The sequence below is a fragment of the Chionomys nivalis genome, chromosome 25 (assembly GCF_950005125.1).
Source record: "Chionomys nivalis chromosome 25, mChiNiv1.1, whole genome shotgun sequence".
NCBI lineage: Eukaryota > Metazoa > Chordata > Mammalia > Rodentia > Cricetidae > Chionomys > Chionomys nivalis.
The window spans coordinates 8,572,186-8,710,343 of NC_080110.1; the positions used below are offsets into that span (position 1 = coordinate 8,572,186).

The 138,158-nt window shown below is 47.9% G+C and overlaps 1 protein-coding gene across 3 annotated transcripts; it reads right to left on the reverse strand.

The window, feature by feature from the left end:
• Positions 1-2,890: 2,890 nt before the first annotated feature.
• On the reverse strand, positions 2,891-64,434 carry Elk3 (ETS transcription factor ELK3). Of its 3 annotated transcripts, none has more exons than XM_057757735.1 (5): positions 64,062-64,434; positions 36,861-37,069; positions 18,339-19,133; positions 8,725-8,847; positions 2,891-3,687 (listed from the first exon to the last, which is right to left on the reverse strand). In XM_057757735.1, exons 2-5 carry the CDS (start codon positions 37,065-37,067, stop codon positions 3,589-3,591), a joined length of 1,224 nt encoding a protein of 407 aa, XP_057613718.1. In that variant the 5' UTR covers positions 37,068-37,069; positions 64,062-64,434; the 3' UTR covers positions 2,891-3,588. The 3 variants fall into 3 exon arrangements, with proteins under 3 accessions (XP_057613718.1, XP_057613719.1, XP_057613720.1); XM_057757736.1 differs by lacking the exon at positions 64,062-64,434 and adding an exon at positions 52,902-52,998; XM_057757737.1 differs by lacking the exon at positions 64,062-64,434 and adding an exon at positions 38,998-39,015.
• Between the last annotated feature and the right edge of the window lie 73,724 nt (positions 64,435-138,158).

Consider the following 138,158-nt stretch of genomic DNA (forward strand, 5'->3'; position numbering starts at 1 on the left):
TCTTCTGCTTGGCATTTTCTTCATTGTCTTCTTTTCCAACACTCAGGTCTCAACTCATTCTTCTGGAAGTCCTTTTCTGTACCCTACCCTACCCTGCCCTTCCACGGACTGGGTTATGTGGCCTCCTCCTTTACTGCCTTCCTGTCTCTTGTTCATGTGCTTAAAAATAGAGCAATACACACCACTCTTTCTCATCTCTCACTGAACCGGAAGTCCTGTGACGGAAAGGATGGTGTCTTGCATCAGATACATTTTAAAGAGATATTAGCATTTGATAAGGCACAGGAGTGAAGAAATACTTGTTTATAAGTAAAACATACCACTTACGCTGACTTGGCCTTGTCTCTTCTCTGTGAATGAACCAAAGATAAATGCAGCAGTCAAAAATTATCTTAAAAATGGGAGAACTAACCCATAATCAAGCTATCAAATGTTCTATGTCTATCCTCTCCCTCTGTCTCTCTCTTACACACATACACAGACATGTCAGCTTGGAAGTAAAACAAGGAAGAATCTGTAAACAAAATGGCTTATAGAAAAAATCAGTTTCCACCTTTTCCCTCATTTCCGCATTCCTCACTGCAGACAGCAATTGACCGAACTTGTTTTGGTTTTTGTGGTGGTGGTGGTGGTTTTGTGTGTGTGTGTGTGTGTGAGGGGGGGGGGGAGAATACAGTGCATGCGCACAAGTGCTTCTCCTCCTTGAGATGGTCTCTCGCTGAGTCTAACCTCCCGATTTCAGTTCTGTTCTGTTCGGGTGGCCAGCAGCCCCAGCTCTGTCCCTCCCCCTCCCCCCACAGGGCTGGATTTATAGGGACATGCACAGTTGCGCCCTACTTTTCATGTGGGTGCTGGGTATGAGTTTCGGTCCTCATACTCCCTTACTCATTAAGCTATTGCTCAGCCTCAAACGCATTTCATTCTTCCCCCTATGTGTGTGCGTTGCTGGGATTTGGAGTCTCACATCCTAAGCAGATGCTCTTCTCCTGTGCTGTAACCCCTATGTGTATAGAGAGCATTTGATGTGCCATATTTACAGGTCAGAAACAGTGTGCTTATCCAACTCGTTTACATGGAAAGTGACATTTGCATCATTGTAAGTAAACTAACCCACTTGCCTCTTCACACAGAAGTATTTGTTCAACAAAACAGCATTGCAGTAAACAGAAAAAACCACCCGTATGGAAGCACACGGTGAGACTTTGCGGCCAGAGAAGCTGCGTGCAGAGAGCGAGTTGGGCTTCCGCCGTCAGGTGCTAGAGCCCCGACTTCAGTTAGCATTACCGACTTATTTAGATAGCTGAACTTAGCAGTTTAGCAGTGATTAGGCAAGCATAAGAAAAAGAAATGTCAATGTTCTTTGGAATCTGTTTTCTGGCTAAATTAATCCTGTTAGAAACACAGAAGGCAGGGAAGCCGAGTTAGTCTCCATACCTCCAGTTCTCTTCTCTCCAGAAAGTTTTTAGATCCACCAAGAACTACAGTATTTTCCCATTCCTAATCAATAAATCTATAATATAGGATAATCACAGCAGCTGGAAGAAAACAGCAGCCAGATTTATAGTCATTGGCCATTTCCAAACAGCAAAGGATGCTGGTTGAGACCCCTGGGCATGAGCTCCTTTGGTTTCTCCATGAGTCTTGCACACGGATTGCACTCTCACCGAGCACGTCTGGACGCCGCAGCCTTGTTTCCTGGCACTGTGCGCCTGCCTTGGTCAGCGGAGAGCCAGGAGGAAGCATGCTCAAAGCGCCCCGTGGCTCTGACAGCGCATTCCCTAATTACAGCTCCCTGAAGCAGCGCCTTTTTATTTTAGCGCACATTTGTTCTTTACCGGGAGGGAGCGGCAGGAATGTCTATTTATGGGTTTGGAGCTGTTTCCATGGCTCTACAGTCAGAAGCTTTCACCCTTAGTAAAGACACCTCCCCCTTAGAAAGATGGTCAGTTTCAGTAGAAAGTCTCAACTTATAAGGATCTAGTATCTAAATATAATTTTAGATTTTTTTAATTTCAGATGTTTCACAAGCTTGCTTTTTTTTTTTTTAATCCTCTTATCCTGGTTGGGAACACCTGTGGAGGCAGGCACTTTTCAGCTTAGGGGGTTTTTGTTTTTGTTTTTTTTTTGTACTTGAAGATGAGTGTTACAGCTCACCTGACCTTAAATTGAAAGTACTTGCAGTTCATCATCTTGCACCTGCACTTCCCCTTCCGCACAGGCATGCCCAGAGGAGGGGCCGCGTTCACAGCCCTGACAGCACGTGACACTTTACCCACAGAGCATCTGAACGGGCGCACAGGCACTTCCGTAGTGAGGCTCCTGAAGAGATTTCTCCTATCAGACTGCTTTCTTCTCAGCATCAATTAGATACACAAAGCGTGCATCCCAGATGCTCCCCTCTAGCACGGCCTTCGGCTCCTCCAGTTCTGTGTACTACGCTTTGTTCCCTTTATCCAAAACTGTCTCTACACACAGGAAGATGGATACCTGGTGTAATTCAGTCATTTCTCTGTGGTTTGAGTTCATCACCATCTGTGAGCACGGTTAATTCTTGGCTAGGTTCCCGCCCCCCTTTTCTGGGGCTTGTACCCAGAGCCTCAGCACACGCTAGACACACACCCTACTGAGCTACACCCTCAGCCCTGAAACATTTGATTTTTAAATATTAGTTGTCACGTCACTCTAAAGAAACCCTAACTCCTAGCAGGGATAACGATACCAGATGGTTGTGGTAGAGGATCTCAAGAGAGCAGGGATAAGGATACGTAAACCTGGGGTGTACCTTTAAGAGATCTGCTGGTACGGGCTTAATGGAGTTTCAGTATCCCAGAGTAGAGAGGCGCTTTAACTGGCTCAGCGGCTGGCCCACTCAAAAGTTCATCTTTTAAAAAGTGCACTTTGGAACATGTTCTTTAAAAGAACGTTTATTGTCTAAATATGGCTTCGTTCATTCTTATAAAAACATTACTTGGACATTACATATACTGAATTTCAGTTCAAGAGAGGTCCTAAGGCAGTTCTTACAGTGGTAGGAGCAGGCGTTCATGTTCTCTACCTGTGAGAATAACATTCTTCCGAGAGCTGTTTGATGCTGTATTGTCCTTCAAACATTTTCTCTTAATACTAGAAATACACAAATCATGTACATAAAACTAAATGCAAAAGGAAGGCACAGCTGGTTATATCGTGTATACAAGCAGAGTTCAGCGTATGCAGAATTAAAGGGATAAACAGCTTCACATCCTTATTAGTTACATAGAAAACATTAAGAAAGGTTCTCCACTGTCAGTGTTCAACACTTCAGAGCTCAAAGGATAGAAAAACAAAAACATTAAAATCCACTTAATGCAAAACACTTTCATATAGAGCTGAATATATAAAAATTGGTTTTATAAATGCTAACATACATCTAGATTATCCGTGTTATGAAAAGTGCAAGCCAAATTAACAGGGTTCCACAATGTCCTTCTCACGACACAGGTAAACTAGCCCATGGGGACAAACTGGCTTCATGAGTTTCGAGTGCCTAGTTGCTGCCGACGGCGGCGGTGGCGTTGGCGGCAGCGACGGTCATGATTCCTGCGGTCATCATGACTTCTGAGAGCTGGAAGAAAGCAGTACCGGGGATGGAGCTCTGTCCAAACTGGGGAGCGGCACCGGCATGTGACCATTGAGCAGTGTGGGGAACTGTAAGGGACAAGAGACATTCAGTAATTGTGGCGGTTTCCTTGGGGAGCTTACATTCCTCTCATGCACAGACACCAATGGATGCTGCGAGCTGGCTGCCCATCTGTTCTACAAAGGTTACCTAGAGCAACCGCGCGAGGCCCAGGAAATGCCCCTGTGCTGCTGTGTCCCTGAGGTCCTCAGATGGACTTTACACGTTGCTGACGGCACATTCCACTACTGTCTTAAAGGTTCTAAAATGTATAGCACGCTGATCTGCTTCACATACCAGGGGGGTGAGACGAAACCAGGATTCCTTACACATGAGTCAGCGATCTCGAAGTTTGAAATCTGCTGTCCGTTTTCCACAGCATGGCAACGGACATGCTTGTTTAAAATGAGGACCAGGGAGCCGGACAGATAGCTCGGCAGTTGACAATGCTGACTGCGCGCTCTCTCTCTCTCTCTCTCTCTCTCTCTCTCTCTCTCTCTCGAACTGTAACCCTTTATTTACTTATTTATTTATTTTAAGCCTCATTTTAATTGTTTGGATAGGAATGTGCTTTACACCCCCACCCCTGATTCCCCTGACTGCTCTCGTAACAGAGGGCCTGAACTTGGCTCCAGCACCCACATCACATGGCTCAAAACTAATGTCAGTGCCAGCGATCTGGGGGCACGCAGGCACAGAAACACATGGTTAAAACGAAAATGAAACTTTTTGTAAAGGAAAGACTGTCTTGATCTTGGAGATGAGGAATGTACTCTCACTGACTTAAGAGCAAGGCATTAGATCACAGCTGCAGACGGACACAGTAAGACCTCCGCGTTGTTGGTAACTAGAGTGGGAAGGGGTAGAATGGAAGTTTGACTTCATGGCGTGGACAAATCCCTCAGCCACAATCCTAATGAAGGAGAAAGTAAAAGCATCTCTTGAGTGTGTGACTGCTCACGGCTGGGGCTCTGCGTTGCCAAAGATGAAGTGTGTCCAACTGATCTACCAGGTGCTGTTCGAGCCTAATCCCTCTTTAGTCCAGGAAAGTTAAATATTAAACTTCAGCACTAAATATCAAACTATGGAGCCTGGCACATGTTAGAAGTCCAATAAATATTTGAAGAATGAGTAAATCCTTTTTCTTTTTAATTTTCAAACTATTTCGGTAACACATCCAGTGCCTTCTTCTCAAGGGCTGCCATCTCGTTGGGCGGCTAGGGATAAAAAGTAAGCTTTCTTAGCCTCACATTGTAAACGAGAAAAACAACTCAGCCAGGTTCCAATTAGCTAAAGGTCATAGCTCATAAGCAAAGCCAAGTCTTATCTCCAGCTACACTAAACTGCCTGGCTCCTATTTTAATGGTGACTGGTTTATGTAAGGCTTCCTGTCTCTCCTGCAGCTTTGGGATCTTTACATTTTGTGGGACTTGGTTTCAACTGCCTTCCTAGATCTGGCTGAAGGCAGTTTAGACCATCTAAGCCAAGGTCCGTGTCCTTGTCACCCGCTCTCACGGTGGCTTCAAGTGGACAGCAGAACTGGCCTTGAACTTCCATTAAGAACAGTGGCATCTTTTCACTTTTTGGTACCCGCCCACCACCTGATGGGTGGTTGTGAAGGCATTGTCTAGTTTTAGCTTTTTCAGCACGTTAATTAGAAATTCCTGTATATGCACACAGTTGTCATGCTTCTCTTGATTGGCTTGTTTTTCCTAGCATGTTTGTTGGTTTTTCTTCCACCACAACCCCTTCTTCACTTACAGCATTCCCCAGACGCCCTCCCCCCACCTTTTCCTCCGGTCCCTTCCCTGAACTTGACAGCAACAACCACTTTCAGATGTCTGACTCCAAAGCCTCACAGAACCTGCTCTTTGGGGCTCTGAGTCTGTGAGAGGCCGGGTTAGGAAGGCAGGCGCAGCTCCTCCGTACATTATTATCGTGTGACCTTCGAAGTCCTTGTTGCTACACCTTGTTACTACCCGTGAGGTGCATTCCAAATTTGATCACCTGGCCAGCCAGACTGACTTGCACTGTGTTTGTAGATCAGGCTCTCGACTCACGCTCAGCCATGGCTTTGGCACCTCTCTCTCTCCACCAGGGACACTGCGGCTAGAAAACATGCCTATTCTCCCTTCTTGGCTGGAATTCTGCCACATCTGCTCTGATCGTGCTCTAAACATGCTTGTGCACACCTGTAATCCCAACTATTCCAGATGCCGAGGCAGGAGGACCGCTGTGAGTTTAAGGCCAGCCTGGGCTACAAAGTGAGTTCCAGGCTAGCCAGAGCTACAGTGTCTGACCCTGTGCCAGTCCCTTTCCCTCTAAGATAGACAGGCAGATAAATACTTGTCTTGTGGGATCCTCTGTGCAGGAATGCCTCAGCCCCATTAAGTCCTTCCCTGCGGGTTTCAAATTTGCTTTTCTAGAAATCACACAGAAAACTTGCGTAAAACATGCTGTAGACTGTGTTTTCTCTTTCCTTCATGAACGCCCAGTGTATGTAAATGAGGTTCATTATTTTTATTAATTTTGAAGGGGCACTATGGTAATCTGAATTCTGAGAAATCCATTTTGATGTCTCTTATTTTTAGTTGGGAGTCTCATTCCTCTTAGCGTGGTTGTTTTATCATTTTTAAAACGGCCACCTCTAACTTTGACCACACTCCATTGCTCTTTTTATGAGAAGAGTAATAGTATTTTAAAAGGGACAGAGTTGTTTCCTGTGGTCTCAACGATCCAGCCGTAACATAGGAACCTCAAGCCATGCAGCCCGTCAGCCATCCAAGCTAAGTTGTAGCCCCCTTCCAACCTTCCCAGTTGGTTTTTGAATGGCTCTTGGAGCGAAAACAGGTTTGTTTTGGTGAAATTAAAATTGAAATTTTTTGAAGATGACCTTTATATGCAGGAATCTGCAGAATTTGAAGTGTGAATTAGAATCCCTAGTCTGCAACAGTCCTCAAAATATGGTTTCTACACTAGAGCACCATTAGGAACGTGAATAAAATGTTTTATCAGACCCTGTCCAAGACCTCATGAATCTGAGGTCCTAGGGTGGGCCTAGCATCTTTGCTTGACACTCTAGCCATGTGACTCGGCGCATGCTGACATCACAGAACCTCTGGGTGTGGGGTGTGGGCAGCTCCCTGCTCCCAGAGGTCTAGGCTATCAGTTGACTGGGAATCCTGGAATAGAGACAGAATTCCATTAGCTCCTTGTGACTTTCCTAAGGAGGTCGCCAAGTCATGCACCAATCAGACGGCAGAACTCCCAATAGCGACGGAAATGAGAAGCTGCTTACTCAGTAGATTCCAGGAGTTACTGATCTCTACAAACACCCCACGTTAGATTCTCTAGCTGTAGCAGTCTATGCCCAAGGAGCTGCTGTATTCACGCCACTCCTTCCTGCTCTGCTTCCACTAGAATTTACCACTTCAGGTTAAAATTCCAACAATCACCATGTTCCCTGTGCCTGACTGAAACTGAGCTGTGATGGAAATGGGGGCCAGGGAGGAAAGGAAACCCCGTTACTCCAGGGAATACTCACCTCATGACACCCTACTCCAAGCCCGCTAGGAAACCAGAGATGCATGATAGCAATCAAAACCTCTGTGGCCCGCCCATTCTTCCCGCTACACCCTAAGTCCTATTGTGTATCCATGTGTTCCTGCAGAGGGGCGCTCAGCAAATAGTAACCTTGATAAGCAAAACTGAGAGGAGGGACCTGAGCGCCTAACACCCTTTACTGACATCTGTGCATTGGCGTCTTGTCATGGGGTTATCAGTAATGACTGGCGTTTGTGCACCAGTCGAACCATGCGCTAGATCCTGGGAGATAGCACAGTGACCAGAATACGGTTCCCGTCCTTTGGGGGCCCACTCTCTAGTAGAGTTTGCCAGGTCCACAGGCAGTCATAAGATAACATGCTACGGCAGTCCTTCTTTGGCCAGGCGGTGGTGGCGCACGCCTTTAATCCCAGCACTCGGGAGGCAGAGACAGGCGGATCTCTGTGAGTTCGAGACCAGCCTGGTCTACAAGAGCTAGTTCCAGGACAGACTCCAAAACCACAGAGAAAAACCCTGTCTCAAAAAACTAAAAAAAAAAAAAAAAAAAAAAAAAGGTAACATGCTAAAGGCAGTGGGAGCAAGGAGCCACAGTCAGTTTGGCGTGAGCCATACTAGGGCAGGGGAAGCTAGAAATAGGGGAACAAGGAGCTGGCACTCTGTCCGCCTCTGCTTCATTCCTGCCCCTGTCTGTAGTCACATACTCAAAGGAGTAACACCTTGGATTGGTGAGCAGCTACCTTTGGGACTCAGAGGAAATACTGACCTCCATGTGATAGCGAGTGAGAGTCCTGGAAGATTCCAGAACCTGCATGAATAATGTATGTGTTCACCTAACTCAGGGAGGTCTTCATTATTCTTTAACTGTTTGCTGCATATATCATATTACAAAATTAGAACCTGATTATAATGTGTAAACTGATACAGGTGACCTCTGCTCCAGTTTGGAAAAACTGTTCACTATTTTTTACTTTTTAAATGTATTCTGATATGGATATATTGGTGAGTTGGCATCATATTTTCAAGTTCTCTATTGAGCTTTGTATAGAAACCATTTTTTAAATTTTTAAGTAATTTCTGCAGCAAATTTCCAGTGTTTCTGTCCATATACAAATATCCAGAAACTTGAAGAAGCCATGCCTGGGTTCCTGACATGAGCACATCTCTTCTCTGCCTCAGTGAAAATGTCTGTTTCTAACAGGCTCTACAGCCCAGGCCTTAAGAAGTCCCCTTGGAAACTTTTTTTCTCTTTTGGTTTTTTTGAGACAGTGTTTCTCTGTATAGCTCTGGCGCCTGTCCTGGAACTAGCTCTTGTAGACCAGGCTGGCCTCGAACTCACAGAGATCCGCCTGCCTCTGCCTCCCGAGTGCTGGGATTAAAGGCGAGTGCCGCCTCCATCACCCGGCTGGAGACTTAACATAGTAACCAAGCATGTGTGGAATTTAGTGGAATTTAGAGAAAAGCCGTGGCTGGCCCACGTTGCAAAGCTGGTTCCAAACTCTTACCTGGAAAAGTGTGTTTGGCCCTTGCAGCCTGGCAGGACTCAGCGGCGCAACGGGGCTAAGGCTGCTCCAAAAGTGTATGCTGGAGAGCAGCGGACTCGGGGTCAGCAGCAGGCCATTTGGTGTCTAGAAGACAAGGCAACAGGCATGTCTTGATAGGGCTTCAGCTCATGCCAGCCGTGACCAAGAGTAGCCGGGTAACCAGATAGGTGCACTAGCCGTGGACAATGAACCAAACCTTGCCATCTCCGGGAAACTGAGTAACTCCAGGTTCCATTTGCACGGCTAGGAGCAGTTTCATTTTCTTATACTAGTTTTGTCCACAAGTCTTAGACAAGTCACCCTGCCTAAACATTCTAGTGGAAAAGGCAGGTTTGCAGGCCAGAAGAGTTCCTTCAACCCCTTCCCCCACTCCCAGTAAACAAAGACGTGTACAGACAAAATAGCACCCCTGGAAGGGGCCTCGTTTCTTATCAAACTGTTGGGCCACAGCGGACGCCTGTTAACTACACGGGCACACACACGTTCGTTATAGTCTCCTCAGCCCTTTAATAACTGAAATCCTATTAGCGTGGTCCGCAGCAGGTCGTTGGGAACCGCTGGGCTGATTTTGCAGACTTCACCCTGGACGTAGGGCTGGGAGGAATTCATGGCCCTGGCAATGGAAAGCAGGCCTTGGAGAGCCAGAGCCGAGCATTTCTTAGAAGTGACAGGACTGGCATTTGCTCGCCCACCCTCGGCAGGAGTCCTGGCCCACAAGCCAGCTAAAGGGCAGGAGAAACAACCCGCCCAAGCCAGTAAAATGTGCACAGCTTTTATTCTCAGCAGAGGCAAACTCCTTGGCCCGGGGTGTCTGCACCTCTGGTGACCAGAAGGAGCCCCTCAATACGATTCTTTGTGTGAGCACCCAGCGAAGGCGCCAGCATTTCAGATTGCATCATGCTGGATGCTGCCGTGTTGTTTTTTCCTAGAACCGGCCCCAGCAGCTTCAGCAATTATCAAATGCATTCACGCTCAAACCTAAAGTGAAAGGCTCGCTCTGTTCAACGGGGTAGAGACGAACACCCAGTGGTCTTCCAGCCGAAGCGCTGAAAGGTGAGCAGATTTAAGCTAAATTATCTGAGTCTTTGGTGCCATGGCATTCCCTTTTGCATATGGAATGGCCTGCGAGGTCACTGGGATAAATACGTGTTTTGAATCAGCTGGTCGCAGGCAATTCCACAAGCGTGCTAGGCCAGCTGGTTCACAGTTAAAATGAGCTCTGTCGGGGCTCCCATGTCAGAGCCTCTGCTCACTAGCTTGACGACCTAAGACAAGCAGACTAGCCTCTCTGGATCTCAGTCTCAATCTGTCAAATGGGAAGGATGAAAACACATGCTATTATTGCCAGGTTGCTGGGAAGATAATGTAATCCATCTCAAACTCTTTATATATATATGACCAACACCCAGAAATGTCAAGCCTGAGAGACACGAGTCATGCTAAGCCCTAATCATTTTGAATATTTTACTAGTGCATCAGTAATAAGTATAACGTGTACCTGGCGTACCCATTGAACGGACTTTATTCATGGGAGGATTCTCAACTGCTTACAAAAGCTTCTGTGAAACCTTCTGTGCAGGCGTGCTGGGCTCCAGTCCACGGACTCAGGTGACCCGAGAGCTAATATTTACGTGATACACCGGAGCCAGGCTCGAACCACAATGTGTCACGTTAACATTTAATACCCAACATAAAGGCCTGTCGGTTTAGCCTCAGAGAAGACTTCTCAGAGTCTACACAATCTTCTAAGCCTTAAAGGACGGCTACCTTTTTCCGCAGCCAAGACCACAAGCTCATGCCTCTGGGCAGTATGTAAAATGGGGGTTTTCTGTTTCCGTGGCCTAGAATTTACATTCCCCTCTGGGTTTGGGTGTTTGTGCACATTTGTTACCAAGGAATACAGGATGTACTTAGAATCCCTTCTGCGCCTCGTGGCAATACAGTTGAAATGTCTTCTCTAATTTATGCAAATAAGCATTGTGAAATGACTTCATTCACTCCTCCTCCGATTGCTGTTCTCCCTGGAGATCCTGTGGCCTTAAAAGAACTACTTGGTAGCTTGGAGGGGAACTTCCTCAAGAGCCTTGCCTGGGTTATTTCAGGACATGGCAGAGCCTCCTCTGTGTGTCCGCCTGCCCTCCAGGAGGGCCAGCGCCTGTGTGGGGGGGGGGGGAGGTAAAACTACAAGCAGAACCCACGCTGCTTCTTTCCCTCCACCTGGGACCAATCTGTCATAAACACCGCTACTCTGAGACCAACCAACCTCCCTCCACCTGGGAATGCCCATCTTAACCAATGGCCATAGGCGTTCCTGACCCACGTGACAGAGACACCAAATCCAACGGGCATTCATTTACAAAGAAAAGGGGGTTCCCACAAGGGTCGCCTTTCTCTTCCTCCCCTTTCAACGCCACTCCATACTGGGTCTCCTCAAGACCTTAGGCATGTGACTTTTAACTACAGAAGCTGGTCCCGTCCGGATGGGTTGCATTTGTGTGTCCTGGTCCATGGCTCTCTGTCTGCTCCGCATCCTTCAGCCTTTCCTACCCATCTCTCTGTGCCCATCAAAAGTGCCACTTTAGCCAAGGAGACCCCTGGCCTCTCAAGCAAATGGAATTTCTCCCCATAACCACTGGAGAATTTGCTCACTGTTCTCCTCCTGAGTACTCGCCCCGCCCCCAAGTGCTTGGTGAACTGAAGAACTTCAGCTCTTTGCCACCCTGTCACTCAGTACCTGTGGCTCCGCCCAGCACTCCTCACCCCGCCCACTACCTTAAACCCCTCCCTCCCAGAGCCTGGGCTTTGCTTTCCTTCCCAAAGCCCAGATCCCTGTATAACTCAGCCATTTTGGCGATGCTGGGCTCTTGGCCTAGGCCACCTCTCTTAGTAGGCAGCTCCTCTCTCGCTCTCCCTCCCCCTCTCTTCTCTCATGGTCCAGTTTAGTCTGACAGCCATGTTCAGCCTGGACTCTTCCCTCATACCTATAATAAAAATCTTCTGTATACTTTAGGGATAATCATGTCCTCCACCTCCTCTTTCATTTTTTTATTCAATTTCTCCACCTGGAATGACCTACATCTTCAAAATTGAGCTCGCCTTTCATATCCAACTGCTTCTTAAGACTTGCATTTCTGCGGGCAGTACCATCAGCTGTGTCTCTCAAGATACACACTGAGACTAGAAATAGCTGCAGAAGCAAGAAAAGCACAAGACATGATTTCTGCACACACGGCCCTCCCTACCGCCCAGCATCCAGTCACCGAGACACAAACCATGCCTTCCCGAGAATCACTTTCCGGCGCTTCACTTCGTTGGGGCTGCACTCAAGACCCAACCAGAATGTCACGCAACCAGTGACATTCCGGCCACCTAAGCCCAGTCCACCTGCTGCCAACTCAGTCACTCTGAAACAGCATTCACTCAAAACCCATTCTGTGTCAGAACAACAAAAATGGCCTTCTTGGCCACGATGCTAAGTCCCCTATAACTTAGACATCCCTCCTAACTTCCCTCTGTGAACCCTCCTCCTTGGCTTTATGTGTGCTGAGCTTATCACATAGAGATTCATAGATGACTTTCTCACCAATCTTCCACACTCAACCTCCCTCACTACCCAGCCATGGTTGCCATGGTTTTAACCATCCCTCACTTGTGGGTGTCTCCTTAACTTCATCCCCTTGTTCTCCGAGCTGGTACTTCTTCACCAGAATGTATCATAGGCTTCTCTGATTTACCGTGGTCCAAATTTGTGACCTCTTTTCCCGAGCCTCCCATGGTCTTTGTGGTCAACCTGGCTGTCTCTTACCCCTCTAGTTACCGCATCTCATGGCTGATGTTTTCTAAATTTCTCTCCGATCCAGCTCCTCTGGCTGTGTCTGTCACAGCCTGACAGCTTCACCGTCATTTTGGTGAAGTGTGCATTACAAGGTATCCTAACTGGATACAGCTGTCCCTTCTAGTTGTATGCCGTCAGGATGGTTTCTACACCCCAGTTAATGCTGCCACTCACACCCCTCCAGCGTGTCCTCCGGCTTCACCCCACTGCTGCCCTTACTTCTGAGGAGACCCTCCTGTCTGACGAAACGACAGCTCTTCCTCTCACACCCAGAACTCTTCCACATCTTGTCTCACGCCCTTCTCAGCCATAGCGCTCCCATCCATCCCACGTGCCGGAAAGATTCCCGCTGCTCCCTCAATGCCTGGCCCAAGTGTGACCGCCCATCCCTCAGCAACTCTCAATGTTCTCTCACTCCTCTTCCCTTCTTCCTAAACATTCCCTTTGTGCCTCCTAGCTCTCAGGGACTAATTCACCCAGGCTTGCATCCCTAGCTCCAACCAGAGCACCTTACACAGGGATGGTGCCCCCTTCACAGTAACTGAGCCAAATGTTCTTGCTCCTTGTGTTCTTCATGTCTCCTCTGTAGAACATAACTGTCGTGTGTGTGTGTGTCTGTGTGTGTCTCTGTGTGTGTGAACACACGCACACATGTATACACTCCATCATGGCTAGGTCCTAAGGTTGTAAAACTAGCTAGTTCTAGTGTCCTTTTTATGTCTTGCAAACGTAATGTTCAGTGGTTATTTATTAACTCTAGTGAAGAATCTGCACTCCACTTGGCTTATGCCTCTTGGAGCTGTTAATTTCCTATCGAATCCATGGCTTAGCTTTTTAGGCAGGTTTCATGACCCTCAATTACAGATGGGTCCATATTCTTTACCTCGTGGGCAGCACTTGCAAGCTCATGAGAACAAAAACCCATGTCTGTCTATTAACCTTATTATCCCTGGGCAGCAGGGAAGTGCCTGGGTATTCAGTGACAAGCTCCAAGCAAGCTGATTTAAAAAAAAAAAAATAAGAGGAGGTACTCTCTAAATGACAGACAGAAGAGAGAGAATGTGCAGGATCGCCTCAGTGGCAGGTACCTGCTAATGTCTTGAGTGGACACTAGGAAATCATTCAGACTCAGGAAAAGTGAAGGAGAAACCCTAACACATAAACCTGACACAGGAGGCAAACAGACTCCATGATAATAGTGCCCCAAGTCATTATCTATTTTAGAATAATTGGGCCAGCGGTAAAGGCACTTACCACCAAGCCAAAGTTCAGTCTCCGGGACTCACATAGGGGAAGGAAAGAACCAACTCCTACAGGTTGTCCTCTGACCTCCACATGTGTGCCAGGACACACATGCCCCACCATCACACATACAATAAAGTGCATGTGCGTTCATATGTTATCTGTTATATGATGTATACATCATATATGTATTGTATATAGTATATATATGATATGCATATATATTATTTTCAGAAGTGACAATCTCAAGAAAGCCATTGGTAGTCTTCTGGTGTGGGAGAATTGTCTGTATTCTGTCAATCATGTTTTAAATAAACGCTGATTGGCCAAGCAGGAAGTATAAGCAGGTCAACCAGACAGGAAGTAGAGGTGGGGCAATAAGAACAGGAGAATTCTGGGAAGGAGGAAGCCCATTCCTCCCCAGTTCTGCCCAGATCACTGAAGAAGCAGGATGTGACCTGCCCTGCAGAAAAGGGTACTGAGCCATGTGGCTAACATAGATCAGAATAATGAGTTAATATAAGCTACAAGAGCTAATAAGAAGCCTGAGCTAATGGGCCAGTTTATATCTAACGTAGACTTTCTGTGTGAATTTCCTTGGGGCTTACTGGCTGCGGGAACCGGGCAGGATAGAAACCTCAACAAGCAGGCCCTCATGTTACAGAATGGTGCCCAAGGTGCCTGGCCCACATGTCACAGTCTTCATTCAATAAAAACATAGTTTTAAAGACTTTAAAAGAGGACGAGACTCCCATAAGCGTTTGCGTAGCTCCACTCTGAAGGAAAGGGAATGAAAGGACTGAAAACACAGGGAAGAGTTAGATGAGATAAAAAACATGAGCCATGAGAGGGAACGGGAGGGGAGGGGAGGGGAGGGGGGGAAGCAACACAGGGACCCAGGGCACAAGGACGGAAAGCATTCCTTTGGGTGGTTTCTCTGGGGCACCCCACATCTTGGGAGCCAAGACCCTTTCACCCCTTCTACTCACAAAGCCCCTCTAACCACAAGACCTCCTTCCCACAAGGAAGTTCTCTGCCCCTAGGAAAGGTCATTGTGAGCAAGGCTGGAGAACCAGCTGGGGAAGTGTTAACAGAATAAGAAGGAAGTTGAATAACCCTTGCGAGAAGGGAGAAAAAAAAACTGGTTTTTCTTCTGATGATAAGGGTAGAAGAGACAGGAGGATGGAAACCACCCCAGCAGTGGGATGGTGGATGGCAGACAGGATGCCTGCACTCTGGCTGCTCCACAAGGCTCGGACTCTCACCATTCCATAGTAAAGGAAGTAGGACTTTGGCTTTTCCAACCTAGCAGGCTGTCTCTGCTCACTCAGCACTAATCCAGCCTGCTGCTGAGCAAACACCCTGAGGGGTGCAGACTCAGATTCTGGCGGTGAGCCCTGCGCCCCCTGCTGAAAGGGATCTGATTTCAGCGTCTTGCACAGGACAGGTGAGAGGAACAGGAGTCTTGGCCAAAAAAAAAAAATGGGGGCTGGAGAGAAGGCTCAGAGGTTAAGAGCATTGCTTGCTCTTCCAAGGGTCCTGAGTTCAATTCCCAGCAACCACATGGTGGCTCACAACCATCTGTAAGGAGGTCTGGCGCCCTCTTCTGGCCTGCGGGCATACACGCAGACAGAATATTGTATACATAATAAATAAAAATAAATATTAAAAAAAATGGCCTCACAAAGCATCGGCCTCAAATTCTGACGGAACAATGTCCCCTTGGGGGAGACAGGTGCAATGGGACACACATGGAAAGTGAGGTACGTGGGAGAGGACAGTAGTCACGTGACACATGGTGTCCAGGAGCCTCACTTTTAGGGGACTGGGCTAGCAGAGCACACGCCATATGCCAACAGGGTCCCACTTCACCAAGCACACCCCACAGGAGAAAGGCACGTTTCCGTGGCTAAGGGGAAGTGCTCGGAGTCAGCCCTCCCTTGGGAAGGGTTCACTGGGGTGTTCATGTCTGTTTCTGAAACCCCAGACCCCAAGAGAGGGAGCTGAGGGTGGGGGGGAGAGAGAGCGGAAGGGTAGGCTGGAGAGCTTCTGAGTAAGCTGTTAGGTGGAACATCTCTACAGATCTAAATCTAAGCATAGCCCCAGTCCTGAAGGACCTAAGGCTTGTCAGAATAAACCTGAGGGTCCCGTCTGGTCCCAGATAAACCACCAATGGTGGAGAGGAGACAGGCATGACTGAGGTTTACTGTATCTCTGCCCTTCTCTCACTCTGTTGGCTGCCCACAGCCACACATGAGGAGCAAGGCCCACACTCTAGGAACTCTGGTGGCATTTAGGTCCTGGGGTGCCACTCTGTTCCCAAGCAGCCTCCTTCCAAACTGTTTCTCTCCCAGAAAGCCTGGGCCCATTCTTTAATTCCCTGGCACTCACTCAATGAAAATAGAGACCTCTCAGCTTGACTCCCAGATGCCCGAGGCGCACCTCTATCAGAGAAGCCTGGCTTCCTGAAGCATTCTCTCCAGGTTCTAGACCAGAGTCCTCTATATCTTTGTCCACATGCTAGGATTCCTAGCTCAGCTCAAGGTCCCTTGGCTCCTCACCCCAGCTCTGCCACCCTCAACCCCTCTGAGAGGTCCACCGCACTAAGTTCATAGTAGCTAGGACCAAAGTCACAGTAGACGCCTGGGCAATTTTCCCCGAAATAGTCACGGAGTGTTGGGAGCAGTGAGACCCCAGATCCTGAATTTCTTGTAAACAACTTGTTTTCCCCTGATCTGAGTGCCTACAGCTGCTCTGAGCACGAGACCTTCAGGAGTTCCTGATGGCAGGAGAGTGGTTTCTGGTGGGTTTGGCTGGGGCGTGGCTATCTCTATATAATCTGCCCCTGAACACACTAAAGGGGGCATTCTTGGGGAATTCAAGGATGACCCGTGTCGCTGTCTCCCTGTCTGTGTATTTTAACCTCCAGCCCCCTTGCCTGAAGCTCGCGAACTGGGTGCCAGCACACAGAGTGCAGACATGGGGGCGCGGTACGCAGCAATGGAGAACACAGACACTGAAACTGGACGTGACCTGGCCTGGCTGTCAACCACTCTCAGCTTTGCGGTCTTAAACAACACTAAAGCCAAACTGTCCACCTGGAGCCTCAGACCCGTGACTTGCCTGAGCCGCTACTTCAGAGGCAGTTTCTTGCATGTTGCCAGGCAGCCTGGCTTTGTTAGGGAATGCTAATTTTGGAATGCTTGTGCCCACTCCAACCTATCACAGAGTCCTGGGGCCTCTCCTCAGTAAGGAGGGCTTATGACTGCCACTTCACAAAAATAAGCTGCCATGTCACCCCTGGGAAGGGGAAGCCCCGTGAAGCAAAGTAGCAGAGAGGTGCTGGCAGAAACCGTTCTGGTCTGCAGAAACCGTGGTCTGCTGTCAGGGAAAAACAGCTGGTTCCCCCACACACACCCCCGAGGGATGGCAGAGGGTGTTTAGCTGCAGGGTGGATGCTGGATGCAGACAAAATAGGTCTAAATTCATCCCTCCTACTTACAGCTATGGAACCAAGTCAAGGTACTTCACCTCTGTACCCCGGTCACCTCAGCCAGGCAGTCACAAGGAAAAATACCCACACCGGGGGCCTGCTATGACCTGGATGGCAAAATGCATGGTGTGTGCCAAATGTCTGGCACATGCAAAGAATTCGGTGTCTACCGCTGGGGCCAACAAAGACAGCTATGGCAATGACCGAGGCAGAGCCCAGACTTCTGGCCCACCTACAGCGTGACCCCACGTGGAGGCACAAAGCTCCAGGACGATAATGCCTGCCAGTTAGTTGGAGCTGGCTAGCTAGCTAGGGTAGCATGGCCACCATCCCAATGTACTGTCACTCAGAGAGCAGCTGCCCTGTCCCATGTCTAGGAAGCTGGGGAGGCAGATGCAGGATCTAAGCCAATGCTGCTAACCTTTGCCACTAACGTGCGTCTGATTTGGCCTGGGACAGCTTTTCTGTCTGTCCTGCAGCTGAACCAGACACTTCTACAGGGGAAGAAAAAAAAAGGCCATCTTCTCCAGGGGCTCAGAGCAGCTTAGACTGGTACACTCTGAGTTTGCTCTCCTCTCCGCATGGTGGGACCTGAGTTTCCCTCAGCACCCCTGCTTTTGGCGGGGACTTTCCTGCTGCGCGTGACCCTTGTGTTTCTTGTTAAAGGTGAGCATGACACGCAGTTCCACACGGACTTTTCTCTTCAGGACACTTCTGGGTGCCTCCTGAAAATTACATCATCAAAACTCCCTAAGGCCCGAAAAGTCCCCAAAAGTGCAAATGTCCCCAGAGATCTCCTCACCCTTCCTACGAGCATGATCCATCTGAGGTGACTCTGGGTCACAAGGAGCCAATGGCCCTCTGTTGCCAGGATACCAAGCCTTTTCTTGTGGGTTGCCTCTCCGTATACTCAGTGCCTTTGGGACACTGGCCAAGGGATAATTCTTGAGGACTATGGGGGTGGCTCTTCCTTCTTCCCACTAGGACCACAGGAATAGCGTTTACCTGTGCGGTGAAGAAGGCCGGAGTGAGGGATCCTGAGGGGAGGGCTGGGCTGTTGAGGGCGATGGAGCCGATGTCGGTGCCCGAGAGCAACAGTTGAGGTGCGGAGATTTCCAAGCCTTTGGGTTTTTTGCCTTTTGGGGGAAGAGATGGAGACTTGGTTTTGGAGCCCGATGACAGATTTAAGGGCTCCAGAGAATCCGAGTCATGGCAGGCCGCCTCGAGGAAGAGGCTTCTGTGTTCGGAAGGGAGGGGTGAGTTGGGGGACAGGGATGGGGACCGAGATGAGGAGGGTGACGCAGACGACACGCTGGCCGCATTTGGCAACATTAAAGAGGAGATCTTGGCTGAGACAGATGAGGCCAGGAAAGCGGATGCTGCCGCGGCCTCGGAGGTGGAAGGCAGGGACACCACGGGTCTGGTGATGTGCTTGTCGGTTTTATTGGTCACAAACCTGATCACAGTCCTGACTTCTTCCACAGGGGGGCTGTCATCACAGGGCTCCTCCAGTTTCTCTGTCTTGATGGCCTTGAAGGCCTCAGGAGGGTTCTGCAGGGAGTTGATGGTGAAGGACGAGTACAGGCCCGAGTGGATGTACTCGTTGCGGCTTGTGCTTTTCAGGGCAGACAAGCCCTGCTTGTGGACCTCTCGGCCTTCAGGGGACACCTTACAGTCGCTGTCCTGCAGCAGGAGGCTCTCCCGGCTGATCTCCACCGCATGGGGATCCATTTTGAGGATGTCCGGGAAAGAGACGAACTTGTACACAAACTTCTGCCCGATCACCTTCTTGATAATGTTCTGCAAATACAAAAGCGGACATTTGAAATGGGTGAGCCAGAGACGCGGAAGGAGGATGCCCTGGAATGAAGAAATGAGGGCAGAAGGACCGAAATATTTCCAACATCCACGGGGTGGCTAAAAAGAATGACATCAGAGCCCGAAGCTCACACTTTTGCACCCTGGTCCCGCTGCCCAATAATGATGCGCTCTCCTATCTTTGACAATGTTCTCCTCTGTATTGTTTGTGATCATATTGCAATAACGAAAGCTACCACTGAGTTAGCACATATCGTGTGGCTGAGATGACTCACACCTTAGCTCACAGAACTGGCACAGTAATCCTACAAGCAGGTTTTGCCATTCTTGTTTTACAGTCGGGAAAGAGAGCTGGGGGAGGGGAGACGGCCCGGTGAATAAGCGGCCAGCACAGGGGCTGGATTTCAGGTCCTCCGCACCCACGAAAAAGCTGGCCAGGTGCGGTGGCCAGCCAGCACTTGGGATACAGAGGCTTTCTAGCACAAGCTGGCTAGCTAGGCTAGCCTGAATCCATGAGCTCCATGTTCAGCAAGAGTTCCTGCCTCACTAGGTAGAATAGGGGAATAACCAAAGAAGACATCTGAGGTCAACTTTGTGTCTACACACACTTGTATGCATGCACACCACAGACACACGCAAAAACCAAAGGCTCTGAGAACTGGGAAATAAACTCCCAGAGCTGCAGTGACTCATACAGCAAGGGTGTGCTCTCTTCACCCTAGGACAGTACTGCCTTACCTGCGTCTGGGAGCCCAGAGAGCACAATGAAAATAATAGCAGGGAAGGATTCTGCTGCAGAGCATTGGAGAAATGTACATTAGCGCTACCCGGCAACGCAACATTTTCTCCAGTTGGGCAGCCATTTCTGGCAAGAAAGCCGCTGGAGGGGAAGAAACTGCCTGCTTGGATATTTATGGCATTCGTTTCGTGTTCTTAGTTGCCAGTGTCTGCGTCTGGCTCTTCAGTTAGGGCCCCGCTCCTCTAACATTAGGATGTAAATGAAAGATGAAAACCACTGTCAAGGCAAAAGTTTTCTCAGCCCGTGAGAAAGCGGATTTTATATGGGAGGCTAGTGGAGCCGGGACAGCGGTCCCGCAGAGCCTACCCATTTCCATGGTGGTCTGGCAAATGCTTGCCGCAGGTCTTGCTTGCCCTGTGGTTGACTCTAAGTCCTACGTACTCCCGGGAGAAAAAGATGGCTTCCCTCTGGCTCAGAAAGCCAGCACTATCCTATGGGGAAAAGACTCTGAATGTTTCCTTAGAAACCTTTCCTCCTCGACCTTGCGAAATAAACCATCTGAGGAAGACTTTATTGATGAGTGTGTCACCAGTCCAGCCATCTGGTGTCTAAATCCCACAGCAGCCCACATGGAGGGAGGAAGGTAGCACCCTTCCCCTGCCAAGACAAGCAAGCATGGGGATGGAGCCACAGCCCTAGACTGCCAAGCTCTATTGGTGCTAAGGCCAGTGCCTGTCCACACTTTCACTCAGGGGCTAAGGAAGCACAATATCCCCCGATGGAGGTATCTCCATGTGTTCTGACCCTCTTTGGGTGGTCATGGCATGGCCTAGGTATGAGCATATTAGCTTTTGGCCTGCTACCTTGTACCTTGTTCCATTTTTTTTCGCCCTTTCGACAACAGGAGAAAAGGGCCCATTTGCCAGTCACCGAGATGTTCAAGGAGAAATTCCCTGGGGGCAGGTTTTTACAGGAGGCACGCAAGGTCCCTATGCAGGAAATCCCTAACACATAAGCCCCAAAGGGAGGTCTTGCCCACACAGCACACAGTGTGCCCTTGCCAAGGGACAGGTCAGAAGAGTGTCAAAGTTGAACAGTCCCATGGCTGGTGTGCTGGGGCTCTGGCTACAACTCACAGCCCCCCAAATCCCACGACGCTAGCTGCTCTAACTGACTCCACTTCCACACACCCTATGATGACAAATCTTCAGAGGAATGGGGGAACAAGAAGGTTCTGCCAGCTACTTGGGGGTGGGGGTGTCTCTATTGAGAACAGCCCCAGGCCGGGGTAGAGACCATGCCAGGAGAAACAGCTCCCCCTAGAAAAAGATGAAATAGGGGAGGGAGTCCTGGGTCTGCCTGACCCAGGTTATTCCCATCATAAAGGTGTGTGCAGTGTGGAGCTTCCTCCGCTAATACTGCTGCTGTGTATGTTATATATATTACATTTTATTTTATTTATAGCGCCTAATACCTTCCTCTTTGAGAGAAAACTCTTTTCTTCTCAGCCACTTTGCATATTAATCTAAATTGAGCGAATTTATTGAGCCTAAATAATTACACAGAAGGGACACCGAGGAACTCTTACTTCAACTGACGAATCTCACAAACTAACTTTTAAAAATGTAAATATTTTAATTATTGGACCAGAGGGATCATTACTATATCCATGAGTAAGTCAACAAATAATTAAGGGCTATGATGGGATGAAAATGACTTTTTGGGGTGTCTCAAGAGACTACTCAATGGCTGAAGGCACAGGTTGTTCTTTTGGAGGACCTGAGTTAGGTTGCTAGCACCCACATTGGATACCTCACAACCACCTGTAACTCCAACTCCAGGGGATCCGATGCCCTCTTCTGACCTCATCGGACACCCGCACATGTGGCATATAATCACACAGACATAAATAAAAATCTTTTTAAAAGTTTATCTCTTAGGGTCTTCCTTGTTGTCTAGGTTCTCGGGGAAGGCTGAGGATGAAGCCAGGCAAGGATGGGAAAGGAAAGGGCAGGGTCCATGCATCAGAGATGCATCCCAGTCTGTCAGGGGCTCAACATCTCTGACAGAAACTAGCAAGGAAAAGCAAGCAGGTAGCCACAGTGGGCTGAGGAGGCAGCTAAAGCAAGAGCTCTTCCTTTTCTTCCAGGGCAGATCCCAGGATACTTGCGGGACCTTGGATACTTGTGGACCTCACCACTGTTGCCAAAGAACACGTCCTACCAAGTCGGCTGGGAAAACAGGGCAGGCAACGATAGCAGCTAGGGTTTGCAGAGCGTGCATTGCCCTAAGACCTCGAAGCTCATCTTCTGTGAGAGCATTACCCCACAGGACAGATGAGGAAACGGAGGTTCACGGACTATAAATTACACGCCATCAGACACTCATACTTGGAAACATTTGGCTCCTGAGAGCTTGGCCAGAATAGAAGGTGATTTATGTCAGCCGAAGCAGATCAGCCCTTGGGTAGGGCTCTTATGGTAAGCGATGAAGATATTCTGAAGACGCCTGCTTCTCACCCCTTCCATACCAGACTCACTTAGCATTTGTTACCCCTTGTTGCCTGGCAACCCGACAAACGCCAGTGTGTGTCCAGTTGAGCCAAGGGACTTTCTGTGGTTTCAAAGACACAGTTGCGTACATCTGCCTCCTTTCTATGCAGAGAATAAGCCATGGAATAATCTCCCATGAAATGCGGAATGTGACTCACGGCCAGGCCCTGTCTGGTGAGTCTCAGGCAGCAAGGCCAAGGCCAAAATCAGAGAAAGGGAAGCAGGAATCCCCTGCAGCCAACACACAACAGCAACAGCGATACCCAGAAAATGACGTCTGGGCTTGGAAATGTCCCTACTGCTACATCATGCTGTCATTTCCACAGGGTAGGAACCTGAAGTGTGGGCATTTTGACAGGTAAAGGCACAGAATGCCAGCTCACTTCCTCCCCAACAAGCTGACCTCCATATCCCCAGCACGGCCTGCAAACCCTGACATACCACAGGCTCACCTATAAGAACATGTGTGTCCATAACCGTGCTTAAATGTGGGGGTGCGGACACTGCCTTCTCCCTTTGAAGAGGACTGGGCTGTGTAAATAACCCTAAAAACTGCCAGCTCCTACCTCACTGTCTGTGTGTGTATATGGGGGTGGGGGTAGCCTCTGGACACTGCAGCTGCTCAGGTCTCTTACAGAAGGTGATGCAGGATGCATAGAAAGTCTGTGCAGCCCCCCAAACTTCAAACTATCTCCATATCCCTTCTGTTTCTTAACACAATGTTAATGCCACATACAGGGTCAGTATACCGAATATTGACAAAGAGAGCTGTGTATACATGGTCGGTACAGGCACACCTTTTCAAATCCTCTCCGTTCTGTATCTGCTGGATTCTTAAAATCATGTCTAAGCATAGTGGACAAATGAGACTTTCCCCAAACTCTTTTGACTTAAATATATGTGCATATACATACATATTATCTACTCTATGTGTGTACACATAGAGATACTTCTGGGATGGGATTACCTTCCTAGTTCCATTAGGATAATATTCAAATAAGCTCATTAAGCATTTGTGTAGTATATGAATTAGACTATAGAGAACAAGGACCTTCACATGAAGCCAGAGGCCACTGATTATTTCATACATGTCTCATACATACAGATGTCTATGTGTGATTTCTGTCCCAGTTGCACGCATGTGTATGATGACTTTAGTCTCTTTCCCCGTTACCCTGTCATCTCCCCTCCTCCTATCCCTATTGAAACCCTTCTCCCACTCTCTTATCGTGTGTGTGTGTGTGTGTGTGTGTGTGATCTACTCAGTCTACCACAGTTGTCTGCATGAAATAGGGTGTGAGCTTGTTACTGGGGCATGGGCAACATACCAGCAGCTACAGGACTGAGAACAGTGACCCATTTCCCCGACCAGTGGCAACTCAACCGTACCTTAGGGAGGGGTGGGGCCCCGTGATTCTTTTCTCTTTCATGAGAAGGTCAGCTGCAGTGAGCTCTTGAGGGCACCAGCCATGTCCCAAAGACACTTTTGCAGCAATCTTTTCCAACTTCCGGCTCTTACAGGGCCCTTTCCGCCCCCTCTTCCACAATCCCCAGTCTTACCATGTGGCTCTGGCTGGTCTAGAACTCGCTAGGTAGACCACACTGGCCTGGAACTCAAGAACGATCAGTCTGTTTCTGCCCCCGTGAGTGTTGGAACTGAAGGCATGTGCCACCACGCCCAGCTAGCTGCCATGGCATTTTTTAAGTTAAAATCTACATAGATGCTGTCACCACACGCAACCCCCTACAATGTCACAGCTTCTTAGCTCCATACACTTCTGTTTCATCATTTTGACTCAGGAGGCTCATCCCGTCTGTGCGCACCCCGACTGTGTGCACCCCGTCTGTGTGGAACATGCTTTGCAGGTCTGGCACCTCAATCTTGATCTAAAGTAATGGGTCAGGCTTCCATGTGTTTAGACTTGTTCTCCAACCCGTTTTCTCAGTGGGGTTTTCATCATTCTTCCTGGCCCAGCTCCCTTAACTTCCGCTGCATCCTCTGAGGGTTCCCTGGGATTGCAGCCTCATGCCCTCCGACCTTGCCACTTCCCTGCCCTGTATTCAGCCCTGAGAAATGTCAGCAGCTCACACAGGCAGGAGGGAAAGTTGTACAGAAACTTCCTACGCCAGCTGGGACTTCTCTCAGCCGCGTGCTGGGAACACAGCCGGAAAAGGGGACGAAGTAGGAGGACCTTTCCCATAAATACCCACTTGATACTACTTCAAGGCTGCTGCTTGGATTCAGTTTAAATGCCACCCAGTCTCTTTCCAGTCACATGATTTGACATCCTCAACTGTAGAATGGGATGGGTGCATTCATCTAAATACCCAACAAAAGCCCAAAATATTTATCAGCATTAGTGTTATCACCCTTATTTCCCACTCCCCTTTAGCCAATACTAATCTATTAACGCCACCTGCTCTTAGCCCGGATGACAGGTTAATAGTCAAATCGAACCTCCTAGTAGGCCGTGCATATTCTACATGCTCTATCCACAGCTCTGGATTCCATGGCCCACGACTCAGCAGGCCAACTGCATCTGGTTTATACACTTCAACCAAGCAGGGGAACATGGTGTTGTTTTATTTAGTTGGATGCAGAAAGAAAGAAGTGTGTGGTATATCATGCTGAACACAGTCATCATTTGACATTCATCATGAAGAAAACCTCACACGATCCAATTAGTTCTGTGGGGGTTGGGGGGAGTGCAGTGGTCATCGGGAAGCCACCGCTGAATTGATGAATCTCGGGATTCACACAAACAACAGGGATGGCAGCCTATGGCAGAGATGCCGCATGTCAGGTCCTAGGAGGACGTGCAGACAAGAACCAGACACCCAGAAGATGCCAACCGCTCTGGATGCCTCCTGAAGCAGGAAATGTGTTGCCAGACAAGGAGGCACAGCCTGGCCTCTTGACAGTGGCTGTGGCTCCAATGGGAGGTCACTAGAGGCTGCTGACCCTGGGGGTCTCTCACTGAGGTCCCTGGCATCGGGAACCAGAGCTTGAGTGCCGGCAGACACAGGATGATGGATCTCTGGGGACACAGACACATTCCCACAGTAGATATGGATTGAGCTATGGGGAAGAAGGGTAAAGGAAAGAAGGATAAAGCGCACACGCAGGCCATCGCCTGCCATGAACACAGCCACCTTACAAGGTGCACTCACCCCGGCTGCCTTAGAGGTGAAGAAGTTGAGAGTCACTGCTGGTGTCTGGAGAGGGTGGTTTGATCCAGTTTTCTACCATAGAGAGGTAAATTAAATATTGGGGCAGCCATCAAGTGGATCATGTCGCTATTTCAGAGAGCCACGATGTTGTCACCTCCTTGTGTCTTTACATATTACTTAAGTGAAAAATTACAGTCCCCATGGGATGTCCCATCATTTCAGTGAAATAATGTTAATATGTGTGTGTGCGTGCACATAAATATGTATGCATGCTTACAGGAGAAAGAAATTAATCTTAAAAATGGATGCTATAAAGTAACTGATTATAATCTTTTTCAGTCTGCATTTTTTACATGATATGTATTTAGTATGTGTTGCCTGTCAAACTGACATGAAACCCGAGTCATGTGGCTTGTAACTGTCCCTGAAGTCTAAACCAGGCCGTAGTCACAGATAGGCCTGAGACATTTCTGCTCAGCGACCACGCCCACTTCCAGAAGGCAGCTGCCACTAACGGTGAACCTCTCTATTCCAAAGCAGCAGTGGGGTTTGCTGGCAGGGGCCTAGGAACAGGCTCCTTGGTACAGGAGCAAGGTCCTTGCTGAAGAAAGGCTCCTTCTGCCTCCCTGTGGGGAGGCTCACCCTCATCACCACAAACAGAACTGCTTCTGCCCATCCCTGGGGCATCAAGGTACTTTTTCATAAGATACCCTGGCATGAGGTTCTGGGACCCAGTAAAGCCATCTTTGACTAGCCATCAACAACCAACCCATCAGTGGTAAGCAACCTAAGGAAAGTAACAGGAAACTAACGTCTACTACACACGGCTTGGTGTGGCTTCATGACCAGCGGTTTGCTTAGCTAGGATCAGCACTGATGAAGCAAACATTACGTGAAATAACAGTAGCCTAGCCAGACCTGGGTTCAAATCCCAGCCTCTCCACTTAATATTGCCTGGGATTATCATTCAACTTCCATAGACCTCAGTTTGTCAACCTTAAAACAGGGAGGGAAAACAGCTCATGGGTTTGCTTTTAGAGGCTCGTATGTGTCAAGGCCTTGCTCTCAGAGTCCTTGAAACATGACTGTAACATGACTGCACACAGCTAAATTCTGCTTGGCCGACAGTGGCCGTTACACCACAGTGTTCCGTTACTCTGCTGCGTGGGGCCACCATGCTGGAAGAGGGAGGGTCTTCCCTGAAACCATCCAAGGGCCCAGCCGATATCTCGCTTTAGACTTGTGGCTTCCTTTGGGGGAGAGGACAACAAAGTTCTGTTGCTCTGAACTACCAAGTCTGGGGGTATCTGTTACAGCAGCCTTGGGGTGCTTCTTAAATTACCTGTGCTCAGCAGAGCTGCTGCCAGAGTTCCTTAGCTGGCAGGCACCTCACTCTAACACCTGTGAAGGAGTCTCACATACTAGCGCCCATTTCACAGATGAGAGCCCCAAAGCTTTGCTCTGAGCTCCCACAGTCCAGCGGCAGGGGTGGCATGTCGCCAAGTTACCGGCTTCCCAGCCAGCACCCCACATAAGGTCACCACCCCGCTCGCGGGAAGCCGACTGGCTCTCCTGAAATGTCCCCTCTCGGGAGTTAGAACACAAGGCCTACAGAAGCCACACTCATTGTCCCCTGTCCTTAACCAGAAAACTGGCCCACAAAACCCCAAGAGACACCTTCCCCTGGAAATGCCCAGGCTCTGCGAAACGGAACCAGAGTGAGTTCTGTAAGCCTCGGGGTGGTAGCGAGGTGGGCAGCGCAGGTCCTGACTCGTCTCAGCCTGGGGCCTGTCCACTGCCAGGGCCCCAAGCAGTTTGTGAGCTTGATTAGAATCAGCTATAGATTTGTTTTTAGGTAAGGTCTTCTCACACTTACCCCCAAGCAGCACTTATTAAAAGACTCCTTGACCCCCTCAACCTGAGCTGCTTCTAACTAGATGGCCTCCTCTACTCCCGCGGTGTGGTGGGTAAATGGTATTCCCCCTAGAACTCAGGCCTACTCAGAGCCTTAGAATGTGACCTTATTTGGAAACAAGGCCTCTGCTGGTGAAACTGGCCAAGGGTGTTGAGACTTGGGGTAAGCAGGAAGCACAATAACTAGTGTCCTATAAGAAGAGGACAGGGAGGGGCACACAGGAAGGACACACGTGTGAAGACGGACACCGAGAATGGAGCTTCTAGCTGTGTGACATCAAGGATAGCCGGGGGCCACCATGCTGGAAGAGGGAGGGTCTTCCCTGAAACCATCCAAGGGCCCAGCTGATATCTCGCTTTAGACTTGTGGCTTCCTTTGGGGGAGAGGACAACAAAGTTCTGTTGCTCTGAACTACCAAGTCTGGGGGTATCTGTTACAGCAGCCTTGGGGTGCTTCTTAAATTACCTGTGCTTAGCAGAGCTGCTGACTCTGTGGAGTGCCCAGCAGACACGTCTTCCGCACTGGATGCTGGTCTGGCACCAGGCTGGGCAGAGCCAGGACTCCCTTTGTCTAACTGGTACATTTGGAGCCCATCCACGCATGCGCGCACGCGCACACACCATCGCAAACTTCTAAGAATAACACACCCTGACTTTGGCTCAGAGTTGGCCGGCTCCACCAGCTCCCGGCTGGGAGGTTTTCTTGTGGTTTGGGTTAAGATTTCTTTATTTTTCTGGCGTTAGTAAACTGCTGTGTGAACCGGCTCACCAGACGCAGCAACTTAACACTGCGAGGGCTCTTGCCACTCACCGCCTGAGCCACCATGGCACCCTGAGAACCCCTCTTCTTGTTGGTCTGGCAGAGCGGGAACACGCACCCCCCCCCCCGGGGCGTCTTTCTGCCCTGCTCTCTTCCCGGATGCTGCTTGCTAGGTTCAGTCCTAACTCCATCCTGGCTCCCTTAGAACATTCCAGTAAGGGAGTTTGTCCTCAATTAAACTGAACCATAAGACTACTCTGCCAGCAGAAACCCTCCCCGGGCTGGACTGGGGACTAACTACAAGGTTCTCCATTTTGAGTGGACATCTCTAATGATAGCAGCTGGCATGGGGACATTAGGACCACAGGTGAACAGAAATACTCTCACCCTGGCTTTGCTAGATTTTTGACATTCCATACTGGAGACAGAGTCTAGGGCTCAGCCTCCGGCACTGTCCTGGCTTGCTTTGTGTCTATTCGACACAAGCTAGGGTCCTGTGGGAAAAGGAACCTCAATTGTGAAAACGCCTCCATTTGATTGCCTGTAGAAAATCTGTGGGGCATTTTTCCTGATTAATGATTGACGTGGGAGGGTCCAGCCTCCTGTGGGTGGTGCCCCCTTGGGCAGGTAGTCAGGAGTGGTGTAAGACAGCAAGGTGAGCCAGTCACGGGAAACAAACCAGTGGGCAGTGTTCCTCCATGGGCTCTGCATTAGCTCCTGCCTCCAGGTCCCTGCCCTGACTTCCCTTCCTGACAGAAAAAAGGCCTTTTCTCCTCAAGTTGCTTTTGGACATAGTACTTTTCCCCAGGAAAAGAAAACTAAGATACTTTCTATTTAGCATCGCCATTTGTCAGAGGTGCGGTGGGCAGGGCGAGGTGGTTTCTTCCTTGCTGACATTTCACCACGACAGCTTTCCTCCTATGCTATGGAGGGTGCCGGCTCCGCCTCACCCACACTTCTCCAGTGACAAGAAGCCACCACAGCAGACACTATGGAGATGGTGGCAATGTCAAGACAAAACAGGCAGGGGCCCAGTGAAGGAGACACAGAGAGAGGAAGGGGAACGGGACAGGGAAGACAGAGTCTAAACACAGCATTCTGAGGAACAGTCAGAACCGAGCAGGCAGGCCAGGTGGGCGGGGCTAATGATGAGGCCCAGAGGTAGGAAGGTTCAAAACCAGTAGAGTGAGGCCAGATGGTAAGGAGAGTTTGGGGATTTCCCAGGGCCGGAGTGGTACAAATGTAGAGAGGAGGGGAATGCCAACCTGGCTTCCTGCCTGCCCCCATCCCCCTCTCTCTGAAACAGGGTCTCATGCAGCTTTGGCTGGCCTGGAACTCACGACGTTCACTAGACTGTCTTCATACTCTGCTTCTACTCCCTGTACACTGGGTAAACGTGTACACTACTGTGCCCAGCTTGATCATTTCTCATTTCGTTTTGAAGACTTGTTTATTTTTATTTGATGTGCAGGAGTATTTTCGCCTGTATGTACACATGGGCACCACATGAGAGCCTAGTGTCCGCAGAGACCAGAAGAGGGTGTCAGATCCCCTGGGGACTGAAGTCATAGATGGTTGGGAGCCCCTATCTGTGTGCCTGAAACCTGGAAATCCTGGGTTCTCCAGAAGAGCAGGATGAGGTCTCGGCCCCTGAGCCATCTCCCCAGCCCTCACCCTGGCTTGCTTTAGAAAGCATGTTCTAGAAGTAGGGGTGCTCCAACCCTCCCCTCCCATTCTCAACTAGCTCTGAGCACTTAACACTTAGCACTCACAGGGCCCTAGCAATCTACACCCGTGGGATCCCTAACTTCCCTTTTCCCACCTATAGCTCTGCGGCTAAAATGCCTAGGCTGAAGCTTGACCCTAAGCAGCTGCTGCATCTTGGGTGTACTACTCAAACTCCCCTGGGACTCATTATCTCCATCTCTAGAATGGGTCCGTCACTGGCCACAAGGCCAGGTGTCCTGGGAGCCGGACAACCGCTAGCAGGTGTGCAAGGCCTAGCACAGAACCCAGCCCAGCACGCCCCATACACGTAAGCTTCTCTCCTGGCGTTACCATCTGGGGTAGGAGCCGAGCCCGTGAGGGAGGTGGGGGAAAGGCTGCCCAGAGGAGCAGCTGGTGGCTGGTGGGTGGTGGGCGGGTGTGATGTGAACATTAGTGGGGTTTTTTTTTGTCAGTTTGTCTACACAATCCCTAAATTTTCCCGCAGCTAGGAGCCCAGAGCAGGAACGCCGGTGCCTGCCAAGGGGGACTCGGTGTGGGCTAGGGTATGCGCCTGATGCAGCAATTTGGCAAGGCTATGAGAGCCCCGGCAGCTGGGCACCCACGGCAGCGGCCCCATCGACGACGTGTTAACTGTGCTCTGGAGACTGCCTCATCCTGTTTCTTAGCAACTGTCCTGTTTGGGGGGATGCGGAGTGCTACAGGAACACTGGCTTGGAGGCATGGGCAAGACAGGAAGCACCCCCGAATTTAACGCATGGTATCCGGTCCCTTGCACTCCCGCAGCCTGACTTCTTAGGCTGGCTGTCATCTCCAGGGGGGCAAGGTGGCTAGCCTGGAAGCCCTCCAAAAGAGAGCTCAGCTACATACAGGTCTCCGGGCAGCTTCCAGGGCCAAATTCATGCAGGGAAGTCCTGGTTACCCTCCTTGGCCTCTGGACAAAAGCCCAGGTACCATCTGTTGTCCCGCCCCCCCCCCCATCTAAACAGCTGACACGGTACAAAGACACTTAATGAACTCAGGTTCTTATACACAGGCTAGGGCCAGGCAGAAAGAATCTCAACCATAGGCAGAACACTATTACAACAGCCCAGACAGACATTCTAGAAAGTTCCAGGGTAGGAACACTTGTTGAACTCTTGTTCTCTCTCCACTCTGAAAACATATCCTTTTATATTCTCTAAATTTATTTTGGGGTATTAAAAGACTCCATCAGAGCCAGGCTTTTTGGCACAGGCAGCTGACTTCAGATATATGTTATTAATACCAACATTTTCTCATCGTGATCACACACCCCATTTAAAATGAATTACCCAATTAAGCTAAGAAGGTGATCCATTCGACTTCCTGGGATTTGCTGCCAGTGGCTCTGCCCGGACTGCTCCCCCTAATTTCCTTCCAATTAGGTGAAGATCACTCAGTGCCCTGGGAGGATCGGCTGGGACGTTGCTGTGGCAACCAGAGGACTGCCTAGGCTACCGTCATTTTCATCTGCGGATGAGAAGGGAACTGGCAGGATTTCCAGTCTCACCCTGGGATGGATGAACATTCTCTGCCAACGACAACAGAGACAAAAGGTCTGCCGGACGGGAAAGGATAAGGGACTGAGTAAGCTTCCGGGTCTTCTCATGTAGCAACCGAGGTGGATGTCGTCAGCTTTCCTGAGCAGCTGCACCTCCGGGAGTGCCAGGCAGTATGTCACCTGCCATCCCTGCCCCCTGCGTGCTGGAGAGGCGGGCTGCAGGCCCTGGATCTGATGTCATGACGAGGCCAGTTCACCCAGTGTGGAAAAAGCCTGCTCAGTAACTGGCCAAAAAGATCAGAGCAGCATGTGAAATCCAATGCGAAGGAGCCCTGGAGGAGATGCAGATTTGTATTTCTAAGAGGCGAATCCAAATCCAGTCCTGGCTCCTTCCCGCTTTCCAGCCTTTATCGGCTCTCACCTATCCTTGAATTCCCCAAGAATGCCCCCTTTATTGTGTTCAGGGGCAGATTACATAGAGATAGCCATGCCCCAGCTAAACCCACCAGAAACCACTCTCCTGCCATCAGGAACTCCTGAAGGTCTCGTGCTCAGAGCAGCTGTAGGCACTCAGATCAGGGGATTACAAGAAATTCAGGATCTGGGGTCTCACTGCTCAACACCTCATCATGCCTCCCTCTCTATACAACCTGGGGACTGGAGGGCGCGTGTTTCAAAGGGACACTGCCAGTTGTCACAAATACATACGGTGTCTTCCCTCGGGGTCTTGTGTGTATCTTATACACATGTCCACATTTCTCCTCTGCTACACTTTTAATATGCCGGAACAAGCTAAAAATACAACATATACCATATAAAAATATGCTATTCACGGGCTTGTCTGCTCTGGCAGAGAAACTTCCCTATTAGGACAAACCAAATGTGCATTTCCAGCCACCAGGGAAAGGAGGTGAGCTAGAGAAGGCCAGAAAAGACAACCGATAAAAACCGCCATGGCTACTGAGTGAGACAGCCACAGATTTATGCCACTCACGGGCTGAGTGTGAGGAAGGAGGGGGAGGAAGAGGTCGAAGGCAGTCACAGGGAAAACAGAGCAGGGCGGGGCACATCGCACCATGCCCGTGTGGCCCAAGGGCTTCACACCCACAGAGACCCTGATCCAAGCGGCCCTTCCACAAGAGGAGTGACATTTATGCCAGCCATGACGGCCAGTCTCATGCTATCAGACATCAGAGGTGTGAACCAATTTCACTGATCTAGCCCATCAGAGTGCTGCTGGGGAAACCGGACGTGTTAGCCAGAAGACACAAAATAAATGATCTTAGTGATGTAGCTGCCGCTTTCCTCCTGATCTTCCCTCTGGGCTCTTCTGCTCCTCATTCCCTCCTCCTCTCACCTCCTTCCTTTCTTCCCTTCCCTCCCCCCCATTCCATCCTCCTCCTCTTTTCTTTTTAAACTGGATTGAGAGTCAGTGGCTATGGCTGGAGCGTGGTCCCCAGAGTTTGGAAGTCAAAAGTCAAGTCCTCAGTGTGGCAAGGCGGCACCTTTAAGATTTGCGGACAGTGCCGTGCAGTCAAGTGTCCAGTCACTGAGGGTGGGACAGGAGATGCTCCAGTGAGAGTGGGTTGTTATAAGAGAATGGGCCCCCCTCGGTCTACTTCTAACACAGGCTCCTGCTGTGACACCATCCTCGAGCTGAGCCACTGCTATGCTTCCGAATCTCCAGAACTCCTTTCTGTATACACTACCCAGCCTCGCGTGTTCTGTAAGAGCCACAGGAGACAGGCAGAGGCAGCCGAGTGCTTCTCATCTCTTGCGAGTGTTGCAGATCAGAGTCATCTGTCCTTGGAACACGGGCGTGAACCCCTGCGTGGGGTAAGCCTTTCTGTGGCTGAACCTGAACAACACACTCAGACAGGAGAGGCAGCAGAAGCCCCTGCCTTGACTGCAAGGCCCAGCTCTTGGACTGCTTCAAGGTCACATGACTGGATCATGTGGGAGAGGAAGGGGACAAGGCCAGCAAGTTGGCCACGGTGGCCACCTGGGCCCCAGAGTTTGGGCTTAAGCTAATGAATGGCATTTGTTTGGACTTTTCAGTATTACAGCTCTTGATAAAAAACAAAAACAAAACAAAAAACTCCTGAGGTTAGAACAGCATAGGGGCAGCCTACCTGAACTCAGGGCTAAAGTAGAAGTCAAGGTTTGTGTTGAAGGATGACATGGAGCAGCCGCCAGGCCCCGCCACTCACTGGCTGCTTGGCCTAGAGTAGTCTCCTAACCAAGGCCTCATGTTCTGCCTCGAATAGGAGGGCCGGACCAGGACCTGTCTCATGGAATGTCATTTAGTTTAAAGTCATCTAGTTCAATAGGAAGTGCCCAGGCCAGGCCAGGTCCCTAGACGCCTAACAGCTGCAATATGCCCCCTGACAGCTAGGAAACTACCTTTGAAAAAAATGTGTGTGCATGTACGTGTTTGTGTGTATGAGAATTATACTTATGTGTACACTGTGTGCACATGTATGTGTGCTTGTGTGTACATGTGTGTTTGTGTGTACTTGTATATATGTGTAGTCGTGTTTGCATCTATGTTTATATGTGTGCAAATTGTATATATGTGTACTATCTGTGTGCTTGTGTGTATGTATATTGTACTTGTATATGCATGTGTGTGCTTGTGTGTGCATATATGTGTTTATGTGGATGAGAATTGTATTTGTGCATACATGTGTGTGTATATGCATGTGTGCTTGTGTATATATAGTGTACTTGTGTGTACAAGTTGCATATACATATGGACTTGTGTGTGTATGTGAATTATACTTGTGTATGAATGTGTACTTGTGAGTATGCATACTTGTGTGTGCATATGTATGTGTATGTGTATGTATGTGTGTGCGTATACACAAGCATTCACATGCATGTGGAGGTCAGAGGACGTCAGGTGTCATCCTGAGGAACACCAGTCACCTCCTCTGAGACAGGGTCTCTCTCTGGCCTGGAACTCACTTATCAGGCTGGGCCAGCTGGCCAGGGAGCCCCAAGGATTACCGTCTCTGTCTTTCAGTGCCGGGACCGCGAGCAGAAGCCATTGTGCCCAGCGCCTCTCCAGGGTCTCACCTTGTGAGGGAGACACTTTACTGTCTGTCTCTCCAGCCTGACGCTGCTCTCTCTAGAGCGCTGGGCCAGGTGCTGGCTCAACAACAGCCACACTGCCAGCCACCGACAGTTACTCCCCAGCCCAGGACATAGACCCTTCCTGCTGACAGGACATTACGTACACCCTCAGGTGCAATGCCCAAGCCGTGAAGAGGTGACTCCGGTGCCAGGCACTGAGGCAAGCCCTCTTTTCTTCGACACCTTGATTTTAAACAATGGAAAGGCCAAGCTTCCGGGCTCCCTGCCAGCAGGCAAGGCAGACTGTTTTCCTGTGGGGGCCCCCAGTTCCCATGGTAGAACATAGAACTTGGGGAAAATGCAAACAAGACGCTATCTGCTTGGCTTCCAGACAGTTCAATTAGCTGAGAAGTGCCTTTACATCTTCGCAGGACTCTGCATTAAGCCGGGATTAATTAATTGCCACATTAATGGGAAGCACCTTTAGCCGCCAATGGCATAATCACATGCAATTAGGAGGACAGAACGAACCTCTTTATAATTAATGACGTCTTCACTTCCTGAAACGTGTAATCCTTCTGTCCTCGATTCCAAAGAGGTTTGCAGACAGAAGGTACTAAATTTAGATCAGGAACCAATAGTTAAATCAGTTTTAAATTCACCTTTCCATACGAATAGTGAACCCAGAACAAAAGCTGACTTTGTTTACTGGGACTCTAAGCTTTTATGTCCGTGAAGCTAAATAGTCAGCGAGCAGAGGCTCAAACGGAAATGCCCAATAATTACAGATCTGATACATTTATCCAAAATAGAAGGGATTTTGCCCTACCAAGCACACTAACTAATTTGTGGGAAATTAATTACACTCACGCCAACCGTCCTGGCTTTGGCAACTGTGCTGTGATTGACTTTAAAAAGTACTCTAGCATCGAGGCCAGCCTGGTCTACAAGAGCTAGTTCCAGGACAGGAACCAAAAGCTACAGAGAAACCCTGTCTCGAAAATCAAAAAAAAAAAAAAAAAAAAAAAAAAAAGTACTCTAGCAGCTGGAGAGATGGCTCAATGGTTAAGAGCACTGACTGCTCTTTCCAAGGCCCAAGTTCAATTCCCAGCTCCCATATGGTAGCACCTTACTGCCTGTAACTCCAGTCTTGGGAATCCATCACCCTCTTCTGGCCTCCACAGATACTGCACACATGTGGTGCACAGACATACATGCAAGCAAAACACCCATATACATAAAATTAGTATTTTTGTTTTTAAAAAATTATAGTGCTCTGTCTATCACCTTCTTAATACTGGCTTTGCTTCTAACTAGGGAGTTACTAACAAGTCAAATGTCACAAAGCAAGCACAGATACAAGGACTTAGCAATAGCTCAGTGGATCCTCACTGAGACCCTGAGTCAGGAATGGCCATGATTCCCATTTCACAAGCAGGGATACTGAGATGCCAGGTCCTTAATAGTAATAAGGTGTCCAGCCAGGGCTGGGAGGGTAACTCAGTGCTGGAACACTTGCTCAGCATGCACAAGGCTCTGGGTTCAACCCCCAGCACACAGGGGTCAAAAACTGCACCCCAAACTATCATTTCCCAGGAAAGGCTCTTCTGGCAGCACCCCCATCCAGAAAGAACAGATGGATTTCCCAGACTTGAATTCTGATTCTGTCCCCAGAGCCACCTGACACCTTACCCTGCTGCCAGCAGCCTTCTTTAGCAAATTACACCTGAGAAGGTGGGGGACAAGATCTGAGTCCCCATAACATCCTAAAGGTTTCCACAGGAGGCAAAGTCCTCACAGCGGTTTTTCCCAAAATCAAAAGTATAAGTAACCCCCATTTTCTTGGTTTTCTGTGTATTGTTTGTACACACGGTCACGGGTGTGCATGCGACCATCATTCATCGGGTTCCAAACATCATTTTTTTTTTTTTTGAAGCAGGGTCTCTAAGTGGCTTGGAACTGACAGACGAGCAAGGCTGGCTGCCTGTGAGTCCCAGGAATTCTCCTGTCCCCGCCTGTCCGGCTCTGGGATCACATATTCCACCACTCCAGACCTTTCTGTGGACTCCAGAGCTGGCATTTAGATTCTGTGCCTACAGGACAAGCATTTCACTGAGTGAACTGCCTCTGAGCCACCGCCCATTTTCCAATTTGATCCACAGCACCGGCTCATCTGCCCCCATCAATGAACGAGGAGAGGCGTCCACCCACCTCCTCCCCCCGCCCCCCATGGGGCTGAGGGTTGCTTTACCTTGTCGTAATAGTATCTCAGGGCTCTGCTCAGCTTGTCGTAGTTCATGTTTGTCTTGTTCTTGCGGAGGCCCCACAGCTTGGCCACTTCTTCCGCCTTGAGGAGCTTGAACTCGCCGTCGTTGGACGTCCAGCAGATGAGGTGCTCATGTTTCTGGTCCAGCAACAAGTGCAAAAGGAACTGCCACAGCGTGATTGCACTCTCCATACCTGGAGGAGGTGGGGAAGGCAGGTAGGTCAGAGCTGGGGCCTGCAGGCCAAGGGCTACCCATGGCTCTACCACACAGAGCATCACAGAGAGCTCTTTCCACTCCATCCTGATGGACTGCCTAACTACACAGACTTGGGCTTGCACCACTGCAAGCAGCTTTGATCCAGAAACACAAGAGCGGTGCCCTGGGATCCTGGAATTCATTACATACGAATCATCCCAGTCACCCGGCACTGTGAACGACACAGAATAAACAAACTAAAGGAACCAACAACGCAGTTAATCCCCCATTCAACTCTTCCTTGGCTTAGCTCTATCTTTTCCTGCCCATCACATCAACTGTGTTTTGGTCACTCTCTAGCCTTTACTTGTTGAAATGTGGCCATGAGCATCCGCTGGGGCTAAATGATTTACACAGGGGCCTGGGGTAATAAAGACTCTGCATCCCTTGATTGAACTATGACACAGCCAGCATTTCAGGCAAGGGACTTGGCCACTCTTTGCATGGTCCACAATCTCAGAACCCAGGACAGTGCTTACATAGATGCCCAGTCAGTAGACACTGATGAACGTAAAGACTCGGTCACTGCCAACAGAAGAGGACGTTAACTTCCCAGACACCTGTCAGTCGCTCCAGCCCCAGAGTCTCAAGTACACAGGTCGGAAGGGTCTGTCCCACCATGAGAGGAAATCCCACAAAAATGTCATCCTCCGCCTGTGCCCATAGCACAGACTCTGGCGTTCACTCCTCCTAACGCGCTGCTCTCTATCTCTAGCTCTTGGAACCTGGTGAACTCCAACGCATCCATACTGGCAGGAGTCCAAGCGGGAGCATGGGAGGTTCTTGAATTTTGATTAGCTGAGTGTATTCATAAGAAATTATCCCCGTGTTTTATTATACTTATTGTGTGTGTATATGGTGTACATGTGCACCCATGCATACATGTGTGTGGCATGTGTGTGGAAGTCAGAGGATAACTTGCAGCAGTTCGTTCTTTCCTTCCACGGGGTCCTGGGAATTGAACTTGGGTTGTCAGGCTTGCTGGCAGGCACCCTGAGACGTACAGCCAGCTTTCCAGCCCCACACACTTATTTCATCATCATCCATGTAATTAGGAAAAGCTTTCCTGCAGGCCAAATATCATGAGCAAACACCGAGGGTGTTTTGACCAGGGCAGATGGAGCTGGGATTTTGATGTTGAGCCGAGAAAGCGCAGTAAAGACCCCAAGGTGGACGCCAAGCTTCTACCTCAAGATGTACAAAAGCCAAGTGAGATGGAGACCAGCCAACAGAATGAGGGGACCCCCCAGACGGCAGCAAGGAGACACTGGGGTCCTTGCGACAGCCCAGGCTGACAGCAATGAGGGACAGCGAGAAAGACACCTCGAAGACAGAACAATGGCCTTGAGGCGTTTTCTACAGTGAGTCCCTTGGCTGCTCCATTGCCCTTCACAGAGCAGCTTCCAGGTGGCCAAGGAGCCAGAGAGAGAGGCAGGCCCAGCAGTTCCCTTTAGGCAGACAGAACTTCAAACTGGCTGGCATCTTTCGGCCTCTTCCAGCAGGTTCCAGAGGGCAGGAGTATTGCTCGGTGGGAGAGCGCCTGGCCAGCAAGGCCAGGGCCCTGATCCTAACAGCAGTCACCCCGTTTGCCATATGAAAGCCCCCAGTCACCCCATTCACTTCCTGCTTCCTCTCACAGGCCCAGGCAGAAGAAAGAATCCTATTGTTTCTCTAAGCAACATGGGGGCCACGTGGGTGTCTCTGTTAAAGAAAATCCAGACTAAGAACATGCTACAAACACCCACGGGGCATTTTATTTATAAGTCTTTAAAGGGAGCATTCTTAAAGAGGTCCGCCTTCACCACATTGGTCACTGGGTTTGGGAGGGTCGGCCCCACCGCTTCTGACTTCAAACCGCACCAGTACCTCCTGAGCTCTGTAAGGGCTCCTGGCAGTATGCGCAATGTCATGGCTCCAGCTCCCAACTGAGCTCAAATAAGCCACACACGGTTCACATTCTTGGGTGTCTCTGGCCAAACCTTCTGGCAGTGAGTGCTTAAATATCTGTGAGTAGTGGCCACTCAGAGGAACTTTCCTGGAGAGGCAGAGAGATGTTAGCCAGTTTGGAGTTCTGCAGAAAGGCAAGGGCCCCTCTTCCTCTCTCTCTCTCTCTCTCTCTCTCTCTCTCTCTCTCTCTCTCTCTCTCTCTCTCTCATTCTCTCTCTCTCTCTCTCTTCCTCCCTCCCTCCCTCCCTCCCTCCCTCCCTCCCTCCCTCCCTCCCTCCCTCCATCTCTGTCTCTCTCTGGCCCCCAGGTGGGACTATACCCAGCAACCCCAACCCTTTAGCTGCCAGGAACCAGTATTGTCCCACGGGAGACAGAACACAGCAGAGGCGTCTGTGTATTTTATACCATGGTCTCACCAGGTTATTTTTTTTTGGGGGGGGGTCCCCTAGAATTCTTTCTATGAGCTCCAACCTGGGCACAGGAAAGAGGGGCTCAGCACAACCTGGGGTTGGTGAGGGGGGTCCCATGTGGCTTCCTCGGTCCCTAGAGCTCTCTGTGAAGCCTTCCAAACCGGCTGCCTCTTTCTGTCCCTTCAAGCAGGGCCCTTTGCATAGCTACTAAACATTTCCACCATTTTAAAATCAATGATTGTCCAAAGCTTTGGCCATAGTCTGGATACCAAGAATACGATAGAATTTATTCCAAATTCTTCCTTGTTTTGCTCCTTTTAAGGGGCCAGGCAGGACTACAGTGAGGTGGGTCCCTATGTCATCAGCACACTGAGAGTTGGCCTTGGCCATGTGTCTTTATCTAGTCAGTGAAATACTGGGTTGAAGAGACGAGATGTAGAGCTGACCTGAACTTTATCAAGGGCTGGCCTGGACCCAGTCTGAAGAAACAGAAACGTAAGTAAAATAAATGCCACAGTGAACGAGCTGAGGATCTTGGGCCAGTTTGTTACATGGCACCACTACAGAAAAAGCTGACTGCTACAACATCACACATACGTGTTTTTCCCTTCACTAGGATGTCCTCTGGGGCTCAGAGGGGGAATGAAAGGACAGAAAGGGAACAGACCAGGGGATGGATGGTGGAGACGGGGCACCAAGCTGCAGGGACTCCCAGATCCTGGAAATGGGGGAAATGGATCCAGAGAAAGCAAGAGTATGAGCCACCCAACAACTCTCAGGCCAGAGCCCAGCTTGGGAGGCAGCAAGCTGGAGCAAGAAGGGATCATGCAAGTTGCTGCGAGCAAACGAGCTTCCTGGAGGTAACTAAAACGTCCCTCCCAGCACACACAAACTTGCTCCTCCTCAAAGTGTAGCCACCGCTTTGCCCTGCTAGGTGCCCCAGTTTTGATGACTGATTCACACGGAGTTCTACTTGGTGCTGGGAGCCCAAGCCACACACTACTCGGTGGTGAGTGCCAGACACATTTTCTCTTTTAGCCACCTCATAGTCCCACCGCCGTAGAAGTCATCCTGGGGATGGGGTGGGGGTGTCACAGAGACACAAGGAGGCTCTGAACCCCCATCATCAAGCCGTGTTGCATGGGAACAAAGAGCCCAGACCAGTGAAGGACACAACTCTTGTATGCTCCCCTCAAGGGCATGAGCTATATTTCTTTGACCCCCATTTCTTCTACTCATTTTAATTATGGCATTAAGTTTTGTAACTTGCAGCCATTTTCACACGCAACCATGCGTCAGGTGGCGCCCTCCTCCAAGCTACAATACTTGTCCTTTGGAATGCCCAGGAAGAGAAAAAGTTCTGACGTATGCACCTGGGGGTACACTCTAAGAACTGTGGGTGCTGTACTTAACTCAGTTTCCTGTAGGACTTCTTAAAGAAGAATTCAAAAAAGCTTGGCCCCTGGGTGTTGACTATATTGCTGGATGTTGGCTATAAGACCACAGCAAACATTTGTATGGCTACATCATATGCAGGAGACTGTATCATATTGTAACACCGCATTGATACAATGTCCTGGCAGCCGGGAGCCTGCTTTATGTTACAATGTGTCATCAGCTGACATTCATTTGGCTGGCTGCCCGAACCTGCTAGCTTCCAATGAATTGAACACTTGAAAGAAATGGGAGCAACGTGACAATGTGACAAGAGCTCCTACATCCATTCCAGGGCAGGCTTTGAAGTATGTGTGTGTGTGTGTGTGTGTGTGTGTGTGTGTGTGTGTGTGTGTGTGTTTTCTTTTTTTCCTCCAACTTTGGTTTTTATTGGGTCAGGATATGTCAGCACACACAAACGGCACCCATCAAATCAGGATGGTGAATTCTTTTTTTTTTTTTTTTTTGTATTTTCGAGACAGGGTTTCTCCGTAGCTTTTTTGGTTCCTGTCCTGGAACTAGCTCTTGTAGACCAGGCTGGCCTTGAACTCCCAGAGATCCCCCTGCCTCTGCCTCCCAGGTGCTGGGATTAAAGGCATGCACCACCATGGCCCGGCTAAGATGGTGAATTCTTGCCTCTTTATTTTTGGAGCCTCAGACTCTGTCTTCTACATCTTCATAAGATTTTTAAAAAATCGATTATTATAAAGTATAGAGTTCCCAGAACAGAACTTGCTTCTCCAGGTGTGTGCACTGGTCTCTGCAGTCGAACCTCCCTTATCCAGAACCTCCCTTATCCAGCACCCCAACCCTTCCCAGCCTCTAATAATGACCATGTCACCAAGCCACTCTTAAAGTTTCCATATAGTGAGGAGAAAACACAACACACTTTGTGGCTGTTGTTTGTTAATTGGCCAATTAGAAAATGTTTCTCTTGCCCTGCCCAGACCTTATTTTGAATATATGGAATTTTATCAGGCATTTCAATTCCATCCTGAAAAAAAAATCGTTGTGAGGGTGCTGCACACTGTAGCTTAAGAATGTATGAACGGAAGTCAGAGGAAAGTTCTGTGCAGCTGGTTCTCAGGGATAGAACTCAAGTCTCCAAGCTTGCCAGCAAGCACCTCATCCACTGTGCCACCCCACCAGCTCATGGGTGTCTTCTATGTCCTTCCCTCCCATACAGCATCACTCAGCTTTAGAAGGCACACTCTTGCCACAGAATGAGCTGTCCTTACTTGTCATAGTCCCCTGAGTTTGCTTCCAGCCTGCTGCCTGCAAGGTCCTTCCTTTCCACGATGGCTCTACAGAGCTGACTCTGACCAGAGAGGATGCATGCAGAAGCCACTGAACTCACCAGCCCTCTCCGGGGCTCCTTTTACTTCAGAATGTCCAGGCCAGGTCTTGTTGGGGTGGAGATCTTGTTAGATCACCTTACCCAGTGCTGGGGAGAGGTGTGTGGGCATGCAAATCCTTACACACATTAGTACAGCTACAGAAAGTACAGCTACAGAAGGAAAGCCCATGGAGGAGCCTAGAAATCTCAATCCAGCCATCCCACTCTGAGGCACGTATTCAAACGAGATGGCCTCCGTATGCTAAAGAGACCTCTTCACCACTGTGTTTATAGCAGCCTTAGTCACCACAGTCAAGACATGGAATCAACCACCTTGTCAATCAACAGATGGGTAGGTACATTAGATAGGTATGCAAGATACACAATGCTGTTCGGTTATTAAAATGATAACCTTGCCATCGACCCGGAGGGCATTATGTTACATGGATAAGTCAGGTTCAGAGAGCCAAGCGCTGCATACTCTATCCAAGTGCAGTCTTAAGAAGGTTGTCTCAAAGAAGAAGAGTACAGAATAGTTCCCAGAGCCTGAGGAAAACAGAGGGGAGAGACAGAGGCCCATCAGAAAGGATACTAAGTCACAGCAGACCGAAGGACTAAATCCTGGGTCTGCTGCACAGCGGGGTGGTTAATGGATTGTATCTCCAGGTAGTCAGAAGATGGGGTTGGAGTCTCACCACACAGGGACGATAAATGTTTGGAGTACTAATGCTGCCGATTTTATCGTCACACAGTACACAAGTATCAAAACATCACATCGCACCCCATAAATACATACAATTACCATGCCAATTAAATGATTACAATAACAAAATAAAATGCTCATCAGGTTTGAATAACCTCCTTTAAAGAGGCAGGAGGGAGACTGATACATTAGCAGTGTTGACAACCTATCTTTCTTTACTACACACTTTTTACTGTCCTCTCCCTTACGTGTAAAAGGCAAAGCAGGGTATAAAAGGCTCAGGAACCGGAGTTATTGAAGGATGATATGGAATTCAGAGGCAAAAGTCAAGCCCCTCCCGGTCTATTCAAATGAGCAATTACCTTCACACGTGGCAGATGATGTTTGCTGAAACCTGTCCACATCTCACAAAACAAAACAAAAACAAAACAAGACAGGGCCAGCGAGACAGCTCGGCGGGCGGGTAAAGGCGCTTTAGCCAACAGGCTGGCATTCTGATTCCTAGCCCCGACAGCCACACAGTGGAAGGAGAGAATCAGTTCTAACAAATTGCCATCTGACCTCCACATGCATGCCGTGGCATGTGTTCCCAGACACGTATGAGTGTGTGTATACACACACACACAAGTACAGCAAGAATAAATAAAGGCAATAAAAAGAAAAAGGCTAAATTGAAAGCTATGATATGAGTATATCAGTGTAGATTCTTTTAAATAAGATGTATATATACTATACCCAACCAGAACAGAAACATCATTCTTTCCATTCTCTGGCTCTCGTCTCCTTCCATTGCTTTCCTTTCTTCTTCTTCTTCTTCTTCTTCTTCTTCTTCTTCTTCTTCTTCTTCTTCTTCTTCTTCTTCTTCCTCTTCCTCTTCCTCTTCTCTCTCTCTCTCTCTCTCTCTCTCTCTCTCTCTCTCTCTCTCTCTCTGCCCTATCTTATGCCAAGATGCTGTCTAGTCATTTGGAACGCATCAGTAAACAAAAGGACTTGGGTCCTTATTGAGCTCTCTTGCCAGCGGAAAAGACAGGCAATGAACAACAAAAATCATGATGACTTAAATGACACAGTAAGTCAGAAGACGGCGCTACAGAAAACCCCTAAAGCTGGATGAGGGGACAGGAGGATCAGGAGTGATGGGACTCATGGTGATGGTGATGGTGGTGGTTGTCATGGTAATAGTGGTGGTAGTTATAATGGTGATGGTGGTAGCACTGACGGTGACAAGAGGATAAAGACGCCTGCCTTGTGGGATTATTGTTGTTACAACGTTACTAATAAACTATACCTGGGACCTAGAAAGTACTACTTAAAACACTAATAACTGTCCCATCTTAAACAACAAGAAAGCTCTTCACAGATGACATTGTGACATCACATGATCTCTACCCGGCTCAAAGGCGTCATTCAGATACTGTAAGGTACTTTGGTACTTTTTGTCTTTAGGCAATAGCTTCAACGAAGTCCAGATGTACATTCATTTACACTGTGTGTGGGGGCTTACAAGGTGACTTGGACTATAATAATAATACACACCATGAGGACTATCGTCTGATTTCCTTGCATATAACACAGCACCAATCCTTCCCCTCGCACAGGACCCTAACTCCCGAGGCCTCCAAGTTGGCCCGTTCAGCAGAGAGCAACTCCGGCATGAACCCGCCTGCTCAGGCTGCCCTGCCCCTGGGAACACATTTGCTCCCGTGGATTCTGTGTTCCTGGAGAAGGTCAGGGAGTCGAGTGGGTGAGATCTGCCTCGTTGGGGCAGTGCTCTAACATAACAAATCTCTGTGGGTGACATAACCTATGTGGGTTCCCTATGCCAGCCCGTTAGGGCAACAGACAAAGAGGTGGAGAGGACTTGGTGAAAGAGTTGGGCCACTGGCACTGCAGGGGGCAGGGGCGTGTCTGTATACTCTGAGTGTTCCCTGCCTCTGTGTTTAAACAAAAAAGTAAACATGAAATGATTTTTATTCTTCCTAGTTGTTTTTCTTGTTTAAAAAAAAAAAAAACCAGCCGGGCGATGGTGGCGCACGCCTTTAATCCCAGCACTCGGGAGGCAGAGGCAGGCGGATCTCTGTGAGTTCGAGACCAGCCTGGTCAACAGAGTAGTTCCAGGACGGGCTCCAAAGCCACAGAGAAACCCTGTCTCGAAAAACAAAAAAAAAAACAAAAAACAAACAAAAAAACAAAAGAAAAGAAAAGAAAAGAAAAACCAATAATAATAATTTGGTGGCTGGAGAGATGGCTCAGAGGAATAGAGCACTGGCTGCTCTTCCAGAGGTCCTGAGTTCAATTCCCAGCAACCACATGGTGGCTCACAACCATCTGTAATAAGATCTGGTGTCCTCTTCTGTACTGCAGGATACATGAAGGAAGAAAGCTATATACATAATAAATAAAAATCTTAAAAAAAAAAACCAAAAACCCAGAACAGACTCACAAAGTGAAAGAAGCTGCAGATGGGACAGACTGACCACCCCTGCTGTCAACCCATACACACAGGGGAGACTGCTTACTTGGGAGCCGTCCTAAGGCCCCATCTCCTCGCCCCCTCCCCCTCAGAAACGCAGGCCCATTTGTCAGAGGGCGCCCTTCTTGCCATCTGCCACAAGGTGGCGCCAGATGTCCTGTGAATTGGCTGTAGACGCCTCACTCAAAGCCAAAGGTTTGGGCAGCCTTTCTTAGAAATCCAAAACCTGGCTTACTTGCTTGTTCTTTCTTGTTTAGGTTGGTTTTTTGTTCTATTGACGGACGCCTGAAGTTTCTCTTAGCACATCAGCTTTGCTTCTGCAGTTGCAGAGGTGGATGATGGGAGGGTAAAAAAACCCTCTTTGGTATTCCCCCCCGCCCCCCCCCCCCCGCCCCTTTCTGCTTTGATCCGAGACAGGGTCTCACTATGTAGCTGCCCTGGAACTCCCTATGTGGACCAGGCTGGACTCTTTGTCCAGTGAGGAAGGGGCCCAGGGTAGCCATGTCACTGCAATCCAAGGGGATGGACAGAAACCACAAGCCCACTCAAGTCAAAGAACAGGAAAACATCTGGGGCCTGCCAGAACCCAGGACAGGTAACTTTAAGGTGTGAAGAGGTAACTTGATAAGTACATAAACACACAACACCTACAAACTCTGAAGTCCTTTTATCTTAGACAGTAGGTCTCAATCTTCCTAACACTGCGACCCTCATGTTGTGGTGACCCCCAACCATATAATTATTTCATTGTTACTTCAAAACTATAATTTTGCTACTGTTGTGAATCATAATGTAAATATCTGTGCTTTCTGATGATCTTAGGCGAGCCCTGTGAAAGGGTTGTTTGATCCCCTAAAGGGTAACAACCCACAGGTTGAGAACCGCTGGTAGGTAAGTATTTTTTTCAGAGATGAGCCTAAGATTATTACCATTTATTTTCAAGAAACATTTTAGTCACTGCCAACCATCACAAGGAAAAGCAAATATATAAAATCAGGGGGTTCATGTTCCCCCAAAGCTCTTCCCACGGGACAACCGATGTCTGTGTTCTCATCCGGTCTGTAAATAAGCGGTAGATGGTTCGTGCTTGAAAAACGAATGAGAGAACAGCAAAAAGAAGTGGGCACTGCTCAGCCCAGTAATTTATCCCCTAGACTACGCATGACAGTTTGCCATGTTTTAAAAACGATTCTTCTGTCTGAGGAAAGAATTTTCAGGAGGAATCACTGACAGCCACTGTCACAACAGAACTGCAATCCACTGTCTACACAAACTGCCCAGCTCCCCTGGAGCTGTGTCTTCTGTGGTTAAGTTAGCAGCGGCTCATCTGGGCTTGCTGATGGCTCATGTACAAGGCTGTTTTCTTTGGGAAACCCAATGGATGGCTACGTTGCCTACACTGGGATCATGTCTTTCTCCTTCCTCCAACATCCGTAAATTCATCCACTTCCCACCCCGCCGCAGCAGGGCACAACCCAGTCCTATCTTATCCCACGTCTTCAGACCTCTCCGTAGACCACCTCACGCGGCTCCTCTTTGATCTCTAATATGGCAAACGTCCCAACGTTTTTTATGGTACAACTTGTTCTTTTTGGGCCTGGAGAAGAGTTGGGTCACCTACAGGATAAAAAAATATCTCATGTCTAGAAGCACACACCTATGACCCTCAAAGATGCAAGGAAGTTCTAACTGGTATAGCCCTGGAGCACAGAATAATAGCCTGCATGCTATCAGGCTGCAGCGAAGCTTATATAATGCCATCCTTTCTGCCTTGTAAGAAGCAAGGCTTCCCTAGGCGGGCTAAGTATTTGAGCCAGTACTGCATGAGCCTCCCCAGCAATTCCACCACTGCGCATAATAAAAAAAATAAGCCCCCACTAAACAGGTGTGTGATAATCCCAATTTTTTTTTTAATCTCAATTTCTTTCTGGGGGGATGGAAGTATGTGACTTCATAGATGCTTAATAACAGTTCAAGATCTCAGCCATTTAGCAATCACCCTCAAGGGAGAAATATGGCATTCTCCACTTTCCCAGTGTCTTCTGATTGTCTGAGTCCCGTGTGCACCCTCCGGGTCGCCAGTCACACAAACAGAGCACGCAAGGTCTCTTCCACACTCAAACCTCCGCTTACTCTCTTATTGGAAAACAACAGACCACAGTGTTATGGGGCAGCTAGATCAAAGAAAGAAACCAATTAGTCGCCTAGATTTTGCAAGGGAGGCTGCAGCCACTGGGTTGTCCAGTCCCCCCTCCCTGTATCCACAGGTCCGGGACACAGAGCGAGAAACCACAGAACTTGGGTGGGGAGGGGGAACTTTTCCGGATAACCAACCAGGCTAACAAAGCAGACCATGTCTTGAAAGACGAGAGGGGCTGTAAAACAGAGGTTCCTGCAGGGTGGGTACAGCTGCCCTGCCCCCACCCCCTACCCCAGGGATATGGACCATGTTTTTCTTTCAACAGAAAGGCTGTTCCTTTCCAGCCATTTGCGGATGAAAACCTGAACATTTACTTTCGGGTGGGATTGTTTTCATTGTCCGGGCCCTTTGCATGAGTCTTATTTCTGGCTGGCGGCACAGCCCCCATCAGCGGGTTCTCTCACAGCTTCCTCTTCTTCTGCAGGTTGCAGGCAGGAAACTGGAAAATGGGCCACAGGAAACCTGGCCTCCCACATCTGCCCCACTTTGTAACTGCAGCTCTGGTTTCATTCGGTCTATGTGTCAGCTCCATGTTAACCCTCCACACGACTGTCCAACTGTCCTCCAAAGGAGCGCCCGCGAGTTTACGGCTAAGAACGCTCCCGTAGGACTTTCGGCTTCGCCCAAGCCATCGATCCCACGACTTCAGTGGAGTCTCTGGTGAAAATTCAAGACGACTGCACAACACAAGATACAACAGATGTCGTTTTAAGTAAATAGATTTACAAGCAGCCTGATGAATTTTAACTCGCCAGGCTTTGGTGCAGCAGAACAGGAAAGGAAGCTGTAAATACAGACCTCGCTCCAGGCAGTCCCATTGTGAGGCTATTCCAAGTTACTTTTCCTTGGTATCACAGCCTACTGGGTTGAACTACATAAAAATAATATTCTTACAAGTCAAAAGCTGTGAGGTAGCAGAAGTCTCATAGAGTCCACTTAAAACACATGCTCACATGCCTAAAACAGATGTGAACACATATATCACAAATGCACAGAAGAGTCTTCCTTGTATATTTGACCCACAGACCACTTTTGAGAACTCTCTGGGAGAAAATGCTATATACATCTCTATGAATGTAGATATAAACATGTGTATGTTTGTACATACCATGTCAGCAGGGTCTGTGGGGTTCTAAAAGGAACCTGTAAGTAAGTTCCAAATCATGAGTCCTGGTCCGAGGAAACACTAGCTGCATTCTCCACCACTGCCAATACTGAGAACCACGCGTTCCACGGGAACAAGGCTCAGACCCACACTTCCACCCTTACGGGAGCCTTTCCTTTAAGGGTTAACCGTCGATGACTTTGTGTGCCAAGCACTGCATTTAGTGCACGGAGTATGTGCTCACACTCCCCGTCAGCCCTGTCCACCAGGAAGCCTTGACTGAGAAACAAAGAGGAAGAACGGACAGACCCCCAACCCAGGAATATCTGCTCCCAAATCCGGGGCTCTAATCACAATGCACAGTGCCATGCTAGGACCACAACCCCTTTCGGGGGGGGCATCAAATGACCCTTTAACGGGGGTCACCTAAGACCATGGGAAAACACAGATATCTACATTATGATTCATAGCAGTAGCATAAAAGTTATGAGGTAGCAACAAAAATAATTTTATGGCTGACAGTCACCACACGAGGAACTGTATTAGGGGGTCGCAGCGTTAGGAAGATTGAGGACCACTGCCCTAGATGCTGGCTGTGACAGCCTCAGCAGGATAAAGGACGGAGGTGTCCTTCATTTCCCACCCCACCACTCTGTGACTCCAGGTACTCTGCCTGGGCTGCTTGATGAAAGAGTCTGCGCTGGGTGTGGGGCACTCAGAGGTACAGGCAGGTGGATCTCTGTGAGTTCAAGGCCAGCCTGGTCTACAGAGGGAGTTCTGGGGCAGCCCAGGTTGCATAGAGAGACCCTGTCTAAAAAAAAAAAAAAAAGAAAGAAAGAAAAAAGAAAAAAAAAAAAGAAGGACTGGAGAGATGGCTCAGTGGTTAAGAGCATTGCCTGCTCTTCCAAAGATCCTGAGTTCAATTCCCAGCAACCACATGGTGGCTCACAGCCATCTGCAATGAGGTCTGGTGCCCTCCTCTTCTGGCCTGCAGGCACACACAACATTGTATACATAATAAATATTAAAGAAAAGAAAAAATAAGAATCTGAGCCTTTCTGCCACCATTTATTTTAGCCAATTTCATCAATGAACAGAGATAGAAATAGACAGATGGGTGGGTGGGTGGGTGGATGGATGGATGGATGGAGGACAGAGAGACAGAGAGAGAGAAAAAAACAGACAGACATGCTAGGTTCACCCAATGGGATTCTTTTAATGGGGAACTGAACCTTGGAGTCACACTGGGCAAAGAACTATTGACAGGTGGGCCTAGTTCTTTCTCTGTTCCCTTTTTTAAATTTTAACTCAAACTCTGGGTAAGTTAAAGAGTGACACTGAATTCATTACGGAGCCTAAAATGACATCGATTGAAATTGCAATCCCCCTGCCTCGGCCTCCTGTGTAGCTGGGATTTCAGGCCTGTGCCACCAGGCCTAGCTGAAGGTCGGCCTTTCATGACAAATCAGGCCGTGAGCCTTGGTGAACACTCCAGAACTCAGCTGCTCCTCACTCCAGAACTCAGCTGCTCCTCGGACGTGGAGAGACTGGTCCTCTTATCTGAGGTGTGGACACCGGGCCTGCGGAACCAGAAGACGAAGGTAGAGGAAACCTAACCCGAAGAACATGAGTTCTTCATGGTACTCAGAAACGGATCATGAGAACTGTTCCCTGTGTGGAGAGGGACAGCGTGGGAGCCCCCGACCTATGTACGTTAGACCTTGAAAGGGACCTGGCACCCCGAGCAGCCTTGGTGACTTCCCAGCACACAGAGACAGATAATTCAGCTTACTAAAACCTTGCCAACTGCCCTGAGATTTGAGCTTCCGTGTAAGGCAGCCAGCATGGCTCCTCAACACTCTTCTTTATCTGTGCGTTTCAGAGCCCTTGGCTGGAATGGCAAATCTTTCCCCCAAATTTAGCTTAATAAATGCAGTCTTGTGCATTGAGGTGGGGGGTGGGCATTGGGAGTCGGGTTATAAACAACACCTGGTGCCTATCAAGCCTTTGAGTTTATCTGGTCCAAGACAGGGACCCCTTCAGGCTCCCCATCTAGAGAAGGCAAGACCACTCTTCACAGGAGTGGGGGCAAAAGAAAAGATTTTTTTTTTTTAAAGATAGAAAGTATTTTGCAAATAAAAGGTCTATGATCCAGGCTGGGTACCAAGCTAAATGTTAGCGCAGTGCCAGCACACTTGAGACCATGGCTTAAGTCCCCAAGTGCCACAAATAGGAACAACAAAGTAACAAAGTAACAAATACGGGGTCCTTCCAGTAAGCAGAGACTCCAGCCAACAGCTGACACCTTGAGAAAGGGGTGTTCTTACATCTGTGTTTATGTTACCATCAGGAAAGCTTTATTCTCTTAGATACCTGAAGATGGCTTTTCAAAACAACAACAAAAAAATAAAATAAAATAAAAATAAAGGCAATCTTCCACGCCGCTTCTGGGAGATGGAACACTGGAATCTTTCAGATAAACTTGAAAGCGTTACTGTGCTGAAGAGGCTGCTGGGAGAGGTAAAAGCACAAGCCCCGTCCAGTGAGAACTCTTCTGCACGCCACAAAATGATGGTGGGTTTTCCACGTCCAGAAACCAAGGCGCTTCCTGCCAGAGCATCCTCCGGCTCTCCCATTGTGTTGAAACTGTAAAACCTTTCTAAATCAGGACTTCCTCCTATTATGCTGCAGGGGCGTCTTTCTGGGAAGGGGGAAACTCCTGAGGCAAAAGGTAGGAATTCCTGTAGCACCACCCAGTGGAAACATGGGGTGGGGGTGGGGGTGGACAAACTGAAACACTGAGTAAGAGGAAAGTCACGTCAGCTCCTCCAGCTAAAAGTCCCAGCCCTGATCCTTCGCCACCAATGGCACCCTGCTTACAAGTGACCTCTCTGGGCTTGTCTGCTCCCTCTTGCTCCTGCGCACAGAGGTGGAGGGTCAGGAAGCCTGGTGCAAACCTAGGAAGGAAGGGGTCCCAGGTGGGGTTAGGTGTGAGCTGCCTCCCAATCCCTTCCTCTCTAAAGGACCCCATAGGATTCTGGGGATGGGAAGTCTACACAGCTGGGCTGGACATCCTAGATGTGATGCAGGGACAATCAGGCATTTCCTGGCAGAGCAGTACCCAGTCATCCGGGTACCTTTTTCTTCTCCTGGCGAGCTGCACCTGGTCTGGCCACCTCTGACATAGCATTTAGAGATTCTCGGGAGACAGAGGTCCTCTCCTTCCTCCTGGGTCCTGTCTCCATAAGAATCCAGCTACCCCTGTCCTTCTGAGGCCACTGTGGGTGTCACAGGCAACAGGCAAGTTGTTTATCCCCAGTACATTAACAGCCATCACCAAAACACAGCTTTTCTTCAAGATCTGCTTCCCAAATATGCGAAGCATTGGACTACAGTTTTCTAGGGAACCGGATTGAGCAACAGGAATCCCCGACCACATCCTTCCAGCTTCTTCCAGAGAAGCCCTGGCAAAGGAGAAAGGCCATGTCTACCACGGAAGCTTAGAACCTTCTTGTCTTCTCCGTAAAAGCTAAAACGATAATTTCTCAAGTGTTTATCTCCGTCTCTTTGTTTCTGACCCATACAGAGACACACAGACACACACAGGCACACAGACACACACACACACACACCACAACCATCATCACTATCATCATCAATGGAATAACAACAACAAAAAGCCTGTCTCAGACAGACCTCAGTCTTCTTAGACTACTAAGTAACATTTCTCTCTCCAGGTACTAACTCCACTGTAACTATTTTAAAGTCTCCTGGTTCTTAATGGCCCATAGATAAAGAAATAAAGAAAAAGAAATCAGCTGGCTGATCTTGTCTTTGCTTGGAAGTATAAGATTAAGATTTAAATGTTTCTATATAGCACCCTGGAACTACTGATTTTTTTTTTTATTTTTTTTTATTTTATTTTATTTTTTTTGCAGGGGGCTAACAGTATTAGAACCCTTTTGCTTTTGCTTAAATAAAACACTTGCCAGTGTGGAAACTGAGTCACACAGAGCTGTCATTAGCTGGTCCCTGGTGCTGCTAGAGACAGACAGTATCCTCACACAAAGCGTTGTGTGCTACTGGTGTCTATGAACAAGGGGTTGCTGGAGACATCGTTGGGCTTTTGAGAAGCATAGAGAGCCCCGGACAGAGTGGTTACCTGTGCTAGAAGCTGGAAGTTTCCGGGCTCTGAGGCTGTGGCCACTTCAGCTTCGGTACCTTTCTCAAAGCAAAGGTGTTTCACAGTTCAGGAACTGCAAATTCCAGACGCTAATGCTCATCCCTCAGTCTGGTCTTCGGATTCTATTTGGAAGAGAGGCTGGCTAGAGTCCTCAGTGTGTCGTCACCTGCTCATGTGGGGAAGTTTGGTGGCATCTGAAGTCAGGAAGGTGGAGACTGGCCCCATCGGCTTCCCTGGCCCACACGCATGTGTTTCTCTTGCATTTTCCTGCATGGACATCAAGTCTAGCCAGGTGTGACCCGGCTGCTGTCTCACGTGCAGAGACTGCCTTCCAACGGTAAATAACTTCTAATAAAGCTCCTTTTAACATGAAGTAAGAACTCGGCGGTGTTGAGATAAGTAAGCCAGAGGCCACGCAACTCTTCACGAATGTCTATTTTAAACCACGCCTGGCAGGTGAACCCACACCAGTAAGTGAAATGGGACAGAAAGTGGGACATACATAAACTATCTTGCTGTCCTTGGTGGATGCTGTTATTTCTAAGAAGACTATAGTAGAAAATTGAAGCCTTCTCCAATGTCTTACGCCTCGAACCTTCCAAAAACTCATCATCAAAAATGCACTAAGTAAACAGTGCTGTGAACACTGTTGCCAAGGGACCTCCCACTCCCATCTCATGAATAATGCTACATGACGGTCATCAAAACCATCTAGTGAAAAGGATGACGCCCGTGTCAAACACAGACCCTCATCCCAAAGCAGTGTCACTTCCTGGAACCCCTGTGCAGGAGTCTGCCATTCCTGGAGTTGGCCCTTTTGGTAACACCGCACACAACTTGATGCTGTTTCTTTTCTCAGCATGAATATATTAGCTATAAAAACAGCCAGCACCGGATTTAGACTATAGTCCCCCCTTACTCAAGAAAATTTCTCCTTTGGAACAATGAAACATTCTAATATAGTAGTGAATTTATAATCTTCTATGAGGTCTTAAAGTTCGTGTGTGTGTGTGTGTGTGTGTGTGTGTGTGTGTGTGTTGGTGTGCAAGCACACACCGAGGCAAGAGAACCTCAGATGTCATCTCTCAGGAATAGCATCCACCTTACGGAATAAGGACTGACGGGCCAGTGAGCCCCCCAGCAATTGGCCTATCTCTGCCTCCCCTGTGCTGGGATTACAAGCAGGTGCCACCACACCCTATCTTTTCAACGTGGGACCTAGGGACCAAATCAGGTCCTCTTGGTAGCAAGGCAAGCAAACACTTTACCTAAGAAGCCATTCCCCCAGGACGGTTTCTGCTCTTTTATGGACAACATTCTAGGTCTAATACTGTTTTCGGTGTTGCTACTCTCTGCTGCTGTCCGTTGTTACATTGCTCTTTTTGAGACAGGGTCTGTTTCAGGTGTAGGCCAGGTTGGCCTTGAAATAACTATGTAGCCAAGTATGACCTTAAACTTCTGATCCTCCTGCTTTTTTTCCGGAGCACTGGGATAATCAAGCTGTGCTACCACACCTAGTTAGCGCGGTGCTAGGGATGGGACCCTGGGTCCCGTGTGTCAGTTAGGCATTCTCCCAACTGATCCATATCCCATTCCGACCTTCCATCTTCTGAAAACCACAGAATGCTAGCACCGTCCTTCTTGATTCGAGGATCTTGGTGATCAAAATAAGTCACTATGAGAGCATTTCAGTATTATGTACATTATTCTATCTATCCACGTATCATAAACTCAGAGTGGGGAACAGTGAAGTGGTGGATTAAATGAATTCATCAAAACCTAGGGACTCGCCAAAACCAGGTGGCTGGCTGACCACTGCTTTTGCCTCGGCCATCAGAGTGAGTTTACCCCCAAGACCACCTCTGCAGACACTGGGTAGGCCGTGCAGTTCTGCCTAGGAGCATTTGGAAGTACAGTTCAAAATATATTTTGTTTTAAGAGACAAGAGGAGGGAGGAGGAAAGGTGGGGGAAGAGAAAGAAAGACAGAGACAGAGAGAACCTAACGTCCTCTGGTCTAAATGGCCTCTGAGGGTAAAACAGAGATGGACAGTGGCAGAAATAACTTCCTTATCAATGCTCCTGAGTTTCAGATGCCAAGAGTTCAGCTCCAAGATCATTCAAGGAAACTAAGGTAGCGAGCGAATCTTCTACTTAACCCTGCAGACAGCACCTACTGCCTGGGTGCCTCCTGTAAGTGTTCACACTAGGACTCGCTGCCGTCACTTCCTGAAAATTTCAGGGTAAATCCAGGCTCTCGCCTGACTTCCGATATTGAAACAATGACTCTTCCGGACAGAGAAGTGCAGCAGCGGTAAACAACATTCCCTTAGGCACACCTCCCTAGGTAGAGAAGAGGACTCAAATCCCACACAGGCAGGCTGGCCCCCTACATAGGAGGAGGAGGAGTTGTTTTGGTCACTTTTTCTGAGGTCATATCCTGCCAGGTTCTCTGAACCACTGTCTACCCAGACAATCACATAGGCATGTTCCCCTCCTATTCCGATCGCTTCCATTAAAATAAATAATAAATAAATAAATCCCAATCAGTACAGCTTACATTTCCACCTCTAAAGGCAAATCTAACAAACTCCAAGAAGGGGACAGTGTCAGTTCCGGGTTCCGTGAAGCCTTCCAGAGAGGTGTTCATAACATCCAGGGTTAGGTAGTCACCCAATACCAACGGCCCTGTTTCCTGCTTACCGTACTCCTGAGATGAGAGCTCTGAGTATCGGTGCCATTTTGAGGATGACAAGCTATGGGGGTGGGCAGTGAGGTCTCCCGGTTAATTCCTAGACATACTGCGGAGCTGGCCCTGGAGCAAATCTTGAGGCTCATTTTGGCCACTCTTTTCTGACTAAGACCATGGTGGCAGTACCGGGGGTGGGGGATCTGCTTGATCATACATTCCGGGTAACCCAGACTTGACCCCAACAAAGGGCTCCTTGGCAAAACAGAGGTGAATCCAGTTAGAGTAATTAGTCCTTCTCGGGCAAAAACAATGAGCTCGTCTTCAGCCCATCTCTCCCATTATTTTACAGGAACATCATTGATTTCAAAAGGTTACAGACAAACACTGTATGTGCAGTTGCTTCAGGTTAAGAAAGGCTTTTAACCGAACACGGCAAGACTCAAAACATTATCCAGGGCCACTGTGAGAATCTTGTCATGAATCTTCCACAAAAGACCACAGTGTCTTTAGAATTGGTGAATTCTGGCGAGAAAGCACTTTCTATGAATGTATTTCGAGGTGTCGCCGACCATTCTCGGTCTAACACTGATCTTAAAATCAGAGTCAAGTCTGTCCCAACAGTAACAAACTAACCCGGTTTCTGAACAGACCCTTTTCTTGGAAGTTTAAATAAAAACTATGGGAACCGGGTGGTGCCTTTAATCCCAGCACTCGGCAGGCAGAGGCAGGCGGATCTCTGTGACTTTGAGGTCAGCCTGGTCTACAGAGCAAGTGCCAGGACAGCCAGGGCTACACAGAGAAACGCCGTCTTGAAAAAATAAAAAAATAAGATGAAAAGCAAACTTATGATGCAGGCACTATTTCTAGTTCTCTTTATGAGAAAAACAGATGTGGGCCCAAATCGAGCTCCCGGCAGGATGGGCACCACAGACGTAGAGCAGATCCTGTCTCATGCACAGGCAATGATCCCTCACTCTCTCAAGCTACCTGGGTCGAGGGTCTGCACAACGTATCGTCACACAGTCTTGGTTTCAGAGATCGGGATGCGGGATATTAGTAGGTGATTAGGAATAATAGCCAGTCTCCTGAAACACACACCTAGAACTGCCTAGCTCCTGGGTTCAGACAGAAAGAATTTGGGTAATGAGGAAACCTGAGAATAAAGCCTCTACAGAGGGCTGGGGTCCCCGGGGAGGACTAAAGGCCAGCACAGCCTCCCCCAGGGAGGCGACAGGTGACCTGAGAGAGAGCTAAAGAAAGAAGGGAAGTAGAGAAGATGCTGGAGAGAGGGGAAAAATACCATGTTTTCTTTCATAAGCAGAGTCTCGATTTGAGAGAGAGAGAAAGAGAAAGAGAGAGAGAGAAAGAGAGAGAGAGAGAGAGAGAGAGAGAGAGAGAGGAATGTAGAAAAGGAACCGTTTAAGAGGAGAACCAGTTGAGGGGAAGAGGAGGGAGGGGAGGTGGTGGGGAAGGGGCGTGAGCATTGGACATCAATACATGTACACGGGCATGACATGAGGAAATCTATTACTTTGTATACAAAAAAAAAGGGAAAAATTAATGATTGAGTTCATTTAAAAAAATAAAAATAAATAAAGGATGGCCGTTGAGAGCAAGCCTCAGGAGAACAGAGTCCCAGGGGACTGCCTTTACAAAGGCCGGGTGGCAGGGGCATCAGTGAGGACAGAAGGAAGGACCACAGGTTGATGAGGCTGGCTGCATCCACAGTGCGCAGCTGTGTTCCCTGGAAGGATCTGGTAAAGCAGGGGAGCCAGAGCAACAAAGGCTGATGTGAGCTTGTGAAGGATTGCCAGGGTCAGGGGACAGGGGAAGATAACAAGGGTGGGCGCCCTTCTGCACATGCTCACACAGAAGAGGTAGGGCTGAGCCTGGAGACAGGGACCTCCTCTGGGACAATGGGGACAATTCAGGTTCAGAGCCCAGCCCACCTCAGTCATGGGGCTCCCCAGTATGAGAGGGAAGAGGTTGTTAGAAATGAGTGCAGCATTCAGTTCTGTCCCTAGATCGGGGAGAATGGAGGGAAGCTGGGCAGGTGGGACTGTCCTCCTTTGGGTCCTCGTTCTTCAACAAAGGGTCAAGTGGAATCAAAGGGAAATTTAAATTGCTGTTTGGTCCTAAGGTAGCAGCAAAAATTCACATCACATTTCCATAAGGTCAAGTATGTCCTTCAAAACGAAGGAGGAGGAGGAGGAGGAAGGAGAAGGAGAGAGAGAGAGAGAGAGAGAGAGAGAGAGAGAAAGAAAGAAAGAAAGAAAGAAAGAAAGAAAGAAAGAAAGACTATAGGACTTGAGACTTGAACGTCAAGTCCCTCCATTTCAGTCCCATTACCGTCCAGCCAGGGGGACGGACACACAGAATGATCAAGTAATACCCCCTCAACCCAGTTCGTTTTAAAGTAATACTTTTAGTTTTCCTAGAACACTGGCTAAATATTTCATACATGAAATAAACTAGAAGAGATTCCTCCCTTCCCTGTGTGATGAGGAAATCCCCATATCCTACTGATTCACGTTTATCCGTACAGTTAAGTTAAAGCACTACGGTGATTTATCAAGGCGTCCTGGGTTTCACGGATCTGCTGGGTAGAATCATGGAACTGTCCTCACTGCAATTAAAACAAAACAAACAAACAAAAACCCTCAGGGACTACTTTGAAGTGATGGAAATATAGTCTTCATTTAGAGAAGCTAGATACAAGGATGTATACAACTATATTTAAGATCCGTGTGTTTGGGCATATGTAAACTAAAGTCTTCTTTCGTTTGTTTTTGTTTTTGTTGTCTGAGACAGGCTCTCACTCTGAGACAAGAAACCAGCCTGCCTTGAGTGCCCAAACACTGGGTGCACACCACCATGCCCCGAAATTCTTATTCTCTTTTTGCTAAAGGTGAAATATATGTCAGGGGTCTTGTGTTTTTGTTTGAGAGCCCTAACCTAACCAGTCTTATGGAAATAGCATCCGGACATTTGTGTTTTCTACCCACCCCGTGATTCCTGCCGAATTCGTGGCTAAACGGGAACACCTGAGCTCCAGAAACTTTAGAAATAGATACTAGAGCCTTTGAGCCACTTTTGAGTAAAATAATTTTAGCTTGGTTCACAATCGAATGTTATGACAACCAATCACTCTGATGACTTTAAAAACAGCCAAGCAAAATTCTCAGCTAAGTTACAAAAAGAATTCCATTTAACTTTTCAAATAGTTCAGTAATTCTTCCCAGGAAATGCAAATTACTCCTAATCAGTAAAGTTGCCAGAGTTCACACCTAGTGATAATTCAGCCCAAATCACCTTCGGCTGAAGCGACCACTGCCAAGTCTATCCTGACACTGCTGACGTGTGCGTGAATTTCCAGGAAAAAGGACAAGGCTATTTTAATTCTGATGGTGGAAGAAGAACTCAGAGAGGGTTAAATTATTTGAGGAGTGGTTACCTAAAAGACAGAAGGAGCAATCATCTTTGGAGGCCTTTCAGATTTGTTAACAGAAATCTAAACACACAAACATGGTAACTTAATTTGTTGACTCTGCACTCAAAGTGGTAAAAACAGAGTCATCATGGTGCCACTGCCATGATTTCAATACAAAAGCTAAACGACCTCAAGTCAAACTGGCCATGCCCATGGCCGATAATATAGTAATACACACACACACACACACACACACACACACACACACACACACATATATATAACAGTATAATACAATAATAGTAATATCATAGTAATATTGAGGTTTTTAAAGTCAATTTAAAACATCAAAGTTCGGAAAGTGTGGATACAGCAATATCTAAGAGTTGTCTATGCAGATCTTTCTCTCCTCTGCAGTCGGGTCATTCCAGGGTGGGTTTTTCAACCCAGCCTCCACTCTCTCCCTTCATCTAGCATTCTGTCCTGGTGTGGAGTGCCCCCACTTCCTGTTACTACAGCTCCATACTCTATTGCAAATCATGACTCACGCTTAAATCATAGAGAGACTCATCAAAATCCCAGAATTCACAGCACATAGGAGGGCTGCATTCTTAAGACATTACAGAAGACAGAGCACAAGACCAGCTTCATGAGAAATCATGTCAACCCATCCTCAATAAATGCAGGCTCAATGTTTGGCAACTTGAGTCTCGGTACTCATTATTAAAATGTACCATGGGAGATATTATGTGAAAATAAGCTCTTTTTAAAAAGATGCCATGGCTCCAATAAAACCTTCCGAGCACACGTGTTCCCGTGCGTCTGTGTACACAACAAACATTTTAAAAGACTACAAACATATACAATGAAATGTTAGCAGCGGGATTTCTGGTGATGTCTATTGTTGTCTTTGTGGCTTTCTATGTTTTCCTAGGGTAATTTGTGATATTTTTCACAACCAAGAAAAACAGAAAAAGTAGCCTTTAGGAGATGGCTTCTGACGGGAGTGGTTCCAACCTGCTCTAAACCACCCTGCGACAGCCAAGAGGAGCTAAGGAGACCACTGCACGGGAAATGCCTGCCCGGAACATACAAGGCTTTTGGATGAACATGAGGGGCTTCATGCTACTCAAGAACATAAGTGAGAAAAAGCAGGCTGAGGAAGGGCTCACCAGGGTAGAATCAGGTAGACAGAGAGCACATTGCTCTTTATGTGCGATGAGGAGCCTGAGGCCTGGAAGGGACAGAGGACTAAGTCACTGCCCAGGCATGTGAAGGCCCCAACCTATCTGCTGGCGAGGGGTAACTCACCTCGCTTCAGGAAGTCACATCCAATTAAGCGCCTTGGACATGTCCACAGGTTATGTCTTGTGACGGCTGACGATACCGTCTATAGAAATAGAATTGGATGGCACAGAACACACAAAAATCCAGCGTCCGATCACTGGGCAGGAATATCTTAACTGCACACACTGCCTGGAAGTTCTCTAAAACCAATTTCAGGAAAATATTTAAGTTCCAAAAAGTTACGACAAACATAAATTTTAATGGATGACCTCGGAGTTGCACTTACTGTACATTAGCAGTTTTGAATTAAATGATTGCTCACATGGGACAAAAGGGGCAGTTTTTTTTAAATAAATGCTTAGGTGACTTCAAAATTCAAGTGGGGTTGATAAAAAAAAAAAAAAAAAAAAAACCTGCTCTCCCTCATCCAACCAAATACTGCCTTTCCCGTCTAATAGGCTTCAGCGCTGGCTGTGTGAAGAAGACTCGGTGCTTAGGGAGGTTCAAAAATTCAGCTCACAAAAGTCACCGCATCACAAGGTCAGGATCTGTCTGTCATTCTGTGGCACTGAGAAGACAGACAGGAACGGGACGAGGCAAAGAGAGAGACAGACAAGGACAGAAGCAGGCGTTAACATCTTGTTGTCGTAACGAGACGGACCACTGAGGGCTTCTAATGCCCATTTATTTGTTGCGCCAATGCCTGCGAGAGCCTTTATCACCGGCATCACTAAGGGGAAGGAGAGAGGTTTGGTGTAAGCACTAACACGTGGGGCTCGTGGATTACTAATGGGGAGGTGTCCTGGACATTGCTGGATGAGGAACAGTACCCCTGGCTCCTGCCACTGGATGCCAGTTGTACCCCTGTAGGCAAAACCATTCTGGTTGAAAACCACAGAAGCAGATCTCGGGCACCTTCAACAACTCGGATCCCACTGTCCTCCTTTCTGATCAGAACCGTGGTTCTCAACCTGTGGGTCGCAACCCCTTGGGGTTACATGTCAGATATTGACATTATGATTCCCAAGAGTAGCAAAACTGCCGTTGTGAAGTAGCAATGAAAATAATTTTGTGGTTGTGGTGGCGGCGGGACGGGGGGGGGGGGATCACCACGGGAACTGTATTAAAGATTCACAGCATTAGGAAGGCTGAGAACCACTGACTCAGAGGGAAGTGTTCGCAACCTGGACCTCCGGGGAACTCTCCTGCAGGAGGATGCCCGCTTGGAAGTCTGCTAGAAGAACGTTCTGTTGTCCAATTTGGCCACTCAGCACCAACCATTCACTGATCACCCTCTAGAAAAGGTGCCAAGGAAATCCTGACCTAAGCCCACTGACTCGCATAGGGTGGCCTGGCTGGGTTGGTTTCAGGATCCATTTGCCACTGGAGGAGTCACGGCAACACCTTACAAGGGGGGAGAGGCAGAATGTCCTTGTCAAGAAAGGGGCCCCCGTGCTTCCAGTGGGGCTCTGAAAAGTCTTTCCTTTTTAGCAACTTTACCCATTTCAACAGTCAACATTTAAAGACAGAGAGAGAAGGGGGAGAGGGAGAGAGGGAGGAAGGAAGAGGAGGGAGAAAGAAAGAAAGAAAGAAAGAAAGAAAGAAAGAAAGAAAGAAAGAAAGAAAGAACGAACAAGAAAGAGCCAGAAGGCCTGAGCTATATTTGGCATGGAAAAGGCCACCACTTTTCATGCTCTGGGGGTTTTGCAAGCGGAGTCATTACTGGAAGCTTGGGACACTTCTGTCCGACAGTCTCCTTAACTGTCTGACCTGCATGCCCTCCTAACACAGCCTGTAATTTTATAATCCTCATAAATTCAAACTCATAACTGACCTTTTCCAAATAAACGTGTGCCACAGAGAGGGGGGAAAGGAGAGAGACCGAGAATATTGTGTTGGGCAATAAGGCTCAGAAATCGATTTAGGTTCATTAATAGATCCCGGAACATGCTGGGTTTCCCAACTCCTCCCTCCACCCCTCCCCACCACAACAAAGCCGAGGCACAGATGGGAGAGGATGGGCAGGCGTGTGTGTGTGTGTGTGTGTGTGTGTGTGTGTGTGTGGTGTGTGTATGAAAGAGTTGATTGGACAACAGAAAACAAAACAGAACCCAAGCACACGCGCACACACACATGCACGCACACAGGAAAAGCATGTTCGACTTGAGAACCAAAATGGCCAAAGAGACTTCCAAGTTTCTGGAGACTGCCCTGGAAAGACTGGCGGGGTGGAGGAGGCACCTCTAAGTCAATAAGGCGGTGACTCGCCTCGCTCCGCAGCGCCTGCTCCGCAGGCTGACAGCGGCTTGCACAAAACCCCTCCTGTGCGGAGCAGCGGAAACTCCCAATGAGATTAGTCGGTGTGTGTGTGCAGACATTACTTAGCAATGACTAAAGGGGCTCTCTTCCTGCGGCCGCCAGTGGAAAATTCAAGGAACATTTTTCCCCCTGCAGCAGCAGAAACCCTTTAACCCTCTCCCCAGCCAAGTCCAAAACAACTCGGCCTCCCCCTCACCACCCCCAACTGCCCCCACCTCGGGCAGAGAACTGCTGGGAGTTAAAGGCCAGCGAGGGGCTTTCAAAGCAGGGAGGGAGGGAGGGAGAGAGGGGGCCGGCGGGGAAGGGGCGGGGGACCCTCAAACACTACAAAGGAAACTGTAAAAGGCACAAATACATAAACCTGAGAAGCAGCAAACCACAGTTTCTTTGTGAGCTCCTCAGTGAGTCATTTTCAAGATGCTGTCTGCAGCCAGTTTCAAAGCGGAAGCGCACGGCAATTAGTCTTGCCGTTTCCAGACAAGCCAGAAACTCTCCCGACACTCGTTTTTTTTTTTTCCTTCTAAAAAGCCCCTTTTGCAGTTTCTGAAATAGCTTTTCTTGCTGCCACCCCCACCCCACCGCGTAACAGCAGCTTAGCCTCGGAATGATTCGGTTCAGAAAACGTAACAAACCAGAGACCTTTTAATTTTTTTTTTTTTTAGCGCTCGCTCCCAATTTAACCCCCCCCTCCTAAAAATAAAATAAAATAAAAAGTTCCAGTAACAGTACAGGCCAGCAGGGACTTGGAAGTTAAAGAACTTAGAACTTCAAGAGCATCCCTTGCCCGGCCCGTCTCCGAAACCCGAATCCAGACCAGCAGACTCGGCCGGCTTTTAAATGTCCGTTTGATTGGGCGTGCGCCTGGGGCGGTGACCTGGGCGGGGGTCACCTGCCCAGCGAGAGTGGACGCGCAGCCCCAGGCCCCACATCTCCACGGCCCACGTCCTTCACCTCCACTCTATCCCTGTGCCGTCCCTGGATCTGAGCACCCGCGACTTGGTGCCCATCATGAAGGGATCCCGACCGCAATCCCAGCTGGAGGTCAGCCTCCAGCCACGCAGCCCGCTCCGGCCACCATCCTCAATCCCAGGGCCCTGGAGCCTCGCTCGCCAGCCTGCAGGGATGCGGGAGCTTGCACGCCGGGTGTCCCTTCCCCTGGCTTCGCAGCGCAGCCACCAGGCCAACGCATGAGCTCCTGCGGTGGCGGCGGTGGCGGTGACGGCGCGCAGCATCCTCCCCCACGGGGACGCACCCCCATCCTCCCCCACCACAGTCCACAACCCACCCCACAGCGCCCACCGCCCCACCCCCACCAGCCAAAGAAAAGAAAGAAGGGGGAAAAGGGGGAAAAAAACTACCAAGAAGAAAACTTTGCAAGCATTGGAGCAACAGGCAAACAGTCCTGCAACCTACCCAGATGTGGGGGAGCGTTTGGGAGTCTTCTTGGGGGAGATTTCTAGGAGGACCCGGGCGAAAGCCCCCGACTTTCCATGCTGACAGGCGTCTGCAGACGGTCTGTTGCTCTTGTAATGAGATCCTGATTTTTCCCCCTTTTTTTCTTTCTCTCGCTCCTCTTTTTTTTTTTTTTTTTCCTCTGCTGTGTGTGAGAGCAGGAAGTTGGAGCAGTCAGGCCGAGCCTGCTCACTTCCTTTACTGCATTATTCCCCAGGCGGTGTGCAGTCTGTGTAAACAGGCTTTTCCGCCCCGCGCCGCGCGCCCGGGCCGCGGCTGTGCGCCGGGGCTGCCCGCCCAGACCCGCGCATACCCCCGGCGCCGGGCCCCGCGCCCGCCCGCACGCCCCGCGCGCCCCCGCGCCGCGCCCGCCCCGCTTCCTGCTCGGCCACCCCAGGGGAGGAGCCTGGGGACCCGCCGGCAAGGCCGCCGCCCCTCCACACGGCGGGCTCCGTCATCTCCCGTGCACCCGGGTGCCTGAGCTGGGCATCACCCCTGGGGTTGTGCCCTGCAGAGTTGGCCTGCAAGGGAGCAGGGAGTGCTGTTCTGTGCCCGTAGGCATGGAAGAGTTGGGGGCAGGAGGGATCGCTAGTGGGGTTTAGGGCTTGGATGCTCTGGGCACTGGGCTGCTTTTATTGCAGACCAGGCAGATTAGGGTGAAAAGATTTAGGGTGTACACAAAAGCAGCTTCCTAGAGATGCTGTCGGGGACTTATTTAACAGCAACAGTATACCTAATAATAGTAATAATTTAAAGCCAATTTTAGAGTTAGGGTCGGTCCTCTTTGCTGAAAACTTTTTTTAAAGAGCCTCAGGTTTCTTGAGAAAGAGCCCGGTAGGGCTGGAGAGATGGCTCAGCCCTTAAAGACTAGACTCACAACCAGAAGTAAAAGAAAGAGGCAAGTAAAGTAGCTTAACAGACCCACCGTCTTGTGCCCACTTAGGCGCTCCAGATGGCTGGAGACTCCGGAAGGAGCACCCTGTGGTCTCAAGTCTGGACTCCCCACCCCTGAGAGCACTGGCCAGGATCTGATTGGAGACTTGGACATGGCTCTGAGGCTACAGGGGGGAATGGGTCTCTTATTAATAAACCCTCCACACAGTTTCCCAGCCCCAGCCTTCTGCTTCAAACTCACAGCCTTCCAGAACCTTCCAGCCCCATGCCCTCACTCATTAGGGCTTCAGATCAGTGGGTTTCAAACCTGAACGTTCAGCGGGGGTGGGGGATGTATTGTTAGAATTCTAATTGCTGGGCCTTACCACATCTGCCCCTTGTTCCCCTCTCCCGTTGTGTCTGGTATGATTGTCAACCCGGGATAAAAGAATCATCACGTTGGGATGGGGGTGGAGGGGCCTTGAAGACTGGCCACAGCAGTCTCCAGGTCAAGGAGGACCACATACTGACATTGCCTAGTATTTGTGATGTGTCTGAATGATTGCTAGTTTTTAAGTATCTCCTTGCTATTAAAGGTCCGAGGGATTAGGTCCATGGAAGTAAATACCACCTCCCCCTCCCCCAATGCCTATCTCAACACCCTTTTAAACAGGGCCAGCATCTTGCTTAATAACTGATGTGTGTGACCTCCTGGTTGGGACCAGGCTCCCCAGTGCTCTGAGAAGAAACTGGTAAGAAGTGAAACAGAAGGAGTGGGTATGAGAAAGGAGTCTGTTGATCACACCCTGATTTTTCCACCACTAATTTTCCATTTTGGAGATTATCGTTTAAAGTGCCTAGCTGGCTTCTCCTGTCACTCAGCAGAGCTGAGACTGTGTGTGTCCCTATACGATCCAGCTGTCCGCGTGAACTGAATGTAGAATGTAATCGTACCATCCAACTCAGAAGCCCAGGTCTTAGGAATTCATGTTGCTTTTGATTTTAAAGAGAGAAGCCAGTCTGAAGACTGTGGTATGGTTTCAGCTCTTCCAGGAAAGGTGGAACTGTGGAGGCAGGGCGAAAGTTGTGGTGTGTGTGTGTGTGTGTGTGTGTGTGTGTGTGTGTGTGTTGGGGACAAAGAGGGAATGGATAGGCAGAACAAGACTTTTAGGGCCAGGGATGAGCTGCTCCGTGTGATGCTACATGGGTGAGTGCATGTACTGTCGCATCTGTCAAAACCCACAGGTTGTCTTCAGGGCCCCAGGAAAGGATGTGCCTGTGTGTCAAGGCAGACCCTTTGTAAGTGGTACATTCCTCTCTTGGGGAGGATTGCTGGGGGGTGGGGGTGGGTTAGGGACACAAAGGCCTCTACAGCAGCTCAGAAAGAAAGCTCTCTAAGTCTGCACTGATGTCACTAGAGATTTATCTCCGAGGTAAAGTAATTGCCTAGCATGTGCAAACCCATAAAATCAATCCTCAGCACCAAAATAAACAAACAAACCAATAGGTAGGTAGGTAGATAGATAGATAGATAGATAGATAGATAGATAGATAGATAGATAGATAGATGGGGGAGAATTGCAGATAGCTTTTTTAAAAGCATAGTTAGAAGTGGAGAAGAAATCAAATTATTTTAGAACAGAATGAGTAATATTAGACGCTTGGGGATTGGTGGTTCTGGGGAGAAACCACACCGTGGTCGGCCAACATTGCTTTAGAAAGACTTCAGTATTGGGTGCAGGAGAGTTTAATGCTTGGGAACGGACAGTCTAATGGGGCAATGAGAAGGTCACTCACTCCGGGGAACGTGTTCACTGCAGGACTCGGTCCTACCGTGTCCCTCTGAACTGTGCTTCTTTGACTAAACTGTCCAGCTTCACTGAGCTGGAACAAGCACCCATTTCTACTGATTTTTTTTCAACCGTGAAAGCCAAATTTACATTAAAAACAACATGTATTACGGAGTAGGATTTTTAAATGTTTGTGAATTTCATTTAAAGGCACTTTAAACATGTTTCATAGACTGAGACTGTGTGTGTCCCTATACGATCCAGCTGTCCGCGTGAACTGAACGTAGGATGTAATTGTACCATCCCACCCTTGTGGTTAGAGGATTTGCTGGGGACGCTGAGAAGCATGGGCTTGGATTCGGATTGTCTCAAGAGTCTACTGCCTGTTCCTGTGTAGCTACGCTGAAGAAGATTCTCTTTTTCCTTTGTAATTATAGTTTGGGCGGGGTGGAGGGGGAGATACAGCAAAATCTGCCAGGCTTAAGTGGAAGAATTTCTTTTTCTTTCTGTAATTGTAGCTTTGAAAATAAAGCAGTAAAATGTACCTGTTTGAAAGGTCTAGTTCAGTCGTGTTGAGTGTGTTTGCTTTGTTAGGAGGCTGATCCCCCGAATACATTCATCTTGTAAAAGCGAAATGACTGTTACCATTAAGTGTGACCTCGTGCCCACCCTTACCCCGCCCCGAGCCTTTGGAAGGCCTCTTTCTACTTCTTGCTCCTATGAATTGGATGAGATGCTTCCTGTAAGCGGAATTACACCATCATTGTCTCTCCTCCCCTGGCTTATTTCACTTAGCACAATGTCCTTAAGACTAAAACCAAAGACTTTTCCAGTATATGTAGATGCCACTGATGGGCATTTGGGGTGTTCCTATCTCTTGGCTACTAGAAATAATAAGAATCTGTTTGCTTTCATTTATTTTTGTGATGCCAAGGGTCAAGTCCACAGCTTTGTATGTATTAGATAATCTGCTACATCCCAAGCCCAAGAATTTACATTTTTAAATGGCTGAAAACATAATTTTAAAAGGTCACATTTTGTAGCATACACATTACATTTTGGCATCCATAAAGTTTTACCGGGATATAGATATGCATATTTATCTGTACACTGTCTAGCATTGTGTTTGCTCTACAAGGGAATGAATGGAAAGCCCTGACAGAGACCGTACGGTCTGGACAATTGAAAGTCATTTCCGTTTTGGTTCTTTCCAGGAAACATTTGTCTACCACAAGTTTATCCAACAGGATTAAGCATCCTTTTTGATTGCTGTTGTTCCTTTGGGGGATGTGGCGTGTTTACCTGCTTCATTTTGGTTTGCTTTAGGTTTGCCTTTGGAATTTTGAGATAGGGTATGGTTTCACAGACCACCCAGGCTTACCTCAGATTTCTGGTCCTCCTTCCTCAGCCTCCCAAGTGTTGGGATTAGGAGCATATACCACCATGCTGGGAAGGGCTTGACTTTTATAGGGTTTGCTTCCTTGTTCCAAAGCAAGCCTTTATGTGTCAAAACAGATGAAAATGTCAGCATGTTTAACAGCCTTCACATCCACGAATTTTGTCTTCAAAGTAAACTGTGCCTCATTTGGTTCCTCTCCTTTGGTCTTCTGAAGAGGTGAAAACCAGCTGGCTGTTCCAGTCACAGCCCTGAGACACCCTTTGAGACTTTATTCATAGTTTCTGAGCAGACCCGAGCCTCACTCCTAATGGACTGTAAGCCTGGATTCACATCACAGCTGCTTGCATGGGCCTCACCCCTGGGAGGCTGATGTCAAACTCAGGAATCTGCATTTCTCCAAGGCTTTATCCAGATCACCTTTGTCCTTGAAACACACACTGGACGGTAAATGTCTTCCCCGTTCCTCACTCCCCTCACATCCTGTTTCCTCCAAGCAGCCTTCCAAGATCAACCAGATAAACCACCTGGACCATTTCTCCTTACCCATACACTATTGTGTTTGAACTTGCTGAGGGCCCATTGAGCAATTTGTTCCTACCTGTCAAATTCTTTAATTGGATAATTTGTCTCTGCCCTGTGGGTCAGATTCTTGGAGAGGGAAATGTGACCTTTGTGCTCTAGTAGACACTATCCATCACATCTGGGAAATGGTTAGAAAGCCTTCTGTCCCCACTCTGCAGCCGGTCACACCGTCTGAGGCAGCTGGGTTCCACCCTCCTCTGGGATTCGTGGGATGTGCGAAGCGATACTCGGCCTTTCACACTCAGACTTACCGGACTATCACATACTTATCCCAACTTCTTTGTGTGTCTCCTCCTGCTGTGCACGCCCGTTAAAACAGACCTAAAGCTGGGCCTGATGTGGTGGCACACACCTGTAATACCGAGACACAGGAAGCTGGGGCAGCTGGACCATGAGTGTTAAGTCAGCCTTGGCTATAGGGCCAGACCCTGTTTCATTAAATAAATGAATGAAAAACAAGCTAAAACACAAGTATAGCCAAGGCAAGACTAAGAGACCCACATTTGCCTGGGATCATGCAGCATGAACAACGTGGAAATATTTCAGTTACATCTTTCTGCATGTACCAGAACAATTTCTTGTTAGCAAATTAATGCTTTGACCTTGGTTTCTGTTCGTTTCAACACAAATCACCATAATTTATGCCCTGGCAATGCTTAAGCACGCGTGGACAGCCCGTTTATGGTGGCTCTCCAGTTGTTCCTATTCTGGGCAGTCCTAGATGCTTGTGTCATTGTCATACCCAAGGTTCCACGGTCTTCCTTTTTTTTTTTTTTTTTTGCTTCCTTTATGCGTTTTTTGGGGGGAGGGGGCGGGCTTCCTCTTCCCTTATCCCGTACACTCCTCCAAGCAGTGCTATCTTTGGGTATCTGCCCTCATTCATTCATTCATTCATTCAGCACAGATACCCAAGGAAAATCCTTCAATTGAACGCTTCTGAAAAAGAAATTGTTCAGTCGATTCTGTTAGGACTTTGAGTTGCTTATGTAAATCACTCCCTTATAAATCCTTTATCTGTCATCTTAAGGTCTATTCATAAAGTGACAATTTAATTTTTCATTTATCTGCTCTGTGTTTGTGTACGTGCCTGCATAGGTATTGTTCAGACGACAACATTTTAAGTCAGTTCTCTCCTTCCACCTTATTTTGAGTCTGGGTCCCTCTAGTTTCTGCCACTGCTCTGTGTCCTCTTGGCTTGAGAACCCATGAGATGTTGCTGGCTGATTCCCCTGTCTCTGCCTTTTGTCTTACGATAGAAGTGTCTGGATTATCGATGCATGCGCCATGATAGTCAGCTTTGTATATGAGTTCCAGGCATTGAGCTCAGATTGTTAGGTTTACATGGCAGACGCTTTAACCCACTGAACAACCTCACTTTTTACCCATCAACCATCTCCCTGGCCAGGCTAATTTTGTTGTTGTTAAATTAACCTACAGTCCATAGAATAGGAGTGGTGGTTGGCGAAGTTTTACGGTGGTGTGGTACGGATGCAAACAGTCAGCAGAGAAGAACAGCTAACAGGGGCGGTTAAAACTAAGTTCAGGTGTTTAAATGGTTAAGTAGATCGAAACTGATAACGCTCTGTTCTCCCAGGTCCGCCCCCAAATCCACATGTGGTGTGTCATTAGTAAGAAGGAAGAAAAAGCGCAAAGTGACAGTATCCCAAGTCCCCAACCTGTGAGTCACTGCCGTCATTTCCAGAATAACGCAGTAGAGAACCTGCCCAGACTAGTCAAAATCACTTCCTACATGGCGTAAGTGTGGTTAGCGCAAACAGTACCGATGGGCTCAGCACTCGGTGATGCTTTGAGTACGGATGCTAACAGCTGGTTTGGATTTGAGACATGTAAGTCAAGAAAACGGAGGCTTTTCGTTTTTGTCTTGATCCTAGAAGGTGTAGGACCAGGCTTTACAGAAAACTGCTCGTTCTCTCTCTCTCTTTCTCTCTCTCTCTCTCTCTCTCTCTCTCTCCCTCTCATCTTTCTCTCTCTGTATCTTTCTCTCTCTGTCTCCATCGGTTTCTAATCACCAGAAACTCAGGAAATACCATGAAAGTCAAGACAACAACATGCTATGGGTTTAAGGCAAAGATGGGGGAAAGTTATGGCTTGAAGTTTCAAGATCCACCCTTTAATGATGGCAAAAGCTAAGGGGTCAGACGGCTGGCATCGTACCCCATTTGACAGAGCCCCTGACACTCAAATGACAGCAGCTACTTAGAAAGGTGCAGGAAGGTCTCAGGCCAACCAGACTGACAGGGGGATCTCCAGATGAGGGGCTTCTGAACACAGAGAAACTCCTTACCATGAGCACGGGGATGGAGCCCCTCCTCCTCCTCAGCAGCCTGCTTGGGCTGACTCAGTGGTCTGTGAGGGCAGGATCAAGAGAGAAAACTGTGAGGAAAGAAGCCGTGACCAAGCAACTTAGTAGGTAGAGCCAGGCTTCTCTATGGGGCCCAGCTCAGAGAAGAGGGGAGAACATTTTTCTTACGTGGTATTCTTCTGACTTGGGAATAACTAGAGAAGCAGGGTGGGGAAGGCTCACAATGAGGCCTGGAGTTTGGATCCCCAGGACCAATGTCAAAAGCTGGGCAGACAAGGCAGCTCACCCAGCCAGCAGGAGGTAGAATCCCTGGAGCTAGCTGGCTAGCCTAACTAGCTGAAAGTAAGCTCCCTGTTCAGCGAGGAACCTTACCTTAGCTTAATATAAAAGCTAGGAGCCGGGCGGTGGTGGTGCACACCTTTAATCCCAGCACTCGGGAGGCAGAGGCAGGCGGATCTCTGGGAGTTCGAGGCCAGCCTGGTCTACAAGAGCTAGTTCCGGGACAGGCACCAAAGCTACAGAGAAAACCTGTCTCGAAAAACCAAAAAAAAAAAAAAAAAAAAAAAAAAAATATATATATATATATATATATATATATATATATATATATAAGCTAGGAAGAGGTTGAGAAAGATACCTGATTCTACTTTGGACCTTTACACATTCCTGCACACACACACACACACACACACACACACACAAATGAAAAAATAATAACTCTGAAGACTATTTGGAGAAGGCAAGTACTGAGTTCCCATAGGAGTATATGTTGGCTAAGCAATGTTATAAGTTGTCTTGAGGCCCGCTATGTACCTGGGACACAGAAGAAGCTACAATAGCCCAAGGTAAAGATGATGAGAAAGGTCATTTTATAGACTTCCTGGGTTTACAGGTAAGGATGCTGGCTGATACCATGCTGTTGGACCACCTTGAATTAACTGACTTCGTAAGCCACTGTTAGAGATCTGAAGACAGGAGATTGTAGGGATTGAGTGAAAATATAAGTCAATGTTTGTTTGACATGGGCATGACTTTGTCAAGGATCCCATTGCCTTAGACTCACAAAAAAATGGCAAAGCCTTCCCTGGGTTTAGCTTAGGGAAATGGTAAAACCTCCCCGGGTCCATGTGCGGATATTGATAGTGTTACATAGTGCCCCCTACACTTACCATGTTTATGGCCTGAAGACTGCTTCCCTGCAGAGGCTGCCCCTACTGGGAGCATCTAACTCTCCGCCTCCTTGTTCAACTGCATGTAATAGCCATGTCTCCTTCAACTGCACACAGTGAAAGGCTGGGCTTCCAGGTTGCTGCCGTGTCTCCATCTGAGAACCCAGATCACCCCGCCCCAGCTTTTCTGTGTTCAGGTGTCTGCCATTCCGTCCCTTCTCCCTACTGCTCTCAGTCAGGGTTCCATGACCCAAAGAGGTTCCATGCAAAGAGGTAGCGGGAGTTACCAGGGTGAAGCAATGAATGACATGTCCTCTTAGAAAATGTCAATGAATGCTTTTAAGAGAATGACAATATGGCATTTCCCGCCTTTCCTTGAATAAATACCATGAATAGGTACTCAAGGAGAAAAAGAAAGGTGTCATTATTGGGGACTATGTGCAATGCCCACAATCTAAATAGTTCCACCAATAGATGAACCCCATTGATACTTAGATTATTAATCCTGCTAAGAGTTTTGAACTAAAAATCACATAGCTAATGAATAACAGGGTTGGAATTACAAACATACAAACAAATCAGGGCAGGAAGGGAAACTGCAAAACCTCTATCATCTTTCTTGGGTTCAGCCTCTTTACCTGTGAAAGGAAAAGCCACGTGCTCCGTGGGAGTGTCTACATCACCTGCTCCATGCCATACAGGATGTCATATCTTCATGACCAAAGCCAAGGCTCCAGCTCCAATTTCAGTTCTGGCTCAGGTTCAGGTCCCTGAAGATGCCCAGGCCCCATGAAGGCTCTATGGTAAGGGATCTGACCCCCATCATGGGGCCAGGATGGATGTGACCCCTAGTTGCTGCCTGTGGGGCTGGCCTTCTCCATTACTGTTGTTACAAATGACGTTGGGAAGAAACCAAGTTCTCCTAGGTGTGAAATTCTGTATGTTCAGGATGGAGCCACCTCTGAGGAATCCTAGAGGTGTATGCAATGTTACCAGAAAGATGCTGAGAGCAAGCAAGCCCCTCTCCATGTAGGATGTTGCGTCCTGTCTCTCCTGACCTAGCCTACACCTCCTCCTTGACACACTGTGTCCTGCACCGTACCTGGCACACAGCAGCTGTTCGCTGACCAATAGCAGAGGAATGAACAGCCGAGTTACCCGGGACTAGGAGAACTTGGGAACTGGCAACTCAGTGAGTGGCTCCAGGAGGGAGGAACGACTGAGTCACGCAAGTTGTTTCCCCATGGTGCTTGGTGTCCTCCAAGTCAATCCTTACCAGGGTGTTGCCAGGGCAAATGACCCTCCAGGGAGGTGTGGTGGCACAGCCTGTAATCCTTGCCACTGAGAAGTGGGAAGAGAAACAAATGGCACCGGGCACTTTAACATGCAGCCTGACAGAAACAGCCTCAAATTTTGCTTGCCAATAAAGTGTTCTCTTTTAAATGGTTCTTTGGCGCAGTGGTTCTCAGTCTTCCTAATGCTGCGACCCTTTTAATACAGTTCCTCATGTTGTGGTCACCCCCAACCATAACATTATTTTCATTGCTACTTCATAACTGGAATTTCACTACTGTTATGAATGGTAATGTTAATGTCTGTGTTTTCTGATGGTCTTAGGCGACCCTTGCAAAAGAGTCATTTGACCCTGAAGCAGGCACAGCCCACGGTTGAGACCCACTGACTCAGACTCAAATATAGTGCCGCTTGTACTAGATTCTTTACATCACATCATGCCATGGGACTAGCCCTGATTTAAAGGAATGCCTTCTTCTTCTTGAGATAACCCACCTCTCGATAGGAAGGCAAACTGAGTAGCAAAGATGGACCAAAAAGCCATGATGGGAGAAACTGGCCATTTTTGCAAACCACCTACCGCAGAGACCTTAAGGCTCACACGAACTACGACAGTACGTAGGTTAAGTGCTTTTGTCAAGTTCAGGAAGAATCAGCGTCACATCCTGAGTGGGAACTCAGGTCTCCTTCCTTTCTGTCTTCATACCTTCAAAGGCTTCTTCCAGCATGTCCTCTTTAACTCTCCACACAAGCCCAGTGACCAAGCCTGTCCATTGAACCATCCCCCATCTCAGAATTTCTTTTCTTGGTTAGCCATATGACACAAACGCAGACTTAGAACAGGTCACCAGAGTCCTGTCGTTGAGGCTGATTGCAGCTTTTTGATCGTACGAGTCTCCTGAACTGGAATGGGGTTCCACTCCCAGGCCATAGCTGCATTTACAGCCAAACCTCATTTCCATAGCTCTTTTGTAGGCATTTCATCAAATACAGCTTTAGTAGATGTGATTTTTTTCCCCTTCAGGCAACATGTCTGTAGTATATCCTGGGAGATATACAAGCAGATCTCTTAGGCACAGTAACACTACAATGATCTGCTCAACTGAATTGCTTCTGTGAGTTCAGGCCCAACATCCATATAAATATTGAATGGCTTACAGCTACATGTAACTCCAGCTGCAGGGGGATCTGACCCCCTTTTCTAGCCTCTGAGGTCTTTGTACTCACTTGCACAAACACACAAGTACAGATGTACACACATACACATAATTTAAAAATTAAAAAAAAAATAAATCTTAAAATAAAATCCTGTTTAGCTTCAGGGCACCGTGAGATACCAGCTCTTATACAAAGTTGGTCTCACCCTCTTCGAGGAAAGCCAAGGCATCCCTCCTCAGAGTTGTTCTGGGTGTTTCTTCTGGCTTTTCCCATGCCTAACCCTTTGCATTCTAGTTCAATGTTTGTGTGGTGGGGTTCCTCTACTAGGCTTTGTGCTCTGAGGGCGAGGACCAAGTGTGCTCATCTTCCTGTGTCCAGAGTACGACAGCAAATGCCCATGCCTTATTGTTACTGAGCTTGTGTTAGTTAATTTTCCGTCACTATAACAACAGGCCTGAAGCAATCAACTCGTTAGAAAGGCTTGCTGTTTTCTCACAGGTTTGGAGCTCAGTTTGTGGTTAATTGGTCCTGTGGCTCAGGGTTCTGCGGCAAGCCAACACGTCACGGTGGGACTGTGCAGTGGAACTTGCTCATCAAATGACCAGGGAGCCAAGGAGAGGAGGCAGAAGGGACCGGGACTTGCAATCCCTTTCAATCACCTCACAACCTTTTACTGCTGGACACCTCCCAATAGCCCCATCATGAGGGCAACATCTTAGGGGGAACATTCGAGATCCAAACCACAGCAGAACTAACTGTTGGACTAAATTTGGATCTAGGGAATATTTCCAATTTCCCAGGTAAAGCCAGCATGCTTTACTGAGGCTGCTTAGTCTTCTAGAGTTTCTAGGAAGGCTATTTCCACAGCACGTATCTCAGTTAGGGGGCTGCAGGCAAAACTCTCCCTCCCCACATTTTGTCTCTTATCCATCAGCAGCCCCGGTGCTAATCATATAACACACACGTTTATGTCAATAGTCATTCCGTCACCTCGCTCTACCCTTTATAAAAGAGGCATCTGTTCATTCATTCACTTGCCCGCGTGCCCATCTGATGGGGACTCATTCCTTGTGTGCCTTCTTTTCAGTAAGCATTATTCAAGGGCAAGCTTCTGCCTTCCAAGAACTCAGATGCTAATGAACGACACAGGCATCAAACAGATGAGAAAAACTCAGACTAAAAGGAGCTATGAGAGGAATGGTCACATTGATACCCTAGAAAGTGACCCCTCAGTGCTGGTCGGCAGTGTTGTTTGCGGGTAAGCCTTCCCGAGGAGGCAACGTGTGGACCAAGACCGACTGGATAGGAAGTGATGCTCAGGAAAGTCCAGGAGAGACTTGAGGAGAAGTGGCCTCGTGCGGACATCAGAGAAGAGGGATGCGAGAGTGGGGAAAGATGACAATGGGGGATAAGCAGGGGCCAGGCTGTGCTCTTGAAGGCGTAGAAGGACTTTTGCTTTTGTTAGAAGCAAGATAGGAATAAGTCTAGCAAAGGGTTTTATGTAGAGTATAGACATGATCTGGCTTATTTTGTAATTTTTTTTTAAAGCGCTGTTTAAAGATGATCTGTGTACTGTGTGTGTGTGTGGTGCCTGTGGAGGCCGGAAGGGGGCATCTGATCCCTTGTAACTGGAGTTACAGACAGTTGTGAGTTACCATGTGGGTGCTGGGAATAGAACCTGGGCCTTCTGCAATAACAAAGTGCTCTTAACCACTGAACTATCTCCCAGTTGATAAACAGTAAAGGCCACTATAAGAGGAGTGCTGGGAGCTTGAGGGCGATTGATTTTTATTTTTCTAGTACTGGGTATTGATTGAACAAAAAGAAAAAAGGAAAAAGAAATCTTGTCAGCGAGGTGGAGAGTAGAGAGGATGAGAGAGAGATGGCTTGGCGATTGAAAGCCCTTCTTGCTTTTCCAGAAGACCCGAGTTTGGCTCCTAGCATCCACATTGGGAAACTCAGAAGCACATGTAACCCCCATTCCCAAGGGATCCCATACCTTCTTCTGGTATCTTCAGGCACCCACCCTCACACATGCACACAATTCAAACAATAAATTGAGGGACTGGAGAGGTGGCTCAGCCATTAAGAGCAGCGGCTGTTCTCCCAGAGGACCCAGGTTCAATTCCCTGTACCCCAGATGGAAGCTCACAACTGTCTGTAACTGTTTCCAAGGGATCTGGCACCCTCACACAGACATACATACATACATGCAGGCCAAATTGCCAAGGCACATAAAACAAAAGTAAACAGATCATTTTTTTTTTAAATGTCAAGAAGATCCAACGAGAGCACAAAGACTTGATAAAAGATCTTTGTTATATTCTGAACAGACACACTGGGCATGTAGAGCAAGTGTCTGGATGCAGGAATGGAGAGCAGGCCAGATGTTCTACATAGACGAGGGTCCGTCCTCTCTACATTCCGCAGAGCCAGGAGACTTCTTAGAGATGCCACCTCATGCCCAGAGCCGATGGGAATTCGGATGCTGTACTCCCAGGTCCCCAGAATCGACCAGAAGCATACCAATCTCTTCATGTCTTTCCTAGTACTCAGTCACCCTGCGTGGATATGGGGAAACTGTCTGGGCCCAGGAATGCCTGGTGCCTCAGAGGGTTCTAGAATTGGGCAGGGGCAGGCAGCACTGTTGGTCTCCAGCTGCCTTGGCTGTAGGTTCCCTCTCCATTTCCGTGTCTTATCTTCAGCGTCTCTCTTTGTCTAATCTGTGGGGGGAAATCCACTCTTCTTGTTTCTGTTTTCACGCCCATTTGACTGCGGGGAGGGAGCTAGGTAACTTAACGGGAGCTGAACTGCCCTGGGTGCCTGGCCCCGCACCTTCTTTTGAGACCATTTGCTGGTCCTTTCCAGTCCTCCAGTCTAACTCACCTCCAGTGGACAAGCCCTCTTCTTCCAGGGAGGGCAGGGATGGGGGGGGGGGATTCCCTTGCCTATGTAACCCCTCCTCCACCCCACAGTTCCAACACGGCTTCCTGCTAGAAGCTGGCCCTGAGGGCTGTCTGCCGTCTACGTGTGTGCCCTGATTAAGTGCATTCAAAGCACCAGGGACTTTGTCTTCACGGGGTTCATGGCAGCCGTGTTTTTATACTTAATTCGGTGAAGTGGGAATGTTCGAGCCAGAACTCAAGGTGGCTAATAAATCGTCTGGTTTTCCTTATTCTTAAAATTGAACTCATCTGCCTCCATTTCTGCGATAGTGGTGTGGTGTTGGGGGGTGGAAGAAATTTAAACTTGCTCTTGGAAGGTATCAGCCGTTTCTGGTTGAAAACAATCTGTTCCCCTCACCTCACGACCCCTCACCGCTCCAAATAATCAGCTAAGGCAAAGATGAAAATTCCTATCAGGGTTGCTTCCTGGCTTTCTTCCCTCCTCAAGGCTCCAGGGAGGGACCGCGAGATGCAGGGTCAGAGGCTGGCTATCAACGCTCTGGTGGGCTGAGAGGGGTCGCCTCTTACTGTGCTCTGGGAGAGCTCAGCACCTCCTTCTGCCCTGCTCCCAGACCAGCAGCTCAGCCCTTTTGGCCTTGGAACCCCTGAAAACAGCATCTGTTTCTGGGTTGTGTGGGACCAATTTGGCCTTCAACCAGCTGCTCCTCAAAACTTCTGCCGGCCTCTTTCTTGCTCTGTCAGCTCTTAAGCCTGCCTTTTAGGTTAGCTTGAGAGAGAGAGTGGTTCTCAACCTGTGGGTCACAACTCTTTGGGGCTCAAACAACCCTTCCACAGGGGTCACCTAAGACCATCAGAAAACACAGGCATCCACATTTTGATTCATAACAGTAGCAAATTTGCAGCTATGAAAACAATTGTGTGGTGGGGGGATCACCGCAACACAAGGAAGTGTATAAAAGGGCACAGCCTTAGGAAGGTTGAGAACTAGTGACCTAGAGGAACTTCTTTGTTGCCGTGCACACCCCCTGTCTGTGCTCTATGCGCTACCATACAGTTCCTGAGCTTCGGACAAGAGGCTGGAGATTGAAACATACAGAGACACACGTCCTCTAGTTACTGTTAAGAAGCCCTTTTTTCAATAGCACCACAGAGGCTTATATACCCAACAGTCAGGTGGGCCAACAGGTGAAAACCTTATCCTCTGATCCTCAAGGCAAGGCAACACGTGCTCATGAACACGTGCTCGTGAACACGTGCTCGTGAAGCAGAGCTGGTAAACAACTTTGACACAGCTTTCAGTAACTCAAATCAGAAGGAAAGTAAAGATCTCTAGCAGGGAAGAGCAGCTGGAGGCCAGGACTCCAAATGGTCCCAACACCTTGTTTCCTACTGACCACACATAGACCAAGAAGAAATAAGGCAGTCTAAGACTCTTCTCATTGGAGAGGCTGGGCGGTGGCTGCCCCATGGATTTATGGGATGCCTGGAAAGAGAATCTTCTGTAATGTCTAAGAAGAAGGCAGAGCTCAGCTGGCTTTCCTTCTGCCACCAGGACACTCCACATCCCTGAGGCTTGCTCTGAAGACCTGAAAGGCGTGTTTCTGACTTCTGCCTTTGCCTCCCTTTTCCTAGTACTCCATCTGCCGAATTACACGGCAGTCTCTGCTGCGAGAGACCTCATGCGGGTCTTCCCTCTTGCTATAGAAAGGCAAGCTCCTGGAAATTAGCCACCTGCTTCCTATCCCTACCCTTCTCTCCCATGACCAACATCGCCCTGTGCATGGCCACTTTCTCCCTCCCAAAACCTGTGTCTTTTAAGATTGACCCCAACAGCTGAGTAATGACCTCTGTTTCCTACCTGACACCCACCCTCTGTGAACCCAGCCCCTCCAGGGTCAGGGACCACACGGTTGTCAGGAAACAATGGCCAAGCTCTTGTTTGGCAATTTTGTAGGCCTCTTCGTTCACACCGCCTACTTCACAACTAACAATATATTTTGATATTACGATTTACACAGGTGAGTTCATAGAGCCACAACATGCCAAGGCTGCCAGGGACTATTTAGTACAATTGTTTTACTTCAGGGCAAGGACCTGCTGGGGTTTCAACATGCCCTCAAGGTTGGTGTTAGGAATCCGGCTCCCAGTCGATATCATTGAGAGTTAGAACTTCCCCAAAGAGACCAGGTTGTAAGGGTTTGGTTCTCATGGGGAGATTTATTATGGCAAAAGAAGTTTCCTGAAGATAAAATAGTCATCTCCCCCTCTCTTTATACTATGAGACGTGTAACTCCAGGCGGTGATAGCTCATGCCTTGATCCTAGCACTTGGGAGGCAGAAGCAGGTAAATATCTGTGAGCTCAAGGCTAGCACTGATCTACAGAGCCAGTTTCAGGGCAGCCAAGGCTACACAGAGAAACCCTGTGTTGAGAGAGAGAGAGAGAGAGAGAGAGAGAGAGAGAGAGAGAGAGAGAGAGAGAGCACTGTATGCTAGCATCTTGATATGGGACTTTCCAGTTTGCATAAACATGAGAAATATGTTTCTATTGCCTATATTTTACCCTGCCTCTGACATTCTGTGATGGGGGGGGGGACGCAAAACAACAACAACAATCTGAAATAAGTTAAAGCCTAAAGTCTAGGCTAGCTAAACTTCCTGTTCAAAGTCACCAACAATGACAGGCTTGGATATTAAACCTCCAGGCTCCCTGTTTCCTCTTTTTATGGCTCTTTTCCAGGTCACTACACTGTGATCTGCTGGGATCTCATCTACCTGGGGCTCTAGGAACAGAATTAGGGATGTTCCAAGAACTGGTTACCTCGACACGTCAGCTGACCCAGGTAGGCCCCCTTCCTCCTCATTTTCTTCACCTGACAGAGGGATACACAATGGTGCCATTTTCAGAATGGAAATAACTTAGTTTTTATGATTAAAAAACTATACCTTGTCATGTATATACAAAATTGTAAAGAGCCCTACCATGTTCTTAACATTTAACCCAGTGATAATAAGAACTGAGTTCAATTAACATTAATAAGAAAAAATTAAAAATCACACATGGTACATGCCTAATTTTTTCACATACAAACACATGATTCCCTCTCTCTTTTTTTTTTCAAGACAGGGTTTCATTCTAGCTTTGGAGCCTGTCCTGGGAACTTGCTCTTGTAGACCAGGCTGGCCTCGAACTCACAGAGATCTGCCTGCCTCTGCCTCCCAAAGTGCTGGGATTAAGGCCATGCGCCACCGCTGCCCATCTAAACACATGATTCTTATCAAAGTACGATGTATAGCTAGCATTCTCTTTGCGAATTCCTTAAACAAACTCTTCTAAATGGGCAAATAAGTAGTGGGTCTTTCCAGCCCGCCTTGGGAGGCTGTGTTGTTATTTTAATGATGTATTGTTGTGGGTACACCAAAGGCCTTGCCTTCCAAGATTGTTGCTAATTATTTTCTTTGTAGAAGTAAATATTGAGTCCCTGGTGAATTCCGTCTGGGAACAGCTGTATCATCTGGATAAGGGTAGGAAAGGTGTTTCTATTTTAGATCAAAATAAAACGTGACAATAAAACAATATAAAATCTTTTCCCAAGTGGCTCATATACTGGCTTTGGCGATTAGTCCCTGAAAGGAGTTCCCCATTCCTGCAGAGATGCACAGGAAAGGTTCAGGGTGTCCGCGAGGCCTCTCAGCTGCCGGCTTGCCTCTAAAGCAAAAATTCCAGTAGATGAGTTATAAAGACAATATGGTTCATAATAAGGTTTCCACAATTTCAGAAGTTTGTAGGAAATTGCAAAGAATTTCATTTAATAACCAGGACACCTCCCCACCCCCAAGTATACATTTCATGTCTTACACAGTTGTTGAAGCTTTAATGTTGCCCGTGATTGCTTTGCCTCACTGTGAGCCATTCTACTTTAGTCCTGGTACAGGCTCACAAGGGGAATGAGCCCACCTGCCCCCGTCCCCCACATACTTCTGGACTCCCATAAACACCTTGTCGGAGTAATGATGATGACCTTTCACCCTTGTTTAAGAAAGAGGGAAGTTAGGGTGGGCTGGGACTTGAGTTTCCACCCCTGGCTTCTGTTAATTAGCATATGTTAATTACACCCAACACGCCCCCCTTATTGGTATTTTCACACCTGCACATACTGTCTGTATCCTGATTGCGTTGCCCTCTGCTGATCCCCACCAATTCTCTTTCTCTTCCCAACTTCTCTCCCTTTCTACCTTTCATGTCTTGCTTTTTTCACCTTGGACCCTAAACGCGTGCCGTTTTTATGAATAGTCTAACTGGGAAATCACAGACATTCCAGTGTCTCCTGGGCCCAGGTGGGTGACAGCAAGGTGACAAACGCAGACGCAAGAGCAATGCCAGGCTCGGGAAGCCGCCTGCAGCTTTCGTGTTGGCGGGCAGTGGGGAGTCGAGGGGGCTGGGGTAAGCCTGGGAAAAGGGCGGACTTTTGCCCTGGAGAACACAAACTCAGATGACAAGCTGGAAAATCTGTTTGCTTGCTTTTTCATCTTTCCTGTCCCAATTAGTGTCTTGGTGTCGGCAAGTATTTCAAACCACATTCTAGCCGGTAGCTAGGGTTCTGGAACCAGGTCGGTGGTTCAGATTTGGCCTCTGCTGTATTTACTGTGGCACTGGAAGCAAATACAGGAGTCTCCGCGCCTGTTTCTTCCTCTGTAGGAGGAGAGCGGTCAGAATGCTACTGACCTCATGGTCTGAGATGAAGGTGAGGAAGTCGCATATATCAAGAGTCAATAAGCCACTTGCAGCACACACACACACACACACACGCACCCCTCACACACACTCATACACACACCACACAATACATTCATACACACTCACACATACCACTCACACACACCACTCAGACACATGAACTACTCACAAGCACACCACTGACACACATGCTTACACACACTCACACATACCACACACACTCATACACACTTATATACACACATACCACATACACTCATACACATTCACACACCCTTCCAAAGCACACAGACTGTGTAACGCGTTGTCTGTAAAGGTCAAACTGACCCTGAACTCTCCAGTTCAGTACCAGGCACGCTGTTTCACTACCATGCGGCCTGCCAACAGGAAGGGGCTTCTCTTGTGCGTCCTGGCGGGGCTGGATAAGCCAGGATGGTCCTCAGCATAGCAAAAGGCTAGCTCCGTGCCCTCTTGGCCAACTCCATTGCTGGCTTGGTCACACTAATCACCCAGCCTCCCCTGGGGGACCCGGGGGTTGGTATCCTGCCTTAGCTTCCTGGCCTGGCACCTATCTGGCTGCTTAGTGCCCACACTGAACCAGGTGTCCATTGTCTTATTTGCCTGCTTCCCCCATGCCTGGGAATAACAGCGTCAAACAAACTTCGGACTTACCCACGGAAGGGTTTGTTTCTCTTAAACATATTAACCTCCCTGAACCTTGGCTCCCATGTCTGTAAAATGGTGATGAGTGTAAGAATGGCCTCTTGAGTCGTTACGATGAACGAGGGACCCTGAGTGAAATACTGAGCTCAGCGCTTGAAACCTGGCCCTCCCTCTCAGCAACCTAAGAACAACATTACGAGCAAAAGGCATGAGCCTGAGTGACCTTTCTCCATCAGGAAGAGTCCGGGTCACGTGAGCATACTAGTAAAGGCCCATGGACTTCATAGATGTCCAAGGTTTCAATGGCAAAAACATTCTATATAATGTAGTGGAACAAAATTATTTAAGAAGAGACTGTCAAGTAAAAAGAATCTATTTTGACCCCTTCTTGCCAATCTCTCTAAATTTAAGGCCATGTCCATGGCTATTGCTTGCTCTCAGAGAATGCCACGCTGCTTGGCTATGGTGACTGCCCAGAGCAGTCCTTCTTCTGCTTGTTATTCTCAAGAAAACTCACATCTGAGTTGAAGGCAACAGTCAGGCTTCACGTAGAGAGAAAGGCCCACCCAAGCTGCTCTCCATTATGGAACCAAGCACCTCCTCGGCCTCTGCAAGGCCATCTTCAGTCAGCCCAAAACTCGCACAAATCTCACTGGCCGTGGTTTCTAGGTGTCAGCTTCTGAAGCTGGAGTCTGTACATCACACATCACTGAACTCATGCCATTGCTGGTTGGCACACTCCCACACAGCTGTAGTGGTTATTGCAGAATTAAAATGTGACAAATTACATCAGAACCACCATCTGAAACAGAGGACGGTGAGCTCTCGCAGCATGAGGTCTCCAGGGTCCTTTCTGAGGAGGTAGGGAGAGCACTTTGCTGCTAAATGTACTGAAGCTCACACCTAACCATCCTTAGATTCTAATTCAGTGCCCAGCATCTCATATAAAAGAAGGTGTGCATGGTAGGATGGATGGATGGGTGGGTGGGTAGATGGGTGGGTGGATGGATGAATGGATGGATGGGTAGATGGATGGATGGATGGATGGATGGATGGATGGATGGATGGATGGATGGATGGATGTGGGATGGGTGCATGGATGGATGGATGAGTAAATGGGTGGGTGGATGGATGGGTAGATAGATGGATGAGTGGGTGGGTGGGTGGATGAATGGATGAATGGGTAAATGGGTGGGTGGATGAATAGATGGGAAGATGGCTGGCTGGCTGGCTGGCTGGCTGGCTGGCTGGCTGGATGGATGGATGGATGGACAGATGGGTGGATGGGTGGATGGAAGGAATCATCAGTTGTCCAGTGTGTGTGTGTGTGTGTGTGTGTGTGTGACGGGAATACATTCTTCACATCCTATTTTCTAAGAATGCAGGTCTTACTCATGGAAGAACTTTCTAAATCCATAAAGCGGCTTTAAACCAATTGCATAACTCAAGGTCACCCTCTTGGTTCACCTGGGGTTTTTATGCACTATTCTCTCATCATCTTCAGAGCAGCACATAATAGCTTTCTGTAGTGGTAGCACATTCTCAAGAACGAGCCACCATTTGCTTCCCGTGCCTCCGCGGAGAACTCGTCCCTGCATGAACATAATGGTAGTCGATTATTCTGGGGGAAAAAAAAAGCAATTCAGAAAGAGCTCTCCCTTCCAATGCTCCAGCAGCCCACTTGGAGCTTCTCCGCAGAGGGCCTGTCAGAGACACTTGAGCTGAAGAGCTATTTGAGGGGACAGGGATGTGTTGATTTCCCGTAATGGCAGCATCGCAGAAGTCTGTCTATTCCCTGTAACTGTTAGCTCCTGAAATGTGTGATTGGGTCTAGCTGAGAAGTAATGGATGCTCCTTTTAGTGCCTAGCAGCCCCTATTAAAACCACTTTAGAAGCGTCTTTGCAGTTCTTAGCTAGAGTTATAAGGCTTTCCGTCTCTGGGAAAGCGGAGAGAACCTCTCTCTGATAAGGGTCTGCCCTTGCATAGACTTTCTCCCTCAGCTCTCAGCACCGAGTCTGATAACACTTATCTTTTCCCCGTCACCCACCTTCCCAGCTCCCCTAAGAGAGTCATTTTGGTTTTGTACAAAGGGATGGGGCTGAGTGGAATAGATTCTCTGAAAATCGCTGTTTCTTGTATCTTGGACTTTTGTTGTTGTTATTGTTGCTGAATTTCGAATTTAGCAGTGGAATTCTTTCTTCCTGTCACATCCTTGGTCTTCCTAACCTGATACCCAGAGTCACCGTGCAGCTTCTTATGAGAGGACAGACCACAAGATGTGGGGAGGGAAATCCCAACCCCTCTGGAACCTTTGGGGAGGATAGGTTCAAATCTCCAAATGTTCTTTGGGCGTGAAACTCTCAAAAGACATCTCTGGCCAAAATTGGGCAGCCCAACCAAATCTTTGCCTTAGGAAGGGGAGCAGGACCATTGGGTTTATTTAAACCCTGCTCGCAGCGAGCTCCCACACACCACGTGGGGACTGGGGGAAGCTCCTGCCCTCCCCAAAAATGACCAATGGAAAAGAGAGAACAGACTCCGGCCAAGTCAGGCAGGATACAGTCTCTGGAAAGAGATTGTTTTTTTGTCTCCATTGCATGAAAAACACATCCCCCGACTTGTGAGGGGAAGAGCACAAGTCTAGCCCGGCTGGAGGTTACCAAGGTGAACAGAAGCCAAGATTAAAATCTGCCAGCCCAGAGATGCACTGGAGCAGGCGAAGGACCAGAGAGGAAATCCAGTGTGCTATTGGTAAATTTTTTTTGGAAGCTGTTTACGTTTGAACTTTTCTCTGTTTTCCTGTCGAAACTTCCGTACCCTCTTCCTGAGTCCCCACGAAGGCCTGGACAATGCAGTCCGGGGCCCCGTGGTCGGACATGGGCAGGGCCCACTTCCTCCTTCCTGCAGGGATATCCTTTCCTCTAGAAGAGGTAAGAATGCAAGGTTCATGTGAAAATGTTATTATATTCCTTATCTCAGTCATTTCGGGCCCTGCCGTTTGGCGACAATCAGTCCGGCCTGGCCACATTCACAATAGAGGTCGCCCCTGTCCCTAGCTTTGGCAAGCGCTGTTTTCTCAGCTGAAGAGGGCAAACAGGCTGTTAGAAACGCTGCTTGTTTTCCAGGATCTTATCAGAAGTTGATGTCTAAGGCCAGACACAGAAGGGAGGGCTCCGTATCCCCCCTCCCTTCTTGCTCCCCTCATTGTTTCCCACTGAACTGGCAGGAAGTGGGAGCCCTCCACCTGTCCCTCTGGGGAGCAACACTGATTCCATTCTGTTTTTCAGATGTATCCTCTTAACCACCACAAGCTGGGGGTGTTTCCGTTCACCCCCAAATGAACATGTCCCACATTTACACAAAGGCAGTCTCTCAGGATTGAAAATGAGTTCGTCGTAAATGGAACTGACCACTGCCTCACAGAAACGCCTTGGCACTCGGAGGAATGAAACCCTTTGCCCAGAGTTCACATAAATCAACAGTCCCCGCTCACAGCTGCCTGGCGGTGTAGGTTGAACACGAGTGTGAGACACAGACAGAGGCCACGTCCACTTTGCAAGAGTTCTAGCCTGAGTGAGATCAGCCTTTTAACCTTGCACTTAAGCAAGCCCAGATCATTAAAGTTGATCTGGATGGGAATGAGGTTCCATCAAGGTGCTTTGTGTCCTATGGAAGCCACCCCAGAGGGCAACATTTGAAGGGAAGTATTCATTTGGCAGATAAACCCCAAACATGGGAGATGTATTGCAGGAAGCTTTATATTTCATGAAAAGGGATATTCAATATCACCACTTCATCTTGGAGCTCAGGCGTAGAAGCTGGCGTGCTCCTCCTGGGTGGAGGAGTCACAACCCTATCCGTTCCCCCTAAACTACCTTCAGGAACACCAGAATCGGAAGCTGCGCATCTCCGCTCAACCATAGTTGTGATTTTACCGGGCCACACCTGGCTCAGCCCTCAGCTCTGCCTCTGATCAAAGAGCCTGCGCTCCTGTCTCGGCTCCCAGTGCGCAGGCTGCTGGCTGCACTCTCACAGGGAGTGTGGGGGGTATTTGTAGACCGGGAGAAGCCCCCCAACCTCCCTCTTCCCAGGCCCTGTGAGATGGCTTTTGTTCTCAGATTTCTCTGCAGGTCCACGCTCTGGGCTGTGTGTGTCAAGAACCTCCCTACCCCCAAGCTCACTCTAGGGGACCCATTTGATGGTTCTGCCAAGAGCCTCCTGGGTAGCGTCTCCCCCCTCCCCACACAAGATGGCCAAAATGAGAGTAGCTAAATCTTTGCTCAAGAATTAGATTGTTAAAAGGAGAACTATCGTCTAGTCATAGTTGCTCCCAAATCCTGGTATTTCCTTTCTTTTTGTGCTTGCTGCATCCTTACAACCTCTGAAGCAGTGGGACTTTTCTGTGCTGACTGGCTCTGAGAAAGATTATTATAGTTTTAAAAAAAAAACAGCCAGAAAAAGACTTTCCCCAACTTTTGTGTTTAAAGAAAGTATAGTCTGTTGGGGAAGTAGAAAAGGCCCACAGAGAGGGTTTGGCAGAAATGTCACAGAGAAGCACAGGTCCCAGCTAAGCCACAGTCTTTGCACTTCAAGAATCAGGGAGAGTCGAGGAAAAGCAAAAGGGTGACAGGTGAGATCTGAGGGGACCAAACGTCTTCCACCTCCAGGGGCCACCAATGATTCACTCATAGCCGTGGTCACTTATGCCTGGGAGCCACACCATTGCCTTGTCCTTCGGCGTCTGGTCAGGACCGCCTAGGACTCCTGGTAGCATTCTCCTCGATGACTCTGTAGAAAGCATGACAACTCCCCTTGTCCCTGATGTGGCCACTCTGTGACTGGACTTGAACAGGGTGGTCGATCCACATCGTAAATCAGAAAGGAAAGTGGTGCTGTTGGACACGTGACAAGCTAATGATTTTGTAGGTAAAGCCAAGCTCGTGGGTGCTGACCCATCAGAAGGTACGAAGTCACCATCTCTGCCATCCGGTGTGGAAAGTCTGTGGCTGATTAGCACCCCTGCCATTCTTGACTCTGAGGCTGTCTGCTTCCAATAAGCAAGTTTTCCTGGACGTATTCTTCTTCTGAGAGCGACAGATCACACGGGGTCAGGGGACAAGTACTGGCTCTCCGAACAACCTGTAGCTTTCTTCAAGCTACAGGCTCACCAAATGTACTTTTAAGAGAAAGAGAATAGCTGGGCGGTGGTGGTGCATGCCTTTAACCCCAGCACTTGGGAGGCAGAGGCAGGCGGATCTCTGTGAGTTCGAGGCCAGCCTGGTCTACAAGAGCTAGTTCCAAGACAGGCTCCAAAGCTACAGAGAAACCCTGTCTCAAAAAACCAAGAGAGAGAGAGAGAAAGTGCCTTCCAGGGTCTTCTCTCCAGCCTTTTATTGCCAAAGGATTCACTTAATGAGTTTCCCTAAGAATTAATCCTAGAGACTGTATGCTCAAAAGCAGAAATTTTTGCTGTTACATCACACACAATTCCTTATGTTTGCTTTTTTACTTTAAAAAATTGTGAATATTCATATAATTTTAGTGTGTGTGTGTGCACGTGTGTGCGTGTGTGTGTGTGTGTGCGTGTGTGTGTGTGCGTGTGTGCGTGTGTGTGTTGGGGCAGCGGGTGAGGACAAGACTCCTTTCATGGTGTTCCATCCCCATCGTGGCAACCTCGCCCTTTTTGTGTGTACAGATTGGTGTAGCTGCTCCCGGGCCTCATCGGAGAGCTTTCTTTGTGTCTCTGTGCAATGCACAGCATTTAAAACAATGAATCCGACGTCTTAGCAGAGGCAGAGCCCCCAACCACGTCAAGAGGCCTGGTTTTAATGACAAGCTTTCGGGTCAGGTCTAGTAAAGGAACTGACGGTCCCAGGAGCACCCTGTGTGGTACCATTTCTTTGAACTGAACGCTGGCCTAAATTAACGGAGCCTGACAGAGGACTGGGAATTCTCTTTTAGGATACAGAGGGTGTTGTGGTGAGTTACGGTAGCTAGAGGGTTGAGGTCGGGGAAGAGGAAAGCTGGATAGGATGTTTCTTCTACCAGTTGGTCCAGTGGTTATATCCACCTTTGGAACTTCGCTGTCTGGCTTCTAATCTTTAAAAATCTTGGGGCCAACGAGTCATTTAGTGTGTTGCCGCCTCTCTTTCTTCATCTGTCTAGTGTAAATAGTGGAAATGCCTACCTCAGGGGTTGGTGAGGGGATAAAAGAGATCGAGTCTATGATGGCTCGTCGTCACTCTCAGTTTGACTGGGTTTGGAATCTCCCGAGAGACAAACCCTGGGTGTGGCCAGGAAGGTGTTTCTAGAGAAGTCTCACTGGGCAAGAAAGACCCACTCTGTTTTCTGCTGTGGGTGGCACCGTACCACAGACTGGGGTACTGAAAAAAAAAGGGGGGGAAACAGGAGGCTACATGACTTACCAGCATTCTCTCTTTGTTTCCTAACTACGTGTGCGTTGTGATATCTGCTCCGTGCTCCCAACACTTTGACGGACTGTGCTCCCTCAAACTCTAGGCAAAAGTAAACCCTCCCTTCCCTAGGTTGCTAGTCACAGGTGGTGTCGCATCAATGAGACATGAATCTGTCAACAGAAAGCACTGGTTTGTAGACATATCCCTGAAGGTCACAGGCATACCGGACCTCAATGTCACCACTGTGTTCTGCTGGGAAACTGTGAACACCGGAGACCAGATGAGTCCTGCATGCGATCCCTAGGAGGCTTAGGAACTCTAGGGAAAGATCACTAAGAAGTCCAGGGGCGGGGGTGGTGTCATAGACGCACACCTGTGCGTAGACACGGCTGGAAACGCAGCAGAATGTTAGAGTGTTTGCCTACCGTAAGCAAGGCCCTTGATCCAGTCTCCAGCAACAACAGCAGAGCAAAAAAACAGTACGCACTGGTTAGACAATTCAGTGTTCATGAGGCAGGAGGCAGGGCCATTTGTCACGACAGCGTGACTCAGTCTCTCCTAACCGACACAAGGTATTTTTGGCAAATTACAATAATGTAATTTGCCTGTCCACAGGCAAATCTTTATGGCGATAACTCCTCTGTTCTGTGTGACTCATGGCCTGCTGTCAGTGAAGTCCACAGCTCCCTCCTCAGCTTTCCTGCTTCGTCTCAAACCTGACCTTCCAGCCCACTGCTTCAGTAACAAAACCCAAGGGTTATACTGTGCAGCTGGGGTCCTTGAACATCGGGGATGAACGCTTCTCGTCGATGGGATTTGTGTCTTATCCAGGGCTTCACCCTACTGCCGCGTTCTCCTGAAATCTAACATCACGTCCCTGCAGAATGTGTAGAATGGAGAGAAACTGGAAAGGCCTGAGTGGCTCCCAGAATGGTATTGAGTAAATTGATCATCGTGATCAATAAACTGAAGTGCCAGGCAGGTGTCGAAGGGGACAAAGAAGGCTGGTATGTATTGACACAGACAGGGAAGTTTGTGTGTCTAATCTATAAGGTGGCCCATGTCTCTGTTGATACCACTTAAGGTATTTTATATTTACAGAACCCCTGGAGGAGTACTGACTAGAGCAATGACCATTGCTCTGTATGGAGGCAGATTGCTGGGATGGAATGGGGAAATATTTCCACATTTGCTACACCGTGGGTCTTCGTACAAGAAGCGTTTTGTTCTGTGTGTGATGGCAACGTCAATGCCTGAGGCGCGTTGAGCTGAGGGCTGGGAGGTGCCACAAAGTCAATGAGATGACCCTCGTAATATAAAACCACGCCAAAGATTTGTGTGAACTCCACTCTATGTGTTAGGAAAACCAAGGCACTTGAGATCATGGCATCTGCCAAAAGTCACAGCGGAAGTGAGCGTCCACTTTGGGATTTGTATCCGAGTAGTTTAGTTCTGTGATGTGTGCTCTTAATCACTGCACCGCTATCCAAATTAGTAAGTGTGATCATCGAAAGCCTCTTCCTCAGGCAGTTCAACCTCGGATCTGTGATGTCACTTCTGGCCATATTGTTCATCCGACAGTCACTGAATACCGACAATGGGCACAAGGCCTGTAGGGACATAGTGGAGAAGACAAGCCATCGGATCACAGCCTTGCCATCCAGTAGAAGAAAAAAAAGGGGAAAAAGACGTGTCTGATAATGGTTCTGAGAGAAGGAAAGACATGCCCTGCCTGGGGAGTAGGGTGAAGCTGTGTCTTAGTTAGGCTTTCTCTTGCTGTGAAGAGAGACCCCATAACCTTGGCAGCTCTTATAAATGATAACATTTAATTGAGGTGGTAGCTTACAGTTCAGAGGTTCAGTCCATTATCATCATGGTGGGGAGCATGGTGACATGCAAGCAGACATGATGCTGGGTACATCTTCTTCAGAAGGCAACAGGAAGTGGACTGAGACACTGGGTGGTATCTTGACCGTATGTGAAACCTCAAAGCCCTCCTCCACAGGGACCCACTTCCTCCAACAACGTCACACCTCCTAATAGTACCGCTTCCTTTGGGGGCCATTTTCTTTCAAACCATCACAAGCTGTGAGAGCAAGCAGAGCTTCTGGAGAGAAAAGCAGCAACAAAAAAGCTGCTGGACTATGGAGAAGGTTCCGGCATCTGCTGAGGCATCTCCTGCCCTAGCTGAAAGGAAGTGAGATTCCTCGAGTAATGTGGACAAGACCAGTGACTGGGTCAGAGGAACAACTTACTATTCACAGAAAGCACGTATCAAATGTCAGCCAGATGGGTATCTTCATATACACGCAATCCTCTCAACAGCCCTGAGGGCTAGTATGTTCCCAGCTTTTACAAAGGACTGAAATAAATTCTAGCTTACCAGTGCAGCAGAGATTTGAACCTAAGCAATTTGGCTCCCAATTCAGCCTTAGTTACTATTTGCTTGTTCTATTTATTTGTTGAAAATATGTATGTGTCTGGTAGGAGATGGTTTGGGAAGGGGGAGGCCGGAAGGTCAAGAAAACTGTTGCAACATTCCAGGTCACTGCGTTAAATTTCCACAGCATTTCATTCAAGGGCTCTTCTGGTCCTTAGTTCAACAGTTAGCTTTTACCCAGTTGTGTTCTCTTCTCGTGGGGGAAAAAAAAATGAAAGCAAGGAACCCATAACATATATAACATCACACACACACACATATATACATGCACACATACACACATGCATGATCACCCACCCATATACACGCACACACATATGCATGCACATGCACACACTCATGTGCATGCACACATATGTATGCATGGGCAAGCATGCACCACACATACAATCACATGCATGCTCACACATGTGTATGCACACACACAGATGCACATGCATGTGCCCCACACACACAATGTGCAAAGGTATTAATGGCCTCTGACATCCCATTGTCCTTTTATTCTATAGAGAGTGAATCTCAATGGCATTTGCAGTAACAAACCACTACACCTGGTACCTTACAGTCTGATGCCTTCCTGAGGAGCCACTGAGACGCTAGGTCAGTGGTTCTCAACCTTCCAATGCTGCAGCCCCTTAATACTGTTCCTCCTCTTGTGGCGACCCTCCCACTATAAAATTATTTTGTTGCTACTTCATAGCTGTAATTTTGCTACTATTATGAATTGTATGTAACTATCTGGTATGCAGGTTATCTGATATGCGACCTCCAGGGGCATCGCGCCCCACTGGTTGAGAGCTGTGGGTAGAATAGCATCTCTTTAACAAGTATCAAAGCGGATTAGATGACGTTTGGAATTCCTGCCCAAAGTCGCCTTTCAGCTTTAGAGTCCAGGCTCACACCTGGGACTCTGGTTCTGAGTCCGGTTCTCTTTCTACAGCTGAAGAAAATTCCAGATCCCGTTGGACAATGTTATTCGAAACCAACATCTGTATTCTATTTTGCTTGTATGAGGCTCAGTGTTTCAAGAAATTCCATCCATCTTTTTACCACGTACAGTGGGTAGACAGGCGATACTGGATGCACCTTCTAAAATGTTCTATTTAGCATATATTTATATGCTAATATAAATGGGTTTCATTATGGGATTTCCCTACATGTATATAATGTATTTTTATATTCATCCCCTCTTACCTTCTCCTGTGCCCCTCCCCCTAATGGTAACCCTCTCCTCTTCCCAACAAGACTAGATAAGCTTTTCAGGTAGGCGACCCTTAGCCTAAAAGGCGACATTTTAGGGTGTCAGAGCTGGAGAGGAAAAGAAGCTAGGTATGGTTGCCAGGGGATGCTGTCACCACCCATCACATCCCTTGTGTCTCAGTGTCTTCCATTTGAAGTCTTCGTTAAATGCTGCTGCCTTTGCATCCATCCATAAACACTTTGATGTGGATCCAAGGATGGGCTCGCTTGCACACCCTCTGACTCATTGCTACTTCAAAGAAACTCATGATGAGTCGGCTCACCCCAGGTACGTCAAGATCTTAGAAACCATTGACCATCTCCTGATGGATGGTATGGGAATGCATAAATACTGTTTGTAAACACATCCAGCCATTCCTTTTCCTTAAAGGAAGAGGGGGAAAAAAGCAGGAGAGATTAAGCATCTTGCTGCTCTGGCTCCTAGGGTATCAGGTCCTAAAAGGAGTTAGGAAGCAAACAAGACAGGAGGGATGATGGTTAGCGATGCTGCAGGGACTTCACACACGGTAGACAGCATAGAAGCGTCATAGAAGGGCCAGACATCGGGAAGGCTGTGGGGTGACAGACACTTCTGGACAATGACACGCAGGGTTTCAGCTTGGAGGGGCTGGGAGAAAGTGGTAGGCCTGGAGTTGTGAGTGACCCAAAACAGAGAGTCTAGAAATGGGGTAGCCGCCAGATCCCAGGGTTTCATACGTACCAAAGATGTGTGGGTTGTTTTCATATTTGAGTTGAACGTTAAGGTAAAATGGTTCAGTGTCCTCAAAGAGGTTTTTATATGTGGTGGCTCTGGTCACTAATGGATGGTGGAGCATGGGGGAGTGGAGTGTGCCTCAGCTCAGAAGGCTACAGAGCACTTAGACCAGACGGGCTGAAGGACGCTTATGCCTTGCAGTTCTGAAGGCTGGCCAGTCCCAAGCCAGGGTGCTGGGATACTCAGCTTGCAGTGAGGGTTCTCTGCTGGGCTGTGAGAAGGCCACACTGTGTGCCTGTGGTGTCTTGCTGTGTGTTCAACAGACCTCTGTTGTGTGTATGAAATGAGAGAGAAAGGTGAGGTGGGGGAAGAGGGAGAGGGAGATTTTCTTTTTCTATAAAAGGGCGTGTGCATTCTGTCAGCAACAGGACACGCGGCACAGAGAAAGAAGGCTACTCTTGGGGTCCAGGTGAGACAGCGGGGTCTGGACTGGGGTGGACATAACTAGAGAGGAAAAGGGGGGCTGGCTCAGGCTGTCCTTTAGACTTGGAGGTCAGAGATAGGCCCTCATCAAACATCTCCACATGTGTTGACCTCCATTCTCTTAATCTTTTTGTCTTCTTTGTTAAGTCTTGGCACTAGGTATCTCTTAAGTGCTCAGCACAGTTTTCATTAAATAGGTAGACGTGAGTCCTATCCAACGTCAGATTGATTCAGATCACCTCCACAAAACTTGGAGGCGGGATCGGGCAATATGGGACACTCTTGACCTTCTCCCGTTGGCTGTTCTTCCTGTTTCAACTAATCCAGGAATGATTTTGATTGACGGCATGAGCCCCGCACAAAGGTTAATTCTGAGTGTTCACACGAGAAAAGATACAGCCCTCGCTCTCAACGATTTCCAAGACCAATGTTGAAAACCAGCTTCGACAAAACTTGCACATTCCAGGGTAGGAGCGTGAGGACTAGAATTATTAAGCAAAAGGAACAGAGGCATGGGAGAAATAAGAGGCAAAAACACAGAGCAGCATCGGGAGGGGCATTCAGCGCACACTGAATTCCTCGTTTATTCTTCCACAGGCTGATATACTTCACTCCAAAGGGGAAGGTGGGGGGGCAACAGATGTCATTAACATGATACAGGGAATAGGCTTGGATTCTCCGAACCTTGGCCCAAGTGGAGCAGACAAAACACTAATTAACCACACCCTAGGTCAGAATCTCTCCTTTGTAGCCACACCTGTGGCCAACAACGGTGGGTGAGAGAAACAAAAACAAGCTCAAACTCTTTGACCTCCAGTCAAGGTAGACCGGGCTCATCTGCATACGTTCCCACAGACCAACTGGAGAGGAAAGATGGGCAAGGCCAAGGAATGTAACAGGAAGACAAGTGGAATACATAGAATAGGGTAGAGGGCACGGCAAGAGCACCGGAGGGAGTCATTCTTGGAGTGAAGAGAAAGCTACCCGCAGCAAATACCCTCCGTCCTGGATGTTTGGGAGGAACTGTACTGGAAGACACACGAGACAGAAAGCCTTCTGGGTTGGCAACAACACAGGCAGAAAGCAAAGGTGCAAGCTGCATGTGTTATCGGCGAGTTGGTACTGCTGGGCACAGCAATGGGGGTGGGGACAGTGACAAAGGTATCCATGCAGGCAGGACCCAGACCACGAAGGGTCTAGTTCACTAGACTCTGTGAGTGACGGGGACTCAGGAAAGTGTTTAAGACACACACACCTGATTTCATTAACTCCCCCGTGTGGGCCACAATCACCTTCAAGATGCTTACATATTTGCTGTTTTTGGGAAGCTATGTGAGAGACTTTTGAAAGTGGAAGTTATGTTTGGAGAGGGCAGAGAAAGAGGAGAAAAGAGGAAAAACCTCACAGCAGCCCCGGGGAGAATTTCCAGCCCTCTTTTAGCTGCTGGGGAAAGGTGGACATGGGAAAGACACTGTCCGTTATGTCTGCGGACGTCGGAGGTGAGCTACGCTCCTGGACAGAACCGGCGATTCATGGGGAATGTAAAGGCGATTGGTGCCCATTTTCCACGGCTGCCATGCCAATTCCAGCTGCAGTAAGAAGGTGACGGGAGACAGGGGGCTCGGTTGTGCCAAGATACATATTTCCACTGGGCATACCATTAAGGCATCACTAGTAAAAACCCTTAATTGTCCTGGTTGGACTTCCACAGGGCTTGGCAGCTTGAAGGAGAGATGGAATGTGCAGTTCCCAGGCTGTCTGCATGCAGGGTGCCCGGCAGCCTCTTAAAGGGCTTATGGAGGGTGGCATGGATCTCTGCACCAGTGCATAAAAAAAAATTCATTCTGGTTCAGTAATATCTTTATAAGGAGACGGCTTCACTTTGTGATGTCTCTCCGGTGCAGAAAGCTGAGAATAGTGAAGTGAAAATACACCCAAGCATCCCACAGGCTAGGGTTTTGATTAGTGCATCTGCTGGAAAGGTGGGAGTCATGCTCTTTGTCCAGGGTGGCTGAGCAAAACTGGCCTCAGGCCAGGGTTGGGTAATCAGTGGGAATTGCTGGTTTATTTAGAATGAATACACCCCATCTCTATTGCTGTTACAAAATATCCACTAAGTCTGTGTTGCCTGGTGGTCTTTGAAGTAGAAATACATTTCTACTTAAATGTATTTGTGTTAAATAAGACTTAGAATTTCTGTTTCTCAACTGCATTTGCTACTTTTCAGGTACTCAGTAGCCCTGTGTGGTGGGTTGGTTATCCTATTAGATGAGTGCTGGCTGATCTATTGCAAGGAGGCAGGGGCATTTCCTGCTCAACTGATCCAAAGCAAACCCATTCAGCCAGTTAGTATACTTATCCTTTTATTTATACAGCAGCATAGATTTGGGGAAGAGTTTAATTGCGTTGTCTTGCTGGACATTAGAACAGAAGCCCCAAGAGGGCAGTCACTTTGCAGCCTCTGTCTCCCTCTAGATCCACAGTACCTGAAAAAGTAACTGTTCATGATGCGCTTATGGAGTGAGTGAATTCCTCCACCACGCAATAGCTTTAAATCCAGACTTCTTAATGCCAAAGCTCACAGGCCTGACAAACACATCCATTTTCCTAAATCAAGTCTACAGATCCTCGTAGATCTAAAAGTTAAAGCTTGGGGTGTGTGTGTTTGTGCACATGCACGCACACATGCACGCATGCGTGTTTACAGTCTGGCAATGGTGTTAAAAGGTTCTACTAGTCTAGTCTGTATCATTTGAAATCATCTTTGCTGGCTTGACTGTTTGCCAGCATGACAGAAAGTAGGGTCACTTGGGTAAAGGGGACCTCAGCTGAGAAAATGCCTCCCTCAGATTGGCCTGTAGCCAAGTCCGTGGGTCATGTTCTTGATTGATGGTTGATGGAGGAGGGTCTAGCACACTGTCGGCAATGACATGCCTGGTGGTACTGGTCTGTCTAAGAAAGCAGACTGAGCAGGCCATGGGGACCACGCCAATAAGCAGCACCCCTTCATGGCCTCGGCTTCAGCTCCTGCTTTCAGGTTCTTAAGCTTTCTTCATGATGGACTGTGATCTGTAAGCTAAATAATCCCTTTCCTCCCCAAGTTATTTTTGGTCGTGGTATTTTATCACAGCAATGGAAAGCCAACTAGGCCATTGCCTATCCTTTGGACAGAGACAGTGAGAGATTTTCATGGTCATGTCTGTGTTTGGATTCATCATCCTACTGGAACAAAATGGTGCTACTGCCACCATCTAAGGCTTGTGTGAAAGGAATATGGAGAGATTTCATTCCTAAGTGACTCATAAGTGATGCCTCTGAGAGCCAAGTGACATCACAGAGTAACAAGAAAACTAGAGGGTCACATGCCAAAGAGCAGCCACCGAGAAGGTCAGCGTGATCATCTCCTTGTGGTCAGGGTCAATCCCAGCTCACACTCTTGTGCCCTTATGCTGAACTGTGCAAGTCACACTGTCAAGTCCAGCTTGTCCTGTTAAACATTCAGAGTAGGGTTTTATAGTTACAGAAAAGTTTAACTGTAATTCTCTGATTAAATAATTTGGAGCAACATACCATTTAAATCTGCCCTCAACATGATTTTATTTTCTTTCTTTTTTTTTTTAAAAAAAGTACACCAAAGGCGTTGCTCAAGTGTAGGAAAAGGCTGTGCTATGCGACAAAACATGGTTACGAATGACTGGTGGCAGTACCCTAGCAGAGACAGCTCAGACCTAATTAGGGCTGTTTAGAGGAAGTCAAGCCAAAGATGGAAACGGTTATTATTTATTCAGAGCTGGTTAGTCATCTCACTGCATCTTTTACAAGCCCCTTCTCGAGTTCTCCTGGTGATTTTGCAATGTAAATATTGTTTCCCCAGTTCACAGATGAGGAAGCTGGGACTCAAAGAGGCGTGCAGTACATCCGACTCACACAGCTCGAAATGGAGCACAGGATTCACACTCAGTCTATCGGACCCTGGAAACTAGACTTTTTAAGCCCTTTTCTGGCATCGAAATGATTTTTAAGCCATTAGGCAGTGAGAACATGTTTTTTATGTAAATTCCATTTTTAGGGCATGAACGGCTTTATAAAAATGAATAGATGTTTGTGAAAACAAATTTAAGTCTTGTTCTCTTTTGAGGCCTTATTCATTGGTGACAAGTGATGCCCTTGTCATCTCTGGTATACGCCACACTGTTAGTACTGATGGAAAAACTCACCAGTGCAGGATGAACCAGGACCAGTCTGTCAACTGTTGGCTCCCAACACGAGCACTCACTGTTAAGCAGTAATGGTTTTACGCTTGGAGCATTTTTGAATCTAGCTTCTCTTTCCATTGAAAGGCATTCCGGTGAGAGCACAAAATGTCTGGTGGGGCTCCTGGTGTCATGGGCTACAGCTCTTCCTCCTGAGGCTGATGGAGCAGCTCTGGAGAACCACCAGAGCAAGGGTGGCCCATCCAGGCTGGGAGGCATCGTGCTCCCAGCTCCACCCCACCAAAATCCACACACAGTCATGTGTACTTTGTTATTCTGAGCTTTGAGATTGGAAAACTGGGTCTCACAAAGGTTAATGATTGTGAGAAATAACTTCATGCCGATGGCTGGTGCCACTGGGTGGCATGCAAAAGGCAAATACCTGTTGTTGGTGATGAATATAATATTTTGTATTTGCTTGGGGCAGAAACAAAGAAGAGGAGAACTCTATAGCAGCCACAGAATAATTGCTGACGAGCTAGCAAAAGGCATGCAGGAGCTGGTTCAACAAGGTTGTTTCTTATTGCGTGTCAGTTCTCCCATTGAGAGAAGCAAACTGTGTCCTGAGAATAGAATCTGAACACATTGCCCCTTTCATGGATTCGGGACCTCCTTGCACTGTTCCATGACAACTTACACACCAGGAGAGGTGAAATAAAAGTGATTTTTCATGCAGAGATCATACACAAGGCGGGGCATGCCGTGTACCTGCACGGCCTGGTGTCTCAGCTAACCTAGACATCCCCGAAGCCAAAGAGGTGTCAGCTTGTAAGAATCCAGTAAGCATGGACCAAAGTGACAGTCAGCAGGCTGTAAAGAGAATATGCATACAATTTTTCAAATACATTTCGATGCTTGGGTCTTGGTGATACACTTTCTTTCTTCAGGAAATTTTGCTTCCTTGTCTGACTAGACAGATTTTTCTGTTTAAATTTTGTTTTGTTTAACTTTTATGAATTTAGTTAGAAAATGAAGTTTCAGAGCAGTTGAGAGTCCTCTATCCCAAGTTGCTCAGCGGTTTCCAACCGACTAGTGGCTGTTCACAAATCACTATTGTTTTTCCAAGTCTCCACCAAGCCAGGAACAAAGTCAAGGTGACAGAGGCCTTGCCACACCAACAGGAAGTTCTACCCATTGGCCTGGGAAATGGAAAGGAAGGTGATGAGGAGGACAATAAAGAAAAATGCCTGGAGGAGGTTGGATTTGTGCACACCTTTCAGGCTAGCGCACAGATAGTTTGAAGGTGGAATCTCTGTCTCTCTGTCTCTGTCTCTCTGTCTCTGTCTCTCTCACTCTTCCTCTTCCTCTCAAAGTGAGAACCTTATTGTCTCCATCTTGTCAGGATTCTTGTCCAAACAACTCCGCTCACACAGGTCCGAGGCGAGCATTTCTCAGAGACAGGCAGAAGGAAAAGTTGACAGTTCATTCCTTGCTGTCCCACACTGAGGCATTTTCCACGCTTACAAGATGCCAAGCTCTTGGCCATGCCGTTCAAACCCACCTCTCCTGCCCCATCTATCTACTCCAGAGTGCTAGGGACCAGCCGCTGTGGGTTGAATGAACAAAACACTTGTCTTAAGGTGTTTTGCCCCATGGTGGTAGCTGGGTTCATTGACAGGGCCCCAAATAAAATACACCAACAGGCTCTTCACCCAGGCTGGGTCGGAATTACCAATCTGAGTCTTAGGCAGGTACCAAATACCAACAGGCTGTGTAACTTCTGGCCAGGCCCTTGGGTCACACCTTCCTGGGGCCTCGCTTTTCTTGTTACTGCGATGAGATTTTCATGACTTCATATGTAGCCTCCAGCGTTGAAAGATGGTGGTTAAGATACGCAGACTGCCCAGGTCAGCTATTCCAGGGGCTGGTACGAGGCTACATTGCTTCAGCCCAAGCTCTGTCTGTGTCTGTCTGGAGTCGTCAGCTCATCCAGGGATGATGTCAGATCCTGGAGAAATGACTCACGCTGCCCTGCCTAGGACAAGTCAGATTTATATGGGAAAGCTCTGTTATTAGTCGGCCATGACAAGACCGATAACTCCCATCTTCGCCCAGTACACCTTTTCCTTAGATCAGTGGCCCATGTCTATTAGTATGTTCTCAGTAAATCCCATTAGTTATCAAGAGATGGGGCACATGGATTTGGGATAAGAAAGGCTTATGATTGGGAGGCTGATGCTTCCTGATGGTTTTCTTTTGTCCCACATGACTGTTAGAAGGGATGAATTGAATGCAGCAGAAACTGACTTTGGCTCTGGCTTTTAAAAAGTGATAAGGAAACCGAGTGGTGGTGGCGCACGCCTTTCATCCCAGCACTCGGGAGGCAGAGGCAGGCGGGTCTCAGTGAGTTTGTGGCCAGCCTGGTCTACAAGAGCTAGTTCCAGGACAGGCTCCAAAGTGACAGAGAAACCCTGTCTTGAAAAGCAAACCAAACCAAACAAACAAAAAAAAGTGAGACAGAAAAATTCCTGGAAGGACCATGCTATGCTAGCTTAGAGTTCTCCCTAACCGTTCTGCCTGGAGACATTGTTACTCACCTGTAATTACCTTATTGACTTTTTCATCATCAGGGTCTTCCTCACTAGACTGTGTCCTCCGTGGCGCCAGGGACATTGTTCGTTCTGTTTGTTCTTCCTTCTCCAGAAATTTCAGTAGCTCCTGGCTCACCTAATACTCTCGGGAGGATTTATGGGTTACATCAATGAATAAAAAGGAAGAGTTAAAAACATAGGCCCTGGGACTGAGTGCAGATACAGACGTTCACTAGCAAAAACTTTTTTGGGAGCAGTGAGACCCCAGATCCTGAATTTCTTGTAATCTCCTGATCTGAGTGCCTACAGCTGCTCTGAGCATGAGACCTTCAGGAGTTCCTGATGGCAGGAGAGTGGTTTCTGGTGGGTTTGGCTGGGGCGTGGCTATCTCTATATAATCTGCCTCTGAAAACACTAAAGGGGGCATTCTTGGGGAATTCAATGATGACCCGTGTCGCTGTCTCTCTGTCTGTGTATTTTAACCTCCAGCCCCCTTGCCCGAAGCTCGCAAACTGGGTGCCAGCGCACAGAGCGCAGACACGGGGGCGCGGTGTGCGGCAAAAGTTGTAATGGTTCTTTGTGTAGGCATGGCTGTGGATGAACTCTGATTCCATCAATCTGCTTCTGCTCCGGGCTCACGTAGAGGAGGGTGACAGAAGCTATAACCTTGAAGGTATAGGACTGACAGAAACAGAGCTTTATGTGGGCAAAAGGAAGGAGGGTGCATCCCCAAGAATGGACGCCAAGCAGATACCCCCATCTTTCCACCTCTCCACCTTCATGATCATGGCCATTCTGCTCACTAGTGAAATCCTCACAAGCTCTGTCCACCCGTGGCCAGTTTTCTTGTTTTCATGATTGAACATCTCACTTGCTCAAAGTAGATGCTCGGGGCCTGCCAACCTGAGCTATCTATGCATGCCTCCCGAGTTTATCTCCGTCCATTTGTTTCTTATTTCCTAGCTCATGCATAAAACATATGTCTACTTTACACTGGAAGCATGTATGTTTTCAATTAACCCGGTCTTTGTTTTATGCAAACCGTACTTGGGATCACACTGTTGTGGCTGGTACTGTTCTCTACCTAATTGCCACCTGGGGCTGCAATCTGCTTAGTTCTGGGGACGAACCCTAATGGGTGCCTCCACCCCTTTACTTATGATTCAACTAGAGACAACATAAACTCACTTCTAGACTAGCAAACGCAAAAACGCAACACAAAGCTTACAAGGCGCTTCCATGAGGATTCCCCTCCTTGTTGAGAAAGTCCTATGGGGGAAAGAGAGGGAATGTGTCTTTTATTCCTTTTCCCTTCTCACTGGGTTCCTTGCATGTGAGGATATGCAGCTGGGGCAATCATATTACTGACACGAGGTAATGCATATAAGAAGAAAGGCAGCATGGAGAAGGTGGCTGGGTGACAGAAGAAGAAGAGTTGGGTTCATGATGACATTCTGCAGCCTGCAAATCAACTCTGGACTCTGAAATCAAGGAGAAGCATCCGTATTGCTGGACTGCGCTACTGTAGTCAAAAGTCCTTCCCTTGGCCGGGCGGTGGTGGCGCACGCCTTTAATCCCAGCACTCGGGAGGCAGAGGCAGGCGGATCTCTGGGAGTTCGAGACCAGCCTGGTCTACAAGAGCTAGTTCCAGGACAGGCTCCAAAACCACAGAGAAACCCTGTCTCGAAAAAACAAAAACAAAAACAAACAAACAAAAAAAAGTCCCTCCCTCAAACCCCCCATGCTCACCCTTAGCGCTCGACTTTAGATAGCGCTTGCCAATGTAAGCAAAGTTTGGGAAAGAAAGAGATATCTGCTGAGAACCATTATCAACACCTTCTTTTTTATGTTTACTTTTTATAAAGAGATTGCCTTAGCTTCACTTCTGTTGCTATGATAGAAACAACCTAACCAAAAGAAACTTAGGGGATACGGAGCTTTATTGAGTTTGCAATTCTGGATTCCAGTCCATCACTGGGGGACCAGAGTGGTCAGTCACATGACCTCCACAGAGGAGCAAAGAGAAGTGAACACAGCCTTGCTACCTCCTGCTGCAGCTCCGCTAACTTTCCTGGCTCCTACACAGGTCCAGCCTAGGAAATCGTGCCTCCCTCACTCAGGGTGGATCTGCCCACCCTGGTCAACATTCAAAACAACCCCCGCCCCAAAATGCTCATGGTCCAACCTGTTCTAGATAGTTCCTCAATTGAGAATGAGGTCCTCAACCACCTTCTCCGGTGATTCTAGCTTGTAGCAAATTAACATTTAACACAACCCCAGAGGTCATTTTGAATGTGTGGAGGAATACTATAAATATATAAATGTTTTGTATATATTTGCAAATAACATATCATTTGACTTTAGGACTGCTCAGTTATACTGTAGCAGGCACCAGCCTGGTGTGATTTTAGAATTTCTACCCAGAAGGGAGTTAAAAGTGGCAACCAAGTGGGAAGTGGACATGAGGCGTTGAATGGCATTTGCATTGTGCGCTGAAGGTTGCGACATATGCAACCATCCCCATGGGACGGAGGGAGAGCCAGGCAGTCCCATACCCCCACCTCCACCTTCTCACTGAAGTTGCTTCTCTCTGGAAACAAGCCTGCTTGTGCGTCTTAGCATCTCCCTTAGGAGTCAAGGTATCCACCGGGAAGGCTTCTTCATGCCATTATCTTTGAGACTGGGTCTTAGAGGAATCCAGTGAAATCCAGTGCTAAGACACTTTGCCTTACTTGGATGGCCTCTTACATTTAACGTGAGAACCCCAGGCTCAGAGAGACTGCACACAGAAAACATGCAGCTAGGCAGCGAAGCCACGTCCACAACCTTGGTCTCCTGATAGCTTCCCTTCCCACTGCACCAGTGGTTCTCGGTTTAGAAGAGGAACAGCGTGGCTGAGATGGGCTTCTCTGCGTGGAGGGAACCTTTTTTTTAGATCATAAGCTCTCTCCTACCAGAGAAGAGGAACGGAAGAACACTGGAGATCTGGGGGAGGAAACGGCCAACCATCACACAGAGGATCCACAAAGTGGTACCCTGAGCATGCGCTGAGTGCACTAACTGCCTCTTTCCCTCAGTTGACTGTATGAGCTTGCTCAGACTTCACTAGACCAAGCCCACTGGGAAGAATTTTAGATCTTTGAGAAGGAAGGGAGAAAGGGTTGGGGGGAGGGAAATGAGATGGTCTCTGTGTCTCTCTGGATGTGTGATCAGAGAATATGTCCAATTTCTCAATAGGCAGGTGATCTCTGAAAAGGGGTCCCGTATCCCAGAAAAAGGGAAGAGTGTCTTCAGGGATGGGTTGAAGGACCCAGTGAGGCAGGGCAGGATGGTTGTCAAGCCCAAGGCAGCCTTGGGTTTTCCAAGTTCAGAGGGAAGCCACGATCCAGAAGAGACACAGAAAGTCAGAACAGGGGCCTAAATGAGAAAAGGTAGAAGACAGTTCAAGGAAACCTCATGTTGACAGATGGACAGACTGAAAGTTCTATATGTAAACGTGAAGAGAGGCTTTCTGGCTTCTCCACTCAGGACCAGGACAGTGATGTAATGTGTGTAAGTGACACACAGTGGTCTGGCAAACATGGCAAGAATGTGGGCCAGAGGACCCTGGGTTACTTCAGGTTGCCATGATATTCAGCCAAAAGCAACAGAGCCAGAAAGAAACGAGGCAGCTATGGGTCTCAAGGATGTCAATGCCTGCTCTGAGGACCAGGACAAAAGAGCCCTGTTCGCTCCTTAACTAGGTTGACCAGTAAGAGTAGAGTGTAGCACTTAAGGACACAAAATCTGAGAAGCAGACACATCAGGGTTCGATTCCTGGCTCCTCTTCTTCCTTGCTGTGTGACGTTGAGCGAGCAACTTAGCCTTTCTGTGCTCAGGGTTTCCATGTCTAGGCTAGTCCCAGCTCCTGACTGAGGAGGCGGTTGTGAAAATTGATCTGAACAGTGCTTAACTTAATGCCCAGTGCATGGTAGGAACTCAGTCTTTACCTGCCCCCTTTTATAATAAAGTAAGTAGGGCGGGTTAAAATGAAGAAAGGAATAGTATCAACAGGGGAATAAGTATAATACTCCATGTGTAATAGGTGGGATATTATGTGCATAATTAAAAAGTATTAAATGGACAGATGGGAGAGGAGATGAACAGAGGATGAAGGGGCAGTCAGAGATCCTCGTTTGTGTTAGATTAGACATCTTGGGTGCAAACTGTTGAACTTCAAGACTACCACACAGAAATAAGCAATTCTGCGTGGTTTGAAAATGCATGCTCACACGTGGGGATGTCTTTCTTCCTAACAGACAACAGTTAAACCAGCAGCTGACGGTAAGTGGTGCTGGCTGCCACTGCCTGGTTTGCAGGAAGTCCTAGTCCAGGAAGAGAAGGCACTCTCCTCAGTTCCCAAAGTCACTTCAGACCCGCCTTCCTGTCCTCGTCATCCCAATGGCTGACATCTTCGATGTCAGTGGTTCTCAGCCTTCCTTGTGCTGAGACCCTTTCACACCATTCTTCAGGCTGTAGTGACCTCCGACTGTAAAATTATTTCATTGCTACTTCATAACTATAATGTTGTTACTGTTATGAACCATAATGTAAAATAAATATCTGTGTTTCTCAATGGTCTTACGTGAACCCTGTGAAAGGGTCATTCGATCCCCCCAAAGGGTTGTCACCCTCAGGTTGAGAACCGCTGTTTTACACAATTTCATGTAGGGCTCCTGCATCTCTCATTCAAGACCAAAATCACGGATGTGAGGGCGATCTGGCTGCGACATCTGTCACCCCATTGATCCCTAGGGTTGATTCGGCTGATCTGGGTGGCTAGGTGGGTTTCCCCTTCCTCCCTCACCGCTCCATGTGTGTCCCTCCCGAAGCTGCACAGTTGGTTGAAGAGGACGACCTTCCCCCGAATAGAGGAGGACCCGTCTTCGGTCGAGGGTACGCGAGTAGCTATGCTTCCCTGCTAGGACCTCCAAACAAGCTCTCAAGACCAAAGTCAGCTGGGTGACAATCGTCTACTCTGAGGAAGGAGGATGCTGAGTAGGACCAACCTGAAGCATCTGAAGATGTCACAGCAGGATGGAAAGGCAGGTGCCATTACCTGGCTGTGGAACAAAACCATCAAGATACCAAGAGAGAGAAATAAAGGCAAATGAAATTGGGAGCTCAGTGCCTGGCGGGGCCCTTGGAGACAGGATATGGGGCAAATTACTACCCAGGTCACCCAAGACTTATTCTTGGGGCGGGGCTTATAAAGGAAGGTTTTACTCATCCGATGCAAAAACTAGGAATCTTAATCCAACCTTAGACCACAAATGTTTAGCCTTTTTGGTTTCCTTGTAAAACACTCAAGCCATGTCTCCGAATCTCATTTGTTTGCCGTCCCTCCTGCCCACTGCTTGTCGGTTTGAACTTCACTCTGTTTTCCCAAACTCATGATCTCCAAGCCCCCAAACTTCACTCCTCCAAGCCTCCACCCAACTCTGGGTCACCAGGTACCACTGAGCCAGGCAATGTTTGACCCAGTGCGTCACGTCACTCTGCCTTCTACGCACCTTAGAACAGTCTTGCCCCTCTGTCACTAGCTTGTCCAGATCACACCCACCTCCTTCCTGTCCTTCGCACCTCTGAAGACCCTTATTCCTTTTTTTTTTTTTTTTTTTTTTTGGTTTTTCGAGACAGGGTTTCTCTGTGGTTTTGGAGCCTGTCCTGGAACTAGCTCTGTAGACCAGGCTGGCCTCGAACTCACAGAGATCCGCCTGCCTCTGCCTCCCGAGTGCTGGGATTAAAGGTGTGCGCCACCATCGCCCGGCAAGACCCTTATTCCTACTCTCAGGAACCATGTTCTCTTATCTCCTCCAGGGCTTCATCTCTCCTATCGTCGCCAGCTCTTGCCTCTCTCCTGAGTCCGACTCAGACCTTAGGCATGTCCACACATCTCCCATCTTTTAAGAAAAGAACCTGAGAACTTGGATGGCAGTGACCGCATGATAACATTCAGGGTGCTGAGGAAGGAAGGGAAGCAGTCAGCCAGATAAAGCCGGTGAGCTGCAGGAAGGCACATTTCCAACTGCTCAAGATCTTGGCAAGAAAAAGCCTATTGGAGAGCAGTGGGAGGGTAAAGGGTCCGCACAGACAGGATGCCCTTTCCCGGATGGAAGTGAAACTCCTCTGGTGCCCTTGTGGCCAGGGCCACTTAACGCAGATGCAAGGTGGCTTCTAGTTCTTCCCACGTCAGAGGTGGGACAGATAGAGAGAGACTTGAGGGGGCTTCAGGAAATGCTTATACCGAGGTAAGGTGGGGTGGTCCCCAGTGACTACAATAGTCAGGTAGAAAGCGAGAGCTGAGCTGACCTGTCTGGCCGGAGATAGCATTTGCACTGAAAAAAAAAAAAATCAAAGGGGTCTATAGGAATAGACTCAAAGATGAAGAGGAAGAAAAGGATGCTATTAGCAAACATTTGCATAGCAACAAAGAAGCAGGGGACACTCCAGTCTGTCAGATAAAGAAAAGAGGGACCCGGCCCTAACAGAAACAGTGAAGCCAAAGGATAATCTTTACAAGAAGACACCTAAGCCATGGGAACAAAGTAGGTGTCCGCTTAATAGAGCTGTGAAGGAAAAGGGAGGCCGGCAATCTTCCGGCCTTCCTCAGCTGCTTCTCACCGGGGAGCGGACAGTCTCTTGACAGCCCCATTTTCTCTTTTTCCATAATCCTACCACCCAGGCTCCCTGGCAGGTGGATGGGAATCACACAGGAAAGGCCTTGGGGAGGGGCCTGGGAACTGACCAGGCCACCCCGGTTAACAGTGGACAGAGCAAGGGGAAGGAGACTCCAGCAGGCCCCTGGACCAGACTCCAGAGGGCCAAGTGGGTCGGAGCTCAGAGAGAGAAAATTAAGAGGACATCAGGGGTATGAGAGCATTGCAACGACAGATGATACCAGGAGAAGTGAAACTCCAAAGAAAGGGGAGGGTGCGGAGCAGCTTAATAAAGACACACGGGGAACTGCCATCCGCATGAATGAGATTTTTTAAGGTCAGTGCTGGCTGGGGATTCTGAACCAGGGGCTTTCCTCTCAGCTGCCTCAGTAGAACAGAGGTTAAGATTTTATTTTTCAGGTTTATTTATTGTGTATACCGTTCTGCCTGCAACGGTTAAGATTTTATTTCAAGATTATAAAGTCCTCAGCTTTAAGGACCCCAGCACTAGGTAGAGGTAGAGGCAGGAGGATAATAAGGTCAAGACCAAGAGTGACACCTGTCTCAACAATCAATCAAGCAAACACACAACAGAAGGGGGTTGGAGGTGTCGATCAGTGGGAGAGCACTTGTCTAGCTAGCACGGGCAAGCCCTTGGCTTCCATCTCCAGCCCTGAGTGTTCTTACAAGATGAGCTCTCCACCCTGTAAACGGTGGATGATGAGACATTACTGGTCCTGAGCCTCTCTAGAGAAGAAGCTTCTGCTGATATTGAAGACCATGCATGGTCACACGGAGACCACTGAAGGTGGCTATGATCATGTTGATCTCCAAGAATGACATTAGATCCCATCTCTGGGCAAATCTCATCAGTCCATCGGATTCCAGATGGTGAATGAAGAATGAGGGTCCACCATGAGCATCTTCATTTAGAACCAATGTAATTTGTGTCTTAAGAGACTAGCCCAGTGGTGGTGGCACAAGTCTTTAATCCCAGCACTCGGTAGGCAGAGGCAGGCGGGTCTCTGTGAGTTCGAGGCCAGCCTGGTCTACAGAGCTAGTTTCAGGATAGGCTCCAAAGCTACAGTGAAACGCTGTCTCAAAAAACAGAGAGAGAGAGAGAGAGAGAGAGAGAGAGAGAGAGAGAACCCATAGCATATGGGAAAGCCAAAGTTGGAGGGATTGTCTAGCAGTTAGGAGCACTTGTTGCTCTTGCAGAGGATCAGAGTTTGTTCCCAGCATCCAACACATGTGGTGGCTCACAACCACACGTAACACCAGTTTCAGGGGATCTAATGCCCTCTTCTGGTCTCTGCAGACACATGCAGGCAAAATATTCATACACACAGACACACACACATACTCATATACATATATGTACATACTTTTAAAAGTTGTCAGGTTTCATTTTAGCAGTGCCAAGACTGAGGAATTCTGACATTATCCAAATCTGAGTCTTTGTCATTCATTGTGTATTGGGTATCAATACATCAGGCTAGCCCTGCTGTGTGTGTGGAGGGCTTCTGGGTCTGAAGCAGCTGGGGAGGGAAAATGCTGGCAAGAGGCTCAGGTATTGGTTTAGGGCTGTCAACAGTCTTTCTCTGTGGCTAGAATATGCTTGTTGGTCACAGGGATGCCTGGCTGGAGGGATGTGTTACTGTATTGGCAGAGGAAGTGATACCCTAAAACTCTCCAATGAAGTAGTTTCCCAAAAACATCAGGAAGAAAATCTTTATTGAAGAAAAAGTGGTAAGACTGAGGGGTCAGGGAAATGCCCCCTGGCCACCAAAGGGGACTTTTAAATCCAGCCGGTGGTCAAGACTGGACAGTCTGAAGACTGAGACAGGGTCTTTTAGCCCCTGAGGCTGAGCAAAACCATATTAAATAACTCGATGAGGAACTTTGCATTAGAAAAAAAAATGAAGTCCATAGGCTATGGAAAGCCACACTAAGAGCTTAAGAATAAGAAAGACATTCTGAAAACCAGTCTGGGGCCTAGGGTCCTTCAACATGAGAAGACAATGGCACGGTGTGCCTGTATCTGAACATAAGAACAATTAGCACAAATGCCCAGCTGTTTTCCATCTTCATGGACGAGCAAATTATAGGAAATGGGCTGAGATTGCCACATAAGGGCGGTTATGAACACAAAGGCATTTCTAATTGAACCCTGGGACAGACTTCAGAGAAAGGCCGTTCAATTTCTGTTACATGCGTTTGCTAAAAATACACCAAGAATTGACCTGACCACAGACAGGGGAGGAGGCGTGATGGCTTCTCACCGTCAGACCCCTGTTTTATAGCTCCCTTCATGGATGCCTTCACACGGCCTGGCTAGTTAGTAGATGACTGGAGGAGTGGGTTGTTTTGCAGTATGGTCTACATAAGTGAGTTCTCTAAATAACCCGTTTGATGGATTTTCAGCTTGTCGTTTATTAGATTGACTGGTGGCTTTGGGGTCACATTGACATAGCCTGTAATTTCATAGCATTTGTTTTTTTCCATGGAGCATGGCCATGAACCTATCAATTATGTTTGTGGGCCACCAAGTAGGCCTTGTATTGATCATACTGTGAAACAGCCCATTTTATGAGCGGACTGATACCAACACACACACACACAATGTCATCTGAACTAGCCATTCAGATCACAGCAAACAAGGTGAAGAAGTGGCCCCCGGCTTTGGATTTGCTCCAAGGGTGTGCTTTGTACCCAGAGTGTACATATTCTCTCAATTTGAAGGCAAACATGTGAATTTGAACAGAGCAATGGGGGCTTAGAAAAGAAAATGAGATCCTATGGGTTCTAGGCTTGAATAGAAGCCACTCGGTCCCACGTATAATGTCAGAATTTACTGACTTGTAAATAGAGGAAGACTAATCCTGTGGGAGCTATGCCCCAGCTGAAGGAGCACCCCTCTTTTACATTCCTGTGAACACTTCTGGGCAAGGACTCTAACCTGTTTAGACCTGTGACCCCAAAAGTGGGGACAGGCATAGATTGGCTTTATCATCCCCTGACCCATCATTTTGGGAAAAATAATTGCCCGTCTCTGAATGCTCACAGTCTGAGCAACAGTATCCACCCGTGTCCCAGACGTCTTCAAGGTACAGACAGCTGATCAAAATCACGAAATCTGTACGAAAGGGTCCACACTGGAACACAGACAAGTCTCATCAAGGAAGACTTCTATCCGAGCTCGGTCCTTACACCTGGGTTTGCTCCTGAGGCAGGGTGGTCCCCTCAACCTGAATCCGCACATCTTCCTTTGGTAATAGAGACTCTGACTCTCAGCCAGATCCCAGACTCTGCCTTCTTACCCCTTTGGCAAAGCGAGGAAGGAGTTTTGACGGAAGAGCTGTAAGTCAAAGAGATTGCAGCAGAGGTGATATATGTGCCAAATCTGGGCCATGACCTCAGAGGAGATTAGCATCTGCTTCCACCTTATCCCCGTCCCCAGGGCTAGGACTCAGACAGGACAGCAGAACCTGAGCAATTGTCTCCAACTGTAAGACAGAGCTTCGCTGAGGAAATCAAGGAGACTTACGATGTCATGAAGCCACTGTGTTGGCATTGGAGTTTTATGCTTTGACTATTTAGGACAGAAGAATGGACTTCCATTTATTAAAACCACTCTTATTTAGACCTTTATCCCAGTGGCCAAACTGACGTTCTAAGATCTTAACCCTTTTGGGCACTAGCACCTTTGGTTTAGGTGTGTCTTGTTTAGTGAAATTGGCTGGGTAGCAAAGAACACCTCTCATTCTGTAGTATGAGGTACATGCAACTCAATTTATTTTTCCGTTAATAAACTAAAGGTTGTAAACCACGTGGTATTGAGCCTCTAAGAAGGGGGTAAACAGTATGAGCTCTGGGGAGAGGCAGACCCATTGAATGATGAGGTATTGTCTAAGTGCCTCCTCATCTGATCAAGGCAGGTAACAACTTACTGGAAGGAAACCACACAGGTAAGGGACTAAAAAGCAGGCATGGTGCATGGCACTCAGAGACACTAAATAAATATTAGCTACTGCAATGATGTTCTGAGGAGTGTTTCCTTGTGCAGCTTTCGGAGTTGTTAAAGAAGGCAGCTCAAGTCAAGTGTCTTGTATACTTGTTGTTGTCATTATGTGTCTTGCTAACCAAACCTTTCCTAGCGCCTGGAAAGCAGCCCTCGCTATCCCCATCTGCCTCTTAATGTCTGAAATAGTTCTCCTCAGAACAGCGGCTGAATGCGTTCGAGATGGCATGTCTCAGGAGGACTCTAGGTGTCACACAAAGAGATAGACTGTCCAATGATGACATTAAGAAACGTCTCCATCTACAGAAGGAAGTAAACTACAGGATACGGTAATGGTGCTTGAGATGCCTTGGCCGTGTTATGAGAATGAGTGACGGCAGATACCCGAAGATAGTGTTGCTTAGAGAAGTGCACGGGATAAGGGAAGAGGAAGGCCCCCCAAAACACTGGATAGACAGCATAGAGGAAGACTGCGGAACCCTGGGTGTGACAGTAAACACAAGCATTAGGACTGCCCAGGAGAGGAACGACAGGAGAATCGCCATAAGCGGGCTGCCCATGCAAGCTTACGCATTGCTGGGCATAAATGATGATGATGATGATGATGATGATGATGATGACAATTGCAATTATGTAGTTCCTCTTTAAGAGTTGGTGGTGATGCTGAGGAACGGGAACTACTAGAGACATTGAGACATCTAAGCCATCTGGCAACCTGGAGTCTTTTAGCAGTGAGCGCCAGTCTGGGTGACCAGCTCACTTCCATGGCTTGCTTAGCTTTTTCATACAACCCAAGACCACCTGCTTAGGTGTGGCACCACCCACAGTGGGCTGGACCCTCACACATCAGTCAAGACTTGCCTGCCGGCCAATCTTATAGCAGCGCTTTTCTCAACAAAGGTTCCGTGTTCCCAGAGGACCACAGCTTGGGTCAAGTTTATAAAAAAAAAAAACTAGCCAACACATCTATCGTTACATTTCAGTAAACTGATTGCTAGAGGAAGTTTGAGTAGGAAAAGTCACATTCTACGTGTAGCTGTGGACTTCTGCTGCTCACCGCCACTGTCTGCTCTGGCTTCTCTTTGGCCAGCAAAGACAAGGTTGTAAGTAGCATCCTCCTCTCTGGCAGCCAGCATCATCTCAGCTCATGGTGATGCTACCAGGGCTGTTAGGGTCAAAGCCCGGGCCCCTGGCAGCCTGAATAAGTTGGGCCAGCCACTCATTCTCAACAGGACAGTTAAAGACACAAGCAATGGTGAAAAGCGGAGGATTTATTCCCCATTAGGAATAAGAAGAGGAACAAATAAGGAGGTCCAATCCCTCCCACACCCTTACTCCTTCACCCTCTGCCTGCCCCTAATCGTCAGAGTCCTGAAGGTTTAGGTTTAAATAGAGGGCAGGAGTCCTGCATAAACAGATAAGCCATCCAGTCAGGGTGTGGGCCCCGTCTGTCATTGGCCATCGTCACTCCCTCCCACAAAGTATCCTGACAAGTTGTCGGGGCTGTGCCTCGTCTCTTCCTAGAGACAAGTCCCTCTTCCGGCTGCATCAGATGCGGCCTTTTCCTGCTCCTAGCATAAGAGTCCCAGGAAAACTCAGTTGCCTGAGGTCCATCGCCTCAACAGTGTGACAGCCCGAAAGAGGGCAGGAATGTCTCTGCATAGACTATCTTCATCTGGCAGGCTTGTCAGTGATGGGTCTTGAAGAGGTGGGCTTGCTGAGAAATGCGTGGCGTTGAAGCTTCCTGGTCCCCTCCTTAGTTCAAGCTTCTTCTAAAAGCCTGAGTCCCTTCATTGTGGTGGGACAGGGAGGGACCAATCCTTGGTGGTTCCTATCAAATTCTTATACACCCTATCTTAATCCCCTGCTTGGGCTGGTGCCTTCCTGGAACATTCTGTTTTGCCTTTGATCCTAAGAGGAAGAGTTTGAATGGGAAGCTGCTCTGCTCCCTGCTCAGAGACAGTGACACCTGGCTTCTAGACTGGCAGGGACTCAGAGCTGGCCAGCTGGACCGGCTGCTGTCGAGACACTGAGAGAGAAGTCGTATTGGATGCTGCTGATGAAACATGGCCCCTGAGGGCATGTAGAGCATGAAGAGATGTCTCTGAGCTATTGACATTGACAGGAAGAAGTCATCCAAAGGGAAAGTCAGATTGTCGTCCCTCCTCTCCCCACAAATAACCAGTTTTGTTGTCATTCAGAGGAGAATGCAGTCACAACATTGGGGGTGGGTGTCGGGAAACTAATTAGCAAATAAAATCCTGTGTCATTTTAATGGGTTTTGGGGGCACTTGTGTTATTGGTCAGCTATTTAAATTCTGGGAAAACTCATTTCCTACCCAAACCCGCAATTGTTTACTCTTTCCCTTAAAGGGACTCAAGACTTCTTCCCCCAGAATAGAGTTGACACTGCGCCAGTGAGTGGGACATGTCTCGGTTTGACTTTTAGATGGAGACACCTGGTCATGTTGAGAGGTATAACTGACCCACTTGGTTCGTCGGCAGGCAGGGCCTCTGTCCCTGTGGAGCAGCACTGAGAGAATGACTAATCTTTAAGGCGTGATGGGCATGAGCCACGCGCACTTCCTTCCAGCGGTTTGCTTTTTCGATTTCATGAATGTGCATGCTTGCTTCCTGTGTCGCGGTGACTAACGAGTCATGAAGAAAATCATTTTTCACTGTTGGCCTTTCCGGCCTCCAAGGCTTGCTGGGGTGGGGGCTCTGGCTGCACTCATGGCTGAGGCAGTTGCCTGGGAAGTTACCTCTGCTTCCTAGCTGTTACCTAGTAGCTGAGTCCCAGCCTGTCTGAAACTTTCCAGGCTCTTGGGTCCTAGACCACAGAATTGGACAAGGGACACGTAGTTAGACATGGAAATCGAGACAAGTTTTTAAGGAAGGGAAAGCAATCCCTAGAAAGGGAGTAAGCTTGTGATGGGAAGAAACAGCTCAAAAAAACCTCTGGCCCTCGAAGCTCCTGACCGTAGGTCATTTGTGTAATATTAATCTGCCCCCCATTTGCATGTCACAGGTATGTCTCCATGCTCTAGACTTTGAATGTAGCCCTGGTGGGAAAGGATTTCTGTTCTGCCTCTGCCAACTGGCTTCTTTTACATGTTAATATTGATGTAGATTTCTCCAGTCTCTGGCTCCACCCAGAAACTCAGATTCGCACCTGTAGCATAAGCCCCTTTCCCGAGTGACTTGTGCCACAAAAATTAGGCAGTGAATAAAGCCGAGTTGCCTTGTTTCTTTTTGTATGTGTATATGTTTGTCAGAGGGGGAGACCCAAAGGCGTGGCAGGGGGAGTTTTCACGTAGAGACCAGAAGACAACTTCAGGTGCTGTTTGTCTTCTTTGTTGTTGTTGCTATTCTCCGAGACAGGGTTTCTCTGTGAAACAGTCCTGACTGTCCTGGAAATCACTCTGTAGACCAGGCTGGCCTCAAACTCACAGGGATCTGCCTGCCTCTGCCCAGCAAGGACTGGAATTAAAAGCATGCGACACCACCACCAGGCACCATTCACCTTCATTGTAACATAGGGTCTCTCCCTAGCCTGGAACTCATTAACTAGACGAGGCTGGCCGGCCAGCAAGCTTCACAGATCTACCTGTCTCTGCCTCCCAGGGGCTGGGATTACAAGTACACCCTGTCATGTCTGGCTTTTATTTCAGTGGGGTCTGGGGCATCCACTCGTGTTCTTGTGTTCACCAGGCAAGTACGTGTTCCACCTACTGAGTTATCCCGTTTCCAAACCAAGCAGAGAGAATGGGTTAGATAGCCATCTGGTGGTGATCTTGGCTAGTGTTTTCAGATCTCCTTCCCTTAGGTACAAAGCCTAAGAACGCAGAGAAGTGAGGATGGGCTAGAGGCAGAGGGACGAGGCTGCAGATGAAAGGGTAGTCTTCCCTGGTCTCACCTCTTCTAGAACCTTTAGGAAAACCTGAGTCCTCCAGTCTAGAATTGCGCCCTCGCCAGGCTCCGTGCAAGGCAAAGTTGTCTTGATAATCAGACTGCATCATCCTTCTGCTTAGAATTCTCCAATGGGCCCAGTCCGTGAATGTGAGAGTCACATTCTTGTGGCCTCTGAAGCCATCCACACCCAGGCTGCTGCTTCAGCATCTGACAACGTCCATGACAGCCCTGTGTTTTAGTCATGTCTCTATCCTCCCTTCCCCTCTCCTCCCTCCTTCCTTTCTCTCTCGCCCTCCCCTTTCTCCTTCTGTGCCGTCTCTTCATATATTAGCTTTATTAAGATCTATCTGTATGCTATGTAATTCACCTATACAAAGTAGGCAGTTCAGCGAGTTTTAGGACATTCTCAGCGGTGTGAAACCTACTCGAGAAAACTTGTCTCTTCGGTGCGTTTCTTAAAGATTTGGCGATTTTACATTTATATATGTAAAATATATATGCCTGCATGTCTGCATGCACACTGCATGCTTGCAGGCGACAACCAAATCCAGAAGAGGATGACAGATCCCCTGGAACTAGAGATACAGGCTATTGTGAGTCATCCTCTGTGAGTACCGGGAACCGAACACGGGTCCTCTGCAAGAGCAGCAAGTGCCCTGAACCACAGAGCAATTTCTCAGTCCCTCTGGCTACTCCAAATGACCCATCTTGTTCTTTGGAACAGAAAGTTCAGGAATGGATGAGAATTTAGCACCGAATCAAAGGATCAAGGAGCGTCTTCTCCAGCTCAGAGAGGGCTGCTCAGGAGCTACGGCTTCGCTCTTGCACCGACTTCCCCTTGCTGCCGAGATGAGGGGCTGCCCTTTGGTCTGCAACCCTGTGGGTGGGATGAGAAAGCACGTCTAGTCTGGCACTTGGGTCTGCTGCAGAGTCTCAACAGTGTGATTCATAGGTCAAGCGTTTTATGACTATCTTCTGAGGAGCGTCACACTGTGAGCGTTAGAGAAAAGAGACATGGGGGCGGGCATTGGTGCGTGACTACGATCAAAGCGCATTGTAAAAGCACACATGTGACAAAATATTATAATAAAATTCATTGTTTGTGTAATTGACATGCACTAATAAAGAATGTCTATCAACGGCGGGGCACTGCAGCCCCACGTCTGTAATCCCAGCCTGTGGGAGGTTGAAACAGAGAGGTTATGAGTTTGAAGACAGCCTGGGATACCCAGTGAGACCTTATCAGAATAAAAGAAGTGTTCTGATAATGTAATGATTCTTGGGGCTCTCAAACATCTTAAAGAAGTCATACAATCATTCAAATAAAAATGTTTCGAAGCCTTACTGGACCCCCAAGTCCCCAGAATTTGTAAACTTGGGTTGAAAGCCAATATGAAAAGCTGACTGAGTGGAACTGCTAGGATTTGGGGTTGAGCCCGTTGTGACTTCCCCCACCTCCTCCTCTGCCCCCTCTAAAGCCCCAGCAAGCTAAAAGGCAGGGGGGGGGGTCCTTGCAAATGAACTTGGCCTTTGTGAGTTTTTGAATTTGCCAGGGGCCAGCACTGGAAAAAAAAAAAAAAAAAAAAAAAAAAAAAAAGCTGCTTTGGAACACCCCATTTTAAAGGCAGTATTCAGTTTATTGGAGTAGACTGTTTGAAATCCTTGTTGTACCTTTTAGGGTCTGGAGTTGCTTTTTATGACCCTTGTGCTTCTTATAGAGTCTTAATATGGGGCAGTGGGAGGCTTGTTTCTGGCTGATTCCACCAGACTTAACAACTTTACATTTGTTTTGTTGTTTTGTTTTGTTTTTAGCTGCATTGATAGATTTGCTAACCAACACAGCCCCTATGATGTTCAGACACCACCCTCAACAATTTCCACGGTTAACCATTTAATTCTCAGGGCAGACCTACCTCATGTTCCAGTCTGTTATCTCCGATTTGCTCCCAGGGAAACTGAGGCACCAAGAATAATTCTCAACAGGCTGTTTAGCTAATAATATCAGAACTAAGTTTGAAGCTGTAAAACTTGGGCTCCAGGGTCCTGGTTTGGGATCTTACCCTCTGCACTAATTGGCTGACTACAAATTAACTGAAAACTCCTGAGTATTTCAGACATTCCTGTAAAGCTAATAAAATTAAAAGCGGTAGTGTGCTCTTGCTATCCCAGCATTATGGAGGCAGAGGACGGGGAGTCTGAGGGTAGCCTGGGCTACTTGTGAGACAACACACACATATACACACATATATGCCCAACCACACACTTACATTGTGTTAATAGGTTCAAAACTCTATGCTCCACAACTGTCTATGAATTTTTTTTTTTTTTTTTGGTTTTTCGAGACAGGGTTTCTCTGTAGCTTTGGTGCCTGTTCCAGAACTAGCTCTTGTAGACCAGGCTGGCCTCGAACCCTCGAACTCCCAGAGATCCGCCTGCCTCTGCCTCCCGAGTGCTGGGATTAAAGGCGTTCGCCACCACCGTCCGGCTATGAATTTTTTTTAAAGATAATTGGTACCCCTTCCAAGATTCTATTACCCTTTATCATTGTTCTTGAAAAATCAAAATTTCAATTTCAACCATCAGGGCTGCAAGGTAATAAATAAGTCAGGGGCCTTTCTGAACTGATGAACACAGGCAATGTCGCCAGAAACTAGACAGGTCCAGGCTTCTGGTGGTGAGTTTTGGGTTGACGGATTTATCATTAGGAGCAAAACACGGCAATGCTAACATCACCATTGGGAGCTAATTAAAATCGGCAAACTTTGCCTCGTGAAAATCCCGGGTTTCTTCCCGACACCGATTGCTCCTGAGAGCAGCTGCCTCGCGCAGATCTTCCTAACCTCTCCTCACAGTTCACTGCGTTTTCTCTTCTTGGTTCAGGTCTTGGTCTAGTCTGGAGTTTCCAGTCTCAGTGCTTCCACCATGGGGCTGGCTGACTTTACACACAGATGCTGATTTAGCGACACCTCTGATCTCTACCCACTCGGAGTGCTTCCTCGCCCCAAATGGTGACAACCAGCGCTATCTCTAGGCATCTCCAAATGTCTTTGCAGGGGTAAATTTGACCCTAATCAAGAGCCATTAGGAAAAGCGGGACCCACAGGTGCTCAAATTAGAGCGGCACGCGGACTCTTCCATGGTAACCCTGGCAGCATGAATTCAATCTCCAGCCGAACAGAACAGGACCTGACAATCCCGAAGGTGAGAAATCAGATACTTTGCCTTTTGTATAGCTGGCTGATCCCACTTTAAAACAAAACAAAAAAACAAACAAACAAAAAAACACTTGTCACATTTCGAAACTTCTCACCAACGGAGATGACTGTTCCCAGGGTATGCTAATTCGTTACCAACTACATGAAAGTTCAAAAATGTACAGAATTTTAGGATTTGGATAATGTGGGCATGGGAGTGGCAGGGACTGGGGAACATGGGGGTGGCAGAAGGGTGGGACCAGGAACCCAAATGCTAGGTTTAGAGTGTATAGTACCAAGTCTAAATCTAAGAAAGACAAACATTAAAACCCCAGCCATGTAACTCCCTAAGGTCTTGGCCGGGACCCACTGAAGGTCCAATCCGTTCCACCTGCTCCATCTGTTCCCGCGGGAGCCTTGTTAACTGGAATCCTATAGGCGCTACACCTGCGCCATCTGGTCCACTCTGCCGCCGAACCTTCCCAGCCTCCATCCATTCCCACCCCATTCGTTCTTTCCAGCACACCATAGGGTGGATGCTTGTTCTTCACAATCTGTGCTTTGGACGCCAAAGAGGATTTCCTCTTTCCAGGGCTGCCCACTGTCGTCCCCTGGACCAGAAGCGCACTTCGGGCCGGGCAGCATCTGCCGCTTGGACTATGGATTTTGTTGTTGTTGTTTTCTTTGTCTCTAAGAGCAGAAGTGCCCAGAGTAACGAGTCCACTGGGGACAGGTGGGTTAGAGAGGTGGCTGTGTCGCAGCTGGGGGCTGTTGGCTGGAGGGGTGGGGGGATAGGAGCTGCTCCGGGCCCTCGCTGGGGTGGGGGCAGGGCATGCCAGCCCACAGTGACCTTTGGGGCACGAGGAGTGAAGGGAAGAGGAAGCACGGTTTTGCTGCTCTGGGCTCAGGGCTTCCTGAAGGCGGGGCTCCGATCCTTTGCTTTCCTCTGAGTGCGCGTCAGCAGGTCGGGGCGCTCGCTTGTATATCCACCCATGGAGGAGGGTCAGGGGTTGCAGAACCAGAGACTCCCTGTAATGGTTCTGTCCCTGGATTCTGGACTCAGAAAACAAGGCCTTGATTACAGAGAGACACTGAATTCCCAGGTATTTAGTTTCCCTGATGGCAGGAGCAGGCACTCCAAAGGGCTAAGCTGACACCTCTTGGGAAGTTATCTTGCTTAGTGAACAAAATTCACTTTGACTCAAACATCACTGTTTTCCAACACAGAAGAACATCTCTTTTCCTTTGTCCTCAGTTGCTGCTTCTGTCTCTTCTCTCCTAAGAGCCTGCTCAGTTATCAAAGAAATCCAGGGAGAGAGAGAGAGAGAGAGAGAGAGAGAGAGAGAGAGAGAGAGAGAGAGAGAGAGAGAAATCAATCCAGGGCCTTCTCCTAGATCTATCACAGGTCAAGCAGTGGGTGAAGCCCCAAGTCTGTGTCCTCTACTCTAATAGGCCCTAGTGGGGTCCCATCTCTTTACCAAGCTAAGCACAGTAACCCTGGCCTTTTGGTCTCTTATGTTTCTCTCGTGAAGGACCCTTATGTATTTGAGAGTACCTGGGGTGTGTATGGATATAGCCAATCTTGTCTAATTTTCTCACTCTGGAAGAGCACACAAGAAGCATACACCCGCAGATGGGGGGAGGTAACCAGAAAGGATTGCCTCTGCTGAAGTTGACTCTCCTCTATGGACCCAGCCGCTGGGGACTTTTAACTTCCACCTCCTGTCCCCAGCTCAGAAGGGAATAACTGATTTGGGGTTTAGATGGGCCTGCCTCTGATTCCCAACATCATTGCTTGGATGAGTTACTCTGTTTTCTCATTTGTAAACTAGGAATGGCTGTCATGGAGGTTGGCCTGGAGGACACGGAGAACAGCTTGATGTGCAGAGAGAACCGTTCCCAGCTTCCCTTGGGAAGACAGCACCGCCTCTGTGGAGGTGGGCAGGACTCTCCCAGCAAGACAAAGGAAGGATTTTTGCCTGCAGCTCCAGGGAGGAAGTAAGGAGCCTGGAAGGGCAGGAAACCCAACTCCAGATAGCACCCCTCCCTAGGACGCCCCCTCCCTAGGGCGCCCCCTCCCTCCGCCACAATCAGTTCTCCAGTTAATAGAATAACTTCAAGTCCGAGATGATAAAGGCTGAGACCGGACTGAATTCTGTCTCCAGGGGGCTGGGACACAGAAATGTGGAAGCCATTCAGGAGGAGGGACGGTAGCAGCCGAGGGCACCACAGGGACTGACCTGGGAAGGGGACTCAGCCACAAAGGCCACAAACCACACAACCGATTTCAGGAATACTGGGGCACAGGCTGGCCTCCTGGTCACACAGGCAAAACTATGGGTTAGTGTGGTGATCCTGCTCCCTGCTTTCCCCAGCCCTTCCTTCTCTCGCACGCCTCAGTCTCAGTTTAGACATTACTTCCTCCGAGTTCCCCAAGACGGGCCAGGATTGTAAACTCAGGGCCCCTCCTATGGGTTCTGGGGGTAGGAGGTGTCTCTCCCAGCTGTAATTGTTCAATGGAGTATCTGGTTTCCTACTAGACAACTCTACACTTGACAAGGTCAAAGGTAAGTGGTTTATCCCACCGACATGGCATCATTCACATAGTGGGTTTTCAGTGAACATTCCCAGTCAATGGTGGCTGTGGGAAAAGTACAGTCTTTTATATCCTGTAATAGGCGGGTTCACATCTCCACTCCGCCACATAGAAGCTGTGCAGTGTTGCCTGGACGGGTGCCTTAACCTCTCTGAGCTCTACTCAACCTGGGGACAAATGGGACTTGCAGGCTCAGTCCATGGCTAGCCCATAGCCTGAGGAAAGACACCTAGTGGTGCCCACAGCCAATGCTCAGAGGGCATTGGGTTCTCGGCCCATCTTCTATTGGATGTGTCTGTTCGGCTCACACATCCTATGGCAGCCCAAGTGCTCACCCCTCACGGCCCCTACACATCTGCTCTCTTGTGCCTGCTTCTCTTAGGTTGGTGAAGCGCTTCCTGTGTGCCAGGTGGTGCCCTAAACCCAGAGTCAGCCCCCTGAAGCCTGCTCACCAGATCGAGTCCAGCCCCTGTTTTTATGCAGACGACCCGGGAGCTAAGAAAGGTTTTTTTTTTTTGCATTTTTAAATGTTTACCACAAAAGAAGATTAAACGATTTCATGACACATGAAAATTACTTAAAATGCAAATTTCTGTGGCCGCAAATTAAATCTTACTGGCGGCCAGCCATGTTCATTCCTCTTTGTGTTGTGTGCGGCTGCCTAGCTTAGCCTCCCTGGGCTGCTACAACAAAATACCCTACTGTGGGTTGCTTACAAACAGCAGAAAGTTATTCCTCACATTTCTGGGAGAACCTGTGTTAGGTAAGGGTTCTCAGATTCGTGCATGTGGTGTCTTTTCAGCGTGTCCTAACAAGTTGGGATTGGTTACGGCTCTCCAGGGTACCCGTGTGTACTAATACCCCACCTCCACCCAATACTATTACCTTGGGGATGAGGGCTGAGCTTTTTCTGGGAGATTCAAACATTCAGGTTCTAACTGCTGATTGTCTGGGAGAGAGACTTTGGCCCATCAAGCCAAAGGTTCTTTACCATCTGGCTTTACAGGAAAACACTGTGTTCTGTCACATTCTGAGCACTGGTCTCTGATGGCCAGGTCCTAGTGAGAACTGAGTGAAGTCATGAGACCATCGAGGGTGCTGATGGGAAACGGGCTAAGTCATGCTATAACGTTCCACAGTCTGTAAACAGTAGAGATGGCATCAGAGTGGGAAGGTGACTGGACAGGGTTTGGGACAACTATCAGTAACCTCCTGAGCCATGCCAAGAAGTCTGGGAATGGAAGTGGCATATAAGGTGAGATCCTCAGGTGACCAGTGTGACGGTGAAGGATTTGAAGGGTGGAAGTGGTAGCGTAGACTAGTGGTTAGGCCTTTGAACTTTAAGCTATCTGGACCCGATGGCATCCAGCCTCTTATCTGTGTGACTTGGGTTAAGTTACTCATCTCTCTGCCTCATTTCTCCACGTCTACAGAGGGCCATCTAGGCTCTCCTTTAAGGGATGCTGTGGGTCCTGGAATGGAAACCGTGTTATTTATTCACCTTAAGTCCACACATCAGCCCCACATACATGTCCGCTGGTCATACATGTCCATTAGTCGTCTTGGCAAGAGGCTATTGTTTCTTCTCTGTCCCAAGGCCGTTTCAGGCAATCAAGGCACAAGCAAGAAGGAAGACAACTGAGCATACCAGGTGCCTGTTAGGGACCCATGAGAGGGACAGGAGGATGAGGAGCACTATGGTGAGAGTCTGCAGGAGCAGAGAGCAAGGGCCTGTGGTGGCCCTTGTCTTTGGTCTCTACTCTGCTGAGTTCCAGGTACCTGCTAGATTTACCCAGCTCCCTTTCCCTGGCCACTCACAAGATCTTGGGCATGTTTCCAGGGCCTTGACGTGGTCCATCCTGGGACATCCTCAGGCACACAGCTCATGGCTCACCCCAGTAAGATCCCTGCCCACTCCAGACTTTCCCAAGATACCTGGCCTGCTGCCCTGCCTCAGTATTCCCTCTAGTCACCCATGGGGTTCTGGTAAGAGACCCTGTCTCCTCAGCTCCATCCTCTTGAGACTCTTCCAAAATTGCCCAGCCTGTTACCTCACCTTGGAATTCAGGCCCATTGGAATAAAAAAAAATTGCATTAAAATACACAACAAATATTCTAACTATAGATGCCCAGGTCCCCATCACAGCATGCAAGCAATATGAAAAACCAAGACAATATGCCCCTCCCACAAAGAACATCAACCCCATGTTTGTCTCCTGTGAGAATGACTTATACAAGACAGAATTAAAAAGAACAATTGTAAACATGTTCAAAGAGCTATTCAAAGGAGCCGTGAATAAGCGCTTGAATTAACTTAGAGAAGACAGGATTAAACTCTCAAGTGAAGTCCAACAACACACATAAATAAGAACTGGCTGAATGGAATAATGAGGACAATTTAAGAAATTGAATTCAATAAGGAAATAAAAATACTGGAGAATACCCAGGGTAAAACAAAACTAGAGATGAATGCTTCAAGAATTCTAACTAGGAAACAAAGCAAGTAAATTTAGTGGAAAGCCTGACTAACAGGATGGGTTGTGTAGAAGGCAGGCGATTTGGATTTGAAGACAAGCTAGAATTGGATCATTCAATTGAAGAAAATAATAAAAAAATTTTAAGGCCCGTGAATGGAGTATGCAGGAACTCTGCTATACCATGAAAAGACAAACTCTACATATCATACAACCTAAAAGAGGGAGATGCATTCAGGTCAAAGGCATAGAATATAACTTCAATAAAAGCATCGAAGAAAACTTCCCAGTCTTAGAGGAAACGATATAAAAGGCACATAGGACGCCAGACAGACTAGGGAAGAAACTCACACAGCATATCCTAGTCAAACATTAAGATGAAGTGAGGGTATTGAAAACTGCACTTGAGAAGGCCTAAGTCACACACAAAGGCAGGTTGGTTAAAATAACAGCTTCTCTCTCAGGGTCTGAAAGCCAGAAGGACTGGGAGCAAGGTGCTTCAAGTCCCGAGAGAACATGGCTGCCAACCTAAACTACTTTGCCTGGAAAAACTACTCATCTAATGGAAAGAGAAACCAAAACCTTCCATGATAAAGTCAGGCTAAGTCAAGCCAAACTGGCCCTTCAGAAAATACTAGAAGGAAAACTTTGGGTGAAGAAGGGCAAGCACACCCAACGGGGACGTAAATGACAAGATGGCAGCTATGTGAAGTGGGACTAAGAACAAACACCACAAAACCCTAGCATGCCAGGAATTAAATATTAAGCCCTTCATTTCTCTCATCAAAACACAGACTATCTGAATGGATTAGAAAACAGGACCCATCTTTTTGTTGTCCAAACGCCTCACCCTCGAGGACATACGTTGCCCTAAAGTAAAAGGATGGAGAAAGGTATTCTAAATTAATGGGACCAGGACACCAGCAGGACCATAATTCTATCTGACAAAACAGACTTCATGCCAAAATTAATCAGAAAAGATAAAGTCCCTTCATTTTGGTGAAGGAAATAATCCCTCAAGAGGACAATTCAAAATATATACACCAGACTCAAGTACACCCAATTTCATAAATAAGAACTAGAAGACATCAAGCCACGGATTATATACTCCACAATAACAGCAGAGGACTTCAAGGCCTAACTTTCCCCAATGAACAGTGAAAAGTTTCTGCACCCTGATTAGCCTCTCTGCTGACACAGCAGTCCAAATCAGGCCAAGCCAAACCTAATAAAAAAAAAAAAAAGCCTAGGTTTAATGGGTAAAGTGATCCCAGAGAGGAGACAGGGAAGAGAGACCGGAAAACCATGTGTCTGGGCGGAGGGGGGGGGAGGCAGTTTAAATACACTGTGGGAGTGGTCTTGAGCATCTCTGGGGGAGGAGCATGTATTATACAAGGTCACTTGCTAGTTTCCTGGCTGCTCAGGCTCCCAAAACAAATACACAGAAACTGTATTAATTAAATCACTGCTTGGCCAATCACTATAGCATATTCCTAGTAAGCTGTTACATATTAAATTAACCCATTCTATCATTTTCTATTTTACCATGAGGCTTGTGGCCTACCTGGCAAGGTTCCAGCTCATCTGTTCCCAGCAGCCACTCCATGGCATCTCCTGACTCTGCCTTCCTTCTCCCAGCATTCAGATTAGTAGCACTACTCTGCCCTATCAGACCAAGCTAGTTTCTTTATTCATTAACCAATAAAAGCAACAGATAGACAGAAGGATTTCCTATATCAAGCATATCTGGTGGGTTTTCTGAAACAGGGTTTAAGGAGAGAGAGAGAGATGGGGAGGGGGATTGAGGTGGAGCTTCCACCAGAACATTCCAGACTCTTTGGGTATATGGACACCAGGGGCTGGGGTAGAGTTTCCGCCAGAACAGACAAAAAATAATCAGAAATGTTGGAACCAATGCATGTTATAGAGCAAATGGACCTAACAGATAGCTAGAGACCACTGTGTCCAAGCAATGAAGCATAGACGTTCTTCTCAGCAGTCCAAGGGAGTTTCTCTAAAACAAACCTCAGAATGGGGCACAAAGCAAATCTCAACAACTTTAGGAAAATTGAAATAACTCCATATATTCTTTCTAGCAACAATAGATTAAGGTTTGAAACCCCAAGGAGATTAAACTCTGGAATTCAATGGCTACAGTCCAAACAAACAAACAAATAAAAACAAGTGCCAATTGCAAAGCAAACAACCACACCAAGTGGAGAAAACTCAAAGGAATCCCATTTAAGTAAAAAGCAGGTCAGGAATGAATGGCTGTCCACTGCCTCCACTTCCGTTAAATACAGTGTTCAAAGTCTTAGTTACCCCAATAAGACAAGTCAATGAAAGGGTTAAAAACTGGGCAGAATCAAAGCATCCATGTTTGCAGATGATGGAATGATACAAGTAGGAGACTTTAAAACTCCCCTGGAGCCAGGCAGTGGTGGTGCACACCTTTAATACCAGCACTAGGGAGACAGAGGTAAGGGGATCTCTATGAGTTTGAGACCAGCCTGATCTACAGAGCGAGTTCCACAACAGCCAGGGCTACATAGAGAAACCCTATCTCAAAACCTGCCCCCTTCAAACAAACAAACAAACAAACAACTCTACCAGAAAAGTCCTAGAACTAATCAACACTTCCAACAAACTAGCTAGATTCAAAATTAGCAAATAAATAAATAAATACCTTTTTATATGCAGTGGTAGTTTGAATGTAATTGGCCCCCATAATCTCATAGAGAATGGCATTATTAGGAGATGTGGCCTCGTTGGAGTGGGTATGGCCTTGCTGGAGGAAGTGTGTCAGTGTGGAGGTGGGCTTTGAGAGGTTTCCTATGCTTAGGATACTGCCCAGTGTCTCAGCTGACTTCCTGGTAAATGCAAGATGTAGCTCTCAACCCTAGCACCATGTCTGCGCGCACGCCACCATGCTTCCCATCATGATGACAATGGACTGAACCTCTGACACTGTAAGCCTCCACTCCAACTAAATGTTTTCCTTATAAGAGCTGCCGTGGTCATGGCAACTATTCACAGTGATAAAAGCCCTAAGACATACACCGACATCAAACGCACTGAGAAAGAAATCGGGCGAGCAATCCCATCCACAATAGCCTAAGAACAAAAGCCGTGGCACAAACCTCACCGAGGAGGATTTAAGAGCATGCGATTACAGCCACCAGATAGAGATACCAGAAACACCCATTGGAGGAAGGGCAACATCTTCAACAAATGGTTTTGGGGAAACTAGATATTCACATGGAGTGAAACCAGCCCCTTGGCTCGCGTCCTGCACCAAATCAACTCCAAATGGATTGAAAACCTCAACATAAAACCCGATATTCTGAAACTGCTAGGAGAGAAAGTATGGGTATGCTTTAACATACGGGCATAGATAATAACTTTCTATAGAACACTGGAAATAAGGCCAACAATTGACAAATGGGACCTCATGAAACTATAAATCTTCTGTACAGCGAAGGAAACTGCCAATCAAATGAAGCGAAGAGGCGACCTACAGAAAGCCTTTGCTAGGTAAACATCTAACAGAGAACTGAAATCAAGAACACACGAAAAACTAAAAACCCCCAAACATCGAGAGAACAAACACACCCCCAAAAAGCTGTAGAACTGAACCGAAAATTCTCAAAAGAAAAAAATAAGAACAGTTAACAAACACTTGTAAAAACGTTCAACATCCTTCGCAACCAAGAAAATGCAAATTAAAACTGTCTTGAGATTCCATTTCACCCCCGTCAGAATGACTATCATTGAGAAGTCGAACGGAGATAAATGCTGGCAAGGATGCAGGGGAAGAGGAAGTCTTTCTCGCTGTTGGTGGGAGTGTAAACTGGTGCACCCACTATGGAAATCAGTGTGGCAATACCTCAAACAGCCAGAAATAGAGCTACCGTATGACCCAGCTATTCCACTCCTGGGCATAAACCCAGAGGCCCGTACAGCCTACTGCAGAGATACTCATCTGTCTTCACTACCATTCGACCCACAACAGCCAGGAAGCAGAACCAGCCCATCCGTCCATCCACTGATAAATGGATAACGTAGATCTGACACACACATCTGTGATGGTAGATGAAATGATGAAATTTGAAGGATATGGATGGAAGTGGAACAAAAATATTGAGCGAGGTAGCCCAGGAACAGAAAAACAAAGGCTGCGTGCTCGCCTTCCTATGTGCCTCCTAGCTGCTCGTTGCTAATTTTGTGCGTTCAACTTGGGGTTCCAGAAGGAGCCAGGGAGCTAGAAGAAGGCGGCGAGAGGGGCTATCTTATGGGAAGAGGGGTCATAGGATATAGGTTATCTGAAAGCAGAGCAGGGGATAGTGAGGATGGAAAGGTCTAAGAAAAGGGTTAGTTGCGGGGCAGGGAAATGGGGAGAAGGGGGAGTTGGGTAAGGTTGACTAAAAGAGGCAGGGTATAAAAAAAAGCTGTGTGGGAAATTGTGCAACCAAATTTAAAAATTATAATTTGGGAGCAGAGAGATGACTCATTGGTTGCAAGCATTTCTGGTTCTTCCAGAAGATCCAAGTGCAGATTCAGGCATCCATGTTGGGTGGCTTGCAAACCCTTGTAAATCAAGCTCCTGGGGACCCACATACCCTCTCCTGGCCTCTGAAAGCAGTGCATATTATATTCAGGGACCTCATCCCAGCCCCTGGCACCCATCTTTGGAATACTGGGCAGGAAGCTCCATTTCAAGCCCCCTCCCATGGGAGTTGCCTTGGTCCAGACTCCACCTCTGGGAAAGCCCACCAAGCGGTGACCCCTGCCCAGAGGGGGTCAGGACCACTCCCACAGGCTACTTAGGCTGCGCCTCCCCCCCACCCACCAAGAGAATAAACACGTGGTCTCCGGGTTTTGCTGGTCTTTCCTTCTCTCTCTTCCCCTCACTATGCTTTCCTGGTGCCACCCAGGAGTACTGCATTAAACATGGGCATCTTTTTTTCGGTCTGATTTGGTCTGATTAGTATTATTTGTGTTGGTGGATAGGCTCATCTTAAGAAATATTCCTAACAGTGCACATAAGTAGTGCGTACTCACACAAATACACACATACACAAATATAGAACACACACACACACATATATGTATGTATATAATTTTGCTAGGAAATAGTTTGAAGGGAGATGCGCTGCATGGCTGGAAAAGCTGCTTCTGAGAAGCTCTGAGTTAAAAAAACAAGACCCGAATGCCAGGGATAGGATAGCTCATTAGGAGTTGTTGGTCAGGAAGGCCCCAAACTCCCAACATTATAGCCTCAGCCATTCCTCCTGATCACCTACGAGAACAAGATAATAAGCACTTATTACTGATACATACACACTCACACACACCATATCTTAGTAGCAATGATAGAGGGAATTCTAACTAGAGTTGAGATGGAAGCTTCCTCCCTGCTGAGTAAGTCACTTCATAGTGCTGGAAGGTGCCATGCAGGCCGCATGAACAGTCTTGTCCAGCTCCGTATCTCAAAAACAAGTCCAGGCCACCAATTAAGATGAGCCCACTTGGGCAGCTCTCAAATTGGATTTTAAACCCATGCATGTTACCATAAACCTAGCCAAACCCTTTGATGGAAGAGGTCATAGGTCCTAGAAGGGAACAGAATACTGTGATTTAGCTAAATTAACATAGCACCAAACTGCCCTCTAGATATTTATATTTTTAACTATAGATAAATGCTACTCTCAGCCTTAATTGCAGAAGGCTTTCTTTTTGTGAATGTTGGGGAATGCAGACTCTTGGCTACCCGAGGCGCTGAGAAAAAGTGGCTGATGAGTGTTTGGCCCTAAGTAAAATATCTGTACCATCTCTACTAAGGATCTAAAGGAGCACTGAGAAAAAGAAGCAACAACCACAACAGAAAAAAAAATATAAGAGCCAGAATCCAAAGATAAGGGCTGCAAATTGTTATGCCCAGTCCATGGGGATCCCAAAAGACCACCAAGGAGACTGATTCACTGAAATGCAAAACCAAGGTTTATTGTGTGCACATTACAAGCTGGCAGGGACCTCATCAGCACAGCAGCGAGAGGAGGTACCCTGCCCTTCTAGAGGGCATTATTTAAAGGCAAAACCCAGAAAAGTTACATCAGCAGGGTGTGTGCGCAGGTGATCCTATTTACAATGGTTGGAACGTTAAGAATTTCCCTTGGATGGTCTGTTCCCAGGTGGTGCCTGGGTGGTCTCAGTTTGTGGTCTTTCTTACAAGCAGGTATTGCCCTAGGAAAAACTACTGAGACTCTGGCCTCTATTGACCCATGGCTGAGTCCTAAACAAATATCATCTTCCGGGCACTGGACTACCCATTGTAGTCATAAACCCATAGCAACTATGGATGCCACACTGAGGGTCCATCCATAGTCAGACATGGGTGAAAGGGGAGCTTAGGAGGCCATACCCCTCACTGCTGGATTGTTACTGATAGATTGAGTACTGTCTTCAATTGTGTACCGGCTGGTGACCCCATCAGGCTCCAATCCACTGCTCTCATGGGTGACCCCGCTTAAACTGAACGGGTCACAAAACCAAACCAGAGGTCAAGAATCTGGGAAAGGAACTCTTAGGCGAGAGACAGAGCAGAGGACGTAAGAAAGGGTGTGGGCAGAGTGGGCGGAATGTGTTATATACGTGTATAAAACCATCGGAAGAATTAACTTCAAGGTGGAGAAGCAGAAAAGGAAACATAAGGATTGAGGGGGAAAAAAAAGTATCTATGACCAGGATTTGGGCCTGCTTTAGAATCTTGCTCAAACTGAAGAGCAAACTCAGGCCCCTCTTTCCTCATCTGTGAGATGAAGGATGGGTTCTCCCTGATTCTCTTGTGAGACTCACACGGTGGAGAGGGGTAGAGAAGGGTGACGGGTCTCTGAAAGCGTGAGGTAAAATTCAGAAGTGGGGGAGTCTTGTTATTATTTGGAGAAGGCCTGCACGACAGGAATTGACCACGGCTACTGCAGCAAAGACTGCTACAACAGGAGAGGGATGGCCGGACTTCCGCTTCCAGCTCTGCATCCAGCCAGAGGCTCCTCCCTGGCTGTGACGTGGGAGGGGTTGTAGAAGTCGGAGTCGGCCCGAAAGGCTCCCAGCCATCCCTTTTCCTGTCAGATGGTAAATGGACTCTGCTTTGTGTATGCCATTTCCTGCCTCTCTCCCAACTTGTTTTTGCCTTTGGCATCTCTATTACGCCGCTTTTTTGTAGATTATTGGCAGCCCAGTAGCTAATAGTCGTTGGACATTTACCAGGTTTCACCCCTCAAAGGATGCTATGCTTGCAGTCTCTCTCCCCTAAATTCATAATTGAAACCTAATCAGCATATTTATTGATGATAAATACAGGCATAATTGATGCCTAATCAGCATCTCTGAATACCCTGTATTTAGAGATGGGCCCTTGGGGAGTGATTAGATTCTGAGGGTAGAGTCTTCAAGAATGAGACCAGTGTCCATATAAAGAGACCCCCACGAGCTTTGTCTGCCTTCCACCATGCAAGAAAAGGTTGGCATTTCCAACAGGAGCCAATCCTCACCAGATCCTCGACCTGCTGGTGTCTTGATTTTGGACTTCCCAGGCTCCAGGACTATGCAAAATAACTTTCTGCTGTTTAAGACACTCAGTAGATTGCAGTTTGTGGTAAGCACCCCAAACTGAGTGCCAGGCAGTTTTCTCAGACTACAGATCACACCTCATTTACTTTCCAAGCGGGTTAAAGAGATAGAAGCCGTTTCTAGCAGAGTAACAGTACCTACCCAAAGTCATTAAAAGAAAGCCCTTGGGACCTGAGAGATGGATTAGTGGTTAAGAGCATGAACTGCTCTTGCAGAGTTATAGGCTTGATTCCCAATATCTACATTAGGTAGCTCACAGCTGCCTGTAACTCCAGCTCCAAAGGGATCCAATGCCTCTGGCCTTGAAGGGTCCCAGCATTCAGATGTACATACCCCCCTCAACATATACATAATTAAAAATTTTTTTAAAAAAAAAAAGAAAGAAAGGGACTGGAGAGATGGCTCAGTGGTTAAGAGCATTGCCTGCTCTTCCGAGGGTCCTGAGTTCAATTCCCAGCAACCACATGGTGGCTCACAACCATCTGTAAAGAGGTCTGGCGCCCTCTTCTGGCCTGCAGACATAGACACAGACAGAATATTGTATATATAATAAATAAATATTTAAAAAAAAATAAAAAAAGAAAGAAAGACTTGGGCCTCTGATTGAAACATCTAGGATCATATACCCAGTCCTGAACCGATCATTATAGCTATGGGTCATAAACTTCCAGCAGGTTTAAATCAGTCAAGATCTACCCTCAGGATCTGCAAACTGCAACACTTTGTCTACTGTGGTAACTTGTTCCTTTGAGTTCTAATTTTCTAGAGTTATTCAACATAACAAACGCAATTTAATGAGACATAAAGGTAAAAGGCAACAACATTCTCTCAATCCCTCATCCAAAGTTTGACATGATTCTTGAAGCCTTCATTGTCTGGGTGGCAGCCATGATATTATCCATTATATACCACTAGGATATCTTTAAATGCAGGGTATGAGAGGAAGAGAAGCCACACACAACCACAGTTTTATGCATCTCATCTCTACTCGAACAGTCAAATCCATCTTCCCTACAATGACCTTCAGGGCCTTGCTCTGGAGATCTCAGGCAGGTCCCCAGCGGTCATGTAAGATCCAAGAGCAGCAGCAGATATCTCTAACTCCAGCCCTGGGGTCTGGAGATGACAACTCTGCAGAGCTCATTGCCGGCCAACCTAGCTGAATCAGTGAGCGCCAGCTTCAGTGAGAGACCTTGTCCCCGAAGAGCTAGGTAGGAAGTGATTGAGGAGGACACCCTTTGTGTTCCTCTAGCACACAAGCATATCACATGAATTCATGTGTACACACCCACACAAGCACACACTTACATATGCACAAAATATAACCGGCAGAAATTCACAACAAAACATGTGTTTAACTTGTATTGCATCCATGTATTCACAACAAATATTTAACTTGTATTGTATCTATCTATTTTCATATGTGTGTGGGCATGCACTCCTACAACATGCATGTGGAGGGCAGGGAACATCTTTGTGAAACTATTTCTGTTTCCCACCATATGGGTTCCAGGGATCAAAATCTACTTATCAGCCTTATTGGCAAGCACCTTCACCTACTGAGCTATCTCTTGGTCCCCAAAATTAAACACTTTAATAGGTAAACATTCAGGGCCTAAGGATGAACTCAGGGGTAAAGAACACGCTTAACACACACAAGGCCCCGAGTTCTAGACTCAGCACCGAGAAAACAAAACAGCAAACAAACAAGCAAACAAAAACATTCAGCCCCAACTACACTAGGCAACCAAAAGCATCTCCAAGAAGTTCAGAAACATCCTCCACAAGAGATACTGCATCCTTGAAAATTGTTCCCTTCTGGGCTGCCTTCCTCTCCCTGACCTGCACATGGAACAGCATGCACTGCTCACACACGAGGTTCTGTAGCCTCGCTGACTTCTGATGGCTGTGGCTTTGCCTGGGGTCTTGGCAATCAGCTGGTCCCCTCCCAGGAGTCTTCAGTGGTTTTCTCCAATGTTCCTTTCTCACAGAGGCTTTGTCCCTGATCATTCTCTCTTTTTTTTTTTTTTTTTTTTTTTTTTTTTTTTTTTTTTTTGGTTTTTCGAGACAGGGTTTCTCTGTGGCTTTGGAGCCTGTCCTGGAACTAGCTCTGTAGACCAGCCTGGTCTCGAACTCACAGAGATCCGCCTGCCTCTGCCTCCCGAGTGCTGGGATTAAAGGCGTGCGCCACCATCACCCGGCCCTGATCGTTCTCTTTACAGAGCAACCAGCATCTCTTATCCATCCCCACCTTCCTGTAAGTATGTATGTCCAGCCTGTGTTTTATACACATATATGTACACATGTGTGTATGTATGTGTATATGTGTGTATGTATCAACTCTGCAGACAGCCTTCTCTGTCATCTGTATGTATACCCAGCCTGTGTTTTATGCGCATATATGTATGCATGTGTGTATGTATGCATGTATGTATGTATCAGCTCTACAGACAGCCTTCCCTGCCTTCTGTAAGTATGTATGCCCAGTCTGTGTTTTATACGCATATATGTACGCATGTGTGTATGTATGCATGTGTGTATGTATCAGCTCTACAGACAGCCTTCCCTGCCTTCTGTAAGTATGTATGTCCAGTCTGTGTTTTATACGCATATATGTACGCATGTGTGTATGTATGCATGTGTGTGTGTATGTATACGTGTGTGTGTGTGTGTGTGTGTGTGTGTCAACTCTGCAGACAGCCCTCCCTGTTTTCTCGCCGCTTACTCTTCTCTGGATTTCTCTGGCATTAGTTCTATATTAATCCCATTACTTATATGGTCTTGTCTGCCTCTGCTCCATGAGGTCACACATTTTTCCTGTTTGACCTTTACTGTATCCCTAAATGGGCACCCGACACCAGACGACTAGGCAGTAAATATTGGTTGGATGAAAACACTGAATGAGGGGACATAAGTTGGGAGACTGAAGGAGTGACATCACAGATTCCCCCTGGAAAACCTCCCCAGTGACAATATTCTCAATCAGAGTTGTAATTAATCCATAAAAACCTGCCGACATTCACAACTTGTCCTATCTAGCCTCTGCTGAACGCGCTCGGACCCCAGAGCCCACTTTTAAAATGAAATGTCAGCTACCCCCTGTCGCTTACCCAGTCCTGAACTGAACATGAAAAACATCATGACTACACCGCGATTTGTAAGACCAAAACTCTTGCAAGTCAGAGCCACCATACTAAGGCAGGGATCATACAGTCCCACGCTTGCTTGCAACACCCTGCTCCTGACAAAGCCTGCCTTCTCACACATGTTTCCGCCTTCCTCCGGGCATGACCTCCCCGCAAGCCACCCCACCCCCAGCTTCTAGACTTCACATCTGGATTACGGATTTAGTCACCAGGTATATGATAACGTTGTGACAGCTTCCTGGAAGCTGTGATCTTTATCCCCCTTCCTGCTCTCTCCTGTGACTCCTTGACCTCTACCCTCCAAACACTCGGGGGCTTTGCACACAGTACCAGGCTTGTCAGATCCTTACATCCTCCAAGGCTTGTCCCAGACTTCCCCCTGGAACAATACCTGCGCCCCACGTTTCTAAATCCCATGCTTCTAGGACCTCAGAATTACTTGTAATTCTTACGACCTGCAATCATATTCTTTGGTGCATAAAAGCTCTGTGTGTTCACAGAGTTCAGATTGTTTAAGAACTGGGAGTTATTCATCTTTAGCGCCTTATAATGGATATTCGATGAGATGCTTTTCTATAAATCTCTTTCATTAGCTATAGTTCCTGTTGTTCTGGTGGAAAAGCCACCTCAGCCCCTTGCATCCATACACCCAGAGTCTGGAATGTTTTGGTGAAAGCTCCACCTCAATCCCCTCCCCCATTTCTCTCCCTCTCTCCCCAAACCCTGCCTCCTCTCAGAAAGCCCACCAAACATGGTTCCTCCCCAGAGATGCTCAAGACCACTCCCGCAGGATATTTAAACTGTCCCCCAGAAAACAAACATGTGGTTTTTCAGTCTCTCTTCCCCATCTCCTCTCTGGAGCGAGGATGAGAAAATTATCCGGGAGCATTTTACCCATTAAGCCTGGGCTTCTCTAATTCGGTTTGATTTGGTCTGATTTGGATTGCTGCATAGGCGGCAGAGAGGCTTGTTGGGGTGCAGAAACTTTTCACCTGGCTCACAAGGGTCAATCCTTGTGCTGGTTAATACCAACTCAGGCACCTGAAGGCAGAATTGAGTTTTGTGCAGTCGAAAGTTATAACCTGTGAAGCCAGACTATCGGGTTTTGAGAGCATGTGTGTTGTAATATGCTGGCCTGGTCTGTCACCTGGGTACCCTGGCCCTTTAAGAGACCAGCTTCGCCTACTCCCAATCCCCTCCCTGCTCCACCTAGGCAAGCAGATCTACTGCTCTCTCCCTCCCTCCCTCCCTCCCTCCCTCCCTCCCTCCCTCCCTCCCTCCCTCTCTCTCTCTCTCTCTCCCCGCCTGTCTTCTGGAGAGGCAGCTTCTGTTTCCCTCTCTCTCTCCTGCCCACTTTTCCCCTTCTCTCTTTCCCCTTCCCTTTTCCCTCCATAACCACTAAATAAACTCTATACCCCAGCTCTGTCTGCATGGCCTGTCTGTCTGTCTGTCTGTCTGTCTGTCTCTTTCCCTCTGAGGCCTCAGGCCACCAGTCAGGGGATCCACCAAGGTCTCCAGCTTCCGGAGATCCGCCAACGCCCCTCATGGGACGGGCCTTGGGTCACATCTTTATAAATAACAATATTATCTACCCAGGTTTTTATTTCTCAGTTCCTGTGCCCTTCTTCCCGTCCATGGAAGGTGCCCCATGTTTTCTGGCTACACTCAAATGTAGCTATACACTGTATATACAGCTATACACTGTATATACAGCTATACACTGTATATACAACTATACACTGTAGCTATACACTGTATATACAGCTATACACTGTAGCTATCTATGGACAGGGTTTTGGAAAAACAGGTTGAACTTCCCTTCCCGAGTACTTGTGTGTGGCTTTCATGTCCCAGCTTCCTGTTTGTGCTGCCTGGAGTTGCTCTCCCAGTGCCCAAGTCCTGCTTTGGGGAGGAACCATCTACTCTATGTCCCTAATGAAATGGCTACCTCACCTCTTAGTTCAATAACGCCCCAGGTGCATCCCATCCCAGCATCCCTTTCTCATAACCCGTCAGCATGAGTTTCCTGGCAACAGATGTCAATGCACGAGACAACAGAGGGAAGAATCCTCGGGTTATCCACAGAAATAAAGACTAGTGATGTGTGGAGCTGTCCTAGGCTTCCCTCTGCCCTTGCGGAAGATTCCCTCAAGGAAATATTACATTGGTCACCAATTAAAACAAAGATCAGTCAGGCGGTGGTGGTGTACACCTTTGATCCCAGCACTCGGTAGGCAGAGACAGGTGGATCTCTGTGAATCCAAGGCCTGGTCTACAAAGTGAGTTCCAAAAAAGAAAGAAAGAAAAAAAGAAAGAAAGAAAGAGAGAGAGAGAGAGAGAGAGAGAGAGAGAGAGAGACAGAGACAGAGACAGAGACAGAGACAGAGACAGAGACAGAGAAAAGAAGAAAGAAAGAAAGGTCATTAGTTCACGGACAGTCACTAGTTCACTAGACCAACAAATGGGATTAGGACCCTTATCAGAAGAGAGAAATGAAAAATATGACCTCAGTCTCCAGCAGGTGAAGCCATGGCAAGAAGGTGGCCTTCCGCAAACCAGGGAGAGAGCCCTCACCAAGAACCGAACCATCTGGTTCCTTGATCTTGGGCTGCCTAGCCCGGAGAATGGTGAGAAAAAAATGCCTGCTGTTTATGCCACCTCGATTACAGCATTTAACCGTGGAAGTCTGAGTAAGACAGATGTTCATGGTCAAATAAATTAATTAATTAAACAGCAATGTTACATAGTAACTGCACGTGATTTTTGTATGTTTTTGATTATATCTACAGTTGTATGTCTGTATGCATTTTTATATCCTCATGAAAAAAGATTTCTCCTCAGATATTAATTGATTATGTCTGGACCTAAGGGGTAAAGTTTGTAGCCAAAGGGTTTTCTGGGTAAAAGCCCCAAGTGGGCAGTCCTAATAGGCTAGACCTTAGTCAGCCAATACAATATGTCAATTAAAAAGCTGGCAATAGTGAAAGCGAGTGATTTAATCAAAGCATACTCTGGGAAAATGAACAGAAGAATAAAGGCATCCAGTCCCCCCAAATTCATCTTCAGGGCACGAACATAAGCTTTGAGCTTAAATAGAGAAAGGATTGGTCCAGGGGAATTATGTGCAATTCAGGAGTCCTGGTGTAGTAGTGCGGATCAGAGTCCAGAAAGCACCTTCAGAGAATCCAGATTCTTCCGCTGTGGAAGAAGAATTGGGCCAGGGATATATGGATTTTAATATGAATGAATAGAGACAGCTCATCAAGAAGAAGGCACTCCTAGGGGTGGAACTGGGCTGGAGTGCTGGGAAAGGCCCACACCCTCCGGTCACCGCAGCCCTGATCCTTTATGGGTCATTTACGTTGATCTGCCTTCTCCCACTCTTGCTCACCCGGGAATTTCTTCTCCCCACCCTGTC

Bases quoted from the DNA above. Each gene is read 5' to 3' on its own strand.
- Elk3 (XM_057757735.1), bottom strand. From the start codon at position 37,067: ATGGAGAGTGCAATCACGCTGTGGCAGTTCCTTTTGCACTTGTTGCTG. The intron at 19,134-36,860 runs GTAAAGCAACCC...TTGTATTTGCAG, and splicing joins TGAGATACTATTACGACAAG to AACATTATCAAGAAGGTGAT. The intron at 3,688-8,724 runs GTAAGAGTTTGG...TGTCCCTTACAG, and splicing joins GGCCAAACACACTTTTCCAG to TTCCCCACACTGCTCAATGG.